General features: G+C 46.6%; 2 protein-coding genes across 2 annotated transcripts; both read right to left on the reverse strand.

Annotated features, from left to right (window-relative positions):
- Positions 1-76808: 76808 nt before the first annotated feature.
- LOC135914810 (uncharacterized) lies at positions 76809-77770 on the reverse strand. Its single transcript, XM_065447737.2, has one exon. It carries the CDS (start codon positions 77692-77694, stop codon positions 77092-77094), a length of 603 nt encoding a protein of 200 aa, XP_065303809.1. The 5' UTR covers positions 77695-77770; the 3' UTR covers positions 76809-77091.
- A 6593-nt stretch (positions 77771-84363) lies between these two features.
- LOC135914809 (uncharacterized) lies at positions 84364-121174 on the reverse strand. Its single transcript, XM_065447736.2, has 5 exons — positions 120869-121174; positions 117482-117629; positions 105637-105770; positions 89032-89149; positions 84364-84723 (listed from the first exon to the last, which is right to left on the reverse strand). The coding sequence occupies exons 1-5, from the start codon at positions 120954-120956 to the stop codon at positions 84504-84506; spliced, it is 708 nt and encodes a 235-aa protein (XP_065303808.1). The 5' UTR covers positions 120957-121174; the 3' UTR covers positions 84364-84503.
- Positions 121175-144179: the final 23005 nt, after the last annotated feature.

Here is a 144179-nt window from a genome sequence, read left to right on the forward strand (position 1 = left end):
CCGCTTGAAGTTTTTCTACGAGAACATCCATGAAGGGAATTCGCCGATCGTTTTCCTTTTCAGCAGTGAACTGTATACTCGGCTTGAAGGAATTTAGGTGCTCGAGGGAATGTGCTGCGTGCCGGTGAGATATAATGCAGAGTCGGTCGTCCATGTATCTTAGAAATAGCTTTGGTCGCGTCCCGAAGGACGATAACGCGGCACTTTCCAGGTCCTCTAGAGCAATGGTCGCACAAACGACGGACACAGAGGCGCCCATCGCTGTGCCGAATACTTGCTTGTTATACTCCTTGTTAAAGACAAAGTACGTATTCGCAAGGCAAAATTTTAGAAGGCGGCAAATGTCTTGGGATTCGAATGGCATGCTTTCGGGCACAGAAGAGTCAGCGTCGAGAAGTTTCCTGCAGCATTCGACCGCATAGTCAATAGGCGCGCATGTAAAGATTGACTTTACGTCAAAGGAGATCATGACATCGTCATCATCAATGCAGGCGCTTCTTATTCGCTCAATGAAATGAGCGGAGTCTTTGACGAAAGTGAGCGTGAGTCCTGCAAACGGACTAAGAATACGGTGCAGGCAGCCGGACAGTTTTTACAGTGGTGACCATGTGTAGTCCACAATTGGTCGTACTAGGACTTTCGACTTGTGAATTTTCGGTAGCCCGTAGAGCGCGGGGCCGGATCCGTTGTAGCAAACAACCTGTAGTAGAGATTCTTTCCTTCGGGGCGGGGGGGGGGGGGGTGACAAACTTGAAAACTTCAGTAAGCAGCTTTTGGAGCTCTGATTCCACCTCCTTCGTTGGATCCCTGGCAAGTTCGGCATAGCTCGAAGGGTCCTAGAGCAGCCCAATAATCGTTTTGACGTAGTCCGCGCGGTCCAAAACCACAGTGGCATTGCCCTTGTCCGCGGGGAGGATGACTATGTCCTCGCTTTCTTTTAGCCGTTTCAAGGCGTTTCTTTCTGCTGCCGGCAGCTTTGTAGCATTTGCCCTGGCAACCTTCTAGATGAACCCACTTGCACGCGGGCGAGCTTGTTCTCGTAGACTAGGCTCAACAAGTAGCACCGCTTGTTCCACGGCGCAAGTCAGCTGTCCAACATTTGGTCGTCTGCTGATGTACTTAAGGCCGCGGCTGAGCAGGGCATTCTCTGCCGGGTCGAGCCCTGTACGAATATAAGTTCTGAACACCTAGTGTGCCGGAATTACCGGTATTTCTTCGCAAAAGAAGGGAGAACTTGGAATCCTAGCACACTGACCTTTCTTCCCGCGTGAAGGTAGCGGTGCTGCTCGCGGGAAGTCGAACTCCATGGAATTCAACTAGCAGCTGCTTTTCGAGCTGACGTTGAGCGAAGATGTTCTCCAGGCGTTTGATTGTTGCATTTGTTTCGAGGATGCGGGCAGTAGTCCGCTTCCCCATGGCAGTCTTGATGAGGACCGGGAGCCGCAGGGACCGCGGAATGAGGCCATGCATCTTGCAGCGCGTGTTCAAATGTAGGTGGCGCTGGAACGAGGTAAGTCTCATTTTCAAATAGAAGAACTGACGGATTTGCGTTATGGCCGCAGTTTCATGCGTCTCTTGAAGACCAATATATTCAAGTGTTGGACGAAAACTTGGTTTTTATTTTTATTTTATTCTTGGCGAGCGCACGTTTTTTGGAACCGACTTTATGAAGTATGCATTCCGATTCAAATAAACAGTTAGACTTCTACCTCAGAATGTCTGCTACTGCTTTGCAGCTCGAATTGTATATCTAGGTGGTGACTCTAATGCCATGTACTTTTTATACAAGAGCGATATGCTACTTGAAGTGCAATTAAATACAATCTCAATTGAGCTAAGCTCGGGGGACGACACGATTGCAGGCCAATGTGATAAGGAGGATTTAATTTCTGAAAACAAAGCACTTAAACGTGAGAAACCATGACTAATTTCGTCTAAAGTTGCTGACATTGGATATGATCAGGGAAGGATCGTGTTCATGGCTGCATTTGTAACATGTTACAGTGCTGGCTTTGTGTTTTGCACTGGGTACAGTGAAAAAATGTCCCTGTTTGCACAATATTCAACTAAACATAACAGACATGCAAAAGTGTCCATGCAGAACACAACTCATCCACTATTATAAACTACAGTGGAATCTCGATAAACGGAAATCGCATAAGCGGAACTGCCGCTTAAACAGAACACCATCCTTATGGTTGGTTGGTTGGCTTTCTGCAATGTCTCTCAGTAAATAGAACGCCTGGTGAATGGAACCAATTTCCCTGGTCCCTTGAGATTCCGTTTTTTTTATTGTTTGTTTCACGGATTCTCACCGTGTAGGGGGAAGATAAAAAGGCAATATGCCTGACAGAGCCCCTGCGCCCCTACAGTTCAAGGCAGCATGATATATCATTCACATACATATTTGCCAAACATATATTTAGCACACAGCACACAGCAACGAAAACTTCAATATTTGAGAACGCTTGTCTCCAAAGCATTACTTTTGCTTCAACGCTATAGATTTTGAAAAAGCAGAAGATACATAAGCAATAAATATTATATAACAATAAAATTGGCTTACGTCAGGAGTCAACAAAGAAAAGAAAACCATAGAATCACTGGCCCGAAAATAAATAGCATATACAGTAAATAGATCAGTACATAGAAACATTCCAGAAAAGAACGAAGGCTTAGGCTGATGTACAATGTAAATGCCGAAGAAATCCCAAATATTATTTACAAGTGCTGAGAAAAATCTGCAACATAACTGAGGTTACATGTGTTATCAGGTATGAGCACAGGTTACTCAAAATGAAAATGTAATGTCACTGCCCACTAATAGGTTTTTACAGTCATTTTTAAATGTGTGGAAGGATTGTGTGTATTGTACGGTAAAGCAATCACTGTGTAATATATTAATCGTTTGATGATACAATGTTTGCCTTCCGTAATTGGTTTTTGTGGCGGGCTTTAGATGGAGTGGTCTACGTATTGGGTATGAGGTGCAACTGTCGACAGGTATTGTGTGCAGCCTATTATTGTAAATCCACTGAAGTAGGTTGAAATAATAAACTTGATCTGCTTTAAGCATGCTATATTTATTCAAGAGTGGTTTTGTTGGGAGTGCTCGTTTGTCACCCACATAGTTTTCACGCATTCTCAATATTTTCTTTTATACAATGATTATGTAGTTTGAATATGTCGTAGTTCCACATACTAAAATGCCGTAACTGAGTTTTGAATAGAAAAGTGAGTAGTATAATGTTTGTTTCAACCAGGTGGGTAGTATATTTTGTATTTTATACATGCAGCCAATAACTCGAGATAGTTCACTTTTTTCATTTGTTAATGTGAGTGTTGCACGTATGGCCCTTTGTAAACCATACGCCCAAGAAATTTTGCTCTGTAACTTGTTCCAGTAACGTGTCCTCAAAGTTCAGATGAACACAGCAGGGGTCTCTTTTATTTGCTGGCTTAAAACTTATATATTTGGTTTTGCATGTGCTTCAACTCAGCCGGTTGCCTTTAAGCCACCTGGAGAGGTGTAAGAGGTAACTGTTAGCTTATGATTCTATGACCACTTTTGCAGCGCAAGTGAAGATATTAGTGTCGTCAGCATACATTTTTATTTCAGGAGACTTTGGTATTGACGTTATATCATTCATGTGCACCAGAAATAAGAGGGGTCCTAAGATTGATCCTTAAGGGGTGTCATACTCAACTTTCGATATTTGTGATACAAGATTGTGGACGCATACATACTGATGCTGATTTGAGAAATATAATGTAAATAAATTCTGTGCTACACCCGGAACACCATACGCAGCGAGCTTCTTAAGAAGGATATCGTGTTGCACAGTGTCGAATTCCTTTTTCAAATCCAAGAAAATCCCCAGAGGGAGCAGCTTGTTCTCAATATTTTCAATAATTTTTTTTCTTTTTTCTTTAATAAAGCTAGTTCTGCAGACTTATCCTTTTGAAAGCCATACTGCGACTTCGTAATTATTTCGTGTTTATGAAAAAAATGACGTAAGCCTCTCATTAATAACACGCTCAAATATCTTGGAAAACACCGGCAAAAAAGATATCGGCCTGTAGTTAGTAAGATTTTTCTAATCACCACCTATTTAAACAGCGGTGACCTTAGCTATTTTTAATTCATCTGGGAACTGACCACGTGTAAGCATCTCGTTTATTATATGGGTTGATACAGGACTAATGATATGAGCGACATACTTGACAGGTAAGGCCTTTATTTCGTTTTCCCTGCCTGCAGCTTTGTTTTCTAGGGTCATGATAATTGTTTCAATTTCAGTAGGGGTTGCTGGTGTAAGCCTAATGGAATCAACCTGCCCTGCAGTCATAAAACTGTCCGCTTCTGAGTCTTGTTCACTGTGCTAACCCCTGTGCTAACAAAATGTCGATTCATTTCCTCAACAAGCTCTTTCCCAACTACACTGGCATTATCGATTACAATTGCATTCACGATATGCGTTTTTCGCCCTCGTCTAGTTAAATCGTTCACAGTATGCCACAGTCTACGTTGATCGTTTTGAATTTTGTAAAATTTTCATTCGTAATAATCATCCCTTGCCTTTCCAACTCGAAGTTTAATTTATTTCTGAATCTTTTAAAGTCAATCAATATGCCACTATTACGAGAGCTGATGAAACTGTGGTAGAATTTATTCTTTTGACGTATTCTTTTCTATAATCCCGCAGTTATCCATAGTTTTCTCACTTTCTTTATTTCTTTAGTCTGCTTTCGCACAGTGAAGGCTGTACTGTAGCACTGTTTGAATATGTCCAAGAAGATCATGTACGCACTTTCGTGGTTATGCTCATGATAGACGGCCTGCCAGCTTTCTTGGTTTATAAGGCAGCTGAACATGTTTTAGCGCAGTTTCGTTTACCGTGCGGAGCAAGAGGTTTCCTTCATCATTATGTTGTTCCGTGTAGGATGAGCTTGGTAGGCAAAACACGGGCAGGTCATCGCTGATGTCGTTCTAGATTATGGCAGCAAAAGACCATCGCTATCTATGTTTGTGACGCAGATGTCAAGGTATGTGGCCGTGTCAACGGTCACCCTAGTGGGCAGTGTTATCACATTGTTGCACGCTTACTGGTGAACAACGTCTTGAAATGTGTTAGCATGTAAGTTACCGGATATTGTTTCAATATTTATATCTCCAAGGATCATAAACGGTGCATTCGCCGAGCTAAAAGACCAATTTGAATTTTCAAGAAATGACATGAATTCAGATGCGCCGCCAGAAGGTGGCCTGTACACGGCGCAGACAGTGGTGTTAAGCACTTTCACCGATAAGCTGTCGACATTTTCATCCATTCTGCATATGCTGCCTAATACCTTATGCGGTAAATTATCTTTTAAGTAAATGGCTATCCCGCCACGTCTTTTGCTTTTCCTATTTATGCTTTACCACTTGTAACCTTGAAGGTAAGAAGGTTCATTTTCATCTGAAAGCCAAGTTTCCGTAAGTACTACAGCCATAAACTTTACGCTAAATGACCGCAGAAACATTTCAAGACCTTGAACCTTATTTTTAAGGCTTCTCATATTTAGATAAATTGCTGAAAACTTTCCTTCGCCTTTTTTGTATTTTTCATTAAAACGATCACATTCCTAATAGTCGCATTCCTGTGGTATGTCTTCCATTAGAGCTGTTTTGCACTGTACAGCTTGTACAGTTTTTCTATGCAGTTATCTGCTCAATGTCAGTAGCGCTGCTAATTCTTTGGCTTGTGGTTCACTCGTCTTTGCGGGCGAAATCTTTCCCGCCAGTCGCCCACACAAACTTCCATCCTGCTACTTTTTTCTGAGCAATCACAGCACCCAGAATTATCATGTTTGAGTGGGTCAGGTGCTCTTTCACATAGATGGGTGGGCCATCTCCACCATAATCAAGATATTTTGTAGTCATCCTCTGTTTTCTCGCTTTTTGCAGAATTTTGTCCCATTTTGTGCGTTGTACAAAACGAACAACAATGTTTTTTGGGAGGAGTTTGATGTGGGCACACGATGGCAGATGTCAATGTCCGAATCAGCAATCGGCACATTCAGAGTACTCCTGATCCTCCTCATAGCATCGGCGACGTCACCTTCCTGAGGCACTCGTTTTATTTCCAAGTTGTTCATCCTTTGATACTGTTCTAATTGATCTAGCCTTTTACTCAATCTGCAGTTCTCAGCTTCCAGCTCTTCCTTTTTCTTTGAATGACTTTGGACTTCCTTTCTAAGTTCTTTCATTTCCCTTATGATTTCGTTGACACTATCACAGGTATCCTTCCAATTTTTCACACTTTTTTTCAATGACCTCAGATCTGTCCTTAGGTCTCGCCTCAGGTCCTCAAGCACCTTGGCAATATCTCTCATGTCCTTACTCATTTACGTTTCAGTATCGCAAGTGCCTTACAGAAGTACCCAAGAAAAACAATGACATTGTCAAATACAATGTTTTCTGTGTTCAGCAGCAGTGCACCGCCAACGTTTCGGGCTTTATACAATAGAAAAGAATATTGCTCACCTGCAGAAGATACAGAAATTAGTTGTTGCTCGGTGCTGCACTGCTGCCCAGCTGAAGACTCAGCTGAGGCGTCGCTCCTAATATGGGTTGATTCATCCACCGGGGGCATCCTTGTGAATGCGCTGTTCCTCCACTCCAAGCTTGTAATGCTTGCAGTTATCCTCTAACGGCCTCTGATAGTACCGGACCAACGACGAAGCAATGCCTTGCACGGTAGATGGGCAGGTACCGAAAGCTGCAGTAAATAGAGAAACTAGTTGTTGCTGTGTGGTGCACCGCTGCCGAACTCAAAGAGCGTCAACTTTAAAAATATAGGGGGGACCCTGTTTAGAACTTTCGCAAGTTTAGTCGTAAACAAAACCGCATTTCAATGAGAGCGAAATGCAAGAAGGCCCGTGTACTTAGTGTTAGGTGCAGGTTAAAGAACCCCAGCTTGTCCAAATTATTCCAGGGTTACTCACTACGGCATGTCTCATAATCAGAATGTGGGTTCTGGTTCGTAAAATTCAATAATTAAATTTTTAATAGCTTGCCCGGAAATACAGCGCAATAACTACACTAAATTATTTAGCTCGTTTGTGTGATGAGTGCCAATTTCTTATTTAGTGCTTTGACATTTATCATCATATTTGTGGGCCAGTCCATGGAAAATACCACTGATGGGCCTCATTATACAAGCCACTGTTAATTTGGGGTGGCTTAGTCAAGCAAGCTCAATATATAGTCAGTGCAGAAGCGTGGAATGTCAGTACAAAGTGGGAGTTCAAACACGTGGTTTTGTAGTTACAGTTGAATATGAAACGAGATAAGATTAGCATTTCTTTCATTTACTAATTTCATTGTTTTAGGACATGTAAAGTACTAGTAACTGGCATGCTTGCAACGTGCAGTGTTCATTTTTTAAATCCAGACAATTGCTTTGCTGGGGCAAAATGTGCTTTCTTTTGGGCCAGAACGTGAACATATTATATTTCTTACATTTGGGTGTCTAATAAATTTTCTTCTCTGTCAGTGTGTGTCTTGTGTATTTTTTCTTTCTGCAAGTAGCAAATGCTCTCGAAGGTCTTTGCTGGCCTCGGAGGCATTGCCGATAACTAGCATTTTCGATAGGACGACTGTATAAAAGCATCGAAAAGAAGGACTGAGTGATCAGTGAAAGGAAAAAAAAATGAATTGCGGCGACGGGTTCATTCGCCATTAGATCATGTGTGCGTGTGATTTGGTCAATTCAGTGGTGGCCCTGTGCCGTTGATTGGCCCACGTGTGGCGAGCACGCGGCGAAATGCTTCGTGGCGGTATGCCGCGCCTATGCAGGGGCCGACGGAATACCGCAGACCAAAGTGTCGGACGCCGGCGTTCGCTTCGAGCAGGTGCAACGTCTGCTCAGGTGGTAGCTCACGGATGGCCGAGTTCCCTTGAGCTTTGATCACCGGCGTGCGATATTTTGTCCTGCGGTGTTCCGTATGGTGCTGTGTAAGTGCGTGACCCGCGCCACCAAGCATTTCGCTACGTGCTCGCCGTACCTAAACTAAAATGCCTTTAATTCCTTCACAAAACTCCCATTGTAGATTCCAGTGGAATGCGGTTGAAGCGGGAGTAATACGGTACTCCCGTTATGAGCCGAAATAATGCCCACCTCAATAGGAGTTTTATAGTGTGCCCTTTCGATGGGAGCAAAAACATTTACAACAGGGAATGCGCTAGAGGACAAGCAAAAGACGCCCATCTGGGTGTTTTTCTGTTTACAGTGTTGCCCTACCGAAAAATGGGCATAAGCGAAGCTTTTCCTGCGTTCACCTGACAAACACAACCTAGATAGCGCAAGGCTTCTTCAGTCCGATCCATGACGTCATGTTACCTGGCCGGACTGCCATAGAACCTTGTGGCGATGCTCCCGAGTCGGTAACAGTGATTTACCCGCCGTGGTTGCTCAGTGGCTATGGTGTTAGACTGCTGAGCACGAGGTCGCGGGATCGAATCCCGGCCACGGCGGCCGCATTTCGATGGGGGCGAAATGCGAAAACACCCGTGTACTTAGATTTAGGTGCACGTTAAAGAACCCCAGGAGGTCGAAATTTCCGGAGCCCTCCACTACGGCGTGCCTCATAATCAGAAATTCGTTTTGGCACGTAAAACCCCCTAATTTTTTTAACAGTGATTTTTACGTCACCGCTTTCACGGCGCCAGCCTTGTGAATGGCAATTTTGGGCCAGGTAGCGTGGCGTCATGGATCGCAGCAAACAGGCTTTGTGCTACCTAGGTGGTGTTGACCCAGGCGGCTGTAGCGCCTGGATCAGACCGCTGACGACGAGCTCTTTCACTGGGGGGTTCTCACCGCCGCTCTTGGAACACTGCCCCTTCCTCAGGGGAGTGCACAACGCGTGGCCGTCCCCTCCGTTTTGATAGATTGAGGTCAACAAAAACGAAGCCGGCGCAACGCTCGAGAAACCTTTTCCTGCCTTTTCTCACCCTGGCGGAAGCGAAACAGCTCTAATTGGTTGCGCGCGTGGCGTGAGCCCTCTCCTATGCAACTGGAATGACTCAAGCTCCTGCGCCAGCGCAGCTGTCAGTTCATCAAACGGCCCTTTCCTGCAGCTGCTCTGCTCTTGGAGCAGTTGGGTTTTTCCATGATCACGACCAATAGCCAATATAACCTTCGCTTGAAAAACACTAACAATCCGAAGTTTCACGCAGGCGTTAGCGGCGCACAACCAGTCCAACTAACAACTGCAGGGATGAGCGACGGGAAGCCCTATGCGACGGAGGTTGGCGGCGGCGTTGTGGTCGCATGGCATGGCATCGAATTTCGAGACATTTCCACACTTTCCGCCTCACGGCAATGCATGGGTTGTGCTGCCCCTGAATACACTACCCCCTTGTAATACATTGTTCTACGTGAGCTGCAAACGGAGCTCTTCAGGCAGCATGAGAATAATGGGAAGTAAATGGTCTTGCCTAAACTTCGTCCTTCTGGCTTGAAACGGTTTCGTGACTTCGTAAGCCCGTCATGTTCAACATATTACTGCATAGTAAATTATTCTTGAATAAATCAAACACAGGACCTCTAGAATAGAAGTCCAATATTGAAACATTTACGGCACGAATGCATCCACTGAGAAGAGCCAGAGCCCTTATGAATTTCTCACGGGCAAGTCAAGATAAATATACCTGGTATCGAAGCTTTCATAAAAGCCCACACGTTCAAAACACGTTGGTTCATTGGCGCCTCATGGGGCTTAGGGCCATCTGTGGCAGGAGGGAACACTTCCGGCGGGAGAAAAAAATAATGTGCTGCTATATCTATCATAAGCAGAAGTGACGCTATTTCGTAATCGAAAGATCGAAATTTGTTTTGTGGCCTGCCATTACAGCTGTATATTCAAATTTGCCGCCATTCGACTTGATGGGCGTCTCGAGTGTTCAGCGCGGAAAGTGACGCAGTAAAAATTCAGCCGTAGAGGTGTCGAAATCGAACCCCTATAGAGAACACTCGTTGGATGCCAATGAAACTTTTTGGTGTGGAATGCAGGTCCCATCGTTCGGCACACCCGTCGGCCAGCGCAGTCGCAAGAAAACAGCTAAACCGTCTTCTTGCTGTCGTCACCCATCACTTATGACAGAACAGGTTAAGAGGCGATGAAACTACAGCCGCCATTGAATCCAGACAAACGTCGAAAAACAAAACAACAGAACATGTGACGGGGGAGTATTGCAACAGGAAAATTTATTGAGCGCGCCTCTCTACAAACTCCAAGAGCTGCAATGCATTGGAAGTGGTATCGGCGTCAATAGCACCCACTTATAGTGGGGGATGAAAAAAAAAACGAAAATATTATTAATGATTACGTAAAATACAGTTGTCTTTTCGGGTCACGCCCATTTAAAATTGAATAGCAGTTTCATTTTGCTTGAATTAATCTAACAGTGTCTCGTTTTAATTAAAAACGCCTTTCCTTTCCCAATGTTGGTTCCCTCCTCACATAGTCTTCAATCGCTGCTCCCACAACTACCCTTGCTGATGTCGGCAACAATTTGTTCTGAAGTGCTTTTCACCCAAAGCTTCGTGACTTAGTCGGATCGACCTTATCCAAGTGAGCCCTTTGAGACGCTCAGTGTGTTTTCATTTGACCACCTCGACAGCCTCAACAGCTGCGATTAGCAGTGATCGTGTGTTCGAAGTCTTCTGTGTTGGGAAAAGCAATGATTGCTTTGAAATTTCGGGCAATGAAGGCAGATAAAGCGCAATGACGCAACCACGAAGATGAGACAAATACGTGTACCTCCCATCTTTCCTACGGTGGCTGAACGATCGCAGCGCCAGAATTGCCTCGAAAAATTATTGTAGAAAACTCCATGTTTTTTTACGGCTGTTTCAGATAAAATATCGGCCCGTCTCGGCTGGTTGTGAACTGATTGAAACCGTTGAGCTCAAAAGCTGTAGTTGCCGCAGGGACGCGAGTGGGATTAGCGAACTATGTTTCAACCTTTCGCCTCGTGGCGAAGGTAGCGGCCGAATAACGGTGGGACAAGCGGGCAACGGCATCACTGCGAGTCTCGCTTTTATCATCGCTTGTTTGAGAAGGCGGACACTTGTGTAAGGCTCCTCTCTGTATACGTTTAGTGAGAGGACTCATTCATTATGTTTACTCTCTGTAATTACTCTCCGTAATTACTCTCTGTAATTATGTTCGTGTTCACCATGGTAAGAGTTGTTCGGAAAGTTCAGCGGAAAGCTTCTGCTGCGCTTTGTTTTCGTGTAGATCGCTACAGAACCTGTGTGACCGCTCTCACGGACCAATTTATCCTATAAAATAATGAGGCTGCTCTTATCGGAAACGGTCGTGTGCACGGCATTTTTCGCGCGCTGTGTAACGTTCATTTGCTGGCCGAGAAGACGCCGAGGTAACGCGCCGAGCTAACTCACCGAGCAGGCGCGCACCAGATGCTACCGCGGGAGACACTCAAAATGTGACAGAGAACGCAGTTTCCAATGCAATTACAAACATTACTAAAGTATTTCACTTGGAAAATACTTTTGTAAAGGAAGCTTCTTTATGCTGTTGGACACCCTGTTTAACGCATTACATACACGCAGGCTTTGATCTTGCGATGCCAAGTCCAAGGTCATGGGATCAAATTCTGGCAACGGCGGCCGCGTTTTAATGAGGGCGAAATGCAAAAGCACCCGTGTACTAAGATTTAGGGGCACCTAAAGGAACTGCAAGTGGCCCAAGTAATCTGGGGTTCTCCACTATAGCGTGCTTGTTAATCTTGTCTTAATTTTCGCACGTAAGAGCACATAATTCAATACTTTATATTTTAATATATAGGCGTAAGGTTAGGAAGCGCTCTAAGGAAAGGAACGTTTCATTGTTTGGGCCCTAGAGTTCAAGCTTACATAAAACGAACAAAACATACAACACGAAATGCAAGAATTCGAATCCTTGAAACAATTTCCACATAAGTGTTATCTGACATAAGAAGGCAAAGCAATGTGAATATGGAACATGTTTAGCCTACAGAGCACGCAGCAACTTTTTCAGTGGTATTTTTCAAGTTGCGGTGAAAGTGCCCTCTGGTAGATTGTTAAACAGATTAGGATTGTACACACTTCGCCGGGCCTCATCGTACCTCCTTGCGGGACGAGGCACAGTGAAACGCAAGCCCGAACGGAGCATGCGCACAGGTTTATGCACAACTTTGAGATCAGAGTTCCGAAAATGACGTAATACCACTGTATCAACAAACAATGAGCGAAACGAAGGAAAACATACTGCGGTAAATACGTTTCGAGAAGAGAGCAGAGGCGAATTATAAGCTTCACTTTGGAGCATGTTTCTTAAAAGAGCGTCCACCCGGCTCTCCCAACGCGCAGAACAGAAGGCGAAAATTGTGATTCCATACCCTAATATTCCGTAGGCAAGAGCGTTCACAATTGTTTTTTTTACTGAGAAAGGAACTATACATTTACAGTGATATGGTACCCAGGCAACGCTTCGGATTTTACTGCATAAGTACGCTAAACACGATTCCCACGACAGGTTTGAGTCAAAAAACAAGCCCATGTATTTTATAGACTGCACATATTCCACTGGAGTACAGCTACAATGCGAACATGACTTATTGTGCAAAAAGATATGTTCATCTATCGATGCCATCCTTAATGGCTTTCTAAAGCAAATCAACTTTGTTTTTGAATTGTTGATTACAAGAAAGTTTTTAGAAAATCAATCAATTGCTTATAGACATCTTTTTGTAGCATATTGATTGCTGATTTGTAGCATAAATGCTTTGCTAGCAGAGTGGTGGCATCGGCGTATTGAAAAATTGTGCGTTTTGGAACAGTGGACGCAAAGTCATTCACGAAAATATTAAAGAGTAGCAGGGCTATGATGGACCCTTGAGGGACTCCAGCTTTAATAGGCACAATAGAGCTGGAGTGATTGCCTAATACTACTGTTTGCGATCTGTTAGATAGATAATTTTTCTGGATGTCATGAAATGGCCCCCAGAAGCCCAATAAATGTAATTTGTTCAAGAAAATGTCGTGGTTAACTGTTTCAAAGGCTTTACTAATATCTAGGAATAATGCAGTGCTAAACAAATTTTGGTCGATAGCGGAAAAAATTTCATCCAAAAAGGATTCTAAAAGTAAGGTGGTACCTTTACCAGTGACAAAACCAAACTGATGAGGAGACAAAATCGAAAATTTATTAATGAAGGAAAGCATTATTTCCAAAAGAAACTTTTCTAACACTTGGGACAGTATAGGCAAAATGGATGTGGGTCTATAGTTTTCAATTACATCCTTTTTTCCTCCTTTGTGAAGTGGCTTGACTAAAGCTATTTTGAGTCATTCATGTATGGAAGAATGGTCCAGAAACCCATTAAGCCTAAAAAGAAGAATGCCCGACAGGTTTTTCAGGTTTATTTGGAGCATGTGCGCTGAAAGGCCATCAAGACCGTATGGTTTGTTCTGTCTGAAGCTGAAATAATCCTACGTAAGTGATGTTCTGACAACTTAGGCACGAAGGCTGAGACAGATATATATATTTGGAGCGTGCAGTCCAGAGCATGCCCTCGACTAGCTCCCTCAGACGAACGAGCAAAATTATGGTTAAATAGATCAGCCATTGTTGCGGGGCCGTTCGAAAACGAATGAATGGCAGATCTCGAGTCTGCTTTACCTCGAAGGTGATTTATTAAAGACCAAGTCTTTGCTGGGTTTTTCAAGGCTAGATTAAATTGATGTAAAAAATACAGCCGTTTTGCCGATCTCATGAGGCCAACTACTCTGTTTCTAGCGGCTGTGTACTCAGCGCGAAGTGTTACATTTTGAGGGGAACGTTTCGAACGTTTCCACAAGACATCTCTTTCTGCTATAGCGCGAATTACGTAAGCATTTATCGAGTTATTTTTTGGCGTTTCCTTGTTACAATTTTTTTGCCAAGTTTTCAAATGTTTCTATTCGTTCACAAAAGCAGTCGTAGACAAGTGCAGCCTTTCTGTTCATTATTGCAGACCAATCAAATGCCCTGATGAGGTCATCGAGCTTACGCTGGTCTATTATTGAAATTTGAACGCTGCTAGGCGAGTCCTCTGCGCAAGCGCGTGTTGCTAATTGGGTTGACGACACAAAGTGGCAAGCCACAACATAATGACCTGCCAAACGTTGTTTTATGACAGATGAATCTAAAGAATAATTTGAAGTACGAACCAAAATATGATCTATGCATGAACTGACTACATGCCCATTTACCTGGTCTTCTGTGCTTGAAACGTTTATCGTATTTTTAATCTCGTGGGAAGCTAAAAGGGATAGAAGACAGAGAAGAAGAAAAGAAGAAGAAAACAAGAAGAAAAGAAGACATAGTGTGGAAAAGAAATTTTTCTAAGACCTGAGCAATGATCGGCAATATTGAAATTGACCGATAGTTTTCAATACTATCTTTCTTTCCTGACTTGTGTAGTGGTACAACTGCAGTTTTCAAGCATTCTGGAATTTCGTCGCGTTCCAAAAAGCATTCAGTATATGCAGGAAAATATCGGACAGCGCATTGAAATTCTTTCTGATGGTGTGTAAAGAAATTCCATCATATCCAGTGGGCTTGTTAGGACGGAAACTGCAAATAAATTGTTCCGGATGACCTTTCAAAATTCTCGGAAGAAAAGCCGACGCAGATACGGAATGCCCTAACGGCAGAGTGCTTGTATATGGAGAGACGGCCCTTTGGGACGCTTTAACAAAGTGCCTGTTGAAAGCATCAGCCACTTCTGTGGGAGGTTGCTGAAAAGCACCAAAAATAGACCGGTTATTGGAACTCACTCCTCTGAGATGATTTACCAAAGACCAAGTTTTGCTTACATTATTTGAAGATTGTAGGAATTTATAAAAGAAGTAACGGCGTTTGGCGGTACGCAGAGAGCGACAATTCTATTTCTTGCTGACTTTGACCGATAATAATAATAATAATAATAATAATAATAATAATAATAATAATAATAATAATAATAATAATAATAATAATAATAAGCCACTGTTATGTCCACTGCAGGAAAAAGGCCTCTCCCGCCGATCTCCAATTACCCCTGTCCTGCGCCAACCGATTCCAACTACAGCGTCCGCAAACTTCCTAATTTCATCGCCCCACCTACTCTTCACCCACCCTTGACCGCGCTTCCCTTCTCTTCGCACCCATTCTGTAACCCTGATGGTCCACCGGTTATCTAACCTACGCGTTACATGACCTGCCCAGCTCCATTTTTGTCTCAATGTCAATGAGAATATCGGCTATACCCGTTTGCTCTCTGATCTAAACCGCGCTCTTTCTGTCTCTTGTGGTTATTCCCAGCAATCTTTGTTCCATCGCTCTATGCGCGGTCCTTAACTTGTTCTCAGGCTACTTTGTCAGCCTCGAAGTCTCTGCGCCGTATGTCAGCGCCGGTAAAATGAACTGATTGTATACTTTCCTTTTCAATGATAATGGTAAGCTCCCATTTATGAGCTCACGATGGCTGCCGTATGCGATCCAACCCTTTTTTATTCTTCTGTGAATTTCCTTCTCATGGTCCGGGTTCCCTGTGATTAGCTGACCTAGGTAAACGTACACCTTCACAAACTCTAGAAACTGACCAGCGATCTTGAACTCTTGTTCCCTTGCCCAGTTATTCCTCATTATCTTTGCCTTTTGCATATTAATCTTCAACCCCAGGCTTACACTCTGTTTGTTAATGGCCTCAGTCATTTGTCGTAACTTGTATTCAGTGTTGCTGAACAGGAGACTGTCATCTGCAAACTGAAGGTAGCTCATATATCCGCTGTAGATTCTTACTCCTAAGCTTTCCTAGTTTAATAGCTTGAATACTTGTTCCAAGCACGCAGTGAATAACATTGGAGAGGTTGTGCCTCCTTGCCTGACCACTTTCTTTATGCGTATCTTCCTACTTGTATAGTGGAGAATAGAGGTAGCTGTGGAATCTCTGTATGTATTTTCCAAAATATTTACATAAACGCCCTGTACTACTCGATTACGTAATGACTCTATGATTGATTGTGTCTCTACTGAAACAAATGCATTTTTTTAATCAATGAAAGCCATATAGAGAGGCTGATTGTACTCTGTTGAAAGTTCGCACTCGTGTTGTTGTCTCGCTCTTGTCGGTGTCTTCCAGCGCTATGACCCCCATTGCTCTTACTTCTTATTCTGGCACAGCTCTTAGAAACATTGTACGGACATTTGCGGGATTTGTGAACATTAGGCTACCAAGTTTAGGGGACATAGAAGCGGCAGTATGAAAACAATAACATTGAATGTAATTGGCAGGTTACCGCCCACCGCTGTTATATTGTTTCTGATAATTTCTGTATTATGGCCTGTCAAGGACGAAAATAGGCAGCTCAGAATTTTCCATATTCTATCTGAACACCCTCCTACGTAGCAGAAAATACACAGATTCTGCGGTTTTTTGCAGCACGCACCAGCTAGGAGCCATTATTTCAAGCGCCTTGTACATTTTGAGTGCATTTATGCTTGTATTCTTAGGATGATTGTGTAAATTTTATCTCGTTTTTTATGAGCTGTCGTAATTAAAGAAATGCATTAAATTATCTGGTTTAAGGTGCAAAACTCACCTAATAATTATGACGCATGCTATAGTACGGCACTCCGGAAATTTATTTATTTATATCAGAATTACTGCCAGCCTTCACAGAATTCATTGGGCAGGAGTGGGAAGCAATAGCAACAGAGCAAAAATGCATAACGGGAAAAAGAACCAGCTTAACAAGACCTGAAGATAAGAAAATCTGACATGATTAGCCCGCTCTAGGAGCTGGCCTGTGTCGAAAAAAAAAGTCGAATGACGTGCGCATCGCTACATTGTTCGTACAGTAAATGTGACGAAAAATTGAAAAAAAGAATGAAAGAGAACATGTATATTGTTGCTGTAGTTGGTGTTGTTGTAGCCTGTGACTCGTGTGGCTCCTACCCACGATGGGGGATTGGCCGAGAAATGAGTGGATTATACCAAATTAATGTGGAGCATTAATTTCCTAATATCTTTGGGAATAGCATTGAATAGTGTAGAATTACCTGTTAAAATAAAATGAGTAAAAATTAATTTAAAAGTACAAACAAAAAAGGAATTTAGCAGGATATTCGTTTAGGTTCTGTAAGGAATGTTTGGACAGAGAAGCATTCATCCCTGTGGCTGAATCCCAAAGTGGACGTCCCGAACGAAAGAATTGCAGGTTCTGCTAAGTCCAGGCTAATTCTTCGAAAAGGTATCTCCAACAATCTTTTTCTTAATCTATATTGTTACGCAAGGATGAAAGAAGACAGAGGAAGAAGAAAATCGCGCGACGCTGGCTACTGCGTGTTGTTGGCGGTCAGCCATTTTGTCTGCGCTTGCTCATCCTGTATACATATTGAGACGTGTACTTATATTTATCGGGTGACCACGTTTCGCCGCCTAACAAATGTTATCGCACAGCGCGGGACGCGCCTGCATGTATCCGAAGTTTCTAGAAAGTTATCGATGCTTCTATCTGCTGTCTGTTGTCGCAGAACATTGTGTTATCTGATTTCATCGCGTGACGCGAACGGTGTAGAACTTTGTGGAAGGCACGCGGGTCCCAACGATTAGTCTGGAACATTCGATGACTGCTGTATAAAAGCCGACGTTCTGGACCCGCTGATCAGATTTTCGACAATCGCCGACTGTGTTTGCCGCTCTCATTGTGCTTTAAGTGTAGCCTGTTTTGTGGGCACAAGTTCGCCCAATAAAAGCTAGCTTTGCCTTTCACAGTATTGCTACTGTGTTCTTTGACGTCACGACCGCGTGACAATATTGTAAATATAGTTTTTATATACTACTAACATCCCCGTAACATATTGGTGGGAGGTGCGGGGTACCACGGCTGGAAACGGAGCTCCGCTGTGGACGTCGCCTCACCGTCCGCACCATGAATGAGGGTGAGCACGCGGGATCAATGTCGCTGCCGCCTCCAGCGTCACCGTCGCCACCTACGTCGCTATCGCCTTCCGTTGTAGTTGTGCAACCCAAGGATCCTGGAACTTTCTGCGGGACCAATTGCGCCGATGTTGAAGAGCGGGTGGCTATGTATGAACGCGGGAATAGAGTCAACAGATGGGACCCTACGCTTATGCTAGCCAACCTGTTCTTCTACCTACGAGGCACGGCAAAGGTGTGGTACGAAAACCACGAAGAGGAGCTCACCAGCTGGGACCAATGCAAAGAGAAGTTAACAGAGTTGCTTCGCAAACCGGCCGGCCGTAAGATTGCCGCAAAGCAGGAACTCGCCTCCCATGTCCAATCCCCCACGGAGTCCTATGTATCGTACATCCAGGACGTGCTGGCACTTTGTCATAAAGCCGATCGCGACATGACAGAAGCTGAAAAGGTCGGGCACGTGCTTAAGGGCATTCCTGACGATGCCTTAATTAGCACCTGTGCAAAAGCTTCTCTACACTTGATGCCATCATTAAAGAGTGCCAACAATTCGAGCAGGCAAAAAGCCGACGCGTCCTGCACCCATTCGCCAGACTTCCCAATACTGCCGCAACATCGACGTGTGAAGATCAACCCGCACAGCAGCATGCGTCGCCATCAGAGGACGTGGTGCGAATCGTTCGACATGAACTGGATGCGATGGCACCCGCAGCTTTCTGTTCGCGTAGCCCTGATGCTACCACTTTTTCGGTTTCCCTCGTACAAGCCATCGTTCGCCAGGAACTGGAAAACATTGCATTACATTCTGTCTGTGCTGTCGCCATTACCAGGGCTAATGACCGCCCTTCTACTATTTTCGCTCTACCCCGACGCTTCTCTCCGCATTATCGCAACCCGACTGAGTGGAGAACTGCGGACGACCAGCCAATATGTTTCACCTGTCGCCGCATTCGTCATGTCGCCCGATACTGTCGCAACTCATTAATCTCGACACCTCGCACGCGACCAACCTGAGCCGTTTTAGTGGAAATGCCCGCAATGTTTCGCCAACAACTGAGTCCAACAGCGCCGTCAACTCTGCTAGGATCACGTGGTAGAGTCGCTCAACATCACCACGCGGACACCAGTCGCCCTCACCGCAAACACGTCGCCCATCTTCCCGTTCGTCGCATCCCCGTAGCCTTTCGTCCCCTGTGGCTTTTTGCCGCAACCTTTCGGAAAACTAAGAAATGGAGCCCTCGGAGGTGGTGCTGCATTGCCTACTACTGCAGCAAATCTTCTGTCTGTGCCCACAAGGAGAAGTGTAATTGACGTTAAAATAGGCGGCGTACCGGTCCAAGCACTCGTGGAAACTGCAGCCCACGTTCCTGCGATGAGTGCTAGCTTACGCAGACGTTAAAGAAGGTCCTCACCCCAGCAGCTTCCCGAGTGCTTCGTGTAGCCAACGGCAGCGTGCTGGTTGTTCTTAGAATGCGTACTGCGCGTTTAGGTATAACCGGCCGCCCTAATTCTGTTTTGTTTGCTGTGATCGACAACTACCCTTATCACGTTATCCTTCGGTTGGATTTTTTATCCGCACATTCTGCTCTCATTGACTGCGCGACCGGCGTTCTTTAGTTAGAACTGCCTAAACTCACCGATGCTCCGAGCACCGCCCGACCACACTTGTGCTCGCTTCACGATGTGCGTCGGGCACCCGAGGCAGCTACTTACGTTAGTTCGACCGCTCAGTCACCGGTTCCTGACTGTGAGTATGTGCTTCACCCCTCCGTCGACGCGCCTTTGAACCGTTCATATTCCGCATACGCTGGTCACGGTTACTAATAACGACGTCGTTCTACCGTTTCTGAATTTCAGCCTGTACCCTCAAGTGATCCCGGCCGGCATGTGGTTTTAGTGGTTCCGAGTTTGACATTGAGGGTCTGAATGCCGAGAGTGGTTTCTTGGTACCAAATGCAGCTCCCAGCTCTGGTGCCCTAACAGATTACCTCACGAAAATGATTGCATCATGTAACCGCGCGACCAACAAGGGACAAAGAAGAAACGCACAGGACAGGCCTGTGTTTCTTCTTTGTCCCTTATTGGTTGCGCGGTTACATGATGCATTCCAGTATCGACCACCAACTAGCTCGCCTATCCCTGTTAAAATTTTTGCACCTCACCTCACCTCGGCACAGGCCACGGACCGAAAAGGCCCTATCACCGCGCATGGAATGAAAGTAAATGCTGAGGGGCGAAAAATTGCATTCTCCCTTCAACCTACCTCGGCTAGGAAAGTGTCTGAAAAAAAAAGGAGAGGACCTTCCCTTAAAAGTCATGTTTTCTGTGAAAACTCACTAACCGGATGGCCTTTCAGAGTGACAATGTTAGGGCGAGGCACTTGGCAGAAACCGGTTGCTGGTTTTCCTCAGGATGCGTCGCGCTCGTTCAATATCGATTATGTGTTTATCCCAGGAAGCTCGAGCGAGATGGTGCAGTTCTTTAGAACGAATCGTGGCAAATGCATATCAGCGTTTTCTCTCGAAGTGAATGACATGTATTACCCCATGCCCCAAAGCCCCCTTTTGATATGTGTTGAACAAAGCCTTGATCATTTTGCAGTCATTGGGATTCGACTAAGACAGGCATTTCGACGAGTGGATTTTTAGAACTTCTTACGTGCTGCTTGAATTTAACCTACGTGGAATGCGATGGACACATCTATCTTGAAAACAGGGGGGTTTGCATTGGGTCGTGTTTTGCACCGATACTTAGGGATATTTTCTTGGCCAATTGTGACAAGGTCAAAGAAGTTTTTATGCCTGAAGTGAAGATCACCAAAATCTTTAGATATGTAGGCGAGTACCTAGTACTGCTTTAATTGAGTCAATCTGCAAATGATTTAGCTAACATTTTTTCTCGATGTCTTGACAGTGTGGTGAAAATATATAAACCACCGGTCAATAATTTTATCTGCTGTTTATGCTTATGAATATTTTTGTTCGAGAATCATCTTTGTTGGGAAGATCATGCTTGTCGCAATAAGGTGCTGCTTCCGCATTATTAATCTAATTCTAAGCTAGTGAAAAGAGCAATCGTTAACCTGTGTATTGACAACGCACTTCAGAAATCATGCCGCCATAAAATGCCTGGAAGCTTTCACTAACAAAAAGAGCCTCTATCGGACGCAGGTTACCCTGACGATGTACTTTTATCAGAAACAAAATGTGCGCTAAAAGGGGTAAAGAAGCAGAATGGAACGCACTAGAGAAGTTTTGACCACATAAAAAAGGTGGTCGTGCCGTATTTGCATAACCTATCACACGCACTAAAGAAACTTGGACTAAAACTTAAAGCAGATAGAGTATTTTCCGCTTCATAGCAATTGCTCAGGTTATGCAGTGCAAAGGATTTATTTGCCTAAATTTCGCAGGTTATAAAAAAAATCATCGGCCTCCTCTTGTGTCTTGAGTAAATAATATTGTGTATCGCATTCCGTTATCATGCGGGAAGGTTTACATTGTGCAGTCTTGGAGATGCCTGAACGTTAGGTTAACAGAATATAACCAAAAATTTAACCGATAGCAGGATCATCATGTGTCTGTGCATTTCGGTGATTGTGGGTATAAACACTTGTTTAAGTAGTGCTCTGGTTTCAAAGAAATGTGGATAAAGCTATGTGAGAAGTTGTTGAAGCTGCTTTCATAGCGAACGCCGCTGAAAAGTGTATGAATCCCCCTTCAGTTGCCATAACTACAAGTGAATTCCCGTTCCTGGAAGCAGTAGAATTTCTTGTGCAGTGATTGAACTTTTTCCGTGTGCGGGCTTAGAAATACGGTGGTTTTCTGGAAATAAACACTCAGTTGAAAGTTAACGCTCATCCTGTTTTCTCGTTCTTGCCTGTGTTTTCCAACGCGAAGACCCCCATTGTAGTATGCATAAGCCGCCTCTTCTGGAAGCGCAGTTTCGATGAAACGATTTGTAAGCATATGGAGCACATCCTCTTGTGAAACGAACCATGTCTTTGTAAACAAAGCGATATAGAAGTGTACATCCGCATGACGAAATACGCATTCGAGATCGTCAGGCCTCCTTCCGCATGACATGAGATTATAGTGTATGCAGCTGCAACATTGGGCCCTATAACGTAAAAGTATTCCAATATGTTTCTATTCCAATTTCCTGACGTCAAATTTGCGTAACCACCGACGCAAGCACCGGGCGGTCACCCATAGGGTTGTCTGAACAGACCAATCAAACGCTCTCTTCGTTCATAGGAGGTCCCTTTTGTTTGCTTGAAAAACGAATAACATTGCCTACACTGAGCGGCTTGTTGTATCTAATTGGCTGACAAGAGGCGAGGAGAACGCTCAAGTGGAGAGGCATTCACTAGGGCAGAGCCAGTGCACTGAAAACCGATAACCGGATGAAGAGGGTGGTGCCGGCGTCTGCGATTGGTCGGTTTTCCCTTACTTAGCTTGTGGTGGCTGGTCGAAAATCGCGGCGGCATGCAACGGAAGCTTAAGAATGACGCTAAAATTGACCCTCAGCAAAGAAGAGTTGGCAGAATGAGGTAGTAAACGTGTCGAAAGTGCTTAAAAACGTTACACGGTCACGCAAGAAGTTTTATTATACGCAAATACACCCATGCTCTCCGGCAGGTGCGAGTAGCCAGCGTCTCAGCGATCGGCTGCAGCTATCTTTTATTCCTTTCGGAACGGGGCAGCCTGCGGCTATTCCGAAAAAAAAAACAGTTTTGTTCGGCATATTAATGAATCTTTGTCGCGTACACGTCACTTTGACGCGGTGAGTTCGTGCGGTTTTGTGACGTCGCGTGACAGGCAGGTGAAGTGGGTGCAGCCCGAAAACTTTTTACCAATAGCCGAGGGTTAATGGCGAAAATGGGTCGAATCAGAAATAACTGTTTTTCTTTTTTCTGTCAAATCATGCATAATCAGTGTGCACACATCATATAAGATGGGGAGGTATTGCGGTTTTTGTAGCGTCGCGTGAACGACAGGTGAAATGGGGGGTGGTCGAAAAAAGTTTTTGACCAATCGCGGAGGGCTGATAGCAGAATTGGAATAGAAAAGTTTGGAATAGTTTTACGTTATAGCACCCATTGTCTGCAATCTATTGTACTATGTTTGCCCAGTTTAGATGGGTCGATAACCTTGCGATTACGAGAGATCATATTTCACGTATGATCATGTTTCACGAGATCGTACTTCAGGCCGATGAGCGATTCCCTAAGCTTATTGTAAATATAAAGCAAGCACGCACACAGCGCTTGCTCCTTTAGAAAGCAGTAAATTAGGCAATAATGGTACTAAAGCCAGTATACGTTTACGGGACCACACCCTTGCACGCGCAAAGAAAGGCCGCCTTTCAACTCGATAAAGCCTATCGTTTCGCCATTTGTCGCCAATGGAATTTGCTTTCGAAACGATCATCCCGCTTAAGGAGAGACAGGACGCTCCACTCTGTCTTTGTTTGTGTGTGTAGTGTCATTTTGCACATCGTGAAACTTTGGCGAAGATTTCCAAACCAGCCCAACAACCCGTTCCACTGATCCATTGCTGTTACAGATTCTACATTGCCACAACAAGCCCTAAAGCGGAAAATATAAACGCCAGAGATCACAGGCGTCATCAAACGATAAAGGAATGATACGCATAAGTAACGGAAGTCAGCGAAGTTAAAGAGCCCCCGAAAGTTTGCCTTGGGGAAAGCACTGAAAAGTTGTGCATCATGTCAGCCGACAGTTCTATCAACTCGTGAGGAGCCAGGTGGCTTTTCATCGTCCCAGCAGGAAAGGAAGGACTCGAAATGGTTTGTGGGCCACCTTGGCATGTTCGGGCACTTGTGGGGTGTGTCCACTGCATTGAAGCATAAGCCAACCAGCAATCTTCCCAAAAACGTATTCTGCTCTACAAAGTGTCGCATAGACTTGCTGCACATAAATGACATCAATGTGGCTCGCGAACAACAGCGCGAGAGAATGTATGCTGGAATACGAAAGCTACAGAAGCTTGAAAATAAGAAAAATTGCCTTATAGAGATTTTAGTCTTTTTGTAATTCTGATTGTTGTTAGGGAGATCTCCTGATTAGCCTATTTTTACAGAATATTGGGACACATTTCGATATTAGCATAAACGTCGTGGAGCGCATTTTCATTGTGCAGACATTCATTACTAACACACTTGCACTCTCCTCTTTCAAAATTATTTTATTACTCAATGCATGGATACTGGGATGCTGGAATCTTTTTGAGCTTACTTCGGCAAAGGAATTTCAGTGAAACTTCATTTGGGCCTAGTTGGTACTTTGACAGAGTTGTTCCAGTACTAAATTTTTTGGACACTCTTGCCTCGGGCAGTTTCCTTACTATGACAAAAGTGGGGAGGGGGGGATCCGTTGTAAAATGCGCGAGTATTCTTACTATTCGAAAAAGCATGGTGTACAAGAAATGAGTGTTCTGGAAAAGTTAGAATGCCTTCGCTTTCTTATTGTGTTGATTTTGAAAGTCTTCAACGGAGGGCCTCCAGCTAATTAATAAATCCATAGCGCAGCTCTGACACCTCTCCTGTGTTATACGAGGTCGCACGAAGCTGAACCTTTGGGTTCTATAAAAGAAAATATATGATGTACAATAAGCGTATCAGAGGATGGTCTTGAAAACCATTCAAAAGAGAATTATTCTGAGTAGGTTGCCCTGATGCGCTGAATTCAGTCAATGTGAGTTACACCTAAAAATACTTCTACATTTGCCGAACCTAGGTGTCCATTATCACATAGCCTAACCTCAAATGACGATAATCGAACGATTGACACGTGTTTTTATTGCATTTACTGTTTTTTTTGGCAAAAAAACTGTGATCTTTGTTGTTAATTGCCTTGGGAATGTGTCACTAATGTCCGGATAAAGATAGAATAAATTATGGGCATTACGAATTTCAATAAATGTCTAAAATGTGGCCGTGGGGATTTTCGTAATGAGACCTTATTAGCAATGTTGCATCTTTGACTGGTCTTATATGTATCGCATAACCAATATATGAGAAAAGTATAGTTTGCTTCAATACAATTTCTTATATACTTATTGCCACATTTGCACAAGGAGTCCTATGCGGAACTGTACTAGGTGTGGCATTACTTTAGGTCTTGCAAGTATACCCGTTTTGTGGAATAAGAAAGCAAGTTGTTTTACCAGGTGTCCAGAATATGCCGATCTGCTGCCCTCGACAACTGTTGCGACAAAACACTGTTTGGGTAGAGCTGTGCACAGCAAATAAACATCACCTTTGTAGCAATTGTGCGTATATGAGAAATTGTAGGAAGCTGTCTAATGCATGTAAGATCGCAGTGCAAAATACGCCATTTGTACTCAATAATGAGATATTCAGCTCTGCATTATTGCATTTTTTGTTCAATCATCTACTGTGCGATAAACTGCCAATAAAAGCAATGAATATACCCTATTTTTCTTCTTCTTCATGTACTGCCAAAACAAAATGGCAGCGTGCCTTGGTGCGCTGGCTCGCGGGTCTTAAACACAAAAAGCTAAGTTTGAAGACGACTTGTTGCGTCGATTTTCTCATTTCTACTAGAAACTTGGACGCCGAAAAATTTTGATCACAACATGTGCATGGGCAAAACAACGTGTACAAAAAAAAAATCCAAAGGGTGCTGGCTTCCGCTCGCTCCTGCACAGAAAGTCATGCGCTCATCCAGCACACAATAAAGGACAAGTGGGATGGCCCTTCTCCCTCACGAATAAACAAAACCGTTACTGTGGCAGCATGCTTGTTATTTTCTTTGGTTTTAGTATCGGAGTTTTGGACTACCAAGTACCAAAGGGGGAAAGACACTCCTGACGCAATTACCGTTTGCCTAGAGGATATACCAGCAGACCTAGCGGTGACCGATGTTTTTTGTGAATTTTTATCAAAGATTTTTCCATTCGATGCATATTTCAAACCATGCTCTTGTTCCCTAGCAATCGCCATGCCAATAGCACGCCTCAAGACACGGCAAAGGGGCTGGTTGACAAAACTGAGGAACATGAATTAGGAAAGCAGGCGCTGCCGAGTCGTAGTCATCAAGCTTTCTGAATGATTTTATCTCTTTTTTTACGTTGTAGTGAACTGTATGAGGAAGCAGCTCGGCCTCTTTTTTCCAAGCACTTTGTGACATGCTTCTATGGCATCAGGCACTAGTGGCACATTAAATAACTCTCTAGGCCGGCAAACGAAATCAGCGACATTTTCATTTGGCTCATCCCTAATTTCGTTAATTTCTACATTTTTGTTGCGCGAGTAATACTCGGAGTTCAGTCGGTGGCTCTGAGCTTCACCCAGGCGACTCCTGAGGACATCAATTGCAGAGTGTAGTGCAGTATTTGTATTTTGCCCCTGTAGGGCAAAGTTGCCAAATTTAGCGTTGTCGTAGCCACGTCGAATTTCTTGAAAAGCACAATTTATATGTGGCATGCTCCATGAATGATCCTAAAATTTGTTTAGCAGCTTTATGACATCCGCGCGAAGTTCCCGCTTTACCACATATCGAGCTGTTTTAAGTTCAAACGTAACTGGCCTCTAATATCATCCGGTGATCTGGGGCGCTATAACGTAAAACTATGCCAAACTTTTCTATCCCAATTCTGCAATCAGCCCTCCGCGATAGGCCAAAACTTTTTTTGGACCAACCCCATTGCATCTGTCTGTCACGCGACGTCACGAAAACCGCGATAGCTCCCCATCTGATATAACGTGTACACACGGATTATGCATGATTTAACAGAACAAAAGAAAAGTAGTTATTTCTGATTCGACGCCTCTTTACCATTAGCCCTCAACTATTGGTCAAACGTTTTCAGACTGCGCCCACTTCACCTGCCTCTCATGCGACGTTACAAAACCGCAAAAACTCACCGCGTCAAAGTAACGTGCACGCGATAGCGATGCATTATTATGCTGAGCAAAACTGACTTTTCTTCTGAATAGCCGCAGGCTACCCCGTTCCGAAAGGAATAAAAGATGGCTGCCGCCGATTGCTCAGGCACTGGCTACTCGCACCTGTCGGAGAGCATGGGTTTATTTGCATGTAATAAAGCTTTTTGCGTGGCCGTGTAACGTTTTTGAGCACTTTCGGCACGTTTACGACCTTGTTCTGCCAACTCTTCCTTGCTGAGGATCCGTTTTAGCGTTGTTCTTAAGCTTCCGTTGCATGCCGCCGCGATTGTCGACGAGCCACCGCATGCTAAGTAAGGGAAAGCGGACCAATCGCAGACGCCGCTACCACCCTCTTCGTCCGGTTATCGAATTTCAGTGCTGTGGCTCTGGCCCTATCGGATCCCTCTCCACTTGAGCGTGCTCCTCGCCTCTTGCCAGCCAATTAGATAAGACAAGCCGATCAGTGTAGGCAATGTTATTCGTTTTTTAAACAAACAACAGTGACCTCCTATGAATGAGGAGAGCGTTTGATTGGTCTGTTCAGACAACCCTGGGGGTGACCGCCCAATGCTTGCGTCGGTGGTTACGCAAACTTGACGTCAGTAGATTGGAATAAAAATATATTGGAATAGTTTTACGTTAGAGGGCCCCTGCTTGCTTCCGTAGTAAAGAAGCCTCGGCTACGTCAGTATGCAACACACAGGGCAGTGAAGTGCACGACAAGACTCCACAGGCAAGTAAATAACTAAGGGCTGAGGTGACACCTCAGCCCTTAGTTATGAAGAAGGCAAATAACTAGTGGAATAAGTAAGACAACCCGACATCACACATGACAAAGTGTGAGTCATTGTTCAGTGCGCGGTCATCGCTGCCAGTATGTGACTAATGTTGTGGACAAGATGGAGCGACCTGTTTGTGTGATGGAAGCATGTACGTCACGGCACCAGAAAGAAGACGGCGATGGCATGACTCATTTTTTTGTACTTCGGGAGACAAACGTGACAACCTGTTTCACTATAACCTGGGCCGATCCGGAAGGCGGTACACTGCATGTTACCACGTTTACACAGTGCTAGTTACTAAGAGGAAAGAACATTGTAATGTGGGCCGCTAATGTGCGAACGCTATCGGTACTCAGCAGGTACTCGGACAGCGATCAATCCCACTGCACCCACTACGGTGTGGCTGCGAATCCCGCTACTTCGCGTTCTTTGGGCACCACGTCAATTGTGAGCAATCAGTGAAGTTGGCCACGCTCAATGTGCCTCATCTCATGAGTCAGCATAGCCACGTGGCCAGATGAGACATTCCGCGTTGTAGACGGAAAGGCGAAGTGCGCGGTGTCGATTATAACACTTGACGGGCTGAAGGTGACGCGGTGCAGCGTAGCAACAAGTGTTCAAGCGTCGCCGTGTGCGGGCACTGTTCGCACAAATCCTGCGTGACGAGATGAAACAGCATTCTTTGTGCACCAGTCCACACGCAGCTGAACGGAGAGTCCACACGCGACACCACAAAGATCTACCCGCCATGACAACAACAACAACAAAAAAAAGAATTGGAGAAACTTGCATGGTCTTGTTCATATGAGCAACTTGTTGATATGTAATTTTATGCAAACTAAACGTAGTGGTAAAATTTAACAGTATTCGCGTGTGTGATTGAGGAGCCTGTAGCCATACGAAAACTAGCGCTAGAATGGGCTCTCACTTGTGCTATACGACGTGCGGCACGCACCAGACGTCTCAAAAACCTGGCTCGTGTTAGCACGAGAGAAGGAAGCATGCAATCGGTGGCTTTCCTAAATTGGTATTGTTATAATATGTTATATATGTTATTTTTGAGCACACAGTTGTTTTCGTCTTAAGGCGGTAGCCATCCTTAGTCGACGAAACCATGGCGCCGGGTCAGTATAATTCCAGAGTCCTTCCCTACAGCAACCTTAAATTCAGATCTTGATTTTGGCACGTTCACGATCCCAGAATTTTTTGTTCGCTACCCCAAACACGTGATAGCAAAGGGCATACCTTTACGAGGAACATCCATCAAATGTGTTAGGTGGTTTATTGCTTCCACACTACTCAAGCTTGCGCAGCCATCGTCCAGATCGACTGGTGTGCCCCATGTTCCGTTGTCTGGCATTTTCCATTACATTAATATCGCGTCCATTGTAAAAGAGGGAGCAGCCTTGCCGTACAGGAATAGTAATGATTAATAAAACCATGGGAGCCCCGATTAAAGTAGTGTGTTCTGCGCATCGGCGGTGTGCTCTTACTACACTGTTGTTTTTTTATTTAAATTGAGAGTGTGTTCTTTTAAATTATTGAGAATGAAGCTGTTTTTAACCTTAGAATAAACGTGTCACAGGTAAAGCTGTTGGCTCGAGCCGATTATGTTATATCCGGTTGCACAGACAAGAAGAGCATAAATTAAGTAATTGCTATTGCGAAACATTTTAGTAATATCACAGCCAGCGTTATCAACTGGGGAAATTGAAGAGGGTTCTCGAGCGCAGAATGGCCATGGGCCTAATAAAATTTCGTGAACGTTTGGTGAGTGAGAACGCCTGTGAACTATGTTGGCGCACCGTTATATTGCCATAAAAATAGTAGCGAGTTTTGGGAACAGAAAATGGATCAAACAGCGACGGGTAGGTGGAAAAGCAAAAATTTTTCATTTTTCAGTAGAGCGACAATTTTCATTGCATTTTTCTTGTTTTGTTCAAGTGTAGTACATTACTAAAGAATTACACTGCTTGCGGGTGAATGTACAAGAGATGCAAAGTGTTTTTATTATTCTTGTGTGGATGTCCTAGTGGAAATGGTGCAGTGGCATTAATTTGTTCACAAAAACCCACCATGGTTGCTTAGTGGCTATGCTGTTAGGTTGCTTCGATTGAAATCGCGACACTCCTCAGCATGTCTTGCAGTGACAGAAATAGGCCCACATTCAGATGTGAGACCATTTTTTCATCCGGCTGGTATGGTAGAATTGTGTCGATGGCGTTCGACTGGTGCCGACCATGTACTAAGAAAAAGGATGAAAAGCCGGTGGGGCTCTGAGTAGCGGTGTTGTACGCTTAAGTTACGAAGGGCAGAATTACTTCTCAATTTGTGTGGTGGGAGTCGACGGACATGGAAAGCCTATTGCCGAGCGTACGTTTGAAGCGTTCCGTAAAGCCATTGGTTTGAGGATGGTACGCTGTAGTTGTACGAAGAAGAACATGGCACTATTTAACAATGGTTTATTAATTCGGACAGGAACACACGTCCGCGATCACTGAGCAGTCTCTGAGGCGAGCCATGACGCAGGATAAATCAACGAAGCAGGAAAGAGGCAACATCGTGTGCTGCAGCAGCTGGGATGGCGGCAGTTTCGGCGCGAGGTTGTCGACTGCCACAATAGCCCAGCAGTTTACAGCCAATCTCATGGGAATGGGCCCATACAGATCGATGCGCACGTGCCCGAACAGCCGGGTAGGGCAAGGTAAAGGGTTGCAAAATGGATTGCGAGAAGCTGGGTTAAGATTTTCGGCCATGACAATCGGGGCAAGGGCGTACGAACTTTTGAACGTAGCTTTATATTTCTCGCCAATAGTACCGCTGTAGATGGCGCTGGTATGTTTTGAAAAACCCGAGTGTGCACAGTATGGATCGGCGTGGAAAGCTGCGCATACCTCGGAATGCAGGCTGCGAAGTACTGCTAACAACAACTGGCGCCTGTTGGGGTTATAATTGCGTCGATGAAGCAGGCTGTCGCGGATGGCGAAACGGTGAGCTTGACGACGCAACAGAACTCGGATATCGTATTCTAGCAGGCGAAGTGCTCATTGGGTAAGGTGGCCAGAGGGATCTTTCAAGGACGACAGCCGACATAGTGCATAGTGGTCCGTGACTACATCAAATGAACGGCCATACAAATAAGGTCGGAACTTAGAAGAGCCAAGATGATGGTCAGGCATTTCTTTTCTGTCACAGTGTAATTGGTGTCACATTTCGTAAGTGCACGACAAAAAACCGTTGTTTTCGCTGGGCAGGCACAGCATTGAGGCCTACACCGCTGGCATCTGTGTGCTCCGCAGTAGGGGCTGTGGGGTCGTAATGGCGCAAAACTGGCGGGGACGTTAGGAAATCACAGAGATTTGTGAAGGCGTCGTCACATTTGGACGACCATGAAGTGAGAGGCTCTTTGATTGTTGTACTCATAGAGGAGGTTGTGGCCAAGTACTGCACCAGGGTGGCCAATCCTGCCCCGGTGAGGGAGTGCGTTGCCGGTTCTGGTCACTGGGATCAGGCCGCACTCCAGGCCCGTTTATGGAATTTTATGCTGTTGGAGAAGTATGAGACAGGCGTTTGCCCTGCAGTGGGCGCAACCAGGCTGCTGCTGCTGATGATGATGATAACGATGAAGGGAAAGGCCCGTTGTTTCCAAGTGGCATTGTCAGGGGCTATGATGGCGCAATTGCGAATGAAGCATCTGAAAAGCAGAGACCTCTGAAACTGCGCAATTATTTTACGAACGTTGACTTAGAGAATTTGGTGACAGCCCGAAATTTGGCTGGATCGGGGAGTATTCCATACTTGGATACGACGTAACTCAGGGCGCTATAACGTAAAACTATTCCCAAACTTTTCTATTGCAATTCTGAAATCAGCCGATCGCGATTGGTCGAAAATACTTTGGACCACCCCCACTTGACCTGTCTGTCACGTGACGTTAGAAAAACCGCAATAGCTCCCTATCTTATATGACGCGTACCTACTCATTATGCATAATTGGACCGAACGAAACAAAAATACCTGTTTCTGATTCGACGCCTTTGCGTTATTAGCCCTCGGCTACTGGTCAAAAGTTTTCGGGCTGCACTCACTTCACCTGCCTCTCACGCGACGTCACAAAACCGGAAAACTTACCGTGTCAGAGTGACGTGTACTCATTAAAGATGCCATAATATGCCGAACAAAACTAAATTTTCATGGGAATAGCTGCAGGCTACTCCGTTCCGAAAGTAATAATAGATGACGAGCACCGATTGCTCCGGCACTGGCTACTCGCCCCTGCCGGAGAGCATGGGATTATTTGCGTGTAATAAAACTGCTTGCGTTCCCGCGTAACGTTTTTGAGCACTTTCAGCACGTTTATGACCTCGTTATGCCAACACTTCTTTGCTGAGGATCCATTTTAGCGTCATTATTAAGCGTCCGTTGCATGCCGCCGCGATTGTCGATGAGCCACCGCAAGCTAAGTAAGAGAAAGCAAACCAATCGCCGACACCGGCATCACCCTGTTCATCCTGGTTATCGATATTGAGTGCAGTGACTCGGCCCCATCGAATTCCTCTGCACTTTAGCATACTCCTCGCCTCTTGTGAGCCAATAAGATAAGACAAGCAGCTCAGTGCACAATTTTATTCGTTGTTCAAGCAACCAAAATTGGCCACCTATGAACGAGGGTAGCATTTGATTGGTTTGTTCTGACAACGCTGCGAGAGACCCCCTGATCCTTGAGTCGGCGGTTACGCAAATTTGATGCCAGGACATTGCAATAAAAACATATTGGAATAATTTTACGCTATACGGCCCCTGGAATTAACAGCTGCCTAGCTGCGAATCAGCACGTTTTTATGTTTAGTTCTTGCATATTGTTTTTAACACATCAAAACACACTGGAGCGATTGAAGTGGTGAAGTAAGGAGCAGAAACTACAACCCCGTCAAGATAGCAAAAGCATGTGTGTCACTTCAAGCCACGTACAATTCCATCCATCATCCGTTCGAAAGTTTGCGAAGCATTACAATGTCGAAAATGCATTATGAGAAATTCGCACAAGCCGTCAGGTATGACAAATGCTGTCTTCGGCCGATCGGCGTCTGCAATCAGTACTTGCCAATAACCTGAGCGGAAATGTAGAGATGAAAAGAATTCTGCGCCTTGTAGACTGTAATTCAGATCGTCTATGCGCGGGAGAGGGTAGATATCCTTGCGAGTGATCTTGTAGAGGAGCCGGCACTCCGCACCGAACCGCACCGAACCATCTTTCTTCACAACAAGGACGACAGGGGATGCCCATGAACTGTTGGAAGATTATATCACCTCGCAGCGAAGCATGCAGCCGACTTGTTCGCTGATTACACGACTTTCTGCAGGAGATAGACGATACGGACGTTGTCGCAATGGCGGTTGTGAGCCACTGCCAGTCCGATGACTAATAATTGACTTCCGGCTCAGGGTAGATTGCGAAACTTCGGAATGGCGATCTTCCCGAAATTCTAAGAAGTACGAAAGCTGAGAGCACTGGACCTGTGTGACGTCATCGGTAATATAAGAACCGAACACATCACTAGACGATAGGTCACACGTACAAACAGCACTGAGCGCACTGGAACTGGCACAGTAATGATCGTCGGGTACGTCCATCACTTGCATATACTCGATCGCTACTGCATGATCAATTCATTCCACTTGGAGCAGCGTGATAGGATAGAGGAACGGGTTGCAAGCGAGAATGGTGCTGGAGCCCCGTGGGATGTCCCTTCTCACAAAAGGTAGCAGCAGACCTTTCTCAGTGATAAATTGGTCAGATGAAGAGAGTAGTGCAACAGCGTCTGAGATTCCACTTCAATACACGGGCAGGGCCGTTGACGCATTCGGAGGAACGTGGGAGCCGACTTGGACAAGTAATTTCCTCGAAAGCGAAGAATTGTTGGTGAGCGACGAATCTAACAGAGGCGAGAGTTCTATTTCCGCCCGTGTGCATTGGATAGCATCATTGTGGCACGAGAGAAAATCCCAGCTCAGGATAACGATATGAAAATGTTATGATGATTTTTTCATTGCGACGGTGTATCAGCCCTTGCCTGTTGGACAGCTGCGATTAGTATTCCTCGTCCCCAGTGACGGGAAGAGGTCGCATCGGCGGCAGAGAGCGAGGGCGAGGAGACGGCGAACGCCGGGGAGTTGGCGTGAGGCGCAAAGCCAGAGACATAGCCGATGAGCGGTCGTTAAATGAACGGTTCGGCTGGCTGGTCATGGGTTGTGCAGCACTAGACAGCTGCACACGATCAGAAAAGCATGTGACGTGGCCGGCGTAGCCGTACGCCTAGAATATGGGCCGTTTGTGAGGGGTACGCCACCGGTTCACTCGGGCAGGTCCCATCCGTGTCACAGGCCGCGTAGCACGGGACCGCAGCTTATATGACCGCATGGCGGGCTGCAATTGGGGCCTAGCCATGACGTCGGCATAACGGAGAGGCATACATGGAGAGAATAGTTGGGTCCGTGCGACGACTTCAGCGTAACTGAGTGGTGAAGCCACCGGGACCTGCAGGGGCGGCGCAACGACTTCAGCGTAGCTTAGTGCAGCAGCCGCAGGAAAATGATAGCGCTGGTCTGGTAAGACCTCGGCGATTTCCTGCGCGATCGCGCGATGTAATGGAGGCATAAAATTCCAGGCAGGCTGAAGTAGAAGAACTGAAAGCTGACCTAGTTGGTTAGGATTCATTATGCAATAAAGTTGAGGTGTGCACAGAGGATACAAGGGAAGAGAAGTATACGCGGCGGCTGAGCGAAGGTCATCAAGGAGAGCTGGCGCGCAATTTCTTTCAAGACGAACGCTTTCATTTCTACCAGCAGCAATATCTGGTCGGAGATGGTAGCCAAACCAGCAATGTGTCTGTCGCGAGATGAACAGCGACTTGTCAACTAGCACTGCCTGCAGAGCTCCCCGTAAGCTTTAGCATAGAGTGATGATGTCTGTCACGGACTGAGTATTCTTTGCAACAAACATGTTGAAAGCACCATCCTCTATCCCTTTCATGACATGTCAGATTTTGTCTGACTCCGACATCGTCGCGTTGACTCTATTCCACAAGTCCAGAACATCCTCAATTCAGCTAGTAAAGGATTCACCCGGCTGTTGTGCGCGTTCTCGCAAACGCGATGCCGCACGAAGCTTGCGCACAGCCGGGCGAGCAGACACAGTCATTAAAGAGGTCTTGAACGAGAAGAACGTCGGAAAATTGGACTCAAGGTTGTTGTACCAGATACTGGCTGCACCCACGAGATAGAAGAGCACGTTGCTCGGTTTTGCGGGGTATCCCCATTTTTTGTGGGCGCTTACCCTTTCATACGCCGTCATCCAGTCCTCCACGTTGGTGTCATCCGCTCCACTGGAAATGGCAGGGTCCCTGTGGCGAAGCACACTTGAGTATATGATGGACGGAGGAGGCACTTTCTGGTATAGCGTAGGAGGGGTTTGCTGGGATGCCCCTTCAGGTACGGTTTAGCGTAGGGTACGGGATATAAGTTCCAGAGCAACGGGATAAATTCTTCGTTCGCGAAACACATTTATAAAGCTGCTCGCAGCTGACATGCGTACTTTACTACAAATGTCATAATCATTCGCCTATATCTGAAGTTTAGCTGCACATTGCCCTTAAAGCGCACCTTTATTTTCGCCAAATATAAACGACAAGGCTTGTTTAGTTCACCGAGGACATCACTGAAAGTAAGATGGAGCGAAAATAGAGACGAGAAAAAAAAATGACGCCCGAAAATAGAGAAAGAGAAACGACGGCTCATTAATTATTTGCAGAGCATATAACTGGACCAGGAACGCAAACATTTTCTCGCACATTCCAGTTACCATATACCCTTCCCCTTCTTACAACATATAAACCTGTTGTAAACTACAGCTACGTCGGCACACTGGGAGCCATGATTATAGCGGCAATATCAGACTCTAAACTTGAATAATTTTTTTACAAACGCTATATTTGATCCAACAGCATTCAAGTTCGCACAAAGAGTTTCCATATAGTGTACCCCCGATTTTGCTTCATTTGGTCTTGACGGTTTTTATAGTTCTGCCACTGTACTGGGCTCAATTCTTCCCGGCTTGTTCGTCATCATCATCATCACGATCGGCCTGTTTTATGTCCACTGCAGGACGAAGGCCTCTCCCTGCACTTTCCAAATACCCCTGCTTTGCGCGAACCAATTCCAACTAGCGCCCGCGAATTTTCTAATTTCATCGCTCCACCGAGTCTTCTCTTCTCTTCTCTTCCTTAACTTGTTCTCAAACTTCTTTGTCAGTCTCCAAATTTCTGCCCCATATGTCAGCACTGGTAAAACCAACTGATTGCACACCTTCCTTTTTAATGATAATGGTAAGCTTCCAGTCAGGAGCTGACAATTCCTGCCGTATGCGATCCAACCCATTTTTGTTCTATGAATTTCCTTACCAGGATCAGGGTTCCCTGTGATTGCTTGACCTAGGTAAACGTACTCCATTACAGGCTCTAGAGGAGGCTGACTGACGGTCCTCAACTCTTGTTCCCATACCCGGCTATTCATCATTAACTTAATCTTCTGCATATTATTCTTCAATCCCTCTCACACTCTCTCTAGTAAGGTCCTCAATCATTCATTGTAACTCGTCTGCATTGCTGCTGCATAGAACAATGTCATCAGCAAACCAAAGGTTGATGAGATATTAGCCGTCGATCCTCGCTGTTAATAGTTTAATAGGTTTGTTACTTCTTGCAAACACGCAGTGAATACGATTGGAGAGATCCTGTCTCCATGTTTGACCCCTTTCTTTTAGGTATCTTCCTGCTTTTGTTGTGTAGAAATAAGGTAGCTGTGGAATCTCTGTAGATATTTTCGAAGGTATTTACGTAAGGGTTCTGTACTCCTTGTATACGTGAAGCCTCTATGACTGCTGGTATCTCTACTGAAATAAATGATTTTTTATAATATATAAAAGCCATATAGAAAGGCCTATTATACTGAGAGGATTTCTCGATTACCTGATTAATGACCTGGATGTGAGCCAATGTAGAGTACCGCTTACCGAAACCAACATGTTTCCCTTGGTTGACTACAGTCCAGCGTTGCTCTAATTCTATTGGCGATTTTTTTGGTAAATATTTTATATAATGCTGGAAGTAAGCTAATGGGCCCATTTTTCAATTCTTCAACGTCTCCATTTTTGTGCATTAGTATAATGTTTTCATTCTTCCAGTTTTCTGGGACCATTGCAGTCAATAGACAGTTTGTATAAACAGCCGCCAGTTTTCCAAGCATTATGTCTCCTCCATCTTTATTAAATGGACTGTTACACACGCTGAAACACTCTGGAGTGCTTGCATACGCAATTTTTTTGCGAAACCCCCAATTACCCATCTGTTTTGAACTTAACCTCCACGTAACCCATTAACGTGTGCTCCCAGTCGCCAAACATAATGACCCTGCTTCCTTTAGTTCAGTCAGAACCCCAGGCGAAACTAATATCTCACGCATGAAAAAGTAAGAAGAAAAAGATAAGGTTCAATAATTATTCGCAATTCCTCTAAATAAGCCAGTAAGGTGCAAACTACGCGACACATTGCACTTAAAATGCTGCCTAATCTTTCAAAGTATAAGATATCTGAAAGGCAAAGTTCTTTTGAGACACTGAGAAACCTAGCTAATAACACTACCGTGATACTTTCGAACACTTGCTTGCAATTTTTTTAATGGTGTATTTGATCAACACGATTTACCATCGCACATAAACTTGCGGTAGTGTTCCCCGCACGTTCACAAAAGTTGACCTCAGTTGTTTTAATGCGAGCACAGTAGCTTATTCCTTTGGCTGCTCGTAAAACAAACAAATGACGCTATGGACCACTTTCATACGTATTCAACGAGGAAATGAACATTTAACCCGCCTATTTGGAACATTGCCTACAGCTTACCCATACCACGGCCCTAATTTTTCCTAGATCTAAGCAAGATGCCTTTTTAACTCACCGAGGACACCGGAGAAACAAACTGCGAATCTCGCAATATCCCCTTCAGTCGCGGTGTACACGCTTGGGAACGCTACCTATTTTTCCCATTACTGTGCCGTGATTACAAGTAATTGACAATGAACATGAAGCTTTGAGTAAATTAAACACTGCTTTCTTAACGCACACCAATTTCAGTTCTGAGTGAAATGCATCGCTTCAGGCGACCGCTTTCATGAAGGCCCTCTTTGACGGGAAGTTTGAAGTGGGGCATTTCAGCAGCAATCGCGAAAGATAATTTCTTTCTTTGTTGCAATGCTTGTGCCAGATAATTAACATGTACATGTAATTCGAATGGGTGATTCAATATATTGAAACGTGGTCATGACAATATATAATAAGAAAACGTATCATGACTGACTGTAGAATAAATGAATGTTGAACTACTATGTATTTACGATGGGTCACTATGTCTTTGCACAGAGTCTTTCTCCCACTTTGACATGCTTTCTGCATAAAGTCTGCAACATGTAACTATAAAACAAAATCATGGGATAAAATCATGTAAATTCGCACATTTATCCACAGTCGATCGTAGTTCGTGATTGAGTGCATTCCACGAAAATGCATGAGAAAACTAGGGCATAGTTTTTTTTTAATTCCAAAGCATGCCCTTAGGCACAATACAAAATATGTTAGAAATACACGAACAGATTCGACTCGTGCAAAAAATCTAGGAGTGAACGATGATGGGGTCCATGAATCCAACGTTCAAGGTCGGGTGGGCGGCCAGGCCGAAGGCCTGTTGCCCGGAGATGGCGGAGACGGCTTAGATGAAGCCCTGGGCACGTCCATAATAGGTGTGTCACTGTCACATTTCGGATTCCTGTGTTGCAAAATGGGCACGATGAGCCGTAAGGACCATGGTATTGTTGTGGCCAGAGAGCGGTCACAGACGGGGTGAGTGCGACCCCGACACGTAGCCTCCTTAACGTAACCTCCTCTCGGCAGGTTAACCCGCCAGGGAGGTCTGACCCACACGGAGGTATGAGAGCTCGTGTGGTACGTCGGAGGTTTTCCTTTTCCCGGATCAGTCGTCCACAGGCGTCTACAGGAAAATGTGGAAGTGGGTATGTTGCAATCTGTGGGTGGGTTGCCATATCTGCTTCAAGGAGACCCGGCGAATGAGGATATTAGTAGTGGCAGCAAGACGGTGAATGCTGTCTGACAAAAAGGTGGACCGAGATACCCTACGTATGTCGTGGATTGCTTGAGTCGAGTCTGTGCGAATGATGAGCTGAGAGTATCGAGCATCTTGAACAGTAGGTAGCAACGCGGCCAAGCCGTCTTGTATGGCAGCAAGCTCGGCAAGGTAGGCCGGTGGTGCAGGATCGGCAACATACGAGCACGTTTGGCTTGCCTCTGGTATCAATGGACACACGAGAGCTGTGTGAATCATGGTGCCATTAACACTGGCATCAGATTATGCTACAAGAGTCGTATCGTCTTGATTGTCATCGGCACGATGAAGGCGGGAAACATGGGCATTCGCCTGACGAGGAACCGGGCTATGCAGACAACCAAGAGGCTTATTGTCACTTAATTGTACCCTTTTCCACGGAGCTACATTGGGTCTCGTAGATGCTGGATTGTCTATTTCGTGTCCCATGTACCAGGCCAGTGAAGCAGCCGAGCCGAAATATGATGGCTTTAGGGCGCGCGTGCATCGACGTTGGTGTCCGAGTTCGTCAATAGTGTTGAGTTAGGACTCAGCCTGTATGGTTGGCAACGAAGTGAGACGTGGTAGTCCCGTTATAGCCCGCATAGCTTCATTATTAATGGCCTCAAGGCGAGCCCATTGTGCCTTCGTGAGATGATGAAACTGTGCTCTGTAGACGAGTCGTGGTTGCAATACAGAACGGACCAGAAGGCGAGCCATGTTGGTGCTCGCTCCACCAGATTTCTTCGCAATCCGACGTATCAACTGTATCGTTTCTGCGGCCTGTTGCTTTGCATTCTTGACCCTTGGTCCCGCAGATCCGGAGGAATCCATTTCAAGGCCGAGTACAAGGAGAGTTGAAGCCTCGTGTAATGGTTGCTGATCCAGAGTTAACTGAAGAGGCCGGACTGCCAGTAGACGGCGCCCATACTTGTTCGCTGCTGACATGTACGTCGTCTTGTCCTTGGAAATATCAAGGCCTATCTGAGCACACCACTTGTGCGTCATGTTTAGGGCCTCTTGGAGTGCTTGTTCTTGGTGGCAGATTTCAGGATCAACTGACCAGACAGTAATGTCGTCTGCGTACATTATGTACTGTGCGTTATGTATCGTGGCTAGCTTCCAGGCTAGTGGAAGGAGAGCAATATTGAAAAGGACTGGTGCGAGCACAGATCCTTGAGGGACACCCCGATGTGCGACGAACTGACCTACTGCTTGGCCAGCCAGGCGAATGGAGAAGGTGCGAGCGCACAGGAAGGCTTCGACGAATGGGCAGACATGGCTAGGGAATTGAAGCCAATGGAGAATTCCGACAATTGCTTCGTGACTCACATGGTCAATGATCGTGTAAAAGCCATTGAGTCACATGGTCGTGACTCAATGGCTTTACGAATATCCATTGCCAGAATCGTGCGAATTCTTCGGGAGTGGCCTCCGATGAGAACCATAGAAGATAGGTACGCAAGGCCATCCTCTGCGCCTAGATGAGCACGAAACCCGATTTGGCCGGGATGATACCATGAGTACCGCTCGAGCCACCATGTAATACGTGTCGCGAGCATACGCTCCATCAGCTTGCCTAACATTGAGGGTAGTGCTATTGGGCGCATATGAGCGATATTATCTTGGGGTTTTCCAGGTTTGGGAATAGGGACCATTTCTGCATGGCGCCAAGAAACGGGAATGACTCCTGTAGCCCAAGCTTCGTTTATGGCCCCCAGCAACACTTCCGGAACCTTGCCTTCCGTGTTTTTATAAAGTTCATACGGTATGCCATCCGGTCCTGGTGCCTTGCATGGCTTCGACAGGTCGATTGCCGCTAAAAATTCCGCCATAGTGAAGGCAGCTTGTATACCCTCGATGTCAGAGAGCGTAGGTGGCGTGCCTGCGTCCGCGGGAAGGCAGTTTTGAACAACGAAGGGAGGCGGTGTTGTGGCCAAAGCCGGAAAAAAGATGTGGGCGACAGTTTCTGCGAATACTGCTGGTGTCTGGCCCGATGCTAACAGGGCGCAGGCTGCGGGCTCTGGAGGGCGCCGACCACGTTCCATTACTCGGAAGGTGCGCCAAATGGAGGCATTGGACGACGAAGGTCCGAGAGAAGAGCATCAGTCCATCCAGCGGCCACGTTCTAAGCGGTGTTCATGGCACCGAGCGACTGCAGTAAGGCGTTGGGCCTCTAAGCGAAGGGTATTTGATGCAGGGTCACGTTCTGATGCAAGTTCTGCTTGGCGGCGCGACGCCCAGACACGCAGAAGTTGCAAATCAGGAGCGGTTCGCGATTCATCAACCCACGACGTACGTGTCGCCTCAACTAATGCCGCCTTAAGACAATGGGACGGGTCCACCATGAAGTTGGATACATTGCTTTCTGATACCGCCCTGTATCGATCCCAGTCCACCACTCGACATAGTCGGCGGAGGCGGCCTGTTCCGCCCGAAGATAAGCCAAGGTGAATCGGATGATGGTTGCTACCCCAGCAGTCGGGTTCACATGACCACGAGACGGTCGTCCTTCCTAGCCACCAAGATAAGTCCGGTGAGTGTGGCGGCGCGCAAGGGTGGTCTCGCCGACGAGTAGGCACTGACACATTATTAAGCAGAGTGAATTGGGCGTCCATAAATGTGTCCAGCACACATGTACCACGCGCACTGGAAATAGCGTATCCCCATGTGGTGTGGGGCGCGTTAAAATCTCCTGCGACCATAATGGGGCAACCAGGATGTTTCTGTCGTAGGTACGCCAGCCAGCCGAGACCCAACCGAGCCGCATGACCACTGTAAGGGCGGGCATAGTATGAAACAATGATAACGTCCGTGCGTTGGAGACGAACCAATACGGCCACGACTTCTTGCCATAGAGTACACCACCGTGAAAGATCAACACGAGTCTGATGAATTGTGCATCTTACATACGCTGCAACGTTTCCTTGAGGGACATCGGGCGTGGCACTCCTACGATCCAACATTGAAGGCGATGAGTATGCCAGAAATCCTGGAATGGGTGGCAGGCCTATGGATTCTTGAAGCAGTAGAGCCCAAGCACGCAGCTTCCCATATCTGAGACGCTGATGCAGCTCTCCGACCTTCCCCGCGATGCCGCGACAGTTCCACTGTAAGATGCCTTCTCGCACACTTGAAGACATAGCAGCCATCATAGGTTAAGATTGGCCAGTAGAACCGAGGTGAGATGCTGGAGCTGTTGCGCAACGAAGCGCAGGAGTTCTTGAGGTCAAAGAGGCTTCGACAGAGCTGCCGGGTTAGCCATATGAGCAGGACTAGATGACGACGGCGAATGCGACGGCCGCGCTCCGTCATGACGACGCCGGAGCACTGTACGGCATTCCTTGAGACGTTGGATCTCCCTTTCAAGGTTGGCGAGGCAAGCGTCGATCTCGAACTCTTCGTCTGCCAAAGGAAGCGGCGTGTCTTCTATCGATTGTGATGCCCGTTGCGGTCGTGAAGTAGACGACCTAACAGCTGCGCTACAGGTACGAGTGGCAGCATCACTTGTCTCTGTACTTGCTTTTGTTACCTGGCTAGCGTCCTCCTCCAGCGAGGCCAGTACGGCGTAACGGTTGTACACAGGGACTTGTTTCATTGATGAATCTCGAGGGGTCCGTGCTGGCTGTCGATAATGGCGTTGTCGAGCCTTCTTAGTGGCCTTCAACTTCGTAGGACAGCTCATGGAAGTGATGTCATGATCGTTTGTTTGGCATATGCAGCATCTAAACGATGCCGACGGTTCAGGCTCCATGGTGTCGTCTTTAGGTGGGTAGGGACAGGATGATTTCATGTGTCCCTGTCTAAAGCAAGAGTAGCAGTACACAACGGAAGGCTTGAACGGACGCGGGCGCAGTACGCAGCCGTAATACAGGATACGTTCAGGTGGGGAATTAGGACCTTGAAGCGTGATTAGGCACGTACGACCACTGCCTACGTAGCGAGCAGCCACGACCTTTTGTGTGGGACACGATAGTTCCTGCAGGAGCCTCTCGGGTTTTTCGTCAAGGTCAACGCCATTAACCACGTAGCGTCTTAAATCTGTACCACTGGCGAGGTATGCCTGGACTGGAAGGACACACTCTTCCGAGACTTGTATTTGTTGCAGTTCTTCGAGTTTATAAACTAGTGCCATAGCAGACACCCATACTGAGACCGTATTAGTGGGTTTGTGTAGAGCAAAACCTTGAAATCGGGAAGTCTCGAGGCAGGCGTCCAGGGCCGCTTGAATGATACGGTTGTGCAGAGTGGACATGTCATATCTAGCACGAGGCTTGATAACCACTTTGTACCACGATGTCATTGACGACTCCGGAGACGTGCGTGTCGGTCGTGCAGGCAGGCCTTGTGATGAGCGAGGTCTTTTCGGGGCTGCTGGAGCTACGTTTTCATCTGATGGAAGGCCAGTAGCTTCCTTCGTCATCTTGGCTGAGGTGTGCGCCATGACAGCAGGGCTGTTCTGCTCCATGTTGGTGGTATCCATGCTCAGGGTACCGCCTTCACCCGTTGCACTTGTCCCCACGGAGGAGACGTTCCTGGCTTGGATGGCAGTTGCATCGGTAATGTTCCGCTCCCCCGACGCAGCGGATAGCAGCTTGGATGCTCCACGCCGGCGCGGCGAGTGCCGCGGGGGCACTCGCACTCGCGAAGCCACACAAGAACTCGAGCTCGACGGCGCAGCAGGAGGGTGTAGATGACGACGGATCTTGTAGATAGGCGCCAGTAGTAATTACGAACCGCCAAAGTGGTCCATAAACAACAGAGTTCCAGTAGCGGGGAAAAGAAACCAGCAAATGGGGCGAAAATCCGGAGCTGCGGAAAAACACGTCCGAGCGGAACGAGCGCTGGAAACGCCCCCCAGGGCATAGTTGTATTTGTGATACTTGCATTCAAAGCTGCAAAGAGAAAGTCACAACGCATTGCGCCTAATGTTTTCGTATTTTCAGGAAATTTCACGTCGGAATCTCGTGAGTTCTTTTAGGAGTCTAGAAAGCATCTAGATTAGCGGCAGTATGACACCTTGGAACCCCTCAACGAGTAACTTTCTGCGAAGGCTGTAACGAACCTACACAGAATAAATATATATGGATCATTACTCAGAACAATGCTTCCTACGTCGAATAATTATAAACGCCGTGGCCCGCACGAGACTAGCAGGGGAAAGGAATCAAATGCCGCGTATAGAGCATAAAAATTGGGAGAACGCGACCAGCCAGTTACTGTTACATATGGAACCCACAGAGTGCAAATTTTCGGTACCAACAACCAAAAAGCGACGTTTGTCTCTTCAAAATAATATCTACTGCATTTACTCCAGCCGGAACAAAATCGTGATTGTGTAGCTCTTTTTAGGTAGAACCTGAAAATGAAGCTGTCAGTCAGAAGTGACACATGTCTTTAGAAAATATTCAAGCGTTCTATGATATTGCTCTGCGAGTCTCACGAAGGTCATATTCATGAGCATATCTACGATAAGTCTTGATTATACAGTGAAATTCGAAAGTTATACCTGTAAGAGGTTTGATTAGATTTATGATGGCGATAAGATACTGAGGCTGCAATACTGCAATGGACAGAGCCTAAATAGTTCCAGCATATGATAATTCAACGATTTCAGGCAGTATGGCACACCAGTCATTGGGCGCGGCTTAATAAAATATTTTAATCGGATTTTCCCTCATCTGCAGATTAAATGTAACAAGCTGATTGTGTTTAAAATAGGGATATAGCAGTCCCGAACAACTGCACATGATGCGAGACGCGCAAGCTGAAAGTTTGTAAGGCCGGGAACTGCCCAGCATCAGGCGTTATCCGCAAAGCGAGCGTGTATGGCGATTCCCACGCATCATGCGCTGCAGGGCGTCCCGCGAAGGCACAGAAGACAATCGTCGTTCTCCAAGCACGGATACGCTTAGTAACGAAAAGCATTACTGATGCGGTCAGTCTACTAAGAAAGAGAATTTAGCTTCAGTTGTGGTTTTAACGGACTTCCCAGCGTGCAGCCTAAAGTTCTGGTACTTTCTTTCAAAAGTGAGGGGAAAACGACATACTTTGCGCCCCCACTTTTGACAGTGGCTCCTTGCCTCCACGGTAGATACGCCTATGAAGTCTTACGCCACTGTTTCGGCCTTCATGTCTTGCAGAGGCGTCGCCTCAGGCACCCTTGAGTACCGGTCGAAGCACGTGAGAAAGTACCTGAAACCTTGGCAGGGCAAACGATGCCCCACCGACTCTAAATAGACATGACCGAAACGGCTCTCTAGTGGTCGAAACAGCTGCAGCGCTTAATGCGTGTGCCGGGTTAGTTTCAAGGCTTGACAGGCTTCCCTGCTTCTTGCCCAGTTTCGAACATCGTTGTTCATCTCTGGCCGGACGAAGCAGTCTGTGATAAGCCTCTGTGTCGCTCTAATGCCGGTATGGCTTAGCTCGTGCAGTGAATTAGATAGCGGCCGCCGAAACTGATGGAGCACGAACGGGCGAGGAGCTCTGCATGCGATGTATGACCGATGTTGTTGTGTCGGGAAGCGGCACCTCCGCAAGCTGGAGCGACGAGCCTTTTTCCCGTAGTTAACGCACCTCGGGGTCGTTTTGCTGGCCGGAAGCTAGAGCTTGGAAATCCACAGAGTCGGCAGGCACAGCGGCGATTGGCGACAGTGCGTTAGGTGCCTGAATTTGGGTGCCAGAGATGTGGTGGATGTCCGTACAAAATTTGCAGATAAAGGAAAGTGGCCGAAGCTCGCGTGCTGCGTAGGAGAAATTGTTGTTATTGAAAGCGAAGGTTAACAGCTTGTCGTCTTACAGAATGTAACACCTATAGCCTTCAAGAAAAAAAACGGAAATACTTGACAACGTAATATATGAACAACATCTCCCTCCAGAAAGTGCTTTCGCAAGCTTACGCAGGTTTTTAGAAGTTTTGAAAGGAAGCCCAGTGGCATCCAGTCTGTGACATGAAGTTACTGCAGTAATGCACCCACTGCTGCGGTCGACGCGCCTACCGTAAGGTGAGCTGAGGCGTCGTCAAACGAAGAATCAGCAACACTGCAGTCGCCCACCGCGTTTCGTTTCCTGCAAGGAGCCTTCGTGCTGCGTGGAAGGTAGGTGGTTTTTTGGAGTCGTGATGTAGCAGGTCAGTAAGGGGTTGAATAATTTGCACAGAGAATGGTATAGAGCGCCTGTGAAAATTTATGACTCCAAGAAACTCGCGCAAGTTTCGGAAGGAGGTTGGAGAGGTGAAATCCTCGACTGCCCTGACCCGTGATTCCAGTGGCTTGATGTCTTGTGGTAAAACGCGACGGCCAAGAAAATCGTGAGATTCAACTCCAAAAATGCACTTTTGGGGCTTCAGGACCAGGCCGTGTTTATCCAGTCGCTCAAATAGATGGCAAAGATCCACTTTGTGCTCTTCGTCTGTGTGACTTGCAACGAGAATGTCATCTAGGTAGAATAATATGAACTGGAGTCTGCGCGTAACCACGTCCACGACCCTCTTAAACGTTTGCACCGCATTCCTCAAGCATAAGGGTCACGGAGAAACTCAAATAGGTAAAATGGAGTACTGATTGCTGTTTTAGAAATGTCGCTGGGTTCGACAGGAATTTCCTGGTATACACTCATTAAACCGATCTTGCTGCATATTTTGGTTTCTGGGAGACGAGCACCGAGGTCATGTATGTGTGGAAGGCGATATGGATCCTGAGTAGTGACGGTATTTAAAGCTCGGTAATCACGACATGGCAGCCGGTCACCACTGTGCTGCTTTGGAACGAGGTGGAGAGGTGAAGACCACTATAGTCGGATACAACTTTAGAAAAAAGGGGAGGCCCCGCCCAGATGACTGAAGCGGCGAAGTCACCGGCCGTCCGGCGCATGACGTCGGTCCAGAGTGCGCGCCCATTGGTGGATGCTCATGTGCATCCGCCTCGGAGGAGTAAACGCCCCCTTTTTTCTAAAGTTGTATCCGACTATAGCTGGAGGAAGGACGAATAGCGCTGAGCTGAAGCATGTGTTTGAACTGACAGCGGGAGACTTGTAACCGTCCACCTAGCATCCATGGCCGTGCGGCTATAGGTGTGCCGGTGGTGGTGATATGATGCCTCCCCTTGGGTTGAGGCAGGAGGTGAAAATTCAAGATGGAGAGCAAAATGTGAACAAGGTGAAAGTAGGAGCCAACGTTTCGACATATGGACTTGACTTCTTCAGAGTGACACATGCTTTCCTCGCCACAGTTTATATAGGTTGGGTTCTTCTAAAGGGAGAGAGGGTGTAAGGCGGGTGCGTGCAGCAACGAATGAAGGTGTGTAAGCGTGTCGAACTGAGAATAAAGAAGTCCTGTGCACAACGCCAGTGACACGGCCGTCTGTCACTCACGCGTCAGCGGCCGTGCGTCAGCCGACGTATCAACGGCTTGAACAGAAGCCCTCTATTGCCGGTTTCTCTGGTGGTCGTGGGCTATCATGTCTCTGAAAGAGATAATAGAAGCAGTGGCAGAAACCGGTCCTCGTGAAAAAAAGGAAGAAAGGTAAATTAGAAGAAGAGACTGAAATGGAATAACTAAATAAATAAACTCAGCAAGTATTTTGTCGTACGTTGAGACCAATCGAAACGTACAGTTGCTAGATGAGATGAGGTTGGACTGCAGGCCAAGTATATGGAGGGATGTGACGTCATCCTTTAGGTGCCGATCGCGAACATTCACATCTGGGTAGAAATGCCTGAGGAAGTCCGCTGCAAGTATGGCAAAACTGAAGTCGGCGATCACAAACACGCAACTGCTCAAGCGCCAGAGTCCGATGTCTAGCGTTATTGAGCGGAGCCCATACAATGTGACGGCAGCATTATGCACTGCATGGAGGGTAGTTGTGGTCTTGCTGCATTGGAGATTTCCGGCCTTGAAGGAAACAATAGACAGCTCGGCTGCAGTACCGACGAGGAAGTGGGTGCTGGTGGTGCGGTCGGCTAAGAAGACTAGGTGGCTTGCTGGAGGGCCGATGGCGCATGCCGCTATTACCGACTGGTCCGTCCGTTTACTGTCCACGAAGTGGGCTGGGTGCAGCCACCTGCTCATGCGCGAAAGGGACGGTGATACCAACACAATTTCCGCGGCGAGTCTCAAGGTACGTTGCGAGACGTTGAAGGCGAATGGTTGCGCCGAAGTTGGTCACCAATGTTGCCACGCATCGTAAGCTTCTCCAGTGCACTGATATGGCGATCGACTGTTTTCGCCAGGCGCGAGGGTCGGTCACCTGGCTCTAGTGGCGATAGTGGCTATGCCGCTGACGAGCGGTCGCATATGCAGTCAGCGAGAGCAGGTAGCCGATCGAGACTAATCTCATCGGAACCTGCCAGCACCATGCGTGGGGACTGTGGGAAGCGCTGCAAGAACAACTGATGCAACATTGGAAGCTGACTCTCGTTTTTGGAGTGGCCACCCAGCAAATGACGCAACCGGTGCAGGAGTTGTAACGGTCGATGATTGCCGAGTATCTCGGATAGGAGCTGTTGGAGCCTACTCTGTTGCGATGGCTCAAAGCACTGCAGGACCATGCGTTTTAGGTTTTTGTATGCTGAGGCCGAAGGCGTACGCTCTAGTAAGTCGTCTATGGCTTCGGGGATGTCGGAGAGTAGCGCGAGGGCGACGAGCACGCACCTTGCGGTCGGCGAAGTGATGCGGTGGAGTTGAAAACGGGCATCTCTTTGCATAAATGAAACTGTAGGATTCTTGTACCAAATTAGAGAACTAACGCACTGTGGCGATGAGAGGAGACGTAATTGCAGTGTCTTCTCTATGAGCAAGAGCAGGAACAGCATCGTCCATGGCAGTGTTGAAAAAAAAAGAACGCACATGTCCTATGTCACCCCTTGTTGGGAGCTCAGTTTAGCGGAGAAAAGTAAGACACGTTTTGACAGAGTCTGAACGGACAGTCGACTGGCTTTATTCAAAAGGAAAAGCAGGTTTGCCGAGTGGCTGTGGGGGTGATCCCGTCGAGTGAAAGGGGGGCAATGACCCCCGCGCCGAGGCATGGTCAATGGGAGCAAAGGGAAATGACCCCCTCGGCGTGGCAAACGGCATTTTCAAGGAGCGGTGACAACAAAGGGACGGATGCTCGCTATAGCCGCTAAGCCACCGCCGCCTGTAGAGATCGACCTAAGTAATAGCAGTAGAGGCTATAACGTTGCTTACGGAAATTGGGAAAAATCAGACCATCCTCCGATAACGCGGTCGTCTCCGTTGTCGTGCAGCTGTCATCACACACACTCACGTCAAATACACGAGTACTCCCTTTACACAAACATGTTCGTATAGCCGGTAACACTTTAGAGAAAGCCAAGGGATGCCGGAGCGGATACTTGCAGCATTCTGTGCTTAATATTGACTTTGAAACAGCGCGGGATCTGCACAATTTTGAATGAGAAGCATTATTTTCTCGATTCCATGCACTTTGATGTTTCTTGTCTCTCCTCGTTTCGGGTCCCGTCAATAAAGGGAAGTATTTACCTTCATAGACGAGACCCTCCTCATTGGTCATGCATACGCATGGCCAATTGTTCGGCCAAGCCTCTGCTTTTCAGCAAAGAAGCGCCAGAATAGCCCGAAGGCTTCTCTCGTGCTCTTACCGCCGACCTTAAGAACAACGCCAAAAACAACAAAGACAAGAAGGTCAGGACAAGCACTCACTCCCAAATCATTCTTTAGCAGAAACCTACAAGAACGCAGAGTTAGACACTTGTACATTCACACTTTTACAAAACCGCAACTAAACAAGCTGCATATCTCCAGTACATCATAGGCTCATATGTTTGCTGTGTCTGCTTGTGCAAAGGTCCAGCGATTTCTTACACTCTCACCTATTACAACGATATCACTAGCGCTTAGCATAATTATCACGAGGCCACATCATTAGTCAGGCATACGTGTGATCAATGATGCGGCCGAGTCTCTGCTTTTCAGCACAGAAGCGAGATTATTGCCCGAATGCTTCTCTTGTGCTAGTACCGCCGACCTTAAGAACAACGCCGAAAACACAAAAAAGGAGAACCAGGACAAGCGCTAACTTCCAAATCATTCATTCGCAGAAACCTACAGAAACGTAAAGTTTAGATGCATATACATTCACACTTTTACAAAACCGCAACTAAACAAGCTGCATATCTCCAGGAGTTCATAGGCTTGTATGTTTGCTGTTTTCTGTTTGTGCAAAGGTGCAGCGATTGATTAGACTCTCACATACTACAACGATATCACGAGCGCTTAGCAAGCGCCATGTTGGTGCGCATAATCAGGGCGGACATGGCGTCTTCCCAGCGTTTCTTCGAGGCTCAATTTAGATGGTGTACGCGCCGGTGAGCGATGTCAGTGGAGCGGCTGATTGTCTTCGCATCGTGTGTCAAGATCGGCACGAGGCTTGTTTAGGCATAACGTTCAAGTCAAATCCCAGCACGAGTCATGGCGTAATAGTTTCTTTTGATAAATTGCTTACCAACGTTGGCCTTACCCAGCTCCTCTGATATCGCCCATGATAGTACGACATCGCGAGCGGTGGGCAGCCACCGTGTTTGTACGTCTATCGCAGAGAAAGATATTCAACAAAAGCGGACACTCCCATAGAGCTCAGCGGCCAAATGGATTATAACGTTCCAAGCGGTTGGGATTCACACCTGAACCACCCTTGCGGTTTCATTTTTAGACGCGCGCGTTTTAAACGCCATAGCTGGTACGCGTTACGCCGGCTGCGCTGTTAAACGTGGCATTTGCTTTTGCTTCTACTGGCTCATCCGCGTCCTGTCTTGGCGACGAACCTTTTTGCTTTACCAAAATAAATATATCTGCCAATTATCTTTACAAGCCTCCATCGAATCTGTGGAACTGTCTATTTCATTAAATAGAAGCAAGTAGACTCCTCAAATGAGGAAGTGTTTTTTTTGCTTCATATATATGCCCCTTCCGTGCTTTCGGTGCGTTCATCCAATGTTGTGGCACCAGGTAAGCAGCAATAGTTGCCGTACGAAGCTCCCATGGACGGCACCGGCGGGAAATACAAATCACAAGCATGTGTCTCTTCGGTTGTGGCCACCTCTGTATTTGTGACGTACCATCACGTTAGCTCAGTCTAAGTTGTGTCGAAAGCGGGCAGTGGGAAACATGGGCCTTGTCGGAAAACTCAGTTTAGAAGGAAAACGGGCGAAAGTGGTGAATGGGTGACATTACAAAAAATTTTGGTCCGAGCCACTCATGTGGTGGCGGATTAGCCAGCGAAGGTGTCGATGACAGATCGAGCAACTAAGGCAAAACTCCCGAGTCCAGGAACATTCTTTTGAATTTGGAATTCAGCCCGGTGAAAGTCGAAGGAAGTGGCAACTCAAGCTACTGCCGCTAGAACGCAGACTCGAATGACTTAGGGCCAAACAATGAAATCTTCCTTACCCCAGTAAGGAAGCCTTCATTGCGGTGAGGCTACCTTATGTCACTCTGAAAGCTTCTTACTGAGGGGCCCTCGGTGAAGGCTTCCTTGGTGCTTCCTCAGCATAAGGTAGCTCCAAAGCTACCTTCATGCATCCGTCCTTACGCCGCTCCTGGCCCTGAACGAACGCTTCACCTCACTCCTTAACCACGTGACGTTTGCTTGCGCATGTGCGCTGTCGCCCGCCTGCGGAGAAGCGCGAGCATGGTACGTCTTGCCAAGCATGTTGGTTTCAGTCACGCATTTGGCATGAAAGCGTGGCTAGGCGTTGCACGACGCCGGCGTGCCAGAGTTGATGGAGCACATCAAGTTTTGCACTGTAATGCGCTACTTTTTTTAACTTTAGTAAACAAAACTAGAAGAAAGCGTCCACGCTTCTCTATATTAGCTCTTCATTTTAAAGATTGTGCGATGATACAACCTTTTTTAATAGAATAATGGTGATCGCGTAAAGATTTTAAGAGATAATCTCGAACAGGCATGCGGCAACCGCTCCTTAAGTGAGGACGGGTGAAGGGAGCTTTCAGCGTACGCTTGCTTCCTCCATCGGTCCTTCGCTGTAAGGAGGCCTCACATCAGGTTAGGAAGCGCTCGAAGGAAAGGAAAGTTTCATTGTTTAGGCCTTAGCTTAACTCTTACAAGCTGCCTCCACTGCGAGATCTTCATCGGTATCTTGCGCTCGACGCCAGCGATATGATTATAGCCGATTAAATTCTCAGGCAGCATTCTTCGCTTTTGCGCGGGCACGTTGTCATAGATTATGGTCGCGTCACCGCAGTCGACGCCTCTCCTCGTACTCGGTTGTTCTTCGGCCATACGCACAATGCGTGGTCATCCCCCTTTACCCACTTTGTTGGAGTATGAATTGTTGCAATGGTCTGCCTCTGCAATGCACCCTCAGGTTCTTACACACCACGGCGGCTATTGGATCGCACATCCCCGTGTTCTCCCGCCACAACTTCTACGATGTTGCATTGAGGGCAGGGGACAGCAGCCGGCAGCAATGGCGGCTAGCGCGGGTGCACTCCCCCCCACCCCACCCCTCCCCCCTGCGCAGGCGCAGGGCGTGGTAAAATCACGTGTCTTTTCATTCTACTGCGCCGTACTATCGTTCGTTTTTTTTTTAATTTACGAGCGTTAGCCAACCGAGCTACTACCCCAACCCCGACGAGACTACGCAGTGCCAACATATTTTTTTTTCACTTTACTGACGTTAGACAACCCAGATACCCCCTTACGAGCCCACGCAGCTGCGCCGTCTTTTTTGTTCAGTTCAGCCGCGTTAAGCCGCCCAGACAGAACCCCCTACGAAAGCATGCATACAGTTCATTCATACAGGTTCGTCAGGTAAATAGCGTCACTGCAAAAATAGCAATTCACTGTCCCAACCATGGCGTAAAAAATACCAGACTAATTTGATTTGGGAATTCCTCGGTGTTATCAGTTGGGAGTTCTGCCGGCGCAAGCAACACATTCCCGCGTTATCACTCTTAGCAATCGCTCTTCACATTTTCAACAAGCGTATGTACCGCAGGAATGTTTACGTTGTGTGTGCAAGTGTCGGGGGGGGGGGGGGGGGCATAATGACATGGCATAACTGTCTTCGCAAACTTATCCCAGGAAGATTCGGTACATGCGAAACTAACTGCATCACTTTGGCCAAGCTGCTTTTCGCTAACTGCGTCACAATGCCAGGTGCGGCAAGGGCAACCGAAAGGAACTGAAATCGGCTCTAGTAATGTTGGGCGTCAGGGAAAGGGTCACAAACATGTCCCTGAAGGATGCAGTGCACGCCAAACTGACTGGCCACAACGGCTAAGCTGGGGTGCGATCGGAGATGGTTGTTCAGCGCGTTCGTTCTGTTACCGGCGCGCGCGATTGGCCTACTCCGCGCCGACGTCGCCAGCCGCGGGGCGCCGCCCCGTTTTTGGTGACGTCAAAATGACGACACGCTCCTGTCAATCATCCGCCCACCGAGCATTTCGTCCGAACGCGACGGGAGTTGAGAAGTTTGGAGCGATCATACGGCTTCGCATGGCGCGTCTGGTGGATTGGATTGGATCCAACAGGCGGCCTTTGCGGCTGCAGAATGGCACGTTTGCGAAACGCGTTTGAAGAAATGACAGAAAGTGAATTCCGGCGTCGTTTTTCTTTCTCGAAACAAATAATTCGTTGGTTGCACAGAAAAATCGACAACATCATCGGTGCCAGCGAGCCACTGGGATGTTGTCGCTGCCTCTTGAAAAGTGCGCCACTCTTCCCGTCGTTTTTTTTTTCTTTTTCCTTCTCGCTGTGCGCGACACCACCTAGGGACGACGCAAAGAACCTTGTAGTTAAAAATATGCAGTAGTCACACGTACTACTATTTGAAAACGTGTTTGGGCTTGAGAAGAAAAATAGATTTTTTTAGATAAAGATTTAATTCATTTGGAAGACGAGAAACATTTGGTTTTGTAGTATACTGCTTGCAAGCAGACGACAAACGACGGAAGTAAACTTCAGGGGAGGTCACCGCTTCCTGATTGGCTGCTCTCTCCGCCCCGCTGTCACAAATTTTGCATACTGCAACTTTGTGACGTTGCAGCAACTGAACAGAACGCGCAGCGAACAAAATATCTCCGATCGCGCCCCTGTTGTTCCCTAACTGTGTCACAACGTTCGGTTCCGTGTCATTCAAGTCTAACTTGCTTGAAATGTAGCGCAGTCAATTTTTAAACCAAATTTCTTACCTTTGCATAGGCCAATAGCGCAGTGGTGGCGTGTAGAAGTGCTGAAGGAACGCAGAATACGCCGGGAGCCCAAGAAACCAGGCCGCATCCAAAAGAGGCAGGCACGCCGCCGAACAACAGAGCGCTCACATGTGCCACCGGCCTTGCACGCTTCGGTGGCGTGTTTGGTGCATGAACCATGCATCTGGCCCGTCAACGGCATATCGACAGGTGCCGCAATAAAAAAAGGCCACAAAGTGTAACTAGTATTGTACGAAAAAGATTTACATGCCAATCATTTCTTGGCGAACATTTGCCACTTCGAGAGTATCTATCTATCTATCTATCTATCTATCTATCTATCTATCTATCTATCTATCTATCTATCTATCTATCTATCTATCTATCTATCTATCTATCACCTACGTCTTGGTGCTCTCATGATCGTTTCGTTAACTTGGTATGTACCGAAATTTGCATAGTATGACCAGGGTGTATGACGAACGTAGAGGATAGGCCATGACATGAATTTCATAATATGCATGTTATGTAGGTAATGAAACCGCCGCCTACTTCTTTGTGTGTACCAAAATTGGCATAGTGCGACAAGAGTCTATGACAAAAATAAATTATAGGCCATGACATGAATGACATGAAACGCGCGTCATGTAGGTCGTGAAACAACTGCTTACGTTTTCGTGATTTCATGGACCTTTGGTTAACTTGATATGTACAAAATTGACATAGCATGACAAGAGTGTACGACGAATATAAGTGATAGGTCATGACACAAATGTCATGACGTGCGTCTCATGTAGGTCATGAAACAGACTCCTGCGTCCTCGTGTTCTCATGGTTTTTTCGTTACCTTGTTAGGTTCCCCGCACAATGATTCACAGAACATCGATTCTCACAGCGCATGAGATCAGCCTGCTTTTTTTTAGTTCTAGCGGGAAAGAATTAACATGGTAGGCGGCCCTATTTTTTTTACTTACGTGTCTCTTAGTGGCACTCGCACCTCAGCGTTGGTGTTAAATTCAGGCGAACGCAACACATGAATCGAATTCAGAGGCAACTATTTTCCATTATTACTCGGTTAAATAATATGCCACCTACTTGTGTGTAACGTCATTAGTGACGTTGTTACTCCCGCTTTGTACGTCGGGGCTTCCAGGAATTTCCCCAAAGTCGCGCTTACGTGGCGGGTCTCTAAAGTCTACGATTTAGTGTTTTGATGTGCGGTAATCGATGATTTCTAATTATGTTAATTATTCTAGACTTCAGTATCTCAATATGCAACTAGACTTATGCTTTGATGTCACATCAATAATGAAACCCGTGAAATTTGTACTGTGCAATTCTTTTTATATTTTTTCCGATTTAAATTTTGTTCCTGGTCCTCTCATAATTTCTCATTCTAATTATTCCAGACACTTCATTATCTTAACTTGTAACTAAACTTGCAATCTCCCATCATATCTACAATGATATCCATGAATTTTGTACCGTACAATTCTTTTATAATTTTTCGATTTATTTTGAACATTGTTCCCGGTGGTCTGAGTGATTTCTAATTAATTTTAATTATTCCAGACACTTCTGTAACACCACATGTAGCTAAAGTTAATATCTAATATCATACATATAGTGAAGCCCATGAAATTTGAACTGTGCTATTATTTATTGTATTTTTTATTAATTTTGAATATTGTTCACGGTCGTCCGACTGATTTCAGAATATATTTAATTAGTCAAGACAATTAAATCATTCAACTTGCAGCTAAACTTATGCTCTGATATCATCACTATGATAAAAGCCATGAATTTCGTAGAGTACTCTTTTTTTCTATATTTTACGATTTATTTTGAATTTCATCCCTGGTCGTCTCCGTGATATATAAATAATTTTAATTATTCAAGACACTTCAGTTACTCGATTTGTATCTAAACTTATGCTCTGATAACATATCTTTAATGAAACCCATAAATTTTGCTCTGCACTATTTTTTACATTTTTCCAGATTTATTTTGGATTTCCTCCCCGGTCGACTCAGCAGGTGAAGAGGATGTACTGCGCAAGAAACAGGAGTTCCACTCTATGCTTGTGCCACTGAAAAATTCACTTCCATTGCATTTTGTGAAGGTTAATGACCAGCGAAGCATTGTATGTACAGTCGCGATTAAAAGTTTCAGGACCATGGCACTAGCAAGAAATTAAAGTATATTCAAGCGCAGCTCCGCGGCCTGAAATTAGTCTAATAGATTGTATTGCTCAATACTGCGCACGTACGAGTGTGCCCTTGAATTCTGCCGGAATGTCCAGGCTGCGAAAAATAAATAAAAAAATCGCGGCACCTATGGTCCCCACGCTTTTGATCGTGACTGTACCACCTCCGCATTATGTGAGCGTTGCACTGCCAATTGTGCAACGCTGATGGATATCAACTCATGCATCTACAGTGAAGCACAATATCAAAGTATTGGGGCAGTAGACATGGCAAAAAGATAAAACGCACGTAGGGAAAACATTGGAGGTTCTCCCGAAATGCGAGGTATTGATTGTGTTGGCAAATTAATAAACATCTGAGAAGTAATGTTACCAGATTTAGAGGCCGTGAACATTCTAGTAAACATTAACTGACGAAATATATTACCAAGCGTGGTGTCGCGTACCGGCAAACCTAGGTCAACGCATCTTACTCGATGACAGCGAAAACTCACTGTAAAAACAATGGCGTTGTGAACAGAGGGCGCATGGTTGGTCAAATGAATATTTCAACGCGCATTTTACTGTCCACATGATCAGGAAATTCGAGCAGGAGGTAGTTGTACAAGGTGAACGTCACGCCACGCCGCCATTCCATCACAAGTAAATATGGCAGGGATTAGCGTCTTGTCTGAATGTTTGCATATGGTGGCTTTATCTTAGGAAATTTGGCAAGGCAGCGAATTGCCAGAATGATTGGGCACGCCCGATTAATACAATTGCGGAGGCGTGCGAAACAAAATGTCGCTTGGGGAACCTGCCCCGAGGACATCCGCCGAAAGCGACAACGGACTCCGAGGACGACCGCGTCGCGGCAGCCGCACGATGTAACCAGAAGCTGACTGCAAAATAAATCCGCAATGACTTGAAGTTTAGCGACATGGCGCGAGGGCACAATTACAAAGACGATACACAGAACACGTTACAGGTGCTGCAAACAGCTTTATTTGATAGACAGAGAGAAGAGTATATCTATACTGTTCCCAATACGCAGGCGCACCTACCACTACTGAGGACGATTATCAGGTCTGGCAAGATAACTTAGTGTACAAAGCAGCAGAAGTCTGCTTTACGCAGGCATTACTTCTTACAGCGAAGGCGTCTGTGGCTAGGATCCGAACAAAAATTTTGTGCGAGATATTTACAAAAAGAAATCATCGTGTGGGTTGATCCTGTAGCTATAGTGCAATTGGCAACCATGGCGTCGAATCTAGGAACGCTAGAGGAGAGATGCTGGTAGAATTGGAAGAAAGGAACAAGCTTCTAATAATGAACACCTTTTTCAGGAAGCGCAGCAACACAATGTGGACTTGGAAAAGTCCTAATGGTGAAGCAAGATGTGAAATTGACTTCATACTTTTTGCGGATCCCAGCATAGTGCAGGACGTAGAAGTGATGGTAAAGTGCAGTGATCATAGGTTGGCGAGGGCTAGGATTCACCTCAATTTGAAGAGAGAAAGAGCTAAATTGGTCAAGAAGAAACAGGTCACCCTAGAGGCAGTAAGGGTAAAAGCAGACAAATTTAGGCTGGTACTTGCAAACAAATATGCAGCCTTAGAACAGAGAGATGATGATGACATAAAGCTAATGAATGAAACAGTAACTAGATTGGCTTCAGAGGCAGCAATTGAAGTAGGAGCCAAGGCACCGAGGCAACTAGTAGGCAAGCTCTCCCAAATAACAAAGGACCTAATAAAGAAGCAACAAAAAATGAAAGTGTCCAATTCGAGATGGAATAAAATCCGCGGAACTGTCAACACTGATCAACAAGGCGAAAATAAGGTATATTCGAGACTGTAACGTGAAAAAGACTGCAGAAGCGGTCAAAAATGGACGCAGCCTGAAGTCGGTGAGAAAAAACTTGGCATAGGACAAACCAAGATGTATGCACTGAAAGATAAGCAGGGTAATATAATCAGAAACTTCCAAGGTAGAGTAATAGCAGCGAAAGAATTCTATACTGTCCTGTACAGTACCCAGAGGAGTCAGGATACCTCAATTAGAAACAGTAACGAACAGGATACAGGAACTCCTCCTATAACTAGCGGTGAGGTCAGAAGGGCTTTGCAACAAACGAAACAAGGAAGAGCGGCAGAAGGAGATGGAATAAGAGTCGATTTAATCAAAGATGGAGGAGACATAACGCTTGGAAGACTGGCGGCTCTCTATACGAAGTGTCCATCGACCGCAAGGGTCCCAGAAAAGTGGAAGAACGCAAACATTATACTAATAAACAAAAAGGGAGACGTTGAAGAATTGAAAAATAATAGGCCCATTAGCTTACTCCCAGTATTATATAAAATACTTACCAAAATATTCTCCAATAGAATAAGGGCAACACTGGACTTTAGTCAACCAAGGGAACAGGCGGGCTTCAGGAAGGGATACTCTACAGTGGATCACACACATGTCATTAATCAAGTTATCGAGAAATCCGCAGACTATAATAAGCCTCTCCACATGGCTTTCACAGATTACGAAAAGGCATTTCATTCAGTAGAGATACCAACAGTGATAGCGGCATTACGTTATTAAGGAGTACAGAGCGCTGACGTAAATACCTTGCAAAATGTCAAGAGAAGTTCTTTAGCTGCCTTAATTCTACACAAGACGAGCAGGAAGATACCCATAAAGAAACGTATCAGACAGGAAGACGCAATCTCTGCAATGTTATTCACTGCGTCCTTAGAAGAAGTATTCAAAATACTAAACTGGGATTAGGAGTAAAGATCGACGGCGAATATCTCAGCAACATTCAGTTTGCTAAGGACATTGTTCTATTCAGCAACAATGCAGACGAGTTACAACAAATTATTGAGCGTATCCAGCTTTTCTGGACACAAGGGTTTAGTTCGCGTGAATGCCACCACGTGGCGTACTCACCTTAAACTTTTCAAACTTCCCGCGGTGACGCGTGATGACGTCAACTAAACAAAAATAAAAAAAGTAAAAGCTATCCCTGCGCATTGAACTTCGCCACAATGCTTGTCCCGCCGGCGTTATCAGTGTTCTTGATCAAGCGTATTCGCTCGTCGCCTGGAAATCGCTCGTCACCAGCGTTCACTCGCGACGAGCAATTGTTGATTCTGGGCGTTTGATTCGGTTCCTTTTTTTTCTCTTTTCCTTTTCTTTTTCTTTTTTTTCATTCTGCGGAGTAAAGAAGCTAGCCTAACCGTCAGAAGCACTTCGGGGCAGCCTTTCTTCAATCGGCATACATTGTTAACGACCGAACATCGCGCCGCGCCTACTAGAGACGCCGTCGTGTTTTGATTTTGATTTTCCCTTATTCGTTAAGGTGCACACAATTATTTCACTAGCGACTTTGCAATGCGCACTCATGGGCTATCGCCGCAGCTGCGAATCTAGATGTGTTTAAGTATTAAGACATATACATGGATATGTCGGTTTTTCACCTTGACACAAAAGTCACGAAACAAGAGTTGAGCAAACTGTCGTTGTGTCGTCGCAGGGTGTGAGAGGGGGCTAGTTGGTATTCCATGCTAAAGTGCCTAGCGCAAGAGTGGAAACGGCACACTAAAGAGGCGACAAGGATAAGCGCAAACTTCCAACTTGGCGCTTGTCCTTGTAGCGTCTCTCTCTTGTCCCCTCTTGCGCTAGTCACTTCAGTCTGTGTCGTCATCCGTTAGCATGCTATGGCCGAAGCTGCTCGCAATATTACGTCACATTTACTGGCCACCAGGCCAGGTACACCCTTGGGTGCGACATATACAGTACTTGCAGTTAGTTTTCAAAGTAGTCTCCTATGGCGGCTATCCACGTGCGTGAAGCAAGAACGCTATTTAAAATTATTGTGCAGTAATATATGCGGGATTTGTATGTTCTCCACATTCGCTACCATGTTGCCGTTCCGCCTTTATTATATAGCCGCAATGTAGACTAGCAGCTATCGAACGCCATAAAGGCTATCCACATATTCAACCCTTAATGATCATTGGTTATCTTCCCTCCTCATTACATGTCCTGCCCATGCCAATTTCTTTTTCTTGATTTCAACTAAGATGTCATTAACTCGAGTTTGTTCCCTCACCCAATCTGCTCTTTTCTTATCCCTTAACGTTGCACCCATCATTCTTCTTTGAATAGCTCGTTGCCTCGTCCATAATTTAAGAAATCCTTTTCGTAAGCCTCCAACTTTCTGCCCCGTAGGTGTGTACTGGTAAGACACAGCTATTATACACAGACTGGATTCCAAGGGAAGGGAAGCGTAGCAGGGGGCGGCAGAAAGTTAGGTGGTCGGATGAGATTAAGAAGTTTGCAGGGACGACATGGCCACAATTAGTAGGTGACCGAGGTTGTTGGAGAAGTATGGGAGAGGTCTTTGCCCTGCAGTGGGCATAACCAGGCTGATGATGATGATGATGACATATTCAAGGACCTCACGCGCAACTCCTGACACTTAATTGTATTCAAGAGTTGTACGACTGCCCAGGAGATCCTTAACGAATGTTACATAACGCATTATGAAGTTTTACTTGCCAAAACCACGATTTCATTATGAGGCACGCCGTAGTGGAGGATTCGGAAACAATTTAGACCACTTGGGATTTTTAACGTGCGGCTAACCCTAAGTACGCGGGTTTTCGCATTTCACACCCATTGAAATATGGCTGCCGTGGTTGGGATTCGATCCCGAAACCTCGTGATTAGCAGCCGAACCCAATAAAAGCTAAGCAACTACGGAGGGAAAGGAATGTTGGCAGTAGGAGGAAGGTGACAGTCGGCACGTGAGACAATTTGTCCCCATCCTCATTGCTGGGGAATGGGTACCATCTGTCCAAGAATGACACCGTAGAATGCACTGTATTCAATGTAATGGAGTCCGCGTCCAATACTTCAGACCCGAATCATACTGTAATTACTGACGACCAGGCATCTCGCTAATACGTGCAGTCGCTTGACAGCTGCCGAGTGGTGGCGTCGGCCACAGGACCTACTTGACCTTTGTTCAACACTTGCCGACCGACATTCTCGCTTTATTTCGCACCATTGCGTTTCAGCTGAACTGGTTCAACAGCCGATTTATTTGTGCCAGAATTTGGCCACCCTGTCAACGTTATGGTTTCTTATTTTTAAGTCATCTTTTATATTTAGGCTAAGGCTGTCGTGAAATTTCCAGCGGTTTCACCTTTCCCAAGATGCCCGCATTTTTGTCGGCCTCTGTTAATATTTTGGAGGTTTTTTAATAGGCATGGAAACCATTGCATGGCCCCCTGACCAAGCTGCTCAAAAAGTCATTTTATATCCCTGAGGTCATGCGCAAGCTTCCGCCTTCTTGCCGTTCATCAACCTCCTGATTTCCCTGTCACCTGTATTCCATTTTGACGACTCCATTCCCACGGAAGTTGGCGACGATATGTCCATGGGATTAAAGCCATTTAAATCAATCCTACTGTGGATACGACAGCCGCTTATGCTCACTGTGGATGGAAATGTTGCGCTAATGAGCGCCATTCTGAAGCATCTAAATTGATAGTCACAAAATTATGCGGATCCCACGTATGTGCGAATCGATGTAAGCAAAGCTTTCTGTGTTTGTTGTCATTGTTAAACGTAATCTCCACAGAGTAGTCAGGCACCCTCTAATGAAATGCTGTCAATGTTTGCCTGATTACGCCCACCATTGTGATGCAAATAAACGTAACTCCAACTCATTTTCTCAGAAATAAACGCTGAATGAAACGCTGACGTCATCCTGAACAAGATCAACAAGCGCCATAATGCTCGATCTTATGATGCCCCTATTCGTAAGCTTATATTCGTGATTTAGTTACTTGGGGGGGCGGGGGCGAGAGCGATGTGTTTTTATACCGTAGAATCATCCCTCGGACGTCTCTGATGTGCTCGTTTTTATTCTCAAGTACCCAATGAAAACTGTAATCGCTGCAACTTCATGATGTTCTGGTGGCAGGCCACCATGGCATGTCGCGCAAGTATCACCGCGCTGATTCATTTAGGTTGGCATATACTATTTGGTGCGTCATACTTCATTACATGCATTTTTCAAGCAGAGCATGAAAAGGGCGGCCAACTCACTACGTCCCTTTCCTATGTTTACTTCCGCAAAGTGTGTGTCTATCGCTGTGGTTACCAAATACGCCCAGCGGTATGCTACCACTCAAGCCTTTCTGTCGGCTGAGCAACTGCAGTCGCAGGCTTTCTTCAACACGGCGTCGACGTTCAATATGGCTATCCTCAATTACTTTTCGCGGACTTCGCTCACCGCCTTCTCTCCAATGAAATCTCCTGTACTACTCGCTCCTGCTAGACACAACACAAACACGCAACGACCTTAATGAAGTATATAACACGCTAGTTGACATGCTGTCGACGTATATTTCCTCTGCGCACCGGGATTGGAGCGTGGTCATGTCTATGGTGACATTATCGGTCTACAGCTTCGCTCAACAACACCCTCGTTACTCATCACTTTTTTTTGCCGACAAGAGTATAGCGTATCTTCTCTGAATGTACTTTCGGCTTTAAGTGGGACCTTGCACGCCCGCTTATTCTGTTACGTTGACGGCGACCGTTGTCGTCAGGCTGCCGCCTAATTCTGAGCGTCGCAGTCACCAGAGTGCACTGAAAGCTGTCTTCCCAAACAAACCACCGGGATTCGAGCCCATCTCCCAAATTCAGCATCTTGCATTTGGGAGATGGGTACTCTAACCATTACGCTACCAGCTTCCTCCACCAATTTCCGTTTATCTGCCTTCCCACTTCTCGTTTTTGCCGCAGACGCAGGAAGAACGGATGCAGAAACGAAAAAAAAACTAAAGATTGCTTGAGCCGCCAGTGACGCATGACTTTAACTTTCGCAGGTTACCCTCATTGGAGCGCATGTAGGCTTGTGGCTTCGTGCAGATGGTGGGTCGCCTTAGCTTTATTGTAAATTTGCTTTCACCAACCCTTTTCAGCTAGAACTGAAACGCCGCACAAAAATGAGACCTACCGTTGAATATTTTTCTTGTTTTCTAGGTTTAAAGCAAAAATACTCAATAACACAAATAGTGATTTTTTTTAAGAAATGGCATAAGGATGCTTTATTTCAAGGTCATGCTTTGTCAATATGGCCCGGCACCACGTATCGACGAAAGGGCATCACAGTGCCGATGCACGCGGCAGGTTACTGAATGAAGAAAACAGGAAACGACTGTTTTTCAGTTCTCGCAACTTATTGTACACAGAACACAAGGTACCCACCACCATGAGATTCTTTTTTTTTTACAATAACGACACACAATGCCGGACTGATATACTTCCTAAAGGGGTCTCATTTGATTTTTCATCGCAGAACCGCAGCACAGTTGCGTCGCGCGTGCTTGCAGCCACGTACTGTAGCCGTGCTCCTTTTCCTCTAACAATATGGCCGCCGGCGGCTTCAAGCGCTCCCGTAGGTGGCGGATTGGACTGACACTCGAGAAGTTTAAATACGTAACCTCTTTGCATAGAAACGACGGCATGATTGTTAACATCATTGCTCTCCAGACTGATCTTGATGAGCTAACTCATTGGTGCTGTAGGGCAGATGGTAATTAACGCAGACACAACTATACATCTCAAGTTTACTTCCGCTAAGACGATTCCTAATACCCACACAGTTAATAATACTGTCATTGAAACTTCAGCGTCGGAAAAATACCTCGGTGTAAATTTTAGCTCTTATTTATCCTGGAGCACTCATATTGAACTGATTACTACCAAAGACTTAAAAAAACTTGGTCTTCTTAAACGCCGACTACGCCAAGCCAACCAGGATACAAAACTACACGCATTCAACGCGCTAATCAAGCCTGTGATAGAATACGCACCCGTGATCTGAAACCCTCATTATACCTATCTTGTTAACATGTTGGAATGTATACAAAACAAGGCTGCTCGATTCATCCTTTTCCGTTACTCTCGGTATCAAAGTGTAACAGTACTGAAAATATCGCTCCGTCTCCCGCCTCTGGTAATGCGCAGAAAACTCAGCCGTTTATCTTTTTTCTATACTCTCTACCACAGCAACGCACCATTCGCAAGTTCACATCTCCCTGTGCCGCACACACCGGCTCGTGTAGATCACATGAAGAAGACTAAACCCATTTTCGTTCGGACAGAACGATACAAATACTCACCTCTGGTCCTGGCTATTGAAGAGTGGGATTCGCTTCCTTCTAGCATTTGGCTATCGCTGGAACAGCATCATTTCAAACAGCTCTTTGATCATACTTAGAAAATTCCACTGTAGAATGATGTGCGTTTTTTTTCGTTTTTTTTTTCAGTGTGTGCGTGTGGGCCGTAACGTTCCGTGAAATGTTAGATATGACATGTTTTGTAACTTCTGAAGGTGCGATTTTCGTTTTGTTTTGTGGGATTTGCTACATGTGCATTTTTTCAGTACCTGTTCCTAGCCATTTCTTCCCCTGTCAACTTGTACCTGGCTTATTAACTTGTTTATTCCTGTCTTCAGCCGTTTATATTCTGTGTTGTATATTGTTAAGTTTTCTTTGATGAATCCCCCCCTACGTAACGCCCGCATTGGGCCTTTAGGGCATTGAAATAAAATAAATATTGTTGGCTTGGATATGTTTGGCACGAGGCCCAAGTCGGTACCCTTTCTTCTAACGCGTTCTTTTGTTTTCGTCTCGGTCTTGAAGGGACGCGCACCGTAACATGCTGCAATGGTGATTGCGTTGCGCGTATGTAAGGTGAGAAACGCGGTTCTAAAATGTCTGTTCACTAACTTGTGCAGTAAACTCATGTTTATAGTATTCGCGCAATAGTAAGAGGTACGAGTATGGCAACTGTAACCGCAAGCGCCACGTTATATTCGTAACTTGTCGCGACAGCGTAGTCGAAATCCACTGACCTTGCCACTAAAAAATACGTAGCGAGGTATGGCTGATGAATAATTAATTTCGAAGATTGGTTTTCAGTAAACGTTTGTTACCAAGAACGGCGGGTGCTTATACTACCGCAAGTGACGGATGCTTGGCGGTGACTCCAATCATTTACTCGCCACATCACAGATCTACACTAGAATTCAAATGGTTTCACCAACTCTTGCTTATATTCTCTCGCCCCTAAACTGCGACTTCGCCTGCCATCCGGCCTCCAGCTTTTCCTCTTTGTCCCCCGCTTCTTTCCCAATCTGCTGAGACTTACTTCCACTGATGCTTGGTCTTCTTTTTTCTCAATACATGAAGGCATTCATTCATGCTTTCCTATGTTACTGCAGAAAATAGCGTGTCTTTATCTCCATAACCACACTGTCTCTCACCTGGACTCTCCAATCGCAAAACAAAGTTGCGGTGTTGGAAATGACTGGGCGTCACATATACAATTTTCTACGAATGGCCAGTAGCACGGCGAGCAATTTTCGGTGGGTGACGAGACAGTATATAGAACACCTTCTCTGCAATATCCACACTCAGTGCTCTGCTTCGTGAGCTACTATTAGCCGCTACTACGAAGTACGAAATGAAATATACCTAGCTGGGCTGGTCACGGACCGCTCTTTTTGGATTCATGATGCGTCGATATAAAATATATATATTTCGTATATAAGCCTAAATGACAGCGATATAAGCGAGGTGAGTTACGCTAGGTCGTTGGTTTTGACTAACGACGCTCTTCATGCAGCACTTTCGTCTTATGCATGTTTGCGAACGGGAATGAAAGACATGAAGGTAACCTGCCTTCCTGAAATTAAACATTCGGAATAACTCTTTGTTTGACAGTTCGACATATGTTGAGGGCCCCCGATACGAACCACCTGCAAGTCTGTATCAGCTTGCAAAGAGGAACTCAGATTAAACGTTGTCAAGAGGATAGGCTTTTAATTATCATAAAAATATCTTTATTGAAATTCCTTACCATCAGGTGAAAGCCGACTAATAAGCATTTATATTTTCTGTGTTATTAAAACGTCCTGTTAATGAAAGGTTGCTGTGCTTTACAGCCTCCTAAATTAGGTTATAAAAAATAAATTGATGCGTTAAGTGTGTAAACGCAGACGCAAGAAAAGACCTAGTCCGTTTCCAAGTATTCACTCAATGAAGATGGAGCGCCTCTATACTCTCACATTGTAGGGATGTCACGAACAAAACACTTCCAAAGAGTGAGTCATGAATATAACTCATTATAAGGTGAGCTTGCGCTGGAAAAGAAAACGCTCAAAGCGCAACGATGGCTGCGCGCAAAGTGCTTCCTCTGATTCCGATCTACGGATCAAGGCGTCAGTTCGTCATACTGAAATGGTCGTACATTGCAGCGCAATCTCGGGTCCTCAAATGTGACGGCGAATGTAGGCCAGTATTCGCTTCACACGCGCAATCTGATAAGATAACGCTCTTTCGCTATTGAATCCGTGACAACATACTGGATATTAGAAACACATGCAGGCGCATCTTAAGCTAACTGATAACTCTGGAACTGTGGTTAGACGCTAAAGAAAAGCCTCCCCCCTAAAAAAAGAATACAGTTGCTTTCAATATTAGCTGAAAAATAGGGCTTGTCGTTTAAAAAGGGCCTCCAACACTGCACAGCGGCGCCGACATACAGGAAATTCAAGCGCGAACTATCAAACCAGCGTATCGTGGTTCAATGTATCCCAATAGTCCAGGGGCCAGTTCCACCACGGGTACTGTGTCGGAGCTCATATTTCATGTCAGCATTAATTGTCACAAGATCACAGTATTTTTTCTTTAGATCTTATCATTAGACAGCTAAAATACATCCAGCGGAATCCTCATCTTAATATTTCAGTACTTTTCGTTCTAACGCACACATCCATGCTGATTCATATGTTACAAAGTACTGAAAATGTACCCTATGCTTTCCTCCAGGCAGCAGTTTTTATTCCATGTGATGCCAGGAAACCAAGCCTGATGCCACCAACGCTCAGGAACCTAATCGGGAGCGCGCACAATGTTCTCGCACACCTTGTGGGATGTACCGTAGCGCTGAGGTGCTTCTTGTATAATGTATGAGACTCGGTTGTAAAGGCAGTCGTGCAAGGTTTGACACATGTGCTTAAGCTCATGAAGTTGATTTGTGTCAAGATAACCTGTCCAAGCTTTCACACTTACTTTATAAGAAGTCTAAACAAAACTATTGAAATGATACAAACAATGTTAACTTCATTTTATCATTCGAGTGTTCAGATTGGTAATCTCTAGATGCGGAGTAAGTTGAGAAGTTGTTTGCGTAACTAACAAAGCTACGTTAATAAATTTTCAGTAATGGTTCTTACGTGGCTAAAGAAAATGAGCAGTTTGGAGCCCGTCCACGAGATTATGCAGCCAATCGAAAAACTTTCGACTAAACATGCTTCTGTAAGAGCCATGCGAACAAAAATTTCCAAGTAAACACTCTTGGAAGGCGTAACTGACGCAGAAAAGAAACATCTGTAAAGCTACAGAAAGAACAGCAGTTCACGACGGGACACAAAGGAGGAACCACACACAAACTGCGCTAACAACTTCAAGCGCTGTTCTTTATGCGATAATGAAGCAACTAGACTGTCAGTCATTCCTTCCAAACCTGTAAAGTCAACCTGACCACATCTAGCCTTTCGGGATGCTGTCATCAATAGTATTGCCCCGCGAACATATTCCCCGTGGCCTTATAGTCGCGTTCCATTTTTATTCATGCTGTTTTCTCGAAAGCAAGCAGTTTAAAGTTCTGGTGTCAATGCGGCAGTGTACGTGTGCCGCCGAAAGCTTGCTTGGTCGCAGGAGCGATGCATGTCGCAATGATGGTGCAGATTTAGCGCGTCGCTGGCATCAAGACAATGCTCTGCCGCCGAGGGAAGGAATATAACGAAAGTGAACAGCTTGGTAGCTGCTCACGGAGCCGTGCCGACGGTGTCATCATGACGAAATCTGAGTCGGCGATATTGATGGATGCAGCGTTTTTGTTTTCTTTTATTCTTTGATTCTTTTTTTACAGCGAAGTCGTTAAGAGGCAGCTTTAACACGGGCCCTACTCCGACTCGGCCTATTCAAATAGATGTAAAACGCCGAAACGCTTTTGTTAGATAACCCCTAGACCGATTTTAATGAAATTTGTTGGATTCAGGAGAGAAAGGTAAATTCTAGTGACTATTGGAAGCGGAATTTCTATTTAGGGCCTGAATTTTGGTAAAATATATTCAACAATTCGAAAGTGCGAAAAGTACACAAGCACGAAGTTTACAAATTGTTAACTCCAGATCAAGAACTGATATCGCGGTTCTGTAAACAGCATTCATTAGACAATTCTAATATACCGATTTATATCTTACGTGAAGTCGTTACGTTGTGAACAAGGGTTGTAGAAAAGCTGTATTTCCATATTACTAAATTTTTTAAGATTCATGCGTAATATATCAATTTTGTCTGCTTTAGATGTGCTGTTAGATGCAATGTACATAATTTTGATATCAGTTTTCTTTGCCGAAAGAGAGTTGTAAACTTGATGGTTTCGTTTTCTTAAAATTTGCAATTTTGGACAATTTTGAATAAACAAATTATGACCTAATTCAAGAATTCGAAACCAACAGACACTAGATTTTAAGTTCTTGTTTTAAATGCAACAAACCTTGTCAAATTAGATGCAGTGGCTGTCGAGAAATACGAATTCTCCTTTTACATTTATTTAGATAGCACCATCAGAGCTAAAGCTTCCTCTTAAGGCTACTTTCTCCACTATCGCGTCCGCGTATACAGCCAAATGCTGAAGGTAGCGTGATACCGGCCCGACCCGCAGCGGTGGTGAAGCATGCGTTCAGCGCTCCCCATATGTGGGCTGATCCCGAATGTAACGCCATGCCGGGGAGACCCGCGGCGGAGATGAAGCAGGCGTTAAGCACTCCCTATACGTGGGCTGATCCCGAAGACAGTGCAATGCGAGGCCGACATACGGTGGAGGTGCAGTTCGCCATTAAGGGACCCACATACACAGCTTTGCAGGTCATGTGTCTTCACAGAGTGGAAGGGCACTGAGATTTTTCAGTTATCCGCGTTTATCCTGCATGCGTCTGCGATGAAAACAAGAAGCAGGTATGCCTGGAAAATCTAAGGTGGTGGAAGCAGGTGGTAGCGGAGAGGTTAGCATACTCAGCCCCTGCACGTACTTATATCTGCATTGACATGGGTTGGTGGTAGTGGTAGCGACCGAAGCTCTACTTTTTCTGCGTACTCTAGTCATTGTGAAACTAAGGATGTGCATCGCATGCCCAGTCACTGAATGCAAATTGCAGCAGTTACGAGTGGTGGAATCCCGCTGGAGCTGATTGTGAAGAAAGCTTTCTTTCTCTGTCCACTCTCGCGATGGTGAAGCTAAAAATGAGGAGGAGGCCTGACGGACACAACGTTGATCGTCACCATAACAGAATGGATGGACGACCTGCGGAAAGGACAAGGCACACCAAGTTTTTTGCACTTAATTTGTCCTACAGTAAAGCGCTACAATGGCTAGTATGCCCTCATGGGAATGGTAGACCGAACTGCTTCTCACTGCTAACACTGGACTGATACTAAGAAAATACTCCGTCCGCAGGCACCACGCTACACTGAAATTAGCAAAACAATGTCAGTTTATAAACTGATATTGCCAATTATCTGGTGTCCTTCTTGTGTGTGTGGAGGGCATAAAGGTGCTGGCAGTGAAATGGTAGTATTTTTGTTTTTGCTGCAGTTGCACACAAACAAAATTCCTTGAAGTAATGCAACAGCGATCTACCGGCGGAGAAGACCAATCCGCAAATTAAAAATAATTGCTGGTTTCAGATCTTCCAATTTACTTTGCGCTTAGCTACCATCTGTTATATTTTTCTTTTTGTGCTCTTATAAAGAAGAAAACTCCACATTACTACAATATGAACAACCGTACATAAAATAGACAGGCTTTGAAGCTCTGACCACGCACCGCACTTTTCTACATTTAGCACATGTAGTATTGGGCAACACGTTTGAGCAAAATGATCAGGTGTTCGGTCAAAGCACTGTGACAGGCGGGAAAAACTCGTTGTCATGCCCGGTTGAAACAATACCATCTGAAATCTTATTTACTTATGTTCATTTTTTGAAAAATTACTATAACCGTTTATAAATTTGCTTCGTGTGAGTTATATACTAGCTTGCCTCGTCAATCTCAAAAATCTATTCTCTTTTCGGGAGACGGCCTTCGTGAAAAACGACGCAACATGGCAGTAAAACATCCAGCAAGGCTCTATCCAATGATTGGCGAAATAGTGCGCTGAGAGCGTGTCGACTAGCGTGCGAGTCAAAGTTGAATTATGATAGTTGTCAGCTTGTGTTGCCTCTAGCACGAGCGAGTAGTGTTAGCAATGACATTGGTGTGAAAATGATCAGCTCAGTCTGCGATTTGTTCATGTGATCTCCGCATTGAACGTCGCAGTTGTCACGATGAGAGTACTTCTGTGACATTATCAGCCTAGTGGGCTGGGAAGGCTCGAGTGGCAGCTCACCTTGAGGAGTATTAGGTAACAATTATTAATATACATACTTTGCGATGATGAAAAAGATGCAGAAACACCACTGGTGTTGTCTAACTATTCGTAAACAGGCCCCCCAAATTTCAATTGGCCCACCCCCAAACATTAGATAGGCCCACCCCCAAATTTCAAGTTGGCACACCCTCAAATGAAAATTGGCCCACCCCCCAATTTTAAGTCCGCCATGCCCGATTTTTTTTTCGCCCAGCCTTAAACTTGGAGTTGGCCCATCACCAATTTCAATTGGGCCACCCCTAATTTTCAAGTTGGTCCACCCACGAATTTCGATAAATGGTCCCCCAAAATTCCAGTCGACGCACCCCAAAATTTAGGTTGGCCCACCCCCATATCGCCCCCAAGTTCAGATTGACCGACCCCGAGATTGCCCCCACATTTAGGTAGGACCAACCCCATATCACCCCCAAATACAGATTGGCCCGCCTCCACAACACCGCTAAATTTATATTGGCCCACTCCAATACCACCTGCAAATCGAGGTTGACCCACCCCCATATCAGCCCCAAACTAATGCTGGCCCACCCCTCGATCACATCAAATTTAGGATGGCCCACCGCAAATCATACCCCAAAATAGGTTAGTCCACCCATCACCTCCCCCCCCCCCCCCCCCAATTCAGCTTGGCCCAGCCAAACATCACCCCCATGGTTAGGTTAGCGCGTCCCCATGTTACCTTCAAATTCAGGTTGTCCCACCCCCATATCATCCTCAAATCCAGGTTGGCCCACCCCCATATCAGCCCCAAACTTAGCCTGGCCCACCCGTCTATCACCTCAAATTTAGGATGGCCCACCGCAAATCACTCCAAAATTTAGGTTAGCCCCCCTGCCCCCCCCCTCGATTCAGCTTGGCCCAGCCCCATATCACGCCCATGGTTAGGGTGGCCCACCCCCCATATCACCCCCAAATTTAGGTTCTCCCACCCCCATATCATCCTCAAATCCAGGCTGGCCCACCCCCATATTCCCCCAAACTTAGGCTTACCCACCCCTATATCATTTCAAATTTAGGTTGGGCCACCCCCATATCAGCCTCAAATTCAGCTTGGCTCACTACCATTTCACCCCAAATATAGGTAGGGCCACTCCCATATCACTGCTAAATTCACCTTGGCCCAAATTCATGCTGATGCCACTTCCAATTTCAAGTTGGTCACCCCAACCCTTTTTATGAAGACCTATATATTTATATGGGAAATGCGTCAAGCTTTTGGCGTTACAGGTACGATATTGCACGATTTTGCTACCAAATTGCAGGGGTACTCGGCAAAGAATGGTGCGCATTAAAAGCAAATGCACCGAACGAAGGACATTTATTCAAATGGTTTTTTACGGCCACACCTACGGATTGATACCACTTGGCTGTAGGGAACACATTAACAGTAGCTACTAATCCAGACGCTGCACATCTCCTAGTTGGTGCATTTCTTATTTGGATGAATATTTAGAAATAATTTACGTTCGGGCAGCGACTCAGCCTAGCAGACCCTTTGTTCCACACGAATGTTGCATAGGAATGGCACTGGCCATCGGGTAACATTGTGGCACAGCTGGACGTCATTCGCTCGGAGTGTGTGCCATTAAGGACAACCGAAAGTCGAAGAAAACGGACCTTCCAGAAGAACGCAATAAGAATAGCCATCTTGTTCTTGCAGGTTCCACGCTACAAAGCACGAAAGTTTTTTTTTTTTTTTCATAACACAAAGCCATGCGCAAGCTTCTAGTTATGTTGTCCAATGAATAAAACCTTCATAAAAGCGATGACTTTACAAATGAACACGATACTGCTACGTTTTATGAAGGAAAAACAGAAAGCATAATATTTCAAGAGCACTACTGTAAAACCAGAACCGAAAGCAATTCTTGAGTTTTGTGTTTATGCCATTTGGTAGGAGACTATAAGCCCTATGCGGCTTTCAAAAAATGCGCTGCCGAAAAACCAAAACCGAAAGCAAATCTTGGGTTTTGTGATTCTGCCATCTAGTGAGAGACTACAAAACTAGGTCCTATGCTGCTTAAAAAGAAAAAAAAAACGCTGCGAAGGGGGAATCGAACCACGGCCGCCGCGATGCGGAACGAAAGGTGCTCGCTATTCTACCACTCGGCCACGGCTACCTTTTTTTTTCTTTATTACATGGAAAAGAAAACTGAAGGTGTATTACTGAGTGGACACAACTACACACCTAAAACTCAGGCAAACACACACATGCATCCAACAAGTGCATCCAGTCTGGCGGAGGTTCCTGCACAGCGTACACACTTCTTACATACGCAGCACTTTCGCGAAAGAAGGATTTTGTAGTTCGCGGGCTTTCGGCATGGCGATCACAGAGTCTGCTTCTCCACAGGCTATATAAACCAAGCACAATGAACATGTCATAGGGAGGACCACCTGTAACCTTAAACGGTAGAAACCTAATTGAGTATGGAGTCATGTCAATGTCCTTTTTAAGCGTCCTTTGGAGAATATCCCAAAAAATACAGCGTCCCTACAGTCTATAAAACAGTGATCTATGGCTTCGGCACGTGGACAGAGCCGACAGTTTGTTGACCACGGCACAAAGCAACCCCTCGAATTCAACCAAGTTTTAACAGGGAGTGTTTCCGAATGTAATTTAAAAAAAATGTTTTTACTCCAGGAGGCACACACATTTTTCGGACGCGTTTAAGTACATCCTGATAAGGTCGGTTTAAATAAGGTGCACGGTACAATGGATCTGGGAAAATAGAGTCAACCAGTGCCGCAGAAATTGCTTTTCGACTCGCTGTGAACACGTACTCCAGGCTGAATCTAACTTTCAAGAAAAGAAATGTGTCAACAACCTCCTTGAGAAAGCCCCAAGGAGCCTGTGGGACATCTTTGACATTTGATGACACTACTATGTTAGGAACATAATGAACTAAACGCAGTTGCAACATTACAACGCAAGAACGGATGGTCACTGTCTCGAAAGAAAAACAGGCGAGAAACAATTTGCCTGACGAAGAGGTGTACTAATCCTAGACCACCACGTTCAAGGGGGAGAAACAGATTGTCGCGCCGCATCCATTCACAGCTCGAACTCCAAATGAATGTTGCAAATACGCGATGCAGTGCCTGAAGGCGAAGTCTTGAGCAGTGCAGTACTTGGAGCACATACATAAGACGGGAAGCTAAGAAAACATTACACACTTCAGCACGAAAGAACACTGACAAATTCCGCCCCCGCCATGAATTCACTTTACGTTGAATTTTGCCAACTTCTCCCGACCAATGAGGGTTGCTATTTCTATACTGCGAGAGAGGCACACCTAAATAACGCAGATCTTCTTTCCAATGGATTCCTGCGTAATGTGATGGCATTGTGGCCCATAACCCAAACCAAAAACCTGAACTTTTTTCAAAGTTAACGCTTGCACCAGAAGCAGCACAAAATTCTTCTGTAATTGCAAGAGCAGTGTTTACACTCTTTTTATCGGTACAGAAAAAGGCCACGTCGTCTGCATACGCAAGAACCCGAACCTCATTAGTCAGTAATTTAAACCCTTGGAAATTTTGTTCTTTAAGAATGCCCATACAAAGTGGCTCTAAATACAAGCAGAACAGAAGCGGTGACAAGGGGCATCCTTGTCGTACTGATGATAAAAGCCTAATCGGATCGGAGAGAGAGCCATTCACTATAAGCCGCGTTGAGCCATTAGCATAACATATCCGGACACCTCTAAGGAGCAGAGATCCGATATTTATATGCTCTAGTAAAGTAAACAGGAATGAGTGATTTACCCTGTCGAACGCCTTAGCCAGATCTAGCTGTACCATTGCCACCTGTCCAATCCCCTCAGCTACACACTCTAGCACCGATCTCGCAACATGAATGTTCGTCTAAATGGACCGCCCCCTGATTCCACATGTTTGATGATCACCGGCCACAGATCTTATTACAACTTGCAAACGGTTAGCTAATACCTTAGCAAAAATTTTATAATCCACATTGCATAAGGAGATAGGCCGATATCCGTCAACTCCTTGCAATTTCTTTTCATCATCGCTTTTGGCTATAAGGACGGTGTGTCCTTCGTACATTGTGGCGGTTAGGTACCCTACTTCCAAGGCCTCTCGGTACACCTGAAGTAATAATGGCGATAAGAGGGAACGAAAACTCTGATAAAATTCGGCAGTAAGGCCATCCGGGCCGGGCGTTTTGCCCTTCGCTAACGAATCGATGCATGAAGTTACCTCATTGATATCAATGGTTTCGTTTGTATAATCCTACTCATCCTGATTTAACTGGGGCAGCGACGATACAATTTTTTTGGCAGCATCTGTATCCAATGGCATATGGTCTCGGAATAGTTTTTGATAATGTTCAAAAAATGCTTTAGTTATTAGAGTAGGCTCGTTAACAATGACTCCACCGTACTCTATCTCTAATATTTGTTTAGACAGCGCGTGTCGGCGCTCATCACCAAGGGCCCTACTGCAAGGCTGTTCTTCCAGGAAACGCTGCTCTCGCGCCCGCACTAGTGCACCTCTGTATTTTCCTGCGTTCAAAGTTTGTAACTGTGCCTTGACCTTATGAATATTATCTATATATTGACCCGGATGTATGCATTCAAGCTCATGCAATTCACTCAAAAGTCTATACAATGCTTTGTAATTATTCTTTTTTTTCAAACGCTAATATTGATGAACCCGCCGTGGTTGCTCAGTGGCTATGGTGTTAGGCTGCTGAGCACGAGGTCGCGGGATCGAATCCCGGCCATGGCGGCCGCATTTCGATGGGGGCGAAATGCGAAAACACCCGTGTACTTAGATTTAGGTGCACGTTAAAGAACCCCAGGTGGTCAAAATTTCCGGAGTCCCCCACTACGGCGTGCCTCATAATCAGAAAGTGGTTTTGGCACGTAAAACCCCATATATTATTATTATTATTAATATTGATGATTCTTCGATAGCTATCATTTTAGCTTCCTGTTTGAATAATTCCCACAAAGCAAAGAGTGGCAAGTCCTTGCGGCAAGACAAATGAGCTATAAGGTCAGTGATACGATTTAAGAAACACTCACGCGAAAGTAACTGGTTATTAAACTTCCACAGCTCCCAGCACATACGCCGACTTTGGTACCGACGGCTGCCAAAAGATGCTGAGACTAGGCAATGGTCACTAAAGAATATAGGATGCACAGTGTAACCATGAATAAGAGGTAGCGCGCTAACTGAAACGTAAATTCTGTCAAGCCTTGCATGCGAGGTACCCTGGAAGTGCGTATATCTACATCCCGCCTTTTCATTTTCCCCAATGTCCACAAGCTGATAATCACATATCAGGCGTTGCAACGCCTGATATGTGATTACGTGACGTGATATGTGATTATGTGACGTACGATCTTGCGCATTACATACACAATTAAAGTCTCCAAACAGAACCAATGCACGATCAGTACAGAAATGATGATCTAGAGATAAGAAGAAACACTCGCACTCACGTAACTTGTTCGGGGCATAAACACACACAAATCTAAAGCTCGTGCCACTGATATCAATATCGCAGCAGATTAGGCGCCCTTCCCTATCTGTAAACAAATGTAGCAAATCAAATTGTAAATGTTTGCTAACAAATAACATACAGCATGCGGAAACGCCTACTGCATGGCTGACACAAACATTGTAGTCAGATATGAATGGAGATAGAGCTACTTCTGTGTTTTCGTCGGATTCAATCTTTGTTTCTTGGATAGCAGCAATATCTAATTTTCTATTGCGTAACAAATGAAGAAGCTGTACTTGCCGTCGCTTACTTCGTAAGCCACGGACATTTAAAGTGCCAAAATGGAAGCGAAGAGCGCCCGCCATGATTACCTATGTAGGTGCAGCGTCTAAACGCTGCTCCAGAGGTGCACCACTCCTTTCTTGATGAGCTGATGCACTATGGACTTTTTGGTGCACGTTAACACAAGGGACATCAGCAGGTGTAGGTGTTCCCCGGAGCGGTTTTGTCAACTTGGACACCTTGGGAACACGAGCCTCCTTTGCCGAGGGCGATGGATTGTCGGATGGCGCTGGACGCTTCTTGGCGGCCTCGCACATCGATCCACATTCCACTGACGGTGGGCGATCTTGAACTGGTGGAGAGTCTGCCCAAGACACAGTTGGTTCGTCGTCAGGTGCCTTAGTCTCATCCTCGCTCGCAGGCTTCTGGCTAAGGCTAATGTCAGCCGATGACGGCTTAACCTATTCTGGTCGATGAGTGTCAGGGAGTGTTTCGCCAGTTGCGTCCACAACTTCGCTCACGTCCATTAGATGATCGGTGATGGCATCATCCTCGGCTGGTCTATTTCCACGAAGTTTGTCAGCGTAGGTTCCGATGCATGCATCTGCAGGGTGACCATAGCGGTGACAATTACTGCAGCGCGGTGTTCTACAGTGTCGCTGGATATGCCCAACTCTGTTGCACCGGAGGCAAAGTGGTGGTCGGCCAGGAATCAAGATAAGGCACTGGTGGCCATATATGCTCAATAGATGTGGCAGATTACTGGCAGAAACCCCATCTTTCAATGTGAACGCCACGTCTCGGTTGGTCATTTGCCAGCCCTCCATGCCGTCACACCGCCACATTTCTCTCGTGATGGACTGCACTGTGCCATATGGCTCTAGCGCTTCAACAATCCGTCTCTGTTCGAGGTGTGGGGGAAGCCAAAGAAGCTTCATCTTGATATTCTTGCATTCCGGGTCTATGACCAGGCACTTGAGGCCTTTCACCAGCAACTCGCCTTTGTCGACAAGTTTCTGTTTCGCGATGCTGCTAACACATGTGACTAACCACAAATGGCTCATCTGGTATTGTCCAGCGCCGAGGATATCAGTTGCATTTAGCACTGAAAGGAGAGCATCGCGAAAGTCCGGGGCCCGATACGGCTGCCCTTCCAGGTCAGCATGCAGGAAAACTGAATTGAGAACGGTGTTGCCGATCGGTAGACGAGGGAGAACGACTTTATAATTACCGGAATCAGTAGTTGACGGTGGGTGTGATCCTCGGCCGAGGGCCGATGCGCTGTTTCCAGCGGAGCTCATCGCAAACGTGGCCGTTCGAACAAGCTTCTTCTTCTTCTCCCTCGGCCACGGCCACGGGCCTCGGCCACGGCTACCGAGGCCCCTACCGAGGGGTACGCTTATGTTTTTATAGATACCACGGCAATTTTCACGACAGTGTTACAAAAATCGTTTTCGGGAACAGTTTTACGCCATATGTAGAGAGTCGAGAGATGCATCAATCGAAAGCTGAGTCTCCGGACTACATACGCTGCACTGCGTATTACGATAGACGAGATAGTTTTATTACAGTCATCGTTCTTGCCTCAAAAATCGAGCACAAATTTTCGTCGTTTCCATAGGCTTCCATTGCTAAAACTTTAACTGCTGCGGGAACAAAATTTTTACGTGCCATAGAGTGATCACTGCATTTGGCTCGTGTGGACTGTCTTCTAGAACACGTTTGTCACCTGCGTTTTTCAATAATCGGCCTGCAGCTTTTGTTATTCGCAAAAAACCCGCTGGTTCCATTGAAAACGCGCTAGCTTCGTGCCGGGCCCGCTTGGGGCGCTAGTTGGTACGTGTCCTCCAGAAAAGCTGGATATGATTACGGAACGCGAATGCCTTGCTGTTGTCTGGGCGGTTGCGAAGTTCCGTCCTTATCTTTACGGCCGCCCTTTTTCCGTAGTCACTGACCATCATGCTCTTTGCTGGCTCTCATCGCTAAAGGATCCTACAGGCCGGCTTGGTCGATGGGCTTTGAGGCTACAGGAATTTTCATATTCCGTGGTGTACAAGTCTGGCCGCCTGCACCAAGACGCTGACAGTTTGTCGCGTTACCCTGTTGACGAATCTGCCTCCTCCAATATTGCCAGTACTTCTTGCGCATTCTCTGTATCCCGGCTGCTTCATTTCGCCGACGAGCAACGCCGTGACGCCTACATCGACCGTTTTGCACACTCTCCAGCCGATGCTACTCTACGCCTCTTCGTCCTCCGCGACGGTACTCTGTACCGTCGTAACCTTCATCCGGGCGGCTCTGAGTTAATGCTTGTAGTACCTAAACACCTCCGCTCCACCGTTCTAGAAGAGCTTCACGACGCACCAACGGCAGGACACCTCGGCGTATCTCGAACCTATGACCGTGTACGTCGCCGTTTTTTTTGGCCGGGCCTTGCCCGTTCCGTACGACGTTACGTCGCCGCTTGTGAACTTTGCCAATGACGCAAGAAGCCTTCCCAGCTCCCCACTAGTTACTTGCAGCCGCTCGACATCCCTGCCGAGCCCTTCCGTCGTGTCGGCTTGGACCTTCTCGGCCCATTTCCGGAATCTACATCAGGAAACAAGTGTGTTGCAGTCGCGGCGGACTACGCGACCCGCTACGCCGTAACCCGTGCTCTTCCGACCAGTTGTGCAACTGATGTTGCGGACTTCCTCCTACATGATATCATTTTGATGCATGGTACAGCATAGATTTACCACCTCCTACCACCCCCAAACGAACGGCCTCACTGAGCGTTTGAACCGCACCCTTACAAACATGCTATCCAAATACGTTTCAGACGACCACCGTGACTGGGACCTGGCTCTACCTTACATTACCTTTGCATACAACTCTTCCCGTCTCGAAACTGCTGGCTTTTCCCCGTTTTGCATCTTGTATGGCCGCGAACCGACGCTACCACTGGACACTGTGCTTCCGTCCGCCACAGCTTCAACTAGCCATTATGCCCGTGATGTAATCGCCCATGCTGACCATGCTCGCCAACTTGCGCGCGCTCGTCTACAAGTGTCTCAAGACAAGCAGAAATAACGCTATGACCTCTGTCACCGTGATGTCCATTTTGTGCCCGGCGCCCTCGCGTTGCTTTAGTCACCATCGCGTAAAGTCAGCATTTGTGAAAAACTGCTTTCCTGTTACACAAGCCCATATCGCGTGATACGCAAAGTGACCGATGTCACCTATGAAATCGTTCTAGCCACGCCCACTACGCCCTCCGCTGTGACAGTGACATTGTCCACGTTGCCCGACTCAAGCCTTATAACTCTCCATGCACCTTGGGTATTTAACAGCGCCGTGACTGTGCTTTTGCCGCCGGGGGGTAATATTACGATATCATTGAGCGATGCTCAAGAGACGAGCCGCCGCGAGAACGACGAAGTTGGTCGGTGCCCTTAGCACGAGCGAGTGTCAGCCTGGCTGCCTGGCTCGTGTGTAAATAGCATCTCTCGTCTGTGTCTTTCCACACGTAACCTTTCACATATACATATATATATATATATATATATATATATATATATATATAATTAGTACGCAAATAGTACGTCGCCTAAAATACCGCAGTTAGACGTCCCTTGCCTGTACCTGCACTTGCCTCATTGACACCTTGATCATACTGGTAGTACGTGTCGAGTTAGATAATTAATTATTATTTCCTAATTAAATCTCAGTAACGCAAAAATTACTGGAAGTTACTCCACTGTACTGGAAACAATATGCACTAGGTTTTCTTCGAGTAACGCATTACTGTTTAAAAAAAATCTTGATGCATGGTAATTAATTGGGACACCCTGTATACACTTATGACATCTGCATGCAAGTAACGATGTTTCCTTCCGTAATAAATGTTGTAAATTATTTAGAAGTGCTTGTTAATGAGTCCTTAGCCTTGCTTACTCGAAAGAGACGCGATACTGAGACACCTATCATTCACGTGCATTTCACACGCCATTGATAAGAAGACTCTGCTGAAGGGTACGTCACTAAAGTCCACAGGCTTTGTTAAGGGTCAAGAAACACGCAAAGCATTTTGAAGCGAAGTGAACAAACAGCAACATATTGTCACGTGGTGGTGAGTGAGTGAGTGAGTGAGTGAGTGAGTGAGTGAGTGAGTGAGTGAGTGAGTGAGTGAGTGAGTGAGTGAGTGAGTGAGTGAGTGAGTGAGTGAGTGAGTGAGTGAGTGAGTGAGTGAGTGAGTGAGTGAGTGAGTGAGTGAGTGAGTGAGTGAATAAACTTTATTGCAGGTCCGGCGAGGACGCGAACTCGTCGCGCACCCGGCTAGTCCCACGTCGGGACCGGCAGGTCTAGCCCACCGGCCCGGCCGCGGGCACGCCGGACGGCCAAGATTTGCTTTTCTAGAGCGGGGCTACGCAAAAGCGAGTCCCACTCCTCCTTGATGAACTTGGGGTATGTCGACCCGCACTCCCAGAGCATGTGAGGTAGAGTGGAGGTCTGGCCGCAGGACGGGCAGGCGTCGTCGCGAGATACGTCGGGGTAAGCCTCGTGGAGAGTGGACAGACACGGATATGTGCTGGTCTGTAGGAGCCTAAGCGAAACGGCTTGCGCCCTATTCAACTTGGGGTGAGGGGGTGGAAAGACCCTTCTGGACATGTAGAAATATTTAATAATCTCGTTGTGAGTAGCGGGAGCGTCCCTGTGACCGTAAAGAGGAGAGGAGTCAGTGCTCGTTATAGAGGAAGCGCGGTTGGTGAGGTCACGCGCAGCCTCGTGGGCAGACTCATTGAGGTTCGGGGGAGCACCCTCGACCGATCCTACGTGAGCGGGAAACCAGTGAATTGAATGGTTTGTGAGAGCATGTGGACTCGAGCCGCCAAGAAGACGAACAGCTTCCTTGGGGATGCAACCCCTTTGAAAAGCCCTAACTGCCATTTTGGAATCACTATAGATTTCGGACCCACGACCGTCTAGCAAGGTGAGGGCGATGGCGACTTGCTCGGCGAGTCCGGGGTCTGAAGTGCGAATCGAGGCGCTATTGGAAATGTTTCCGCTCGAGTCGACCACAACGACGGCAAAGGTCTTCCCGTCACTGTACTCCGCAGCGTCGACGAAGCTTGCGCTAATGTCGTGTCGCTTGATCTGTTTGAAGATGGCTGCTGCTCTGGCCTTGCGTCTGGCCTCGTTGTGGACGGGATGGACGTTTCGGGGCACAGGGGCCACTACGAACTTGTCTCGAATGCACCTAGGGATCGGGGTACTGACCATCGAGAATTCCGCAGGGTGGTAACCCAGCTCTTCGAGGATGCGTTTACCTGCCGCTGTGGTGGCCACGGTGGCCACGGTGGCCACGGCCACGGTGGCCACCGTGGTGGTGACGTTGAAGAACACAGTAGCAATACTGTGAAAGACCTCGTCACTCCTCGGGCACAGGTTCACCCAACTTTTATTGGGTGAACCTGTGCCCACAAAAACAGGCTACACTTATAGCACAACGATAGCGGCAAACATGGTCGGTGATCGTCGAAAATCTGATGAGCGGGTCAAGCGCGTCGGCTTTTATAAATAGGTCGTCGAATGTTCCACAGTAATTGCTGGGACCCGCGTGCCTTCAAAAAGTTCTACATTATTCGTGTCGCGCACACATGTAATCAGATTACACAAGGTTAGGTCACAGAAAGCGGATGGAATCATCGATAACCTTCCAGGAACTTCCCATACATGCAGGCGCGTCCTGCGCTGTGCGATAACATTTGTTAGGCGGTGAAACGTGTCGCCCGATAAAGACAAGTACACGTGTCAATATTCTACCTCTAGGCATACGCTGTCCGCCTATTCGAATACACTATCGCATGGACTAGAGTATCTGCCACAGGCAATTTCTAAAGATTATTGAAAGGGTTCGCTGAAACATCTTGTATTACCAAGAAGATTCGTCGAACGACGCAGCTGCCTGCAGCTACGAGCGGAGCTGGCAATCACATTGTAAGAAAATGCGACCCTGAACAAACACGTTCATATTACGAAAATAGCATGCCAGCACTACTTTAATGATCTAAATTTCTTCCCCTCTGGAGCCCGTGAACTCGCGGCAGTAGTGTGTCAGTTATAAATTGCAGCGAGACAGCAGTCCTCTATGTCAGTCGCCGTGGTGCGGCACATCGCCGCGGAGCACTAGCTCGTCGCGCTTCTTTCCAGGTGTTATAGCCGAAATTTTCGGTAGAAATGAGTTGTGCTCCGTGTCGCGGGACCACCGAACCCTCAGCCATTGGAGCAAAAAAAAAAAAGAAACAGAGATATAATCGGTATTTTTTTTGGTCAATGCCAAACACGCTGACTGGTGCCAAAAATAAAGCATGTAGTTCAGCGTCCCACACCAACACCGGGCTATGCTGTACGCCGTTGTGGGGCACTTCGGATTAACTCGAGTCACCTGGGGTTCTTTGACGTGCAGCTAAACCCCACGGCGCTCTGTTTCTTTTCCGCCCTTCGGTATGCGGCCGCAGTGGTCGGGAATCGAACCTTGTTCTCAGCAGCTGAACGGCTTAGCTGCTGAACCACCACTGCGCGTGATGCGACTTGCCGATACACACTAAGTACCACACTATCTGCTGCATTTACAATCATCTTTGACGTCGGAAAACCTGAAGCCCTTGTCCGAGTCCGGGGTGCTTTAGAAGGCGGAGCCCTCAACCACAGTCACAAAACGCAAGGTCAGAATACTGTTTTGGAATGTAACGATTCGCTGCTTTGTATATGGAAGATATGCCTAGTGACTTGTAATTTGGCGGCTGGGGTAAAGACCTGTAGTAGTAGACGTTTAGTCCAATTCGCAGATACAAGGTCTCCAAATACCGCAGTAGACATTGTGGAAGCCTAGATTGCCTTCCAATCCATATTTTATGTTAGGAATATGCCATTTACGTGAATATAGTGAGCTGTCGTTGCCATTTCGCCTAACTGAATGCGTGCAGCACCACAACTCCTGGAATGGCTCGCCACGGTTGGCATTTCTACGATAACAGAAAAAGATTTGAATTGTAGTTTCCAAAAATTTCGAAGTTACTACATGCGTGACCGGACCTCCTGCTGCGTTGCATTCTGAGGCTAAGAGCTGCAGCAAATCTGGAACCTAAGATGGAGAACTCAACTCTCCTTTTCCGCTTTGGAATGTTATGAATATTGTAGGATTTTATAAACAAATCATGCCATTTGCGCAGTTCCTTCGAAACCCTTGAAGATGACTCTGCGTGCTTCTATACAGCCCCTGTTCTGAAGCGACTCAGCGCGACAGTTGAACTAGGAGCAGTGCAGTGGGTTCTCTAATGCTATGGCAGTAAAGACCAAGTCCTAAGTTCCTCGCATTAACGCTAAACAGCTATAGAGCACAAAGGATAGTGTGGGGCGCCGGCTAGACGGACGAGGGGGCTTTGGATAAGCATCATTTGGAACTGGACACTGTTTGATGCCGGTTCGACGCCTCTCAGTGAAATCAACATGCTTATGTGCGCATCTGCTCCATACTGCAACATCACAAACAAACTTGCTCGTCCTTCTTCCAGTCTGCCGATTCCTTCGTTCGTTTGTTTTCCTGATGTTCTGCGTTCGGTTCAATTGGGTAAAAACTGTCCAGTGTATCTTCAAGTCGTCTGGTGATCGTACCTGCACTTTATGCTCAAATGAGCCTCTAAGGTAAATATAGTATTCTAGCACCTTTAAAAGTTGGCATCGAACCCATGTTTCAAAGAAATAAAACTCGCGCATTTATTTTTTATATATATATTTTCACAACTTATAACTAATTCAGGATTTGTGAAAGGACGCGCTGCCATTTACATTACTCTTTGCGATTACGTTTTTGTGTTTCCAACTTTTCGAGCTATCCAACTTGCACTCTACCGTAAAGAGTTGCAGGCACTGTCACTAGCGCAAGAAACCACGGCAGGGGAGCCACGGTAGAATGTCCAGATGCTTGGCAATCATACAGCTCAGCGAGCATGTCCAGAATCCTTATGCAAATCTTCTTCCTCCGTTCCAGGGACACAGCACAAGGTGAGTTGAGGCCTTTCTCGTAGCAGGCCTTTTCCATTCTGGTTATACTGGAAAAAAAAAACGCAGGATTGACTGAATCATTTACGCCAGATAAAGAGCTAGGACATCAGTTCTCCCCTATCGAATATTTTCATAGTGGGCAGGCCTGCCTAAGGCCCGTCTTTGCTCTATGAAAGGCGTTAGGACGAAGCGTTAGTGAACAAAGACTTTTTATAAATAAAGGTAATAATGAAAATATCGCCTGAGAGCATCGTTAACCATACTAGAAGTTGAGCACACCACTTTACCCGCACTTGTAGCATTTACTACAAGTACGGGTGAAGTGAAGTACGATAAAGTGGAATAATGTGCATTAACAAGTAAAACTATGGCTCATTAAAGTAGGTTATAAAACTAGTACAAAACTTGCGCTCTTCCTTCAGTACAGTAATTAGGAAATTGAAAGGCCTCTGAAAAGCAATTTTGCCAGACATAAATGCTAGGCGCATCCAACGACTGGCAGTCGGGCCATCTGCTTCATATTTGACATCTCTTGATCTTGAAAAATTCCTGCTATAACACAGCAAGCACGTTCGCCAAGTTCGGCAGAAAGTCGAAGGAGCCATGTGCAAAATTCCTGGACATGAAGCCCCTCACATCCCGTATGTCACTCATATGGCTCCAGAGAACAACATGCTCTACATAAACTACGAGTATCCTAACTCGAGGTGTTTTAGGAATTTTCAGAATTCAAATCGGAGATAAAAAAAACGGCAGCCAAAGAAAGAAAGAGCGTTCTCACGTGCCCTACGTGCATGTCTGTTTACTTTTTTTCTTTTATCTTGACTACAAAATTGTCAGAACTGTGATGCCTACTCGTATATTAAACTGGAGTAAAACTTCACTAGGAGGCTGAAATGCACTCTACCGCCTGAAAATAAATTCGGGACTTCACATGGCGCATATGTTCTCTCTGCTGACATGCCTTCTATTGCATAATACTAAGTACCGTTTTTTGACCGCAAAACTACGGAGGCAATTGCAATCCTTCGGTGGTCTGTGAAGTGCGAACAACAGGACCAAAATTCCTCGCGCCGCGCCAGTGCAACATTGGAGGAAACCATAAATTTAACCAAAGTAATATCATGACAAGCACGGCGTGACTGGTGAGAAGGTTAATTCACTGGTGGCGTTCAACATTCTAAAGGAACATATTGGCTTCGATTGGTGCTGATGTACCATAGTCTCCGCGGTAATATTGAGTATCTAGGCTTTTTAAGGTGGACCTAAGTATATAAGCGAAAAACCATTGAAAGAAATTTGCCACCGTGGGCAGAAAAACTGACTTCGAAAGCATAACACCAGGCCCTATTTGCAGTTTCGACTTTTGGGCCACCCGCTGTAAATATACTTTGCACCATGTACTGTGGATACGAAATAAAAACTTTGGAAACATAAACGGTTACCAATGTTACCGAACGTTTTGCCATCAACTCGGCTACCTCATCAGGGGCGACTGAAGTAGTGCAAAGATGGTAGATTTTTAAATGCGGACATTTCACGCAGTCATGAGGATGGTCTGTACACTACCCTTCCGGTCTTAGGTCCACTGAAGTACCCTATAGACTTGGCCATGATGGTGGGTCCCGAGAAGCCTGCAGCTATGATATGTGGTTCACAGGGTACGGTGATTGCGTTTCTGAAAGCTGGACGATGGGCTGGGAGAAACTGCTGAGCTTACTGTCTTCTCGCAACACATAACGACGTAATAAGAACATGTATTTATCGGCTGAGCTGAACAAAGCCTTCTATGGGAACACCGTGTTAAGAACGGCCCGCTGCAGTGCAAGTTTGCCACCCAGTTACAACTATGGCGGCAACATTCCGGGAGCGTCGCCGCCAACTTCTAGCCACAGCGTGACTAAATCGACTTTGTGTCGGGGAACAATACGGGCATCCCCCACTCTCCGTCGCTTCAGCTAGGATGCGTTCGATGAAGCAGGCTTTGTGCTGAAGCCGCCACCAACCTCTAGCCCCATCGCCGTTGTGACGGAATGAGTTCGGCGGGCCAACTATTGTTCCCAAACTCCCCAACGCGGACCTGATCTGCTACGGGTGCGCGAGTTGCCGCGGGAACGCCGTTTTGCGCTGCTTCGCACGCACCGACCAAGACGCAAGACAACGCGCTACCCGGAACGGCTCCGAGTTCTACGGGGCCCCTCTAACGTCGGCTCCGGACCTTCGCACGTGTGTGCATTTGTGTGTGTAGACTGTCCTGCGGGGAGGCGGCTAGTTTGCGATGCCGCAACGAAGGTTCGCATCACCTTGTATCGGGAGAGGACCGAGTGTTTAAACACCGCTGTTGTGCGGCTGCTCAGGACACTCTCTCTCAAGCAGTCATGTTAGACTGAAGTACTTTCTCAAACAGTCATGTTAGACTGATATAAATACTGTAAATAAACCCATATTCCTCGTTCTCGATGAGAAGCAGTCCTTCCCTTCATCAACGTCCTCAGCGTGGATAAGTTGGACGACGGCATGGGCCAGCTATACCTTCTAATTCATGCCCTACTCCAATCTTGACAACGGATCCCGAGCGATGGAATTGAGCCCCCAATCCTGACAACCGTCCACTTGAAAAAGTTGCCCGTCACCTTTGACGGTGCGTCGAACGAAGCTAAATTAAATTATGGTGTTTTACGTGCCAAAACCACTTTCTGATTATGAGGCACGCCGTAGTGGAGGACTCCCGAAATTTTGGCCACCTGGGGTTCTTTAACGTGCATCTAAATTTAAGTGCCCGGTTGTTTTCGCCCCCATCAAAATGCGGCCGCCATGGCCGGGATTCGATTCCGCGACCTCGTGCTCAGAAGCCCAACATCATAGCCAGTGAGAAACCACGCCGGGCGAACCAAGCTAACTTAGTATGACTACGCATCCCTTAGTTTATTATTTTATAGGAATGAGCTTATTTTTTGAACTTCTTGAAATAAGCATGTGCCTATTGTGGAAGCAACATATCACACTGAATAGACGTGGTCGCGGACCAGAATAACTTCTGATAGCGTACATAAAATGAACTTGCCGGTGACAAAATGCTATTGGTAAGAACAGCCCTATGAATTGCGACCGCTGATATCGACTAATAGCGCTTATTACTTTGCGAGGCAAAAGCTGTGGACACAGATCTCCTAGCCTCGAACTGTAGTTTTATTTAAAAAGAAAGAACATGCAAATTCACGAACTTCTGATGGTAAAATAACTGGTCTACGTGATTTTCCTGCAAAATCATAAAAATAAGAAAAACTATTCTTCAAATATTAAAATTGTACCTTGCAGAATGGCCACAGGCCAACTTCGATTACTCATTTAGTGACTCGCACACTCATTTCACTGGTTTCACTGGACTCACACACTTTTTCACTGGTGCCCAGGTTTAGGCAACCTTTTGATTATCAATTACTTGATTATCAATTACCTTGAACGCGCAGGTTTTTCCTGCGGTCATCCCGTTTTGTATAAAATTACGTAGTGCTAACTTTCTTTTGCACACATGTAATTGTCTGCTCCACAATGCTTCGGTCTTCCTAGGATATTCGTGGGCACGATGATGATAGTGACACTGGAACAAAATGAGCTTATACACACGTGCATCCCAAGCGTATAGTATTAGATGTCATGCTCGAAGAAGCTATTATCAGCGGGCAAGCAGTTCCATTTCATCGCCTTAACTTTACTCCCATTGTTTTTATTTCCTACAGAAATAATACATAGTTGAAACTCGACTTAACGAAGTGATGACCACGCTCTAATTATTTTGTTAAATCGGGAAGTTCGTAAAATCGAGAAAGGAATTTTTCGGTCCTTCGAAGTCTAAAAGTGCAACGTAGCGACACACTAAGGCTACCGCGGCATTGTATTTGCCGCTAATCCAGCCATCTGTCGCATAAAGCATGAAATAACGAAAGCAACCACCGCCGCCCCTACCGAGGCGGTGCTGAGTCGGCTGTTCCGTGCATGGGCGCGGCGTGCAGCCTCGTCAAAATAAAGCTAGGGACGGGCCCATGGCGTCTAGATGTTCTAACGCGATAGTTTTAGAGCGCACGCTTGAAGAGGAACCCGTCTGTGTAAAAATTAGAAATAACCGCTTTTTTTACTCAGTTATTTCAGGAAAGACTTCGCTAAATCGAGTTCGGTCAAGTTTGTTTCGTTAACTCGGGTTGATGATAACATTGAACCCGATGGGCACCCGCCGGGTAATGTAAATTTCTTCGTTACGTCGGGAACTTCGTAAAATCGGGTTTCGTTAGATCGAGCTTTAACTGTAGTTACTCAAGCTGAAGTATAAAAAGTCTGCAGCCATATGGTACACTCACCTACATGGTAATTCGGGAGAATAAGGGTCATCATACGTTCCATTAAAGAGTTTCTTGTATTCAGCAGTGCATGCCTTGAACTCCTCGACGTTTGTGCAGTTTACAGTCATGACGTAACCTAAGGACAAAATTACACCAAAATTGGCATTAGCATCATCACAAATGACACCACATGCGTATTCTATGCGGCTTTTTCTTGTGGCCCTGAGGGCACCTCCACAGAGCACTTGAAACCAAGCGCAGAAAATGCCAACATTGTGTAATCTAAGTGCGATGAAGTGCGAAGTCCGGTGCGATGTTTCAGCATATTATTATGGCTGTCTCAACCTGATCATGTGAATTCTTCGAAGCCTTTGCATTGATTTATTTACACTGATTTCTGCGATGTGAAATTTATCCGAGTTTCCTCCTACCTTCTCGTACTCTTTTCTCAATGTTTCTTTGTAATAGGTCCTCGAACCTGCTTTTTTTATAATGACATAATTGCGCAAAATTGTGACTACACGTCTTAGCATGGCAATCAAGTTTCTTCGATGTGCATCAAAATATATTTACCTTTTGTACCATTTGTATATTCAGTAGCATTTATATCAATCCATGTTTTGAATTCTTTTGTCGTTGCATATTTATTATTGCCTGGTTGTCATTGCATGCAAGCTATTCTGCTAAAGAACTCTATAAAGACTGTAGCAAAATATCGTGCGAAAATCAAGGAAGATGACTGCAAGAGTAAGCGAAGCGTGGCTTCTCGTCTTTTGGTTAAAGCAACTTCACGTTCTACGTCATTCTTCACAAGCCGACAGGCCGCAGAGTCGCCTGGGTTCTGAAAGTGTTTAGGAGCCACCTCTGCCTCTATCTCTCAGTGCACTATTAGTGCACGGCCAATATGAAAGTTCGCAGGAACCTGCGAAGCAAGGTTCCTGCGAAATTTCATAGGTGTGCCTGTGCCGCTCGTTGGCCTCAGAAGTGAGAAAAAGCGTGCCTTCAACCCCGTGTTCTGACGTATGCTCTCCACCTTTCTCGCATGACAGCCTGTCGTCCACACCGTGCGTGAGCACCCGAGCAACAATCAAATGAGTACTGCATGCCACGTACGCTTTGTCCCGAAAGCCACGACCGCCGACGATTCCGCTGCACTACCTGGCTCTTTAACCGTCGCCTTCGGCAATGGAAACCGATAACTCCACTTGTGTAGCAAAGCCAGCTCTAACTGGTTAGACTTCTACCTTCGGAGAAAACAGTTGTGTTCCTCTCCTGATACTTCATCAGGCTAATGACTCTCTCATGCACGATAAGTAAACTCTAACGCGAATAAGATACCGCACCTTTCGCCCTTTCAAATTCGCAAGAACTTATTTCGTGGCGTTCAGCATTACTGGGAGAAGCCACACGAAGTGGCTTCCGTATACTTGCGCTTACGGTTGAGTTCGTCCGGCATATACGCGGCGAGGTACGAACTCCGCGATAGTTTTCCAGACAAAAACAACAACAACAACAACAACAACATAGTTTACGGATGTCGTTGCTGCAATAAAACAGTCTCGTCCACAGCATGCCGCCACACAGGCCGCCGCCACTCTCTTCTGCAATATGCTGCCCTTTACGCCGACAATACGTCGCGGCAAGAGCAGACAGCTCAACGATGGTCGACGCTCGCAAAAGTAGACGCTGTGTCAGGGAAAAGCTGGCAGAAGTAGCCATAATTATGCAGTAAAAATAAATTAAGATTGGGCATTAACACTTTGCTTGCATTAGAAATGGAAGAGGAACTATCAAGCTTCGAGCCTTTATTTTGCATGACTATATATTTTGTATTAAAAAAAATGGCCCGCTTACCGCCATTGGGATCCTATGGAGTGGAGCTTGTGGTAATAATCACCCAGCGTAGTTAGAAGAACACGAAAATTCAGAGCATCGCCGGCCTGACCTTGCTACGAAGACTCCATTTCAGTTCAGAAGTGGTCTTTCCAGTTTTATTTCGACATCAATTATATAAACAATCCAGGCGAATTTGCGTCGTCGTCGTCGCTATGAGGTTTCGTATAAAGTACAGGCACGGTAAAATCATATCACGCCCTGACCGCCGTTTTCTATTAGTGTGAGGGAAAGCGTGCGAGGGTGAGCCCAGAAGGACAATGGCTTGATGGGAGCGCAATGTTGGAGGTCCCGTGATAACGATAACACGTGTCCCTTGGGGACGTCTTCTGGGAAAAAAATGCGCCTTTCGCCCCCGCAACCATTTCAAGCGATTAAGCGAGCGTCCAGCTCCCGCAGTGACTGCTTTCCCGTGGAGAAAATTATTTTTCCCTTCTAGACAGGTGCTCATGGATGGACTGGTGAGCTGACGAATCCAGACATTTTTAAAGGGGCCCTGAACTACTTTTTATCGTAGTGGAGAAAGGCATTTCAAGTTAAAATAGGCCATTTCAGAAATACTTTGTGCAAAAAGTACTTCAATTCTTTCAGCAGGAGCGGAGTTTTTGGCAATCAAACACGGCCTCCGCTGTACTCCAGTTCCTTTTTCAAACGAGACTTTCATTTGAGGGATCGCCAGCCGTTTGTGCGCAGGTGCTAGCAGGAGAGGGTGCGAAAGAGAAAATCTGGCGGCTACTGCTCCTTGAATATATGATTCTGCCTAGGCACTACGGCGGAGGTTTCTTAGCGCGTGTTGTATGCGTTGGTCGCTGTGTCTGAAGGCACGTCGAACGGACTTTCTCGCGCCTGTGACGCTGGTGCTGATTCAGTCATGCCGTATTAAACCTTTCTCGCCCCTTACGGCCCTCTACCTTCAGAAAAACGTCACTGATTTTCCCGGGGAGCAGTAGGGGCCGTAGAAGAGGCCCGGCCTGCTCTCCTGGTGCAATAATTTCGCTCTAGGTAGGCTTTTCGTATGCTTCTGTCCGCGACTTTTCAGGAGCATTTTTTGAGTGGTCCCCTTTGAGTGAAACAAACACACCGCGCCTTAGCAAGCGCGGTTGAACGCCACCGCCTGATGTTACGTCGTGAGGATTATTGGCTTTGAGTCTCACCCACTTTAGCTTAGGTTCCGGCTAGGTTTAGGTTACTTTAGGTTAGGTTACGTTACGGTAAAAGGCGTTAGGGTGACGCGGCGTATTCTCACAGTGGTTACGCCGTGAGGATGATTGTCTTTTCATCGCGGCCACGTTTTTTTAGGTTAATGTTAGGTTAGGTTAACGTTAGGCTAGGTTAGCGTAAGAGGAGTTAGGGTAGCGCGCCGTATTCTCTGTTGCAATCGCACCGCTGGCACGAGTTGTTGCAAATGGGTCGCAAGCCCCAAGGGTAGCGTTGGCCTGGCGGCCTGGGGCACAACTGGAAGCATCCTAAGGTCCTGGCAAAGCATGAGTCGACTGCTAACAGAACAACTTGTTTATTCTAGCATCGCAAAAGAGCGGCCGGTCAGGTCGACCGAAGTGGAGAGACGGGAGAGCACGTCACTCGACGGAAGAAATCGGAGCCTCTCGGCGTCCGGGGGCAGCTGCTTTTATACTCTCGGAGTTGAGGGCAAGAAGGAACGTCTCGGAATGAGGCCACGTGACGGGGGCGCTCGGGCATGTTGAGACTAGAAGGTGACGCATCCGCCGGGTCGGCGCCGGTCAGACCTCCTCGCTTCACACTTGGGGAGCTCCTCTCCCCGGCTGCCGCGCTTTGACAAGCGTGGGCACCAACATGCACACACACACACACACGCACGAATACACATGGCATTGAAACATGCCTGGACGCGCTTGGCGGGGTGGCGTTGCGGCGGTGCTGAACGGGCCAAAATGTCCACCGCTTTGAACGAAGCCCCGGCGTCCGTTGCCTCCGCGCCGGCTATACCGCGCGTCGTAGGCGAAACGTAACATCTCATAGCGGTTGCAGGGGCGTCGAGCGTCACCGGTGGCCTTTGAGCCACTTGCGTTCAAATGAGGTCAATTGCTAAGTCACTCTGACTTCTACATCTTCAATATATGCGGCCCGGCACCTACTACGGTCCTATACTGCTCCCACGGAAACATCTGTCTCGTTGATTCCAAGGTACATCACCGTAAGGCGCGAGAAAGCTATGGTGCGGCACGACTTACTTAGCACGAGCGGCGCAGGTGCGAAACTGTCTGTCCTACACAGAGGTCGCCAAGTGGGGCTTCAGTGCCCATTGCTTCACCTATTTCACAGCGCCGGCAAGCCAGCGTCCGAGCGTAAACAAGCTCGACTCCACTCCGCAATGCCGCAACACCTAGGGACAAAGGTATATAACACACGCTAAGAAACCTCCTCAGTAGTTCCTAGGCACAGTAATATATTCAAGGAGCAAAAGCCCCCAGATTTGCATTTATTAGTGAATCAAATTCGTTATTTGAGAACGCGCGGTGACGGTTGCATACCCAACAGGTTGTATTTGTGCAAGCACAATTAGCACCTTTAAATGTTCGCCTTTCTATCATGTGGAGGACGGTGCGCGGCCTTGGCTTGTCTCCACAGCAACGACACCCATTCTCAGCCCTAGCCCTCCACCAAGGCCGCTCACAGGTCGATATAGCCGAAGATTTCTGTGTGAAGATTGCGGGCACTGTGGTCACCATCAATATCGAAATTCTGGGTAAGGTTCCTGCGACACGCTTCCCAGAATTGAATGTGTCCTTCTCACTTGAGGAATTGGACACTGCTCTGGCAACATGCAGGCGCTCATCGTCGCCAGGACCAGACGGCATCACCTACGCTGCTTTATGCCACCTAGGTGAAGATGGCCGAAGCAGATTTCTGGGATGTTATAACCAGTCATGGAATGATGGCGTCGTTCCTGAGCGGTTGAAGTCCAACCGCTTGATACCATTCCTGAAGCCTGGAAAGTCGCTACTTGACCTAGCGTCCTACCGACCCATTGCGCTGTCCAGCTGTGTTGGAAAGGTCATGGAAAGAATGATTCTCACACGCCTAGAATGGTATCTTGAGCGCCACAACGTATACCCCGAGGCCATGGCTGGTTTTAGAAGAGGCCGTTCCTCTACTGACAACGTCATCGACCTAGTCACGTCTGTACAGCAAGAAAAACCCCACAAGCGTACATCGGTTGCACAATTCCTCGACGTGAAAAGCGCCTATGATAATGTAACGCATGAAGTCATCCTTGATATCCTGGAAAATAATGGAATTGGTGGACGTATGTTTCGGTGGATTCGGAGCTATCTAGTCAAAAGATCCTTCTTTGTGCACAGTGCAGATGGCCGAACTGCTGACCATTACACTTGCCGTGGCGTCCCTCAGGGTGAGGTTCTTAGCCCCACTTTGTTCAACCTTGCAATCCTTGGACTTGTAAACGTTCTACCACATACAGTAAACCTTTCCATATATGCTGACGACATATGCATATGGGCCACGGCAGTTACACGTCTCCAGGTGCGTGCATGGCTGCAAAAAGCAGTGACCCTAACATCATCGTACCTGCATGCGCAAGGCCTCAGCATTTCGACCGAGAAGTGCGCCTTAGTCCCTTTTATCCACAAGCCCATGACCTGGTACCCCATTTCTATTGACCACCAACCAATTTCCTACGCAAAAACTCGCCAATTACTAGGCGTTATTATAGACAGAGACCTTTCATGGAGCCCCCATATATCATACTTGAAGAAGAGGCTTACTTCTATCTCCCATATACTAAGGTTTCTTGCCGGTAAAACGTGGGGCACATCCGTGGCATCTATGCTTCAACTATACAGGGCGCTCTGCCTAGGATACTTGCGATACAGCACACCAGTGCTGTCCAATGCTAACAAAACTAACATCCATGTCCTACAGAGCATTCAAGGCCAAGCCCTTCGAACATGTCTGGGGCTACCTCGAAATGCTTCAACCATGGCAACAATTGCCACCGCGAGAGACCACCCAATAAGGACCTATATAGATATTGACGCACTCCGGGCGCATGTTTGCCATATATCCAGAGTCCCTGACCATCATCTCGCTCGCTTGCCTGAGAAAAGACCCAAGGCAGCGTTCTCCAGATCAATTGCGGCTAACCGGCACTCTTTGTCTTTGAGGCACTCACCCGCAACAAGAACGCCATCCCCTATGTGGTGCTTGAAGACGCCTCCTGTGTACCTTGCTGTTTCAGGAATAGTGAAGAAAGCTAGCCTGACCACCGCGGCTCTCAAGCAGATCACATTGGAACTTCTGCATTGTTCATACGCTAACCGAATTCATGTTTACACGGATGGTTCCGTCTCGGAAAATTCTACGGGCGCCGTTCTACCATCTCAATCGGTCGTCATCAAGTTTAAGACTTCACACGTAACGACATCTGCAGGTTGCGAACTGGCCGCTCTTCGCGCTGCTGTCGAATACATTGAAAAAGAACCGCCCAACAAATGGGCAATATATTGTGACTCGAAAGCAGCCCTCCAGAGCTTGCGAAGCTTACGACGTGGCAATTATGAACAGCTGGTGTCACAAATCAGCGAAACCTGTCATTGCGCTTCTGAACGAGGACATGATATCATATTTCAGTGGCTGCCGGGACATTGTGGCATCGTTGGTAATCACCTCGCCGATGACGCTGCCCGACGTGCCCAGGCTGGCTCACCGAAACTCCTTATACCTTTATCCAGAGTCGACGCCGCAAGAGAGCTTCGCAGTCTCACTCGTACTATCACGTTAGGTTGCTGGCATACACCACAGAACTCTAAGTGTCGTTTATACAGCCTCGACCCATCACTGAAACTTAAATTACCAGCGAACCTTCCACGACGTGACGCAACACTGCTGTGTCGGCTGTGGGTAGGAGTAGCGTTCACCAACTCCTACAGCTATCGTATTGGAATGGCGGATTCACCAATGTGCGCTAAGCGCAAGTGTGAAGAGACCATCAGTCACCTTCTGTGCCACTGTTCTCGCTTCGATAATCAACGTGAGACTCTCCAGTGTGCCTTAAATAGACTGGATGACAGGCCATTTACGGAAGCGAAGTTCTTGGGAGCCTGGCCTCACAGTTCATTAGCCCAGAAAGCAGTTCGAGCGGTTTTTCGCTACCTGAGGGCAACAGACTTGAGTGCCCGACTATAGACATCCAACACCTAAATTCTCTCTCTCTCTTTCACTCCCCATTCCCATCCCCACGTGTAGGGTAGTAAACTGGACCCTGACTGGTGAACCTCCCTGCCTTTCCGTCTTCCCTTCTCTCCCTCTCTCTCTCGCCTTAAAGAAATAATTCCGCTTGATAGGTCTCAGGTTCAAATTGAATTTGCAGGCTTTTTACAAACAATGTGAAATTTCTGCCCAAAAGATATTTGAATGACAGTTTACGAGAATATTTGGCCCATTTCAACATAAATGTAGTAGCGACTGATGTTTCGTCGTGTGAAGAGAAGGCAAGCGTGGGTATCTACTCGCCACCCCTCATTCGGTCTTTTTCACTTCGCCTACCAGATTACGCATGAATTTTTCATGCCGAACTTCTGGCAATAGTTCTTGCCTTGCAGAAAGTACACCTTCAAACTACAGTAGTTTTTATCGTCACAGATTCTCTATCGGTATGCAGCGCACTTACTGCGTCTACAAAGTCGACAGCATTGAACACGTTTAATGCATTAGCTCCGCCTCACTGGTAGGGGTCCCAGGCCACCGAGACATTCATAATAATGAAATAGCCGATGCTCTAGCACGAGCTTCTATGCTGCCGGCAACTGCGCACATCACTGGATCCAGATATAGGCAATTTTATTTGAGCGAAGACAAAAAAGCCCTGTCGTTAGCAAAATCTACAGATTTTTTGCACCAAAATTATTCTTGGAACCGGCAAGGGTGTCCTAACCGGAAATTCGGAGTTTCATTTGTTTGGCGGCCCCCCCGTTGCCGTATTCCAACACTTCATTTTTACTTGCACAGATGCGATCTGGCGGTATCCTCTCTATGCTACCTCTGCAATGAGCTGGAATCCATAGATCATATTTTATTATCACGTCGGTGGTTTTCTACTCGTCGAAAACTATGTCTAGAAATTCCGCTTCAAAATTTAGGATTGCCTCTAAGCAGTACTGTTATACTCTCCATTGGAGCAACGGTATTGGGATACAGCCACAGGAGCGCTTGCCTAGCCATTTATAATTTTCTATGTGGCACAAAAAGAATGCCTTGTTAATAGTTCTTACTTTCCACAATTGATTTACTTCTACTTCAATTTAGAAAATTGAGAAAGTTACTAATTACTAGTATTATTATTCAAAAGTTAACTTACACATGTTTACGTATATCATTTATATTATGCATTTCAGTAAAATTTTTCTTTTTTTAGTATTCCTATCAACGCAAGGCTTTCTATAGTATTGATCACTACTTTATCTCATGTATTCACAGTTTATTTTTCATCTTGGGTTATACATTTATTTTCCTTTTTGTGTTATTTATTTATGAACTAATTTATTTCATTTTTTCCATCATACTACCACGCGATTCGCGGCCTATCCCCCATAGTGGGTTTGTGCCATTAATTGAGGCATCATCATCATCATCATCATCATCACTTCTTCCGAGTGCCACCGGGTAACGACGGGCCCCGTTCAGCCTGCAGCGAATGTGTACCTATTCGCGTCTCAGTAGTGCAAATCAGCATTTGAACGTTCTTGAATCACCCAGAGATCCTGAGCATCACAGGCTCGCCTACACCTTGATTCTGTAATGCCTCCATGACTGCTGAGGTTTCGACTGTATCAAACGCTTTCTCGTAATCAATGAAAGCTGTATATAAGGGTTGGTTATATTCTGCACATTTCTCTATCACCTGATTGATAGTGTGAATATGGTCTATTGTTGAGTAGCCTTTACGGAATCCTGCCTGTTCCTTTGGTTGACGGAAGTCTAAGTTGTTCCTGATTCTATTTGCGATTACCTTAGCAAATACTTTGTAGGCAACGGACAGTAAGCTGATCGGTCTCTAATTTTTCAAGTCTTTGACGTCCCCTTTCTTATAGATTAGGATTATGTTAGCGTTCTTCCAAGATTCCGGTACGCTCGAAGTCATAAGGCATTGCGTATACAGGGTGGCCAGTTTTTCTAGAACAATCTGCCCACCATCCTTCAACAAACCTGCTGTTACCTGGTCCTCCCCAGCTGCCTTCCCCATTTGCATAGCTCCCAAGGCTTTCTTTACTTCTTCCGGTGTTACTTGTGGGATTTCAAATTCCTCTAGGCTATTCTCTCTTCCACTATCGTCGTGGGTGCCACTGGTACTGTATAAATCTCTATAGAACTCCTCGGCCACTTGAACTATCTCATCCATATAAGTAATGATATTACCGGCTTTGTCTCTTAACGCATACATCTGATTCTTGCCTATTCCTAGTTTCTTCTTCACTGCTTTTAGGCTTCCTCCGTTCCGGAGAGCATGTTCACTTCTATCCATACGCATGAGTATGAGTTACTAAAGTCAGTACCAGTGAAGGATACCGGTGACCATCCATGTTGCGAAGCAGTGATTTCAAGATATGGGGTGCTATGCAGGATGCCCCGAGTTTCTCGTTCACCCGAGTTTTGCCCGAGTTTGCTCGACGGCAGTCAGTGAACGGAGATAGCGCGCAACGGGCCGAAGGTGCAGGCAAAAAATATGTAGACAGAAAGTCGCGTATGACAACATGAGCGCACCCTGCGCGGCACGCTGCTTCCACGTTTCAAGCGCAGAAGGCTGCACAACGAAACGCGCCAGCGCCGCGTATTGTTATCAACGGATTATCGCAACTTAGCGATACCGTGACTGCCCCGCTGTCTGTCAGCACACTTGCCGTGAGCCGTTTGCCACGCCTTTCCCGGGCGCGTCAAGGGCGTGCCTCATCTTTCGGGCGCTATCTATCTATCCTCCATCGAATGCGAACGGGGTACATGCGGCGCATTCTTGCACCTACACTTTCACTCAAACGAATACGTTAAAATGCGACAAATAAAATAACGCACATTTTTATTTCTTTAGGTATCTGTTTTTCGTTTTCAATGCTAGAAATTTGTGATGATAAACGGAGATCGAGCAAATTATTAAATTTTGCACATCTTGCCGTGAGTGGCGACAGGGAGGCGAAAGCTTAGAAGCGGTACATTGAAACGGGTCGCACGCACGAGGGCGTTCATACGGTGATAAGTCGCCTAGGGGCGCTGCAGTGCTATTCTCAATAAAGTCGGTCATGATCCATGGAGGGTCATGGCCACTCTTTCTCTATTAGGGGAATAGAAACGCAGCGCCGCGGTACGGCTGTTCATCGCAGGCGCTTCACTAGGCTATTAAGGCCCCCGCTTTACCAACTAAAAACGACACAACAGCTGTCGCTGTAAAATGGCGGTATGTTATTTTAGAGTGCGTAGTGTCGCAGTTCAGTGAAAATGTACCAGTTTATCTTTGTGCGCGAAGCCTTTGCGATACATTGCGAAACGTGCGTGCTTCCCCAGCGACAGAATTCATCGCTTGTCATCGCTTGCCCAGTGAAGGCGCCTCTGAGCGCACGTACGCAGTATATGAGTGTGTTGTGCAGTCGAAGGTGCTTGCGGATTACCTCTGCTGGAGCCAGCAGCGATCGCAGATGGATATCGTAACGACACCGCAGCACTCGCATTTTGGCAGGTGAGGACTCTTGTGTGCAGTTATGAAATCAGATTTCGAACGGAGAGATGTGTTGGAACTGTTGAGTGCGCAGTGCTTGTGATGAAGAAATGTCATTGCACTGGGCCTAGAAGAGCGAGCGATTCTCGGACGCTGATCGTGTTTACGACGTTGTGGCTCCGTTTCATCACCGATGACAGAGCAGCTATCTGAAACGACTGCTGCAATAAGCCCTCCTCAGCATCGTCGTCCCCCTCGACGCCTTGCAAGCACCTACAGTGACGTGCCGATAATTATTTACTGTGCGCTACGCGCCGCAATGCAGGCAATGAAACCGTGTTGTGCGGCCATCTCAGCCCGAGAAGATGTGTGCCAGCGAGAGTCAACGCTTTGTTTTCGATAGTGGTGCTCAGTACATCACCGATGACAGTGCGTTGTGCGTGTTTTATGTCGGCGGTCAAGATTGTTGATGCCTCTCAGCTCGACACCGCGTCGCTGTTGCCGGCAGATAAGTTGGGCGTGCCCAACTGTAGTGGGTGCGCGCGCAATAGTTACATGCCTCGCGCGGGGCGTGACCTCTGGTTTTGATTGACAGGCGAACTCGTGCTAAACTCGTACATCGCGAAACCCCCTCCGAGTTCAACTCGGGAACATGGCGGCGGCAGCAGCAGCGGCAGCGGCATTGCATCCAGCGGCAGCAAGCGTCAGTATGACCGTCCTGACCCGTTCACCTGCATGACCGGCGGGGAGTTTCAGCGTCATTTTCGCCTGTCGAAGACATCAGTGTGCTGGCTGTGTGACGAGCGAGGCGAAGACTCTCGTCTGCGGTGACAGCGTGGCGGGCTTCATTCGCTCACCGTCTTAGAGCAAGTCATCTGTGCCCTCCGTTTCTACGGGACTGGGAGTTTTCAGGGAAGCGTCGGCGCCGAGCGTTACATCGGACGCCACCAAACTACTGTTAGCCACTGTGTCAGAGATGTGTCTGACGCGCTTATCGATGCGGCAGTGCGTAAGCGGTGGCTAGCTTTCCAGAATACTGCGGCGGAGCGGGCATATATAAAAGAATGCTTCCCACTTCGTGGGAACATTACGAACGTAGTCGGGTGTGTCGAAGGAACGTACGTAGGAATTAAGGCGCCTTCAATGTCAGCGTTACTGTGATTAACAGACTTTTTCGCTGGTTGATCACTTTTTGTCGATTGTTCTATTTATCTGTCAGGGTGCCTTCCAAATGGCTCACTTTCTTGGGAAAGGGGTTAAGTATAAATAGATAAACGGATATCACTAATTGTGTGAAGTAACCTATGAATCCTAATCTCATAAAGAACTTGGGGTTCTTCATTGGTGAAGTTACTAAGTATACACAATGCTGAATTTTGGTCATGCGTAATCTATCGGCCGCACTATGAAACAGCGAGGCATTGCACAATTTGTTGCAGCGCGAGATGTGGATGTTGCGCCAAGCAGGTTGTGCCTATGCATTTGTGGCGAAATGAAAATGCATTGAGAATCTTAGTGTGTTGGCTTGCATGAAGAAAATACTTCAGATTGTTTGCTCTGTTCACTGTCGATGCATGTGCCAGAGGTTCAGTGCATCTTCTTTTTTTTGGGGGGGGGGGGGGGGGCGGCGTTATTTTGGATGGATAAATTGTATATTTTCGTCTCATAATGGGGCTCTAATTCTTAAGCATTAGAACAATGCACATCCGATACTCTGCAGAACTCTCTGTACGTGAAGATGTCATGAACCACCAAGGCATTATTACATATCGGGAGAAATGTGGTGCAGATGCCAATGAAAAGTGGGTCTTTAACCTACCATGATAAAAATAAAACTTGCAGAGCAAATAGACCATTTGTACTGCTTTAGAGCAATAACTACACAAAACGTGATATGCCCAAACGAGTAAACACTTGCCGCATTGCCAAAGTAGGCTGAGCGACATGCAGCATATGTTGGCATTGAACATGTCTCGTAACTGTTATTTTTATTGTAAGCCCTCGCTGTCACACCTTTCCCTCCAGCACTCCCTTTACTGAAACGTGGCACTGTCTTTCCATTGGTGTCATGATGATAATGGTAACGGCGGCAGCAAGGCTCGTTAATGCTTGCCTCTTTGATTCCTGTGAGTTTAGTGGTAAAGATTATGGCACGTTCATACATACAGCTGTGCTGCAAAATTTAACATTTGTGATTTTTTGGAGAACTAATTTGTGTTGGGAAATTTCAAAGATGTGCACCATTGTGGCCTAATAACTAGAGCATTGGTGAGGTTGAAGACGGTGTATTGGTATAGAAGCTTGAAGTTTAATTGCACAACAATTCGACGGGGCACAAAGAGAAATACACGCAGCAGAATGCTTTGCTGTGTGTGTTACACTCCTTTGTGTGCCGTTGAATTGTTGTGCGATCCAACTTAAAATAGAGCATAGGGCTTCTTTGGTGCAGGACCGAGGAAGTGTGAGCTATTCGACAACATGCCAGTGCCTTGCCACACACTTATGGAAGTCGGAAGGTTTGCAAACAAAGCTTTGCTTTCAAATCCACCTGCTCATGTAATACAAGCGCTGATTGAAAGAACCATCACACAAAAATAATGGTGAAATCAATGGCCTGTGAAAAGTGTAATTTGTATATAGATACTGTTGACATAATAGGTGCCATACCGGTGCCATAATAGGTGCCATACCGGCCTCAAAATTGTACTGGACAGAGCAGTTTGTTTCCTATGTGAAGCTCGACCTCCCATTACATGCTGTGCAAATAACCAAGCTCAGTTTGTTTTGACGTGCTACACAACATTCAGTGTAATCTGTTTTTGATTCTAAAGAAGTGCCAAACACCACCTCTTTTTCAAGGACGTCATGGGAATATTTGGCGAGACCTTTTTCAGCCCCTCATAATGGAAGTGTGGCCAGCCAGCTTTGCTTGGATGCCTTTATAGATTTCTGCTCCTGATCATTGTGTGCTATCAAATTGCAGAAGCCTATGCAACTGGTGCAAGGCATTACGTGTTTCTATAGTCGGATACAACTTTAGGAGGCTGCGGAATCTGCACTTTAAGGCAGGTGAACACAAGCCTGCACCAATGGGCACGCACTCGAGACTGATATCGTGCCGCCAGACAGACTAATATTGCTCGTTGGAGAGGGACTATTTCTTTAGACGTGTAGGCAATCGGCTGCTGCGCTTTGGTCATCTGGGTGGGGCCTCTCCTGTCTTCTGAAGTTTTATCCGACTGTAAAGGATGCTGCTTTTCATACAACACAAAAGGACAAAGTGTACAATTATTTGGCCTATGAAATGGATACATCAGAAGTGTGCTATGCAAGGGCTTAAGATGTGTGAAATATGGTACATGCAATTATAAGACAATGTTAAAGAATATGTGGTATCGAACATGCATGTAATTTGTAAATGCATGGCACATTTGAATTGGGGAGTGTTGCAGTCATATGCACAGTCTATAGGTGATAGCATTATTAAGCTCCTGCTGTTTCATTTCTTCATTGTGAATTACACACACCGTTCATCTTGTGGCTAATGAACACGCACTGTATTCTTGCACATAGAAAGAACAAACAGCATGATGACGTGTATGCTGCATTAGTGTATTTTTTATTTACATGGTCCAAGAGCGGCACAAGTTGTCTTACGTTTTTGCCTATTTTGAAGGGACACAAAGTGCATGTTATAAGTCTCCTAATATGCACAGCACAATGTTTACTGCAATAATTTTATTCATGTTCCTGAATAATAAACAAAATATTAAACTGAAAGCTCCTTTATAAGGTGCCTTCTGTGGGCTCGACAGGAGAGCAGTGAGGGCACTGATACTACTGTTGCGGAGCAGCCCTCTGGACCTTTGCCACACTCTCAAAAGCACGTGCCTGGCGCTCGCCTACTGCCACCAGGCGGTTGAGTGGCTCCAGCAGCAGAATGTTTTGCTGCAAAAAAGTGTATTGGAATGAATCAGCCACGGACAAACCATTATTTACAAAGAAAAATGCTCGTTGCACTATTAGTACCAAGTGCCCTTAAATGTGGAAGCCTCTAGTGTAGTATGCATAGTAAAACAATGCGTTGGGACAACATTGCTTTATTTTTCAAAACTGGGGTTTTCTTTTTCAGAGCCAATTGTCATGTTGATTAGTGTGCCAGCAGCTGAGGTGGCCCTGCACCTTCACGAGTCTCTACTGTCAGCACCACAAACCTATTTTTGTTCGCTGCAAAACAAATGCCTCACCCTACAATCCCGTCTTATACGAGCTGATTGCATCCTATGCCTACAAACATCATATTCTTGTCCCATTACGCAATTTTCTACCATCCTTGGCTGTAGTTCTCTCTCCTTGACATTCATTCTGTAATGCTTATGTAATCACCTGATATGAATTGGCAACAAGTGATCGAATACGTGCATGGCCTGCCTGCCGATTCCTTTCTTTTTTAATCTCAACTAGCATATCAGTTGCCACGGTTTACTACGCCACTGTCTTCCTGCCTTAATGCTATCTGCAACAATTTTTGTTACTTCGCTTTCTACACAGTCCTTGACATCTCAAGTTTCTTTGTTAACCTCCAGGTTTATGTCCCATATTGCATAACCGGTGGAATGCAATGATTCTAGACTTTTTTCAAGGATATCGGTAACGTGGCGATCACGATTCGGTAATGCCTTCCATGTGCTGTTCAACCCATGAAATTTTTGTATAAGTTTCCTGCTTTATATCAGTACTTGCTATTGATATTTCACTTGGATAAAGATACTCTTCCATAAATTTTCTAGCTTAATGTCACTCATGAATTTCTGTTGCCTTACCAAGTTAGTGGAGGTTACCTTCATCTATTCCATATTTTCGCGGGCCCACTTGCACGTAAAAGCACGAACACTCATTGGTTCTCACTGCCTTCTTTAAACTGCTGGACATTCAGTTCGTTACTACGAAAGTGACTTAATCCGTGCACTCTTATTATGCTAAATATGAAACAGTAGAAATATACTTATCTGCAGTTTGTCGAAGTCTCCTTCACTGTGTTGGTAGCGAGATCCATCGTCGGTACCACCTCGTCGCTTCGTAGCTATATAGGATGTCTACCTTTTGCCCACACAATGTAATGTTCGTGACGCTCGCAGTCACGCAGAGTGGAGGAACTCGGCGCACTCGCAGAAGCAGCACCGGACAAGTTGTTTCTTCAGCACTTCGCCGTGAACAGTAGGTGCGCGTTGCGATCTGTAAAATCGCCGAAGCTATTGGCAGTCTTACCGGGTGCACGGGAAGATTGCCCACGGAGGAACAGAACTATCCAAGAAATAGTGGCCTTCGTCGAGCCTGATCACTACGTCGCGCACTGCAAGCTCGTTGTACGGGTTTGTTTACACTGGGCCTCCCTGATGCTTAGCCGCCATGCTTGCCCGGTGAATGGATGTGATGACGCCGCTCCCTCGTGGTATAATGCGAAGGGTACTAAATTACAAATTAGTCTAAGACGCATTCAGTGCACATCTCGTAAGCTTCAAAATGCTTCTAAACCACGTTAAAGTAACTAATAATATTGTACTAAATGCATTTGTTTTACAACTTGCTTCTGCATGTAATGCACTCGGTGGAACGACAAACAAGTGAAAGAAGGCACGACCATGCACCGACGGTATGATCACGTGAGCCCCAGTTTGTCGACCGCCCAGAAGGCAACGCCCAAGAAATGATAGCCAGCCAGAGTGAATCTAGATAAACCAATGAAACTGGAGGCTTGTCGAAAGATAAACTGTGTCTCGGTACCATTCGTGCTTTCATTTTGGGGTGTCGCCAGAGCTCGTGAAGATCCCGAGTTTCGCCAAACTCGGCGCATCCTGCATAGCGCCCATGGTAGGTTATTTGCCCGGGTAGCCGGCCGCCCACCGCAATGAATAAGAGCAACTACTCCGCACCCGACTCCAAATAGCGAGCGTCGGTATCACCAGAATTCACGACCGCAGAAATGACTACCACTGCCTAAACTATCTTTGAAGAAAGTTTGGTCTCACCTTGCAATGTCGACGTGTCGCACACCAGGGCACGCAACGCTCGGTAACCATTCTCTCTGCGGGTGAAGTTTGCCCTCAAGTTTTCTGAACAACGAGTCAAGCCGGCGTAGCAGTTGGAGGTCTCCGTCAAGTGACTGCAAGGTCACCTGTATCGTTAAAGTTCGCTGTGCACCGACTTTTTATAGCATCAATGTGCCATGCTGTTTTTCTTAATCAATATTACTATTATGAAATATATGTGTATGAAGGTTGGTATCAGGAGTGATGCCACCTACTGCTCGTCTGTAGAACCAACAGTAACTTTTAAAAATAGGCCGGCTCCAACAAACGATTCAAAAAGACTGTCGCAGTAAGTAACGCACGGTGTGCTATCACTTCCCGCGACTCGTTTGGAAGCAAAAGCATGAAATACGGTGCACCACGCAAGCAATTCCTAAAACATAACATTTAGCAAACTGAGCTTGCTCTTAAAAAAAGTGGCTCTTAAAAAAGCTTTGCCACTTGAACAGATATCTCAAACGGATGGAGATTACCTGCACTCAGATCAAATTGCAGTGTTAGCAAAAAAAATAAAAAAAATCAGTTTCGCCGTACGGGCGAAGCAATAAATGCGATAGCAGCATGTTAGAACATTACACAAAGTGTAATATTCGTAACTGTAGGAGCAGTATCAATTAAAGTAAACCTAAGCTGACAAAGTAAAAACGAGCTATTGTGCAAGGGTTCTTCTGTTTGAATTTTGCAATCGGACAATTTCCTGTACGTTTACTATTAAAGGCTAACGTCTTTCTTAGCGAATTCACCACCACTTTTCCTTATTGGGTATGTTTCAAATCTATTTGAAACATCTTTGGGCACCCATGCATTTTTACACACATGCCTCTGCACTAAAGGACTTGATGCTGAATGGCCTATCGTTCGTGAATGTGGAGAGTAGGTTCCGAGCTTACGAAATAAATCCAAGGACACCTAAGCAATTCTTATGAGTTGTGAATGCGAAAGCATTAGTGTCCAATGAAACGCCGCTGAGCGGTTCTTCCAGTTATGAACTCCTCGCGGGCAAGCGAGCGTTTTGAGACGCTTGGCAAACGCCACCTAGGTAGCCCAAGGCCGGTGCACTTCGATCCATGACGTCACGCTACCTTGCCTAACTGCCACAGAATCTAATGGCAACGCTTCCCGGGTAAGCCCCGGTAATTTTGACGTCACCATTTTCGTCACGCCGGGATTGGTAATGGAAATTTCGGTCCAGGTAGCATGATGTCATAAAGCGCACAACGCGGCTATCTAGGAGGCGCTAATTTAGCCGAGTGGGTAAGACACTCGACTTCTCAGCGCAGGGTCGTAGGTTCCAAGCTCAGTACCGGCGACGCTTTTCCTTTCGAATTCATTCCGTGATTTTTATGCATTAATTTCATTATAGCGTTTGCCAAAGCCAAGTTAGAGCGCAGCCGAGAGCTTGCGCGGAGAAGGAACACGCAGATATCACAGGCTTCCGAGTGCGAGAGTGAGGGTCACGTGGCATCGCGGCGATGCCCTCTCCCCTCCCGCAACCCCTGGCACGCCAGCGCAGCAGCAGATGTTCCCTATCTCCAGCTCCGCTCTTTCGAGACACGGACGTGACGTGGGTGTCGTAGCCAATGGGAATTTGGGTGCTGTTTCACTGCTACACAAACCGGCTTTTTCGCTCAATGAGCTATATTTGATGCTTTCGCCTTAATTAATAACCGTGCCTTCCTTTCCGAGAAGCCGACGCGCCAGGCTTTGATTGATGGACGCCGCCATGCTTCTGCGGAAGTTATTACCGACTTTTATTCGAACGGGGTATTTGTAACTAGTAGGAGTGATATCGTGCCTCACTCGCTGGTCTTCATTGATGTTTCTGGGGACCATAATACCAAGCCACCACAGTACTTTGCATCTGTTATAACTCATCTAACTTACGAAAACTGTTCACTCATAAACGGTCCTTTTACTGAAAAGGAGGTAGAAGTTTCCATTGATTAGTTACCTATGTCAAGGACTACCGGTCCTGACGGGATTTCAGGTGAATTTTGCAAGACATTTAGGTCCATGCTTACGCCTGTTCTATTAAAGATATCTTTAATGAGTTCTGAATTGGAAACTTTACCACCGTCTTTCACAAAAACCATACAGTGTCAATACGTAAATGTACTAACATACAAAGAACGACGTTCTTCTCAGGGCTATATAGACCGGTTACATTGTCAAACGCTGACTACAAGATTTTTCAAAAAAAAGTATGTCTTATCGTTTGCAGGTAGCGATGTGAATTTTTTTTTGTCCTTATCAAACATGTGGCAAAAAGGGTCACACAAACTAACATACACGTCGTTCGTATGGTCCTTGAGTACTGTTCCACTTCTTATGAGCAACTTACAATGCTTCATATTGCGCGTGTATTCTATGCAGACGACGACGACGATGGGAGCACTTACGGACTCCGCCTAGTGGGTCAGAGTGAGATTGGGTGATGACGAAGAAGACGTGTCTCTGCTCTGTTTGTTTTTGAACAGATTGTCCTGTCGTTCGTAAAGAACGTCTCCCTGTGTTCTGCCCGCGTTGTACCGCGACACTGGTGGAGGTGCGGGGTACTGAGCGCGTCTGACGCGTCGGAGTCCTTCTGGGAGTCGTTCATCTAGCCCGGACGCACTGTCACCAGTTACGACACCCGTGCATCGCTTTAATCGTCGACTGCTAGGCCTTGCCCCGGAGTTCTCCGCTCTTCAACCACCTCTCTCCAGGAGCTGCAGACATATCGCAATGGCCGAAACCAGTCCACCACAAGCACCCCAAACCAGTCGGTTTCCCAATCCACAACAGGTAACCGTTCTGCATCCGCTGGTTCCCGATCGCTATCGTGGTGCAGTCTTCGAAGACATTGAAAACTGGCTGGACAAGTATGAACGCGTTGCACAGATAAATCAGTGGACTGAGCAGCAAAAGCTATCCCACGTCTATTTCGCCCTTGACGACAGTGGCCGTACTTGGTTCGAGAACCGCGAGGGTAGCCTCACGAGCTGGCATGACTTGCGGCAGAGGATCGCGGAAACTTGCGAGTGCCGACCGACGCGACCGCGCCCAGCTAATGATGGAGCTACGCGTGCAACAACCTAATGAGTCGGTAACAATGTTTGCCGAGGACATGGCCCGCCTCTTTCGTAGAGCCGACCCGAACATGACCGAAGATAGGAAGTTGCGCTACCTCACGCGAGGTGTAAAAGAGCAGTTGTTCGTGGGGCTTGTGCGAAATGCGCCAGTCACTGTCGCTGAGTTTATCAAAAAGGCTACGGCTATTGAGCGGGTCCTTCATCAAAGATTCAGGCAATACGATCGACTGTCCACCAGCACTACAATCAATGCCGCCGCAGTAACTTCCGAGTATCAGAACTTCTTGCGTGAGTTGGTCAGAGAGCTCATCAAAGAGGAAATTCAAAAGATCATGACACCGACACTAGATAGACCCGTCGCGTCAATCACCGAAGTGGTGCGTGAAGAAATCCGGCAGGCGTTCCCGGCAACCGATGTTCAAGACCACCAGCGACCCCTGAGTTACACCGCCGCTGTCCGATGTCCACCACCGGTTGCAACCACATCGTCGTACCACCAACCTCCGACAGCCGCTCCTTGGTCGCCGCCACAAGAGGAGGCTTCGAAGCACGCAGCCGTTATGCCGCTTCAGTCATACCGCCAGCCGTCGTTCGCCGCGTCTTGGTCACCGCCGCAAAACGACGCTACGGGACGGCCGCAGTTTCGGAGAACTGATGCATGGCGCACTGTCGATAGGCGCACACTCTGTTTTAACTGCGGAGGCGCCGGCCATATTTCGCGTCATTGCTGGCATCGTGACACATCATTTCGACCTCTTCGTCCATGGTCCTATGGTCGACGTGCAAATGACGCCATGCTGCGCCGCGACGACGCTGCTTTTCAGGGACCCCCATTAGCGCATCCGAATGACGAATCCGTGCCCAATGATCGGTCCGGTTTCGGCCGTCGGTCGCGCTCTCCAACCCCTCCACGTCAGATTGCTTCATCTACTGGACGTACTTTTGCGGAGCTCCGAGTACGAAGGTCGCCCAGCCCCCGTCGGGGAAACTGAAGGCGGCGGCCTCTGGGGGCAAGGTTGTAGGCCCGCCGCAAGACACTAAAAAGCCCCCAACATTCTCGCTGCAGAATGACGTGAAGCCAATAAACAGTGAAGAAATTGTGAGCGCCGACATTGATGTTTTCGTGGATAGACAGCCGGTGACAGCGTTAGTCAACACTGGTGCCGACTTCTCTATATAGAGTCAGGAACTCGTCCTCCGCCTGAAAAAAGTAAAGACGCCATGGACGGGACCTCACATAAGGACGGCAGGCGGCCAATTACTGATGCCTATTGGAAGATGTACTGCTAGAGTTAACATCGGGGATCCTTCTTTTGTGGCCGCTTTCATCGCCCTTCCTGTATGCTGCAAAGATTTGATTATTGCAATGGACTTCCTAAAAGAATATGGCGCCGTAATTAACATCCCGGACCACATGGTGACGTTTTATAAGAGCTCCGGTTTAGTCCATTGATTATCGCCGCAACACAACTCACTTCGTCTAACAGAACACGACGTCGTCATCCCCCCTCGATCGCGTGCCCTTGTTTCGGTAGCATGTGACACACCGTTCCGTTGTGAAGGAGTTGCCGACCAAATAACCACGTTGTTGTTTACTCACGGTATCTCGGTCGCACGAGCAATCGTGAATGTCACCGACGGGCGCACAAACCTGTTGCTAACAAATTTTAGCCCAGAGCGACGGCACCTTCCCAAGGGCACGGCTGTGGCTTATTTTGACGCCGTTGCGGATGTTCGTGGCTCCTGTTCACTACTCGAAGAAGCGCCTACGCAAGACCCAGCTCCTGTACTTGACGTTAGCACTGCTTTGTCGCAGCACGAACGAGAGCGGCTTCTCACGCTATTGTCGAAGTTCAACGACTGCTTTGCGTCAACGTCCAGCGTCGGTCGGACGCCTCTAACAAAGCACCGAATAATTACAGAGGATACGGCAAAACCAATTAACCAAAATCCATATCGTGTGTCTCCTAGAGAACGTGAAGCCATGCAACAACAAGTGATAATAATGCTTGAAGATGACGTGATCCAACCATCAACGAGTCTCTGGGCATCTCCTGTAGTTCTGGTCAAGAAAAAAGATGGCAGCTTGCGTTTATGTGTGGACTACCGAAAGCTAAATAAGGTGACAAAGAAAGACGTATACCCGCTTCCCCGTATAGATGATTCACTCGACAGGCTTCGACAGGCACGTTACTTCTCTTCAATGGACTTAAAAAGCGGATATTGGCAAATCGAAGTAGACCCCAGAGATCGTGAAAAAACTGCTTTCATGACGCCAAACGGCCTATACGAATTTAAAGTGTTGCCTTTCGGATTGTGTTCTGCCCCTGCTACGTTCCAACGCCTCATGGATACTGTACTTTCGGGTCTGAAGTGGAAAACCTGCTTAGTGTATCTCGACGACGTCATCGTAATCTCCGCAACGTTTGAAGAACACCTCGAACGGCTTGAAGCGGCTCTGCAGTCCATACGGTCCGCCGGCCTCACCCTGAAGCCGCAGAAGTGCCACTTTGGCTTCGCGGAACTGCAGTTTCTCGGTCACGTCGTCAGCCACGCAGGTGTCCGGCCGGATCCTGAAAAATTTGCAGCCGTCGCACAGTTTCCCGTACCATCCGATAAAAAGGCTGTCAGGTGCTTCCTCGGCCTCTGTGCCTATTACCGGCGGTTTATTGCAGACTTGGCGCGCATTGCGTCGCCGTTAAATCGCCTGACAAGAGACGACGTTGCTTTTGTATGGGGCGACGAAGAGCAAGGTGCATTCAACGACTTGCGGCAACGTCTCCAGACACCTCCAATGCTTGCTTACTTTGATGAGACCACTCCTACATTGCTCCACACTGATGCCAGCAATGTTGGCTTGGGAGCTGTTCTTGTGCAGCGGCAGGAGGGCACAGAAAGAGTACTTGCCTATGCAAGTAGAACACTCTCATGTACAGAGGCTAATTACTCCACAACTGAGAAATAATGCCTCGCCGTGGTATGGGCGGTTATGAAATTTCGCGGATATTTGTATGGCCGCCACTTCACGGTTATCAGCGACCACCATTCACTACGTTGGTTGGCAGACCTTAAAGATCCTTCTGGACGACTGGTGCGTTGGAGCCTAAGGCTGCAAGAGTTTGACATGACTGTCACGTACAAGTCGGGGAAACGACATACGGATGCTGACTGCTTGTCTCGATCGCCGATAGAGTCACCTGCTCCGCCAAAAGAAGAGGACTCAGCATTTCTTTGTGTTATGGACACATCCGCCATCGCGCAACAACAACGGAACGACCCTGAGTTGCTTGAACTAATTAATTACTTGGAGGGAAGATCTGCGAAACCACCTAGAGTTTTCGCAAGAGGACTGTTGTCGTTTTGTTTACGGGCCAAGGTCCTTTACAAAAAAAAACTTTTCTTCGACCGGGTCCCCCTATCTGCTTGTCATTCCTGCAGCTCTTCGTACGGAAGTACTTCAAGCTTGCCACAGCGAGGTGACTTCTGATCACTTAGGCTACACGCGAACATTAGCCAGTGTGCAGCAAAGGTACTACTGGCCCAGACTTACCACCGCCGTGAAACATCACGTTCGCACTTGTCTCGACTGCCAGAGGCGCGAGTCGCCTCCGACGAAACCAGCCGGCCTCCTACAACCCGTCCAGGTCCCTCGAAGACCATTTGATCAAATTGGAATGGATATTTTGGGCCCACTTCCTACTTCTAATGCAGGCAATCGCTTTGTTATCGTCGCAACCGACTATCTCACACGTTACGCTGAAGCAAAGGCAATCCAGAGCAGCACAGCAGCCGAGGTAGCACGCTTTTTCATTGAGCATGTTGTGTTGCGACACGACGCACCAACCGTCGTAATAACAGACAGAGGAACCGCATTCACGGCTGCACCTTTAGATCACGTCTTGCTACTAAGTGGAACGGCCCATGGAAAGTCAACCGCCTACCATCCACAAACCAATGGGTTAACAGAGCGCCTAAACAAAACCATTGAAGACACGCTATCAATGTACGTGGATGTCGAACATAAAAATTGAGACGACATCCTACCGTATATCACATTTGCATATAACACGGCGAAACAACTGACGACGCGCATGACTCCGTTCACCCTTGTTCACGGACGAGATGTAGGAACGATGCGGGGTGCGATGCTTCCACACGACTTTGACGACACTGATACGGACGCCGATGTGTTTACGCAACGCGCAGAAGAAGCTCGGCAGCTCGCGCGCTTGCGGATCTGCCAGCAACAAGTCTACGACGCAGGCCGCTACGATCTTCACCGTAGAATAGTTACCTATGAAGTCGACGACAGAGTATTGGTTTGGACACCCATCCGGAAACGAGGCCTCTCCGAGAAACTGTTAAGGCGATACTTCGGACCATATCGGGTATTGCGGCGACTCAGTGATGTCACCTACGAGGTCATTCCCGATAATCCCAACTCTACGCGGCGCCGCACACACCGTCCTGAACGTTGTCCACGTCCACGTTGTCCGCATGAAGCCGTATGTGAGCGACCTGAATTATGCTAGCGGCCTTTACTTCCGCAACTGACATTTCTTGTCTAGCATCGGGACGATGCTCTCGTAGGGAGGGTCAAATGACGCGTGTATTCTATGCAGACGACGACGACGATGGGAGCGCTAACGGACTCCGCCTAGTGGGTAAGAGTGAGATTGGGTGATGACGAAGAAGATGTGCCTCTGCTCTGTTTGTTTTTGAACAGATTGTCCTGTCGTTCGTGAAGAACGTCTCCCTGAGTTCTGTCCGCGTTGTACCGCGACAATATTGACCTCGCAAAAACATTTGATTGGGTCAGACATTTCTTTTTGTTTTATCTTCAAAAACATGCCTAATGGTGGCTCCACAGGGCTTAATGGCTTTCGTCGTTGTTGTAGTCATTGTACAACTCGCTTTGTTGTCATTGGTATCCTCTCGAAGCCCGCGTCCACATTCGTTCTGGAGTGAAACAAGGATGTCTTGTGTCGCCGCTTTTCTGCGTCCTATACTTGGAACCACTCTTTTTAAGCAATTCGAGCTGCAGTAACATTCGTGATTTAATTATTCTAGGTAATCAGGTAAAAGTCTTTCAATTCACTGGTGATATCACATTCTTCTGCAAGGGCAAGCCCAGCATCGATAAAACTTTTTTTATCATAAGGTTAGTTTGCTACTGTCTCTGGTGCGCAAATGAATAACTCTAAAAGCTCAGTCCTATAGTTTGTATCTTGGGTCATTACACCATCACATTATTTTGGCATTCAATGGCTTTGTGGTACACCTAAATATCTAAGTGTTTCACTGCGTCCCTACAAGTTAGGCGCACACTACTGTAGAGTACGCGGTCCAGCCCTTGAGCGCTACACAAATACATTTGCATCGCACCGTCTTTCAACATTTGGAGGAGCAGAAGCCTGCAATATGATTTTGGCAGCCAAGTTTTCTGCGTATTTCATGTTCTTCACTGCCGAGGGGCAAGGCATTACACTAAACGTTCTCACATAATTTTTCAACATTTATATGGTCTTCATGTTTTGAACCTGCAAGAAGAGATAACATTTTTCGACCAGTGAGTGCTGCAGGGTCTGGATTAGTGCATTGGCATGTGCAACAGTTAGTATCACGGTTTCTCTTTTTTCGAAATAGCCCGTATCCGATTGTAGGAGCCTTCTTGCTGGTTAACCTGGTGGCGCGGTCTTCCAATTTCCTTTCTAGACTTTGTTTATGGGTCTTCATGCGTGAGGTTTACTTTGCGCCGTAAGCTGCTTTGGGTTATATCCAATAGCCGTTTCGGTTGGCGATGATGTCCGCCACCAGGTATAAGAAAATACCAAGTTCCAGCCGGGATCGATTCCGGCCTTCTGCGCGGGAGTCGGCTACTCAACCAAAGGGCCACGCCAACGTTTGCTAGCCCCTGCGGAAGCATGCCCTATACAGGCGTCCTAGCGTGCAAGTAGTAATGCAATGTATGATGCGCACCGCGTAGCGTCCATACGTGCACATTTGCATTGGAGTTGCGTATCATTACGCACGTGGCGTGCCATGCCGCAGTTGCGCCATATCGTGACATGCTCGTGCCACTTGTCAAGTGCCACTTGTCACTTGTCACGTGTCACGTGTAGACGCCCTTTAGGGAGCCTATACAGCAATTCCAATCGTATAGAGTTACTTCTATAGGCTCCCTTTAGGAAGCCTGTACAGTAATTTTCGACACGGTATGTGGGATGCACGCCGCATAGCGTCAATACGTGCAAACTTTGCGTTGTAGTTGCGTTGTATTCCACCAGGTGTCAAGACATGTCGCAGTTGCAAGGCGAAGCAATAGCACCCACCAGTTCTAAGGGATGAAGCTACATCAACATCATCAACATTGTATCGTGCCACGTATCAGGAGATCTGACACGTGTGCCGCGTAGTCTCGATACCTGTGTTTGCCCTTCGGTACGCGTTATGGCGCCTTCTCTCAAGGTAAGAACCGCAGCTGAAAAAGCAACTCGTAGAGCTGCGCGTGCGGGTGGAACCAGGCTACGTCGTGGCTCAGCAGACCGCTAGCAGAGAGCAGCACAAGTCGCAGGTCGCCGTCGACGCCGGGCGGACAGTTCAGTTCGTTCTCGTGAAAACGACGCTAAGAGGCATTGCTGTAAAGACCCTCTAACGCGTGCTGTCGAAAATCCGGCCCGACAACTTCACCGCTGAAGACTTTAGGTGCATGCTGCAGAATATGCGGCCCCGCCGCTTCGCCGCGAGGACCCCCATGTGCGTGCTGCCGAAAATCTGGCATAACACGTTCTTCGCGAACAACCTCACATGCGTGCCCCCGAAAATCAGGCACGTGTGTCTCAATTAATATCTGCAAATTAAACCACTGCTTTACTGTACTCAGCACTGTACTCAGTACTTGCAGTTACCTTCTTTAAGCAGTTTACTACGGTCTCCTATGGAGCCGCTCCTGCAGCTTGCGCTGCGACTGTGCTGCGTGTGCCGCGCAGGCCTGTGGCTTTTTTTATGCGGACGCGTCAAATGGCCCATTGAGCGAAAACGACGGTCTGTGAAACAGCAGCGAAACAGCAGGCAAATTCCCATTAGCTGCGAAGCCACGTCCGAGCGCGCCTCGATGTAGCAGAGAATGGGGGAGGGGACATCTACGGCACTGGCGCACCAGGTGTTGCGTGAGGGGAGAGGGCGTCACCGCGACGCCACGCACCAGTCGCTCTCCGAAACCTGTGCTATCTGCACGTTCCTCGTACGCAGGAGCTCTCGCCTGCGTTCTAAGTGCGCCTTGGTAAGGCCAAATGAAAACGCGCCAAGCGTCTCAACACGCTCGCGCGCCCGTGAGTAGTTCATAACTCGAAGGACCGGTGGCGGTGTTCAATTGGCCAATAATACTTTCGCATTCACAGCTCATAAGAAGTGCTTGTGTTTCCTCGGGTTTTTTAAATTTGTTCTCTGACTGTTCGTCTTTCTAAAGATTATTCGTTCACAATGTCGCAAAGATCTTTACAAAGATTTAATATCGACGTTGCTCCCGCCGCCGTTTTATTGGTGAATATCCATGAGATTACCAGGACATGGTGTAGTTGCAAGAATGAGCAAACAGCCACTTCCCCCTTTCTACCCAACCTTTTTTGTGTCGAAATTACACATTGAAACGTTGCCAATTAAAACATGACCTCGCAAAAAGAATATTTTCGTTTCGTCAATTAACTGTCGCTTTCGTAACATGCCCGAAAGCATAGAACACTGCTTTATTGATTGTAAATATGTCATTTTATTATGTGATTCCCTCCATAGAAATTTGAAGAAAGACTTTGATCTAAATTCTCACAGTATCCGATGTCTTGTTCTTACGTGTGATGACGTACCATTCGAAATGCTTTTACTGATAAGCCTGCATAGACATGGAAAACACGTATGCAAGAGCAAATTGCAGAAAGAATAATTTCCTCAAAAGCGCATTTGTCTCAGATGTTTAAGCACTTCAAGGACATTTGCGATCAAAATCAATGTCAGCCGGATCGGTTTGCACTGTTGATTAGGTGTTTTCCTTTCAAGTTTTTGTTGGGATGGAAGGTGCCGCTTTGTATGACGTTTTGTTTGTATGTGCCACTCGTTGACCTGTCATTCGTTAGCACCATCCAGTGCTCAAAATATTCTAAATATTTCTTGTACATACATCATTTCATTCATTGCAAGAAATTGCGCGTAAAAAAGTGCATTCGCGGCGCAGCTCGCTAGAGGGCGGGCTAATGTGCTTGAAGAAGCCGTGTGACCTAGTTCGATTCCGGTCATCACGGGCAATGTTGTCTCGATTGTTGAAGAGGCCACGGTAAACGGCTATATCCACATGGTCGCCCAGTAAAAAAAAAAAAAAATGAGTGAAGTAGCCGAACAATGCGATAGAATTGATCGTAGACTGTACGCCCGCTCTCAAATCAAAGGCTGCATACTTCTCCGTACATTCATGAAATTGCCCACTCTTAGTCCGAGGTATAGTGACGTGGTCATGACAACATTCAACATTAAGTAATTTGTGTCCTTCAAAAATATTTCCGGTCAGCTGTAGATGCAGGAGGATCGAACGCCTTTAGAAAGTGCTAAAGATTTGTTCCACCTGTTCGCCGATTCTGAACGGTTTGAGAGCTGACCAAACAATTTTTTTTTTCATTTTCAAGGTTACATCAGTGTTATTAAAACATCCTACATATATTACATACCTGCACGCTTTCCTGTAAGCTTCCGCATCGGATCGGCCTTCACTGTTCTCTAGACGTATTATCCAGCTTAGGAGCCTTCTGTATTGTTGGTAGCAGGAATATATTTCATACGTTGAGCAACCCTTCAGCTCTTCAAATGGTGGCAAATCTATAGTGTGGAAGGGAAAGAGGGTGTTCATACATCACAATGAAACGATCATTTCTGTTGAACAAGATAAGGTAGCCAGCCAGATATCTGCGTTGAAACGTTGACACTAATATATCGATGCCTCCACAACTTTGTTGTGCATTGTATAGGTGTGAAAACAGTTGATCATTCTCTTCCCTCAGGAGCCATGCAAAGCGACGACACCGCCCACGTATACACATCGTGGCATTCTGTCCCACGAGGGCGACAATGCTCAACTGCTTGAAAGAGAAAAAGTATGATTGCAAATTTAAATGTTACTGGCAAGTTAAACGGGATTTGCGAAGATGTGCTTCGTGAATATTAGAAACATTATTCTTGCCTTGAGCAGTCTTGGTAAACGCCGAAAGAACGCAAGAGTGATAAAAATGGCCCATACATGTGAACTGAATTTTAAAACCTTGACGTCTTACAAACCTACCAGCGCTGCACTTGGGGTGTGCAATTGGAAACAGAAGCTTTGTCCTTCATTTTCTGTTTTAATAAGGAACATTTTCCAGCTCACTAAACGGATAACAGAGCTTTCTAATATATTTCACGAGCGTTATTGCACCTTCTATATCACATACTGCCCTTCCTAGCTCAAGCTGTAAGCGTACAATAATCGCGCCAGGATAAACCTTGAATACGCTCCTATCGTATACAGGGTGATTATTTTTAAGTTTTATGCTTAAAATAGCATGTTGTAGATAACGTAATTCTAGTGTCATCTTGGAAATTAATTTCCAACTTGGATACGTCTTGCAAGCTCAGCGGCTACAATACGTAAATTACAATATGTGCCGTAAGGTAATTAAGTAAGAAGCTAATTATTGAATTTTTGTTAATTTATTGAATATATGTTTTGGTTCCTCGTTTTACTAATGTCCGAAGTAAATGTTAGACCGTTGGTGCGATGTCTGCTGGAGGGAACATTCGCAGCTACAAGCGACAAATCTCCTCTCGAGAAGTAAAAGAAATGTGAGTCGTGTCTGTTTGTGGAAGTTGCGCCTCCTGATAGTGAAGTGGAAAGACTAGGCTACTCTTTTTCCACATACCTATCATGACTTAGCCGCTGGTCTCTACCAAAGGGACCCTTTAGCTTCTTACTGCTGCATTCGTGCGGCTTTTTCAACAACTTATATCTGAACTACCCACAGTCCAACGCTATCCTTGAAGCAAACAAGACGACGTCAGCGCCACCCAGTAAATATGAGAACAAGCCGTGCGCTAAAAGGACACTAATGAAGAAGAAGCAGACACGCTCAATCATCCGCTTTTGATTGGCCGCTCTCTTTAAGATTTCCTGACTACATACCAGTGTTTTTAGCTGAATTTCTGGCGGTTACATTGGCTCTACGAAAAGTGAACTCATCAATCTCGAAAGTGGTAACAGTAACGTATTCTTTACCTTTATGTTCAGCTCTTATTGCAAATAGTGGCTCACGTAATTCACGTACATTTCATTGCCTAATACCCTCTCACTTAACACTAATGAGATTTGTATGGGTACCTGGTCATGAAGGATTAGTTATAAATGAATGGGCTGTCTGCTTGGCGAGAGCTGCTCTTAGTGGTCCAATTCTCTCTATCATTCCTGTATCAGCTTTCATAACTGCTGCTAGGTTCAGGCGACGGGCAGTCATACAAAACTCCTGGAACCTATCATTAACGAATTTATCTGATTACCAACACCTCCTATTCCCTTGAAGCAGAAATTTCTGCCGCAATAAAAAAAATGAAGTCCTGTTTACCAAATTGAATACCTATGTTAAACTGTTATCTGCATCGATCTGGTTTGGCACCCTCCTCCTTGTGCTCATATACTGCGGTGAGGACGAAACAATAGAACACTTATTCCTGTCATGTCGCTGCCTTTTATCATTAAGAAAACACACTTTAGAAGGAAAATTTCATGGTGCCTGATTGAATATAACGATTCCCTATATTCTGTCTTTCGGAGCCTCTTCTCTGGGTCATTATCATGGGGATGTTGGTGCAGCTGTCTTGAGATATATAACTGAATCAGGACGATTTCCTAGCTAAATTCTTAAATTTTATCTGAATTTAGTCTTTTCAGCTATTCAACATTTCGCAACAATGCTTCTTTTAGACTCACATAATCATTTTCACAGATCACCCGTTTCTTGGCCAATCTCCCTTAGCGGGTATAAGCCACTCTAGAAGGCAAGCAACTAAGCAAGCAAGCAATCATCCTCTAGTTTTTCCAAGGATCTACATTAACGTCTACGCCAAGCTATCGAAATAGCACTGGTGTCTAGTAAAACAACGTTTTGGCGTCTTACTTCTGGATTCGCTCGGCTTTCTTGATATTTACGTTTAGGTTACCCCATTATCCCAGCCCGCGAATAGAAGCAAAGTGCCTCGAGCGGCCAGTCGCGCGGCAGTGTTGCGTGAATTTCAGAGCTTCTTTCACGCACGAAAAAACACTTTTATGTAGCACGTACTTAGCAGCAGAAAGCTGTATCGGCAGTTTTTCATGTCGCTCTACAATTTTCTCATTGACACTTTTCATGTAATCATTATATGAGAGGTTGATTGATTAAGAATAATTATCTAGTTAGGCGGAATGAAGAAACAATCTGAGTATCTCCAAGCGACGGCAAACAACATTACCTTGGTTCTTTCCGGCTACGTGACATTCTCATATTTTTTAACCCTGGCTAGAGTTAGCTGGGGCACCATGTGCACGCTAACGATAGCACACCGGAAACAACAGACTTTTCTCCCATGCTTTGAAGGTGTTCTTGACACACTGGACGTTAAATTAACCTTTATAAAGTCAAATAGCTAACGATTATTAGTAATATTATAAAAGCACGAAAGGTACTGCATGCTTGCTGTGGCTGTTCACGGCATACACTTAATTTCTTCCGTTTAGAAAACATTCCTGAGAAAAAAATAAACAAAGAAAACGGTCCATTTTAGCTGGGACACCCCATGTGTAGTGCGCGAGCGCCTGAATGCTCACCTGCAGCGCCTACAATTCGATTGCGTTTGGAACATGATTGCTTCCGTGCGCTCAGCTGGCGCGCACACCAGTTGTTCGCGATCAAACTTGTGCATTTCGCTATACGCGGGTTTATCACCAACCTGGCGCAGCTTTGCAGTCCACAATCATTCATCTGTTTTTAACTATAGGCCACTGAACTCAGAGCTAGACACGTACGCTCTTCTCCTCCAGTCTCCGAAATACTCACCCTCTACTTGAGCGCCGACCATATGAGAAATCAGCACCACAAACAGGGCACTTGCCAGGATGAGTCGAGAACACATTGACGGCAGCATGGCGGGGCTCCGAGGACGAAGACACTGGGCGTGCCGGCGTTCTCGAGTGAGAGGCGACACGCTGTTGACGATGAGTGCGGCCGCCGCCGTTTTATCGACGCGTCGCGTGCATACGCAAGCGGAAACATTTATCTCTCCAACGCGACACCATTTGCTTGCTGAATCTTAGTGCGACGGCCGCGAGGAGCCGTCAGAACCCACTGCCAAGGTCGATCCAAATAAGTCGCGAAGCTTCGGGCAGAGAGCGGTGAAGAACAAATTGTCACCGACGTAATAAGCGAGGGTGGTTATGGGAGCTGCGATTGAAGCGCTACTATGTGATGCGGGAACAAAGATCGGGAAAGAAAAAGGTGCTTCTTAATTAAAACGAGACTCAGTCAGATGAACTTAAGGAAAAGAAAATGTCCATTCAATGTTAAGTGCGCGTTACGAGAAAAGACAGCTCTATTTTACTTTGTCATGAGAAATGAATTCCTTTCAATTCTCCCACACAACATGGTAGCGTTTCGACCCCACCTATCCACCCAAGACGTGATGTTACTCCTAAAGAGACAAATCTTCGACGTTAAAACAAGAGACGTTCGAGGCATCCTCGCCCTCGATCTCACGAAAGCATTCGATACCGTCTCGCACCGCTTCGTACTGGAGTCTGTGGCAGGCCTCGGCCTCGGCCAGAGATGTCAGGAGTACGTAGGCTCCTTCCTAAAAGACAGAGAAGCCCGACTGCGAGTCTCGCACCTTAAGTCGGACTCCTACACGCTGGGCTCCGTCGGAACACCACAAGGCTCAGTCATCTCTCCATTACTATTTAATATAGTGATGAAGGGACTTGCAGACAAACTACAACACATCCCAAACGTAAACTGCGCACTATACGCAGATGACATTACCATCTGGAGCCCGGGAGGCTCCCTGGGAGACATGGAGCAGGCATTATAGTCTGCCCTTGATGCCACGGAAGAGTACCTTCTAAACACAGGAATGAAACTATCCTCAAAGAAATCGGAACTATTACTATATCGCAAGTCTTGCCAAGGAGTCCGCCACCTAACACCTCTAGACGAACTTCCGCTCGCACTACACACAAGAGACGGACAACAGATTCCGCGAGTCAACCACATACGCATTCTTGGGCTCCTAATCGAATCCACCGGATGCCACGGACACACGATCAAGCACTTAACCGCCAAAACCGAAAACATGATCAGACTCCTCCACAGAGTCTCGGGGCGCAGGAAGGGTCTCCGCGAAGATAACCTTCTGCGCGTATACCACGCGTTCCTTATGAGTCACATTAATTACGTCGCCTCTGCCCACAACTGGACGAAACTAGAAAAGACGAAGCTAAACACACTCATGCGCAAGAGCATCAAACAGGTCTTGGGAATTCCACAAAGAGCAAGTACAGCAAAGGTTGACCAGCTAGGTATGCACAACAACATCGACGAAGTGATCGAGGCTCAGACTATGGCGCAAATACTCCGCCTATCCTCGTCCAAAGCCGGTAGGCTAATCTTAAATGACGCCAATGTCTCCCCGTCTCCGTATCTCAAGCACGCGGTTACCCTACCGAGCGAAATTAGAGACAAATACAAAGACTCACCGTTTCCCAGAAACGTCCACCCACAACACAACGTGGGTAGGCGCCGGGCCCGCGCCCGCGCGATTCTCGACCGCATCGACGCGGATCGTGAAGCCACTGCATTTGTGGACGCGGCCCAGTACGGCAGCACATCCACTTTCGCAATAGCGGTCGTGGACGGCAACGGAACGCTACGATCATCCGCATCGGTTAAAACGAGCACCAGCGCTAAAGCGGAACAAATAGCCGTAGCCATCGCCATGGCAGACCCCACATTTACTTATGTCTTCACGGACTCGCGTGCCGCAATTCGGGCCTACGAATGCGGCAACGTATCTAAAGAAGCAGCGCGTATACTACTAGCGAGCTCAAAAGAGAGCAAACGGTGCCTCTCCTGGTTCTCCGCTCACATGGGGAAAGACATTCACCCGCGAAAAGCTAACCTCAATGAAACGGCCCACGACCGTGCGCGAGAACTTGCTCGCCGCGACGGTCCCACGGCCTACGAGGGGCTGGACATTCAGTTTAATGACCCGCTGCTCACTTATCAAGAGATCACCTCCCAATATCGGAAAGGCAGAACCAAATTCCCGCTCCCACACGCCAAACTCGAACGCGCGCAGGCGGCCGCGTTTCGAATGCTACAAACGGACTCGTATCCGTCACGAGGCCTATAACTCAGAAATCCCGGCAAATTGCCCAGACTGCCCAGAACTTTATTGCTCACTCTCGCACATGCTATGGCAATGTACCGCGTTACCAAAGGGCCCTCTCTCCAGTGAGCCCGAATGGGAAGAAGCCCTCAAAAGCCCGGACCTCAAACTCCAACTCAAGGCCGTCCAGAGGGCCCAAGAACTGGCGGAGCGTCACCACGTTCCCGTCCCGACTTGGGTGTCGCCTACGGTTTCTGCCGGAGGAGTTCCCCGCGTGGGATCTCCAACGGATTGAAACTCCTCAGGACTTCAATAAAGTTCTTGACTGACTGACTTCAATTCTTTTTTCAGCGCCCACCATAAGAGGGGACGGGACGTTGACTCCGCTATCACTTGCAATGCAATGTATCTTTTGAAGTGTGCAGAAGGGCGCGCTCGTAAAGTTCACCTGTTACAATAGGGCCCCCTCACACGTTGTGTTGTTTTGCTTGTCGACGTTTGTCTAAATTTTGTGGCGTGAATATTTTCATCATTTCTTAACCTGTTAAGTCAAAAGTTGTGAGTTATGGCCAGCAGATAATTGTTTACTTTAGCTGTTTTCGTGCGACTGCGCTGGCGAAGGGCTTAGCGTCCGGCGATGGGACCAGCACTCTACACCCAAATCTTTCGTCCGCCTCCAAAGAAAGTATGTTCTGTACAGGGACACAATTTCCACACCCGTACGGCTGACGTTTTACTGCATCGCCTTCCACGCTGAAAGCTCGGGACGCCCATCAATTTGAATGGCGAGGAATTTGAATGCTGTAATGGCAGGCCACCAAAAGACATTTCGTGCCTTTGAGAACAAAATGATGTCCCTTCTGGGGCCGAATATTATAATGGTTCGGAAGGGAACCAGTTCACTTGGCCTCATCTGATTGGTCAAAATTTTGCTTGCGTCAGAGGTCGTCAGAGACAGCGAGGCGGCACCGCAAATTATGAACACGTCACGCATCTGACAATCATTTCCAAAGAGAACCCATCTTTGGCTAAGAGCGGAACCTGCGAAGGAGTAGTCCGCTTTGGGTTCCGTTGCTGTGGCTTGGCTATTGGCTCGCGACAGTGGCGGCGCGCGCCGGTCGCGCTACCCCGGTGACACGCGGGCGTCGCGCTCGCGTGCGTTGGTTGCTTCGGAGGCTATATTACTTGACTTTGCCGTATGCTTGGCGTTGCTCTTACGGTGTCGACCACGGCTGGAAGTGCGATACGCGTTCGAAGAAATGACGGATAATGAGTTGCACCGCCCCTGCCGGCTTTCTAAGTAGACCTTTTGCAGGCTACGCGATCAATTTGAGGAGACTCTGGTGCAAGCGTACCAGTGGTCATTCCACGTAGAGAAAGGAATTGCTCGCTGCGGTTCATCGCCACCGGCTTGCAGCTCCCAGAGGTCGGTCGGAAGCGAAGCATTCATCGGAATGACCTAGATCTCTGCTGCCAACACGGTCCTGGAAGTTGCTCTCTGAATTACTGTGTTGGCCGGTAGGACTGGGTCAGCTTTCCCATGACCTCCGCTTCAAAGCCGATGCCATGGAGATATTTGCACGGTGAGATCGAATTCCCAGTGCTACATCGCCAGCGTGAACAGCTCGCAGATCGCCGTTCAGCAATCAGAAGGGTTCAACCTAGGCTGGCCCAGCGCTTCCTTCATTCGGCTGATAAAACTATACAGTCAGGATGGGAAGCTATTGTGGAGACCTGTTATTTGGCTGCCCTTTTTTTCTCTAGTTCGGGAGTGCCACACTTTGTTCCTCAATTTCACAGCACAGAGCGCACCGATTTTGCATTTCACAGCACCACACTCTTCGATTTTACTTCGCGCAGGCAATGCAGGGCCCGTATATCGGGATGTTCGATTTCAAGTTCTATTGCTTCTATCACGCGACGCGCCGTGGGGCAGATCGCAGGGATAGCGGCAGCACGGCGGCGAGCGATTCATGTCCAAGCCGATGACGAAGGGCGAAAGAGAAAGAAAATTGATATAGTTGGCTAGTAAAGGTGTCCCTAACCCCCGTATGCAGAAATGCAACTTAAGTTGAAGCCCATGCTTGACTTGATCCGAGTGACGCCTATCGGGAACGCGCCGAAGGAAACGCAGTGAGCGTCTTTGGGCACGTTAATGCCAGGCGTCATCTAAATCAAGTCAAGCATGTGCTTCGACTTAAGTTGCATTTCTGCATACGGGGGTGAGAACCAGTTCACGGTTTTGTCGCGCTCGCTACTTAAGTGCTGGCAGTCCGTTCGTGTTGCGTGCGTAGTGCAAGCTGTTGTGACCGTACAACCAGCCCGGATTCCGAATCTACAAGATGCAGAAATTATCCTGCGAACGCCCTTGGGACAAACCCGGGGCTGCGCCGAAGGGCACAGCGCCCTAACGCTCCGTTGACAAGTCAAGATGCTGCGCCGCCAGACAGAGGCGTCCTGTGGAGGAGCATCGGCGAGCGACATGTCCAAACGTGCAACAAAGTGCTAGACAGCCCGGCGCCGTATTTCCTTTCCCCTGGAGGTCACCGCGCGCGGCAAATTTGAAGTGGGTGGCCAGTGCGGTCGCTTGTTGGACCTCTCGGACGACCGTCGAGTTCTGGCTTTGTATTGGGCCGTTTGAGTGACAACCGTTTCTCGGAGCTTTAAACGCGCTCTGTCAGTCCGCTTGCCGTACTTTCGTCGCGCAGGCCCAACAATGGAGGTCGGCGCGCGCTGGAAAGAAAAAATTTTACAAAAGCGCGGCGCCTGCTCCGCGCTGGAAAGAAAAAAATACAAAAGCGCGGCGCCTGCTTCCACGTGACACAGATTGGACAATGGGGGAGCGGAGGAGGCTGTGGGGACAGGAGGCGTGGAGGAGGACGCGCCAGGGTGAGCGGGGTGGCGGAAAGATCTAAGAATGGCGCTACTTTTGAAAAACTGAGGGGCTTTATGCCACTCACGTTTACGTCCCCGCTCATCTGGCAAACCGCCCGCGCTTGCCGAAATACCGGACGCACTAAAATTAGATAATTTTATTAGCTGTTACTGCCATGGCACCAATGGCTTTGCGTGAGCCATTAGGCGATGTTCAAGGAGGGGAACACCCATTTATTTGCTAAGATTTCTAACATGCAATGAGGACTGTCTCGCTGTAGATCAATTTTGAAAGAGTATGGCTTAGGTAATGGAGTTTACGGTTAAATAATAATGGTGTTTATACTTCCAATGTACTTTAATAAAATATGTGAAACTGAGCATGCATGACCTTAGCAGATGGAGCGACCATCTATTTGAATGAGGCTTTCTAAATGAGTGGTCATGAAGACGCCTGCGACCGGCGAATGCTCAAATGGTGAACAGGATCCAGCACCCTTCAAGGCGCTTGGAGTAGCAGACTAATACACTGTGCCACCATAGCCTTAACGTGTACATATGAGACTTTTACACAGGTTCATGAGGAACTTCCTGTCACTAAACCATGTTGTGTGAGACTGAATGTTCAGGGGGAGCACTGCTTTAAGGTGGGGTGAGTCTTTGAAAGGCGCTATGGAAGAAATGTAATCAGAGGAGTCATGAAAATGATTGTGCCTTATGATATGAGTTCGTATCCAGCTTTTCTGGACACAAGGGTTTAGTTCGCGGGAATGCCACCACGTGGCGTACTCACCTTAAACTTTTCAAACTTCCCGCGGTGACGCGTGATGACGTCAACCAAACAAAAATAAAAAAGTAGAAGCTATCCCTGCGCATTGAACTTCGCCACAATGCTTGTCCCGCCGGCGTTATCAGTGTTCTTGATCAAGCGTATTCGCTCGTCGCCTGGAAATTACTCGTCATCCAGCGTTTAATCGCGACGAGCAATAGTTGATTCTGGGCTTTTGATTCGGTTCTTTTTCTTTTCTTCTCTTTTCCTTTTCTTTTTTTTCATTCTACGCAGTAAAGAAGCTAGCCTAACCGTCAGAAGCACTTCGGGGCAGCCTTACATCAATCGGCATACATTGTTAACGTCGGAACATCGCACAGCGCCTACGAGAGACGCCGTCGTGGATGGATTTTGATTTTCCTTTATCGAATTCGTTAAGGTGCACACAATTATTTCACTAGAGACTTTGCAATGCGCACTCATGGGCTATCGCCGAAGCTGCAAATCTAGATGTGCTTAAGTATTAGGACATATACATGGATATGTTGGTTTTTCACCTTGACACAAAAGTCACGAAACAAGAGTTGAGCAAACTGTCCCTGTGTCGTCGCAGGGTGTGAGAGGGGGCTAGTTGGTATTTCATGCTAAAGTGACTACCGCAAGAGTGGACACGGGACACTAAAGAGGCGAAAAGGATAAGCGCAAACTTCCAACTGGGCGCTTGTCCTTGTAGCGTCTTTACTGTCAACTGTCCACTCTTGCGCTAGTCACTTCATGTCGTCATCCGTTAGCATGCTATGGCCGAAGCTGCTCGCAATATTACGTCACATTTACTGGCCACCAGGCCAGGTACACCCTTGGGTACGACATATACAGTGCTTGCAGTTAGCTTCCAAAGTAGTCTTCTATGGCGGTTATCCACGTGCGTGAAGCAAGAACGCTATTTAAAATTATTGTGCAGTATATATGCGGGATTTGTATGTTCTCCACATTCGCTACCATGTTGCCGTTCCGCCTTTATTATATAGCCGCAATGTAGACTAGCAGCTATCTAACGCCATAAAGGCTATCCACATATTCAACCCTTAATGGCCATTGGTTATCTTCCCTCCTCATTACATGTCCTGCCCATGCCAATTTCTTTTTCTTGATTTCAACTAAGATGTCATTAACTCGCGTTTGTTCCCTCACCCAATCTGCTCTTTTCTTATCCCTTAACGCTACACCCATCATTCTTCTTTCAATAGCTCGTTGCCTCGTCCATAATTTAAGTAGAATCCTTTTCTTAAGCCTCCAAGTTTCTGCCCCGTAGGTGAGTACTTGTAAGACAAAGCTATTATACACGGACTGGATTCCAAGGGAAGGGAAGCGTAGCAGGCGGTGGCAGAAAGTTAGGTGGGCGGATGAGATTAAGAAGTTTGCAGGGACGACAAGGCCACAATTAGTAGATGACCGGGGTTGTTGGAGAAGTATGGGAGAGGTCTTTGCCCTGCAGTGGGCGTAACCAGGCTGATGATGATGATGATGATGATGATGATATATCCAAAGACCTCGCGCGCAACTCCTGACACCTAATTGCGACTGCCCAGGACATCCTTAACGAATGTTACATAACGCATTATGAGGATTTACTTGCCAAAACCACGATTTCATTATGAGGCACGCCGTAGTGGACGATTCGGGAATAATTTAGACAACTTGGGATTTTTAACATGCGCCTAACCCTAAGTATGCGGGTTTTCGCATTTCACACCCATTGGAATACGGCTGCCGTGGTTGGGATTCGATCCTGAGACCTCGTGATTAGCAGCCGAACCCAATAAAAGCTAAGCAACTACGGAGGGAAAGGAATGTTGGCAGTAGGAGGAACGTGACAGCCGGCACGTGAGACAATTTGTTCCCATCCTCATTGCTGGAGAATGGGTACCATCTGTCCAAGAATGACACCGTAGAATGCACTGTATTCAATGTGATGGAGTCCGCGTCCAATATTTCAGACCCGAATCATACTGTAATTACTGACGACCAGGCATCTTGCTAATACGTGCAGTCGTTTGACAGCTGCCGAGCGCTGGCGTCGGCCACAGGACCTACTTGACCTTTCTTCAACACTTGCCGACATTCTCGCCTAATTTCGCACCATTGCGTTTCAGCTGAACTGCTTCAACAGCCGATTTATTTGTGCCAGAATTTGGCCACCCTGTCAACGTTATGGTTTCTTATTTTTAAGTCATCTTTTATATTTAGGCTAAGGCTGTCGTGAAATTTCCAGCGGTATCACCTTTCCCAAAATTCGCGCATTTTTGTCGGCCTCTGTTAATATTTTGGAGGATTTTTAATAGACGTGGAAACCATTGCATGGCCCCCTGACCAAGCTGCTCAAAAAGTCATTTTATATCCCTGAGGTCTTGTGCAAGCTTCCTCCTTCTTTCCGTTCATCAACCTCCTTATTTCCCTGTCACCTGTATTCAATTTTGACGACTCCATTCCCACGGAAGTTGGCGACGATATCTCCATGGGATTAAAGCCATTTAAATCAATTCTACTGTGGATACGACAGCCGCTTTTGCTCACTGTGGATGGAAATGTTGGGCTAATGAGCGCCATTCTGAAGCATCTAAATTGATAGTCACAAAATTATGCGTATCCCACGTATGTGCGAATCGATGTAAGCAAAGCTTTCTGTGTTTGTTGTCATTGTTAAACGTAATCTCCACAGAGTAGTCAGGCACCCTCTAATGAAATGCTGTCAATGTTTGCCTGATTACGCCCACCATTGTGATGCAAATAAACGTAACTCCAACTGATTTTCTCAGAAATAAACGCTGAATGAAACGCTGACGTCATCCTGAACAAGATCAACAAGCGCCCTAATGCTCGATCTTATAAAGCCCCTATTCGTAAGCTTATATTCGTGATTTAGTTAATTGGGGGGGGGGGGGGGGCGAAGGCGATGTGTTCTTATACGGTAGAAACATCCCTCGGACGTCTCTGATGTGCTCGTTTTTATTCTCAAGTACCCAATGAAAACTGTCATCGCTGCAACTTCATGGTGTCCTGGTGGCAGGCCACCATGGCATGTCGCGCAAGTATGACCACGCTGATTCATTTGGATTGGCATATACTATTTGGTGCGTCATACTTCTCCACACTCATTTTTCAAGCTATACCAGAGCTTGAAAAGGGCGGCCAACTCACTACGTGCCTTTCCTCTGTTTACTTCCGCAAAGTGTGTGTCTATCGCTGTGGTTACCAAATACGCCCAGCGGTATGCTACCACTCAAGCCTTTCTGTCGGCTGAGCAACTGAAGTCGCAGGCTTTCTTCAACACGGCGTCGACGTTCAATATGGCTATCCTCAATTACTTTTCGCGGACTTCGCTCACCGCCTTCTCTCCAATGTCATCTCGTATATACTACTCGCTCCTGCAAGACACAACACAAACACGCAACGACCTTAATGAAGTATCAATAACACGCTAGTTGAAATGCTGTCGACGTATATTTCCGCTGAGCACCGGGATTGGACCATGGTCCTGTCTATGGTGACATTATCGGTCTACAGCGTCGCTCAACAACACCGCTCGTTACTCATCACTTTTTTTTTGCCGACAAGAGTATAGCGTATCTCCTCTGAATGTACTTTCGGCTTTAAGTGGGACCTTGCACGCCCGCTTATTCTGTTACGTTGACGGCGAACGTTGTCGTCAGGCTGCCGCCTAATTCTGAGCGTCGCAATCACCAGAGTGCACAGAAAGCTGTCTTCCCAAACAAACCACCGGGATTCGAGCCCATCTCCCAAATGCAGCATCTTGCATTTGGGAGATGGGCACTCTAACCATTACGCTACCACCTGCCTCCACCAATTTCCGTTCATCTGCCTTCCCACATCTCGCTTTTGCCGCAGACGCAGGAAGAACGGATGCAGAAACGAAAAAAAAACTAAAGATTGCTTGAGCCGCCAGTGACGCATGACTTTAACTTTCGCAGGTTACCCTCATTGGAGCGCATGTAGGCTTGTGGCTTCGTGCAGATGGTGGGTCGCCTTAGCTTTATTGTAAATTTGCTTTCACCAACCCTTTTCAGCTAGAACTGAAACGCCGCACAAAAATGAGACCTACCGTTGAATATTTTTCTTGTTTTCTAGGTTTAAATCAAAAACGCTCATTAACACAAATAGTGCTTTTTTTAAGAAATGGCATAAGGATACTATATTTCAAGGTCATGTTTTGCCAATACGGCCCGGCACCACGTATCGACGAAAGGGCATCACAGTGCCGATGCACGCGGCAGGTTACTGAATGAAGAAAACAGGAAACGACTGTTTTTCAGTTCTCGCAACATATTGTACACAGAACACAAGGCACCCACCACCATGACATTCTTCTTTTTTTTTGAAAACAGCGACACACAATGCCGGATTGATATACTTCCTAAAGGGATCTCATTTCATTTTTCATCGCAGAACCGCAAGCACAGTTGCGTCGCGCGTGCTTGCAGCCACGTACTGTAACCATGCTCCTTTTCCTCTAACAATATGGCCGCCGGCGGCTTCAAGTGCTCCCGTAGGTGGCGGATTGGACTGTCACTCCAGAAGTTCAAATACACAACCTCTTTGCATAGAAACGACGGCATGATTGTGAACATCATTGCTCTCCAGACTGATCTTGATGAGCTAACTCATTGGTGCGGTAGGGCAGATGGTAATTAACGCAGACACAACTATACATCTCAAGTTTACTTCCGCTGCTAAGGCGATTCCTAATGCCCACACATTTAATAATACTATCATTGAAACTTCAGCATCGGTAAAATACCGCGGTGTAAATTTTAGCTCGTATTTATCCTGGAGCACTCATATTGAACTGATTACTACCAAACACTTAAAAACACTTGGTCTTCTTAGACGCCGACTACACCAAGCCAACCAGGACACAAAACTACACGCATTCAACATGCTAATCAGGCCTGTGATCTATCTTGTAAACATGTTGAAATCTATACAAAACAAGGCTGCTCGATTCATCCGTTCCCGTTACTCTCGGTATCAAAGTGTAACAATACTGAAAATATCGCTCCGTCTCCCGCCTTTGGACATGCGCAGAAAACACAGCCGTTTATCTTTTTTCCATACTCTCTACCACAGCAACACACCATCCGCAAGTTCACATCTTCTCCCGGTGCCGCACACACCGGCTTGTGTAGATCACATGAAGAAGACTAACCCATTTTCGCTCGGACGGAACGATACAAATACTCACTTTTGTTCCTGGCTATTGAAGAGTGGAATTCGCTTCCTTCTAGCATTGCGGCTATCGCTGGAACATCATCATTTCAAACAGCTCTTTGGTCATGCTTAGAAAATTCCACTGTAGAATGATATGCGGTTTTTTTTAGTTTTTTTTCATTGTGTGCGTGTGGGCCGTAACGTTCCGTGGAATATTAGATGACATGTTTTGTAACTTCTGAAGGTGCTATTCTTGTTTTATCTTGTGGGCTTTGCTACAGGTGCATTATTTCAGTACCTGTTCCTAGCCATTCTTTCCCCTGTCAACTTGTTCCTGGCTTATTAACTTGTTTATTCCTGTCTTCAGCCGTTCATATTCTGTGTTGTATATTGTTAAGTTTTCTTTGATGAATCCCCCCCTACGTAACGCCCACATTGGGCCTTTAGGTTATTGAAATAAAATAAATATTGTTGGCTTGGATATGTTTGGCACGAGGCCCAAGTAGGTACCCTGTCTTCTAACGCGTTCTTTTGTTTTCGTCTCTGTCTTGAAGGGACGCGCACCGTAACATACTGCGATGGTGCTTGCGTTTAGCGTATGTAAGGTCAGAAACGCGGTTCTAAAATGTATGTTCACTAACTTGTGCAGTAAACCCATGTTTATAGTATTCGCGCAATAGTAAGAGTCACGAGTATGGCAACCGTAACCGCAAGCGTTACGTTATAGTCGTAACTTGTCGCGACAGCGTAGTTTAAATCCACTGACCCTGCCACTAAGAAATACGTGGCGAGGTATGGCTGATGAATAATTAATTGCGAAGATTGGTTTTCAGTAAACGTTTGTTACCAAGAACGGCGGATGCTTATACTACCGTAAATGACGGATGCTTGGCGGTGACTCCAATCATTTACTCGCCACATCACAGATCTACACTAGAATTCAACTGGTTTCACCAACTCTTGCTTATATTCTCTCGCCCCTAAACTGCGACTTTGCCTGCCACCCGACCTCCAGCTTTTCCTCTTTGTCCCCCGCTTCTTTCCCAATCTGCTGAGACGTGCTTCCACTGATGCTTGCTCTTCTTTTTTCTCAATAAATGAAGGCATTCATTCATGCATTCCTATGTTACTGCAGAAAATAGCGTGTCTTTATCTACATAACCACCCTCTCTCTCACCTGGACTCTCCAATCGCAAAACAAAGTTGCGGTGTTGCAAATGGCTGGACGTCACATATACAATTTTCTACAAATGGCCAGTAGCACGGCGGGCAATTTTCGGTGGGTGACGAGACAGTATATAGAACACCTTCTCTGCAATATCCACACTCAGTGCTCTGCTTTGTGAGCTACTATTAGCCGCTACTACGAAGTACGAAATGAAAGAAACCTAGCTGGGCTGGTCACGGACAGCTCTTTTTCGATTCGTGATGCGTCGATATAAGATATATATATTTCTTATATAAGCCTAAATGACAGCGATATAAGCGAGGTGAGTTACGCTATTTCATTGGTTTTGAATAACGACGCTCTTCACGCAGCACTTTCGTCTTATGCGTGTTTGCGAACGGGAATGAAAGACAGGAGGGTAAAACGCCTTCCTGAAATTAAACATCCGGAACAACTCTTTGTTTGACGGTTAGACATATGTTGAGGGCCCCCGATACGAAGCACCTGTAAGTCTGTATCAGCTTGCAAAGAGGAACTAAGATTAAACGTTGTCAAGAGGATAGACTTTTAATTATCATAAAGATATCTTTATTGAAATTCCTTACCATGAGGTGAAAGCCGACTAATAAGCATTTATATTTTCTGTGTTATTAAAACGTCCTGTTAAAAAAAGGTTGCTGTGTTTTACAGCCTCCTAAATTAGGTTATAAAAAATAAACTGATGCGGTAAGTGTGTAAACGCAGACGCAAGAAAAGGCCTAGTCCGTTTCCAAGTATTCACTCAATGAAGATGGAGCGCCTCTATACTCTCACATTCTAGGGATGTCAAGAACAAAACACTTCCAAAGAGTGAGTCACGAATATATCTCATTATAAGGTGAGCTTGCGCTGGAAAAGAAAAGGCTAAAAGCGCAACGATGGCTGCGCGCAAAGTGCTTCCTCTGATTCCGATCTACGTATCAAGGCGTCAGTTCGTCAGAATAAAATGCTCGTAAATTGCAGCGCAATCTCGGGTCCTCAAATGTGACGGCGAATGTAGGCCAGTATTCGCTTCACGCGCGCAATCTGATAAGATAACGCTCTTTCGCTATTGAATCCGTGACAACATACTGGATATTAGAAACACATGCAGGCGCATCTTGAGCTAACCGATAACTTTGGAACTGTTGTTAGACGCAAAAAAAGCCCCCCCCCCCCCCCCCTCCTTAGGAAAGGAATACATTTACTTTCAATATTAGCTGAAAAATAGTGCTTGTCGTTTAAAAAGGGCCTCCAACACTGCACAGCGGCGCCGACATACAGGAAATTCAAGCGCGAACTATCAAACCAGCGTATCGTGGTTCAATGTATCCCAATAGTCCAGGGGCCAGTTCCACCACGGCTACTGTGTCAGAGCTCATATTTCATGTCAGCATTATTTGTCACAAAATCACAGTATTTTTTCTTTAGATCTTATCATTAGACAGCTAAAATACATCCAGCGAAAGCCTCATCTTAATATTTCAGTACTTTTCGTTCTAACGTGCACATCCGTGCTGATCCATATGTTACAAAGTACTGAAAATGTACCCAATGCTTTCCTCCAGGCAGCAGTTCTTATTCCTTATGATGCCAGGAAACCGAGCCTGATGCCACCAACGCTCAGACACTTAATCGGGAGCGCACACAATGTTCTCGCACACCTTGTGGGATGTACCGTAGCGCTGAGGTGCTTCTTGTATAATATATAAGAATCGGTTGTAAAGGCAGTCGTGCAAGGTTGGGCACATGTGCTTAAGCTCATGAAGCTGATTTGTGCCAAGATAACCTGCCCAAGCTTTCACACTTACTTTATAAGAAGTCTACAACACCATCAATATGCCGGCTGCTTTTAACTGCAGGAAACAAAACTATTGAAATGATACAAACAATGTTAACATCATTTTATAATTCGAGTGTTCAGATTGGTAATCTCTAGATGCGGAGTAAGTTGAGAAGTTGTTTGCGTAGTTAACAAAGCTACGTTAATTAAATTTTCAGTAATGGTTCTTACGTGGCTAAAGAAAATGAGAAGTTTGGAGCCCGTCCTCGAGATTATGCAGCCCATCAAAAAACTTTCTACTAAACATGCTTCTGTATGAGCTATGCAAACAAAAATTTTCCAAGTAAACACTCTTGGAAGGCGTAACTGACGAAGAAAAGGCACATCTGTAAAGTCACCGAAAGAACAGCAGTTCACGACGGGACACAAAGGAGGAACCACACACAAACTGCGCTAACAACTTCAAGCGCTGTTTATGTGATAATGAAGCAGCTAGACCGTCAGTCATTCCTTCCAAACCTGTAAAGTCAACCTGACCACATCTAGCCTTTCGGGATGCTGTCATCAATAGTATGGCCCCGCGAACATATTCCACGTGGCCTTATAGTCGCCTTCCATTTTTATTCATGCTGTTTTCTCGAAAGCAAGCAGTTTAAAGTTTTGGTGTCAATGTGGCAGTGTACGTGTGCCACCGAAAGCTTGCTTGCTCGCAGAAGCGATGCATGACGGAATGATGGTGCAGATTTAGCGCGCCGCTGGCATCAAGACAATGCTCTGCCGCCGAGGGAAGGAATAAAACGAAAGTGAACAGATTGGTAGCTGCTCACGGAGCCGTGCCGATGGGGACGGTGCCATCATGACGAAATCTGAGCCGGCGATATTGATGGATGCAGCGTTTTTGTTTTCTTTTATTCTTTTATTCTTTTTTTACAGCGAAGTCGTTAAGACGAAGCGTTAACACGGGCCCTACTCCGACTCGGCCTATTCAAATAGATGTAAAACGCCGAAACGCTTTTCTTAGATAACCCCTAGACCGATTTTAATGAAATTTGTTGAATTCGGGAGAGAAAGGTAAATTCTAGTGACTATTGGAAGCGGAATTTCTATTTAGGGCCTGAATTTTGGTTAAACATATTCAACAATTCGAAAGTGCGAAAAGTACACAAGCACGAAGTTTACAAATTATTAACTCCAGATCAAGAACTGATATCGCGGTTCTGTAAATAGCATCCATTAGACAATTCCAATATGCCGATTTATACCTTACATGAAGTCGTTGCGTTGTGAACAAGGGTTGTAGAAAAGCTGTATTTCCATATTACTAATTTTTTTAAGATTCATGCGTAATATATAAACTTTGTTTGCTTTTGATGTGCTGTTAGATGCAATGTACATAATTCTGATATCAGTTTTCTTTGCCGAAAGAGAGTTGTAAACTTGATGGTTTCGTTTTCTTAAAATTTGCAATTTCGGACAATTTTGAATAAACAAATGATGACCTAATTCAAGAATTCGAAACCAACAGACACTAGATTTTAAGTTCTTGCTTTGAATGCAACAAACCTTGTCAAATTAGATGCAGTGGCTGTCGAGAAAAACGAATTCTCCTTTTACATTTATTTAGATAGCACCACCAGAGCTAAAGCTTCCTCTTAAGGGCTACTTTCTCCACTATCGCGTCCGCGTGTAGAGCCAAATCCTGAAGGTAGCGTAATACCGGCCCGACCCGCAGCGGTGGTGAAGCATGCGTTCAGCGCTCCCCATATGTGGGCTGATCCCGAATGTAACGCCATGCCGGGGAGACCCGCGGCGGAGATGAAGCAGGCGTTAAGCACTCCCCATACGTGGGCCGATCCCGAAGACAGTGCAATGCGGGGCCGACATACGCTGGAGGTGCAGTTCACCATTAAGGGACCCACGTACACAGCTTTGCAGGTCATGTTTCTTCACAAAGTGGAAGGGCACTGAGATTTTTTAGTTATCCGCGTTTATCCTGCATGCGTCGGCGATGAAAACAAGAAGCAGGTATGGCTGGAAAATCTAAGGTGGTGGAAGCAGGTGGTAGCGGAGAGGTTAGCATACTCAGCCCCTGCACGTACTTATATATGCATTGACATGGGTTCGTGGTAGTGATAGCGACCAAAGCTCTACTTTTTCTGCGTACTCTAGTCATTGTGAAACTAAGGATGTGCTTAGCATGCCCAGTCACTGAATGCAAATTGCAGCAGTTACGAGTGGTGGAATCCCGCTGGGGCTGATTGTGAAGAAAGCTTCCTTTCTTTGTCCACTCTCGCGATGGTGAAGCTAAAAATGAGGAGGAGGCCTGACGGACACAATGTTGATCGTCACCATAACAGAATGGATGGACGACCTGCGGAAAGGACAAGCCACACCAAGTTTTTAGCACTTAATTTGTCCTACAGTAAAGCGCTACAATGGCTATTATGCCCTCATGGGAATGGTAGACCGAACTGCTTCTCACTGCTAACACTGGACTGATACTAAGAAAATACTCCGTCCGCAGGCACCACGCTACACTGAAATTAGCAAAACAATGTCAGTTTATAAACTGATATTGCCAATTATCTGGTGTCCTTCTTGTGTGTGTGGAGGGCATAAAGGTCCTGGCAATGAAATGGTAGTATTTTCGTTTTTGCTGCAGTTGCACACAAACAAAATTATTTGAATTAATGCGACAGCGATCTACCGGCGGAGAAGACCAATCCACAAATTAAAAATAATTGCTGGTTTCAGATCTTCTAATTTACTTTGCGCTTAGCTACCATCTGTTATATTTTTCTTTTTGTGCTCTTATAAAGAAGGAAACTCCACATTACTACAATATCAACAACCGTACACAAAATAGACTGGCTTTGAAGCTGTGACCACGCACCGCACTTTTCTACATTTAGCACATGTAGTATTGGGCAACACGTTTGAGCAAAATGATTAGGTTTTCGGTCAAAGCACTGTGACAGGCGGGAAAAACTCGTTGTCATGCTGGGTCGAAACAATACCATCTGAAATCTTATTTACTTATATTCATTTTTGAAAAATCACTATAACCGTTTATACATTTGCTTCGTATGAGTTATATACTAGCTTGCCTCGTCAATCTCAAAAATCTATTCTCTTTTCGGGAGACGGCCTTCGTGAAAAACGACGCAACATGACAGTAAAACATCCAGCAAGGCTCTATCCAATGATGGGCGAAATAGTGCGCTGAGAGCGCATCGACTAGCGTGCGAATGAAAGTTGAATTATGATAGTTGTCAGCTTGTGTTGCCTCTAGAACGAGCGAGTAGTGTTAGCAGTGACATTGGTGTGAAAATGGTCAGCTCAGTCTGCGATTTATTCATGTGATCTCCGCATTGAACGTCGCAGTTGTCACGATGAGATTACTTCTGTGACATTATCAGCCCAGTGGGCTGGGAAGGCTCGAGTGGTAGCTCACCTTGAGGAGTATTAGGTAACAATTATTAATATACATACTTTGCGATGATGAAAAAGATGCAGAAACCCCACTGGTGTTGTCTAACTATTCGTAAACAGGCCCCCCAAATTTCAATTGGCCCACCCCCAAACATTAGATAGGCCCACCCCCAAATTTCAAGTTGGCACACCCTCAAATTAAAATTGTCCCACCCCCCAATTTTAAGTCGGCCACGCCCGATTTTTTTTCGCCCAGCCTTAAACTTGGAGTTGGCCCATCCCCAATTTCAATTGGGCCACCCCTAATTTTCAAGTTGGTCCACCCACGAATTTCCATAAATCGTCCCCCGAAATTCCAGTCGACGCACCCCAAAATTTAGGTTGGCCCACCCCCATATCGCCCCCAAGTTCAGATTGACCGCCCCCGAGATCGCCCCCACATTTAGGTAGGACCAACCCCATATCACCCCCAAATACAGATTGGCCCGCCTCCACAACACCGCCAAATTTATATTGGCCCACTCCAATACCACCTGCAAATCGAGGTTGACCCACCCCCATATCAGCCCCAAACTAATGCTGGCCCACCCCTCGATCACCTCAAATTTAGGATGGCCCACCGCAAATCATACCCCAATATAGGTTAGTCCACCCATCACCTTCCCCCCCCCCCCAATTCAGCTTGGCCCAGCCAAACATCACCCCCATGGTTAGGTTAGCGCGTCCCCATGTTACCTTCAAATTTAGGTTGGCCCACCCCCATATCATCCTCAAATCCAGGTTGGCCCACCCCCATATCAGCCCCAAACTTAGCCTGGTCCACCCGTCGATCACCTCAAATTTAGGATGGCCCACCGCAAATCCCTCCCAAATTTAGGTTAGCCCCCCTACCCCCCCCCCCCTTCCATTCAGCTTGGCCCAGCCCCATATCACGCCCATGGTTAGGGTGGCCCACCCCCCATATCACCCCCAAATTTAGGTTCTCCCACCCCCATATCATCCCCAAATCCAGGCTGGCCCACCCCCATATTCCCCCAAACTTAGGCTTACGCACCCCTATATCACCTCAAATTTAGGTTGGGCCACCCCCATATCAGCCTCAAATTCAGCTTGGCTCACTACCATTGCACCCCAAATTTAGGTAGGGCCACTCCCATATCACTGCTAAATTCACCTTGGCCCAAATTTATGCTGATGCCACTTCCAATTTCAAGTCGGTCACCCCAACCCTTTTTATGAAGACCCATATATTTATATGGGAAATGCGTCAAGCTTTTGGCGTTACAGGTACGATATTGCACGATTTTGCTACCAAATTGCATGGGTACTCGACAAAGAATGTTGCGCATTAAAAGCAAATGCACCGAACGAAGGACATTTATTCAAATGGTTTTTTACGACCACACCTACGGATTGATACCACTTGGCTGTAGGGAACACATTAACAGTAGCTACTAATACAGACGCTGCATATCTCCTAGTTGGTGCATTTCTTATTTGGATGAATATTTAGAAATAATTAACGTTCGGGCAGCGACTCAGCCTAGCAGACCCTTTGTTCCACATGAATGTTGCATAGGAATGGCACTGGCCACCGGGTAACATTGTGGCACAGCTGGACGTCATTCGCTCGGAGTGTGTGCCATTAAGGACAGCCGAAAGTCGGAGAAAACGGACCTTCCAGAAGAACGCAATAAGAATAGCCCTCTTGTTCTTGCAGGTTCCACGCTACAAAGCACGAAAGAGAGAGAGAGAAATAACTTTTATTTATATAGCCGGCAGATTCGTGGGGGGGCCAACCCCGCCTAGATGGCGGCCAGAAGCCCTTGAGCTCTAGCGGCATCCTCGGCCTGCTGGACAGCCAAAAGTTGGTCTTCGGGGGCCGAGCTGAGCAACACGGTCTCCCACTGCTTCCGGTCCTGAATTTTTCGGCCCTGTCGTGGCGCCCGAGGGCAGGCCCAGATAATGTGATCCAGGTCCGCCCTTTCTTGACAAAGTTTACAATTGGCCGAATATTGGTCTGGGTAATAATGATTATAAGACACCGGGTTCGGATATGTATTTGTTTGAAGGAGGCGCCATGCCACCGCCTGCTGCTTATTAAGTGATGGGTGTGCGGGAGGAAAACGCACCCTTCCCAATCTGTAATGATTAGTAATATCCCTGTAGCCAACCATCCGGTCCCCTGTCAGCCCCAACCGCGGCGCCCCGGTGGCTCGGTTTGTGAGTCCTCGAGCCACGGTGTCGGCCGCCTCATTGCCAGGGAGAGAGGAGTGCGCAGGTGCCCAGATGATATGGACCACCCGCTCACCGCGAAAGTTTGCCAGGATACGTTGTGATTCCGGCGAGATGCGTCCCTTTGCGTAATTTAAAATGGCGGTTTTAGAATCACTGACTATTATCGTGGCCAGTGTGGAAGCCATTGCGAGAGCAATGGCCGATTCCTAAGCCACCTCGGCTCTGTTAGTTTTAATAGATCCGCTGACCTTACGCTCACCTTGCGAGTTCACTGCAACGATACACATATTCTGAGTAGTCGTGTACTCTGCCGCGTCGACGTACACCACGTCCTGAGAGCGTTGGAATCTCCTCTGTATAGCTCTTGCCCTTTCCTCCCGCCTTTCCTTGTGGTGTTCAGGATGCATGTTTTTGGGTAGCGGTGGGATAATAAGCTGCTTTCTTATGTCGTGGGGAATGTCTACTTTAGTGCCATACTGTGATGCGTATGTTACTTTAAGCTTGTTAAGTATGTGTCTGCCAGTAGGTGTTTGTGAGAGTCTTTCATATTGCGCTATCGTATGGGCTTCTATGAGTTCTTCGAGCGTGTTGTGGACACCTAAGGCTAGGAGCCTGTCATTTGATGTGTTTATCGGCAAACCTATGGCTTGTTTGAATGATCGTCTAATGATGCCGTCGATTTTTGTCTTTTCTGCTACTTGGAGATTTAGGTAAGGGGTTACATATACTATGCGGCTGATGACAAACGCCTGGACTAGACGTACCAGATTGTTCTCTTTCATCCCATAATGGCGATTAGCTATTCTCTTAATTAATCTCAGTGTTTGTTGTGCGCTGTTTTCTAGTATTCTGATTGTTTCCCCGTTGTGACCGTTCGCTGATACGTGGAGTCCGAGGACTCTAATGCTGTCGACAATAGGTATCTGGGTGCCATTTACAAAAAGCGTGATGTTTGGTTTACCCGTAGAACTCTTACGGCCCCTGCGTGTCAGTCGGTATAGAAGTAATTCTGACTTTTGCGGCGAGCATCTCAATCCTTTATCCATGACATATTTCTCAACCGTATGTATGGCTGTTTGGAGGACTTCCTCAATCTGCCCATCACTTCTACCTGTTACCCAAAGGGTGATATCATCGGCGTACAGGCTATGCTGTAATCCTTCTATATTTTCTAGTTCTGCTGGCAGGCCAATCATAGCTACATTGAAAAGAAAGGGAGATAAGACTGATCCTTGTGGTGTGCCCCGGCTTCCGAGTTTTATCTCTTTGGATTTCACTTCACCGATTGTGATTTGCGCAACACGGTCGGAGAGAAAGTCTTTAACATACGCGTGGGTTCGTTGGCCCACTCCTAGGCCTTGTAAGTTTTCTAAAATAGCCCTGTGGGTGATATTATCAAAGGCCTTCGTAAGATCAAGACCAAGGATAGCTTTTGTATCTAGTGTTTGAGGTCCCGCGTCTATTATTTGGTGTTTTATTTGCAACATAATGTCTTGTGTAGACAGTTTTGGTCTAAACCCAATCATGGTGTGCGGGAAAAGGCCGTTATCTTCCATGTAATTAGTTAAACGTGTGAGGATGACGTGCTCCATGAGCTTGCCAGCACACGACATTAACGATATAGGCCTGAGATTCTCAAGGTGAAGTTTCTTTCCCGGCTTTGGAATCATTATAACCCGAGCGGTTTTCCATTGACGTGGAATATTACCCTGTTCCCAGCAGGTGTTAATATACTTGGTGAGGGCCGAGATAGATTCATCATCGAGATTTCTCAGGATCTTGTTGGTGATTCCATCCGGGCCTGGCGTGGATTTCGTGTTGAGCCTCATGAGTTCCGCTCGAACTTCAGCCTCGGTTATGGGGCTGTCAAGATACGGGTTCTCCTTACCAGTATACGGATGTTGTTGTTCTTTGGTTGTATTTCCTACGTATAGCCTTTGTAGTTCCTGTAAAAGTTCTTCTTCCGTGCCTTTGTATCTGTGAATTATTTTGTACAGGCAGTGTCGTTGTGTGGACTTGCTGTTTTCCGGGTCTAAAAGATAACGCAGAAGATTCCAGGTTTTAGGTAGCCCTATCTGTCTCTCCATGGCGTTGCACGCGGCCTCCCAGTTTTGACGGCTTAATCTATTCGCATAGTCTTCTATTTCCTTATTGAGCATGGCGATTTTCCTTCTCAGGTTTCTATTAAGTTTTTGCTGCTTCCAGCGTTTCTGCATGCTGCTTTTTGCCTCCCACATATGTAGGAGTTTGCTGTCCGCCTCCTCTATCCCTGCTTTTTCCGGAATAGTCTTAGTGGCTCGTATCACACTTTGATGAAATTTTTTAGTCCAAATATCGATGTCTTGTATGACCTCATCAGCTTCCTCCTCCCGGATTTTTCGGAAGAAGTCCCATTCGACAATTGTTATTTTCCTGCCTTTCTTTCGTGATGGGCCTGCGCGTACAGTTGTTGCTACGATGAAGTGATCACTACCCAGATTTTCTTGTGTGTTTATCCATTTTGCATAAGGTGTGTTCTTTGTAAAAGTTAGGTCTGGTGTGGTGTCATTGCTGACACTGTTACCCATTCTAGTGGGCGCCTGTGGATCCGTTACGAGAGTGAGACCCTCCTGCTGAGCGTCTAGCCATAGATTACGACCCTTGACGTTCTCCAAACGGTATCCCCAAGCCGCGTGGGGTGCATTAAAGTCCCCTACAATTACCATTGCATTTCTTTCTGCTAAATTTAAGGATTTACGAAAAAGCGGGTCGAATCTCATCTTGTGTCGAGGGCTACTGTATACATTTAAGATGAAAAGGCTTCCTTCTCCCTTGCGCGTGGGAATGATTTCAATCAGGACGTGGTCTACACCGGTCACGCTAGTGGTGTGTTCTATGACCGTAAGGTTTCTATGTACGAGAGTTGTAACAGACGCCTTCTCGTCGGAAGCACCATATGCTTTGTAACCGGATAATTTAGCCAGTCCCCCCGTTTCTTGCAGGGCAATGACGTCTGGGGCCTCCTTGCTACTTAGGAACTGCTGTAGGTGTCCCCGTTTCCGGCGATACCCGCGACAGTTCCATTGCCATATTATGTATTTATTACGCGGAGCCATGTTTAATTGTTTGATTCTCCCCGGTGGCTTTACTGGTTTCTGTCACTACGGGTCGATGATATGGTTTGGTGGTCGCTTTTACCGGTCCCACTCCCGCAGGCCTCAAGTCCTTTTGCGCGTTTTCAACGACTGTTAATCGGGTGTCAATGCCTTCTATTCTTTGTATAATTTCCACGAACTGTGCCTGTAACCCGGCGAATTGTTGTTGTAGCGTCTTAGTTAACTCCACAAACATTCCCTCTACCTGCTTTTCTAAGTGCGTTGAGAGGCTGCTTTGCCCGTCTGACGCGTCTTCGGCTTTTCTTTTGTGGGGCGGCGTCCCTGTCATTTGCGCGAGAGCGGGCGTTGACTCGCGGCTAGGCGTCTGTGCCGTACTGGCGGTAGG

This window comes from Dermacentor albipictus, unplaced genomic scaffold, assembly GCF_038994185.2.
Source record: "Dermacentor albipictus isolate Rhodes 1998 colony unplaced genomic scaffold, USDA_Dalb.pri_finalv2 scaffold_25, whole genome shotgun sequence".
In the NCBI taxonomy this organism is placed as follows: domain Eukaryota; kingdom Metazoa; phylum Arthropoda; class Arachnida; order Ixodida; family Ixodidae; genus Dermacentor; species Dermacentor albipictus.

Excerpts from the sequence above, each read along its gene's own strand:
- LOC135914810 (XM_065447737.2), bottom strand. The coding sequence starts at position 77,694 with ATGAGCCATTTGTGGTTAGTCACATGTGTTAGCAGCATCGCGAAACAG.
- LOC135914809 (XM_065447736.2), bottom strand. The coding sequence starts at position 120,956 with ATGCTGCCGTCAATGTGTTCTCGACTCATCCTGGCAAGTGCCCTGTTT. Across the intron at positions 117,630-120,868 it reads GGTCGGCGCTCAAGTAGAGG|ATTTGCCACCATTTGAAGAG; the intron begins GTGAGTATTTCG and ends TCCACACTATAG. Across the intron at positions 105,771-117,481 it reads GCTTACAGGAAAGCGTGCAG|TCACTTGACGGAGACCTCCA; the intron begins GTATGTAATATA and ends GTGACCTTGCAG.